Consider the following 144,179-nt stretch of genomic DNA (forward strand, 5'->3'; position numbering starts at 1 on the left):
GTGGTCATCATCACTCTTAGTTTTATTTGATGAAACAAACAGCAGTTGGGTGAGTGAACCCTAACAGTTAAGTCACAGTTATTTAAAATTCAATGATTTATTTTATTATCTCAGAACACATTTCTGAAGATTAGAATTTTCTTCTTAACTCATAAAATAGCCTGGAAATTTTGGATATATTTGTGCAAATTCATCTTTAAAAACCATATAAATTCAGATCTATTTCCAAAGTTAAGAATTTTGACAACTTCATGCTACTTTCTGACATGAATCCAGAATTCCAAAATATTAATCAAGGCTGAATTTGGGGAGCTGAAGTCTCTTTCAATGTCAACATACTAAAACATTGTCAGAATTACTTAGCAACGCCACCCCCTCTCCCAAAAAGCAAAAACAAACTGTTTTTTTTTAATTTAAATACTTTGTTAGCTCTAGGTTTTAACTCACTAAGTTATATTTTCAAACTCTGTAGTTGAATGTTCTTCTCTGGAATCAATGCTGAGCTAATTTAAATGTGCTAGATCATGAAATTAAAGTCTTAAACAAAAATATCCAAATTCAGCACTTCACTCTAAGTGAAGCAACAGTTGCTCTTAGTGCCATGCAATTTGGAGTAAAGCAACATATACCAAATTGTTAAAGTGTTTGTCCAATATGAATTAGACAACATACAAAAATGAAAAGAAAATCAGTAAATTTAAACATTTTTAATTCAAAATATATTTTACTCTTTAAATGACAAATATTTAACAGTGACAAATTCAAATATAGGAATGCAGAATTAAAATATATACAAGTATTTGTATTAAGAGATTTTGAGTCTCAAAAAAAAATTTATCAGTCAATAGTATATAGGCAAGGCACAAAAAAGCAATGGTAAAGAAACTATAAAGCCATATCAAGCTAGAATGAAAATTAAATGAATTAAATGTTTAAATTCATAAATTATGTGCCTTAAATAAGCATCTTAATAAATGTCAATGACAGATGATACAAATATTTGTAAACAAAATATAATTTTACAAATGAAAAGAAATGTAATAGGGTAACTGATTTAGTTTTTCTACCTTTTCAATAACCATTGCTAACCTGAGTTCAATCATCTAAATAAAAAACAATCAGATTTCTAAACAAGCACCTTTTGTGTAATTTGTTAGTATATGTTTTTATTCTAAATAAAATCTTATTTCTACTATGACTTTAAGTGGAGTCCATATTTTAACAGTTTTGGTTTACTTATATGTCCATGTTAATATATGTAGTAACGTATAAAACTGTTTTTTTTATTGATGGAAATGTTAATAATAATGTTAAGTCCTACACAACCTTAGAATAATTTAAAACATTTTTGACTAAAGTTATCTTAAAGTATGGAAGAGGTGCAGACTTTCAAAAAAAATTCTTTATTTACAAACCAGAGCTATTAGAATTTATAATAATACAATTGTAATGTTTGAAATATTTTTCAATTGGGATTTCTCTGGTATATGGGAGATAATTCAAAGTGTATCATGTTCAAACATTGCTCAATGCCTGATAGGTATCATACATTTGAAAAAGAGGGTTGAAACATACCAGAGGGAAAGTCAAACTCATGGATGGAAAATAAACCGAAAAGTTATGTCACAAGTCCAGATATCTCTATTTGAAGAATCTTAAATTCCTAAAAGAATAAAAAAATAATAGTATATGCACTTTAAGTCGTAAATAATCTTTTTAACAGCTACCTCATTTTAGACATTTTAAAAGGAGTACATTATATTAGATATAAAAAAAAAGGATATAATCAAATTTGATTTTGTCAAATTAATTTACATTTTGGTAACCTAAAAAATATTTGAGCAATAATGAAATGCATTATGCAACTGATATTTTCTGTCAAAATAAATGAGATCAACATTTTTTACTCTAGGGCAGTGACATTTCAACAAGAAGGCAGTTATTTTCCTTTAACAAGAAATGTACACAATCAAAATTTCATTGATCAAAACAAAACAAGTACAAGAAAGACAACCTTCAGTTATAAATATGAATCTTAATTTTGTTCTAAATCAGATTCTGACAAATAAATAATGATAAGTATTTAAGGTGGTACCAAATACCTTCACAAAACTTTAATTTGGCTTGTTTAATTTTCATAAAATTTTAATGTTTACTTTGAACATATGACAAAAAAATAAAAATTTCAAAAATCTTGAACCACACACTCTATCGGAAAGTTTTCTTTGGACAAATAATAGTTTGACTAACACCAAATTTGATCATCAAGAAGCTTTTATAATTTCCTGAACAAAAGAACGTAATTAAAATGTTCAGCTGATTTTCACAAAGTTATCTCCCTGTAGTGTTATGTACCACCTTAATGAAACTTTTCTAATATAAGTGTAAATTTTTCAAACTTAAGTTAGATATCCACCTCTTATAGAAATTTTCAACTGAAAAAAAATCTACAGAAACTTTTTGATTTTTTTTATGATATTTGTTTGTGCTTTATGTGTATGATTACTTTGGAAAACAATTCTTTACTAAGCAACATTCAAATGAATTTAATCATAAATTGACTACATAACTTTAACAACTCAAATATGTGTACATCAACAGTTTTAATACTATAATGTGCCAATTATGATAAAACATTATACTACATGTACTATGCATATTGAAAATTTTTTATAAAGTGTGTTAATTACAAAAATAAAATTGAGCAATTATCATCTTTCAAAAAATCTCTTTTCTAGTAAGTATTGCAACACATCTAAAGGGACTACACACTAGCTATGCTTCAATACAGGCATGTCTATGAAAAAAACCCCAATAAATTAAGGCTTGCTTCAGTTATTTGCATAAATGGCAAGGTACCCTTGTTTTAAATGATTAATTTCATCTCAAGCATGAACATTATCTTAGAACAGTTAATTTCATGGTTCACCTGTATCCACGAAAATAGGTATCCAACGGATAATAATGAGTCCACAGTATGTCATTTATTCAGGCAAGATATAGGTTTACCCTGATAAAAAATATCTCACATTCTAGGAAGAATGTTTATTGAATGAAATGTTATAATATGAATGAAACAAGATAAAGGGCACATATAAATGAGACTTCTACCTGAGAGAAAACACACATCAAAGTTTAAATGTTGTTCCTACATAGCACGCAACTGAGACTAAATAATGTTATTTTATGTCAAATGACAAATACTATATGTAAATCCTTCATAAGACAAAAACAAGTAAAAAAAAAAAAAAAAAAAAAAAAAAAATTTACAACATATTTACAGCAGGGATATATATATATATATAAACCAAAAATAAAATCAACAAAATATAAGATGTAAACAATGTGGACGGCACATTTAAATAATACTGATGATCAGTTTGAAAGTCTTAACTGCATGAAAATAATGAAATCAATGAAATATACAAATCATAAAAAAATATTTTTATACATCTTTAAAATCAGAAACCATTCATTATATTCTTATAAAATTGCAGCAGAGCATAGTTTAATCAGAAAATACCTAAAATCTTTTTATTTTCCTTGTGTCTACACAATCGTGTAAATTAGTATGCTTGAAAACAACTATTAATAGTAGAATGAACAAGTATATCGTGGTAGTTAATAAAACAACTATTAATAGTAGAATGAACAAGAATGTGTCCATAGTACACGGATGCCCCACTCGCACTATCATTTTCTATGTTCAGTGGACCATGAAATTGGGGTCAAAACTTTAATTTGGAATTAAAATTAGAAAGATCATATCATAGGGAACATGTGTACTAAGTTTCAAGTTGATGTAACTTTAACTTCATCAAAAACTACCTTGACCAAAAACTTTAACCTGAACTTTGCACTATCATTTTCTATGTTCAGTGAACCATGAAATTGGGGTCAAAACTATAATTTGGCATTAAAATTAGAAAGATCATATCATGGGGAACATGTGTATCAAGTTTCAAGTTGATTGGACTTCAGCTTCATCAAAAACTACCTCGACCAAAAACTTTAACCTGAAGCGAACGGACGCACAGACGGACGCACAGACGGACGAACGAACGGAGGCACAGACCAGAAAACATAATGCCCCTCTACTATCGTAGGTGGGGCATAACAAGTATATCGTAGTAGTTAATCAAAAAAAAAAAAACCTGAGAACATCTTGTTAAGAACAATATTTCATAAATTGGTTCCTTTTCAGAATTCATTTTTTGTAAAGCAGCTTATTTTCACCAATACTTTATTTAAAGTTTAGCCTTATCTAGACCAATTGTGATTTAAGTTCATCGTGATATTAAAATTTATTTGAATTTTGATGTAAGTTGACAAGAAAAATTCATGTTTAAAATTTTTGCCTCAATTTATATACATACTATTTTTCTTCTGTCGAAGGTTGCAAAAATAAATCTTGCTATATTTAGTTGGTTTAGTTTTCACATACAAATGAATTTCAGATCTAAATCATGCAATAATTTGATGATAATTTAGATTTAAATGACGATGAATATTTGCAAATAAATGATATGAGGGAATAAAGCGCTGAAACATAAGGACGGAAGGCAAAATCACAACCCTGAATCACCCATGAAAGTTTCACTCACGCCACACCAAATTTATTTTGTTCTTAGTAATTTGACGTTGTGTATTTAGGTAAATTTCTGATTTATTTTTCTTGAATACATTTTTGACACAATTGTAAAAACTGAACTCATATCAAAAATCAAATAAGTTTTTTTGGATACTTACTTTCACTCAAAGGCCCTAAAGAAGTCTTCTATATCTTTTTTATTTTGAAAAAAAAAAACACCATTAAGTTGTTTTTGTTTATCACATAAATAACAATTGCGAGAAAAAAATAATCCCCATAAAACAACTAAAAATCATTTTGATATGGCCTAGCTAGTGTTCCTCAAATTAATAACAGGAACGTTAAGATCCCATATTAAACTTCATTTCTGAATTAACAACTCATTAACATTCACAAATGTCTAATTAACAAGTAAACAAATGTATTGCATAGTAAATAAACAACATTAACATAATATAAACAAAATTAACAATGAAAACTATCATGAGGTTGATGTTGATCTGTACTGTGACTTGAAGTACAAATATTTATTTACATCATTTCTCGGTTCTCCGTGGATGTCCCGACGGTGTTCAAACACTTGTTTTGGAATGTGATGCTCCAGGTAGTTCTCTAATGTATCCCATCCACCACCTACCCGTACCATAATATGACGATTCTGTAAAAACTGAAATATTAAGAGTTAACGTTTTGAACATGTGGAATAATACTATAATTTTGATATGCATATCAGTTTCTGATTGATTATTATAGAAAAGGGAATTTGCTCGTAAGTCAATCATTAGTTTTTGTGTTGTAAGTCTGTAAGTCTTTACTGCATACCATGAAGTGAAAGACAGGGAAAAGAGTAGAAATAAGGTGAGAGGCAGTTTTAATCAGACCCCAAATATCCATGACATAAAATGATCATTTTGCTTGCAATTCTTACAAAATTCTAAAAAAAACAATAAACACACACACAATGACAACATATGAATAAACACACACACACAATGACAACATATGAGTGCCTCCCACTACTATGATCAATTTTAAGACAGTCCTTCAATGTTTCACAATGTGTATGTCTCTTTTTCACTGATATGTTCAAATTCCAGAATTTGGAATTTTAATGTCAATACTCAATAGAACCAAGCAGACTGCCCATTGTTTATTAGACAGGTGCTTCATATCAAAAAAGTATTTACAAACCTATTAGATAAGATTAGGAAATACTCCTTCTAAAAAGGTAATTTATATAAGACAACATATTGGGAGTGTAATTTGGTACTGTTGAGCAGTTGCCTGTTGTGCTTGTTATACCTCACTTTGTCTAATTTTCCTCATTAACTTACCCTGATATGTACAACTTTGCCAAAGATAGCATATTTTCCATCTCCTAACTTCTTTATATATTGATGACATTTACAGTTAAATGCAATGCGCTGAATCTGCAAAATTAACAATGATATCATGTTTACTGTTAATATGTATGTTTTTTTTTTTATTTTTCTTCATCCGTAAGGTTACCCATACATCTTTGATTAATTAACACTTGCATATGAAAAAATTGCAGAGTAATCATACAGAAACTTAAACATCTATTTAAAAAAACTTTGACACAGGTCTTGAGGTCATAAAATTTTGGAGTATGATTATTGCTTTTAGACTGTGAATTCAACCAATCAAAATTTGGAATGTGCTGCTTTGAGCACTTATTTTGTACTCCTGAGTAGTGAGTAAAGTTTTATGGCCAAACTTCATGAACTCCTTTATCTAGATGTAGGCTTAGTTATCCTTAGTAAATCAATCTGTTCAAGATAAGCATTTGTAAAATAAAGAAAATCTGATCAAAATCCTCAAGCCAGAAGAAAATTGCTTAGAACATGTTTGACTGCAGGAAGCAGATAATTTATAAGAAGTAGTTGAGTTGTAAACAATAATCAATGAGTTTATATTTAATTTTAAGACTAATTTATATATAATTAACTTGAATGATTAAACACAATCGTGAAGGCTGAGAGATGATTGATAGATTGTTGTTTGTATAAAATATAGGTGGCTAATTTCCATGCAGTCAGAACAATACATTTAAAGAATAAATAATAAAATATTCTAGAAAATTATGTCAGAACATCAAATTCATATTTTCAAGCTGAAATTAATTGAAGTTAAAATCACAACACAACACAAATCATCCCATGCTTTTATATTTCTCAAATATCTGCAATATTTATGTTAATCTGAAAGACAGTGTTCTAATAAACATACAACAAAAGGTGAACCATAGCACACAACATAAAAGAGAATTAACTCCCTTGATTACAATTACTTCCCCTGATTAAATAGCTCAAAATCAGTATAGCATTATTTCCCTTGTTAAGTAGCAATACCTCAGCATCCAGGTTAGGCCCCTTATTAGACAAAGGTCTGACAATCTCTACCGGTTTACTGACTGGTATCTCCTCCTCTTCCTCCTCTATCTCTGTTTCCATCTTGATGATATTAGGAGGTTCCAGTCCAAACTTATAACCAAGTCTGGCTACTTCTAATAAACAGTTAATCACAGATTTCTGGTCTGTTTGTGATACTGAAATGTATAAAACATACAAAATAACTTGATATTTACTTATTTTTTTTTATTTTCTCTGTATCTTTGCATCTTTGCTGTACAACCAGATTCTATTTCTGATAAACTAGTAACAATATACATTTGAATGAATGTTGGCATCTTGAATAGCAATATCTGCAAATTTTTCTTTCATGTTTATAAATAAGATAAGCAAATTCTTATGTTGGAAAGCAATTTAATAGGGCAAATTTGCATTTAAAAGAATAACATTATGTGATAATTCCTTCAAAATCTTATTTTTTTCTTGATTCAATATTTTCAAACTGTGCCTTAAAGGGAGATAATTCAATTTTTTTTTAAGAATACACATTTTTTTCACTCTTCTTTTGTATTGGCCCCATTTGCTCTATCATTTTTTTTCAAGCATTTTTTTGTGAGTTATCCTTCCATATCTTATTTTAAAAATATGCCTATTATTTTTCTTTCTATTCAAACACCAATACTTAACACCCTTACAAAACGTGTTATAATTTTTCCCAACCAAAGCAAGCTCTGAAATTTTCTCTCTATATTCTATGTGTTGTTTTAACAAGTTCCATGCATGCCTAATTCAGTCGAACTTAACTCAAACATTATACGCATGCCACATCTACAAACCAGCTATAACCTATAATAATGTGCTACCTTAATGCAACAATATCATTCTGTAAGACACACACATGTACACAAAAAGTCATGTAACTATACAGTCATTTTCAATACATGTCCAAATAATTATTTACCACTGATGTTTTGAGTACAATTATTGAGAAAAATTATTTGAGATTACAGTTTCTAACTTAAAAGATCTTTTTTTATTAGTATTACAAAGCATCAGAAATAAATTTGACGTTTACCAATGTACCTTGTGCATTCCAACAATAATACTACTGTACATGGTGCATAACATATAAATAGATACAAATATGTGAAAACCTAATAATTCTGTACACTCTTTCATCATTAAAAGTATCTCACCACTTTTGAGGAAATGCTGAAATGTTTTTCATTGTTAATTGCATTTTTTATGGTATAAAAGAATTTATCCAAATTATAATTTTTATTAATATAAGAAAACTATTTCATACTTGTCCTTTAAATCAGCTTCAAAATATGTTTCTGTAAAGCTTAAAAAATGATGAAACAAATTGACCAAAAATAAGTGTTAAAGTAAATATATAAATTTAAGTTATTATCAATTTTATTTAAGACAACTAATAAGTTAATGAAAAGAGTAACATTTCTGTGAAAGATGAAGTTTAATTTTTTTAGTTTCGAAGATTTCAGTATTAAAGGTCTTCCATCCTTTAAAGTTCTAATTAAGATTGTTTCTAAGAGTTTTATAATGCTCTTATCAAGAAACAGCCCATCTCAATGTTTATATGTTTAAAACATAAGGAATAGCTTTATGTATGGAAGGGATTTCTATTATATAACCAAATATGCTGTAAGCATATCTTTTATCTTACCTAGATATTCTGTTTCAAACATAGATTCCTGTTTCATTCCATGAGAATTACACCAAGTCAAGAAATTAGCTGCATTATCTCTGGCAAACCAACTCCCTGAGGGAGCATTGTTTTTACATCTGGGTCCTTTGAGGGGAATAGACTACAAAGAAAATAACAAAAACTTTCTAAATAAACATTATTGTTCGTATTAGCAATTGTAACCAATATCTTATTCATAATTTTTTTGTATACCTCAAAGGCTCATATTCAAAGTGTAAAGCTGTGTTATAATAATAAAATAAATGTTATCAAATGTTGCATAATTTGCTGTTTCATTAGTTTAAACTCATTTTATTGTTCAAAAATGACAAATGGATTAGACACAAGTTTTTCAACTTAGTAACGTCTTCTCCAAGTGCTGTTTCATTGTAATAGTTAATATATTATTGATTCATCATATTCATTTATTGGAATTACTTTGTGGATTCAGATAAAATAGTATTTTTATGAATATTACATTCATGGTTGATTGGTTGTAGTCTGTTTGTGTGGTTCATATAAGTGTTTCTCGTTTCTCATTTTTTATATAGATAAAAGTGTTGGTTTTCCTGTATGAATGGTTTTACACTAGTCATTTTCAGGGCCTTTAATAGCTTGCTGTTTGTTGTGAGCCAGTGCATGCTCCAAGTTAAGGGCCATACTTTGTCGTCCTATAATGGTTTACTTTTTTCTAATTTTGACTTGGATGGAAAGTTGTCTCATTGGCACTCATAGTTACCACATCTTCTTATATCTAATAAAGCAAAAGTTGCCATTCAGAACTCTAGAAAATTTGTACTTGGATAGACATTTAAATTTGTAGTTAACATATACTCACAGGATCCAACGAAATAAGTATCCCACAAATAATAATTAATTCATTGTGTATTTTGCTATAAAATTTCAAGAGTTCCATAAACTTGCAATGCAATAAAGGCTGAACGCAGCACATATAAAATATAAAACTAAGGTTAATTTTGAAACAAGGGTGGTTTTAACAACCTTGACTATCCTTGAAGGTCTCGCATTGGGGAACTTTGATGAAAATTTTGTAGTGTTATAAAAATGTGTCCTGTATACATAATTTGCATTAACTACATGTATTTATGATCATAATTCTTTTTACCTCTGTACATGTACCGTTGGCCACACATTCCTGGGCTTTCTGCTGTATAACTTGAGCTAGCTTACATAAGCATACACCATTGTCTAATACATCCATAAATGTCTCTGCTGAGATATCTATATCTAAAATTGCACACACAAAAATATCTCTGAATATCTATTAAATACTGCTAAGACTAAGTGATGTTTTTGTTAGTTTTTTTTTGTGCTTTGGATTGATCTGATGAGTTAAGCCTTTAATACAGGTAGTTTGTTCTTACTTATGTTTTGTTGATTTACAACTGTCCTAGGTAAAGGGTAGGGTTGGGTGCCTACAAACATGTTTTACCCCATAACTTTTTATTTGTGTCTGTCTCAATCCAGGAGCCTGTAACTCAGTGGTTGTAGTTTGTTGCTATATATCATATTTACTTTTCATTCATTTTTTTCTACATGTACATAAATCACACCACTAGTTTTCTTGTTTGAATTTTTGGTCTCTGGTAGAGAGTTGGCAATCCACATACCACTTTTTATAATTTTTATATATCTAACTAAAAATCTTTCAACTTGAGGGTTTCAGAAAAAAAAAAAAAAAAAAAAAACCTGATATGATAAACAACATGAACAAAAACTACATCAGGTTTAATTTTTTTTTTTTTAAAGATGATATATATAAAATCTTCTGAAAATTAATAGATACTATTAGCGGTAAATTGATACAACTCTGGCAAGCGGCAACCCCCCAGTCAGTCTGACAACACCAACAGTCCATATTGTTTACAATTAATATACCTTGATATCAGATCATCAACAAACAGGTGTCAGATGTTTATCATAAAATGTCACCAAAATCTAAACACCCGGCACCAAATGTCACAACATTGGAGATTAATCATTTGACTTCTGCTGGACACGCTTATACCAACAGCCAGAAAAAAAACTTGGAGGTCTACATAGAGCATTGTGAATGAAGTTTGACAATAATTTTGATATGTTGAAGAGATTATCTGTCTTCATGAGCTTGTAATTATCAACTGTTGAAACACACGCATCAATCAATACACAATAATTAACAGGTTCAATTCTAATACAGAATCAATTTATGTCAGTCAAACACTAATAACTTTCTTGTAATTTTCACTCTTAAAATAGATTTTTATTTATTTCAAAAAGAATCTTCAAGGAAAACACTAGTAATGTTTCTACTAATTTAAAAACAAATGCAGTGCAGAAAAAAACAAATTTCAAGGAACCTTTCAGCTATCTCTTGTATTGAGAATTATCTCTGCACTTTTATCAAGCAATATTTTGATTTTTTTTCACCCAAGTCTGAAGACAGTTAAAACATATAAATAAATCAAATAAAAAAATGGTACCCTTTTATCAATACTGATAAGAAAAGTCGCTAAATTATATGATAAAATATAATTCATTCACAGAATTTCAATGATCATTCAACCATACCTGTCAACCTGTGACGATGAAAATGCAGGTCATGACCTGCACTGAAGAATCAAATCTCAGGTCATAACGCGTACGAACTTTTTCGAGCTGAATTTCAGTATTTATGGTACATTTTCTTATAATGTATATTAGCAAAGATACCAAAACATCAATGCATGTTCACTAGGTTAAGTCATTTTAAATCTTATTAATTATTATTTCATTGCACTTTTATAGATTTTTATAAATATGTGTAACACAGTCTTATGTTCTTTACTTTTTGTAATCATTAATTACAAGAATTTATTTTTCAAATGTAATTTTAAAATGTTTGAGGCTACTGGTTATGTTGACATTAAACATACCAATACTCAATGTCCAAGGAAATTATACTATGATAAAATATAGTAATACAGTTAAAGGAAGTATAAATGTAAAAAATAATTTTCAACTTTTTTTTAAAAATTGTATAAAGGTATAAAAATAATGAAAAGTTATTTTTCAATATATGTATTTGAATTTTATATTTTTATGATTTAATCTTTTTCACTCATAAAACGTAAATATAAGGAATAATTTTGAATGGTGACAAATAAGGGGAAATAACTCTAGTTGAAATATGTTTGTAAACCAATAGTGCAATTTATTTACGACCTAAAGATAAGGTAATTGGTGTTAATTAACAGTGTGTTTGACACAAAAGCTGTCAAGTGAAGCCATGCACTTAATGGATCACTTAATTTGACAGATTACATAGCTAGATGAACTTCCTGTTCATGGAGGAATAACGAATTTGCCGGTATTTTAAAGGAATACTACTTATGAAATCAATCTCAAGGCTAAGAAATACGGGTGAAATCAGGTCATTTTCGGAATTCCCGGGTTATTTCAATGACCCGGAGGGTGTCCCGGGTGATCCCTCAGAATTGTGAAAATCTTGGGTCACACCCGCAGAATACGGGTCAGTTGACAGGTATGATTCAACTGAAAATTTAAAATTTCTAATCTCTAATCCTTTTATTTCAGGTAAAGCTAGAAAATACAAAGCTCTCATCTGTTATTATCTCTTATTATCTCTCCTTGCTATAAAATTAAATATATTTACTGTTATAAGAAATAGATAAGTCAGAAGGTGTTTATGTTTTGTCCTCCTTCTTAACTATTCCATGTATTCAGAGGTCTTTTGTGGATGTTTTAAACAAATCACAGTGTTTGATGTTAACTTTCATAAAGTATTATTAGAGGCGGATAAAAGGGGGCATTCCCAGCCCAGGTTAAAAGGGGTGGGGTCCAACTATATGTCCCCATTCAAATACATTGATCATCCAAAAACAAGAGGGGGGTTTCAACCCCCCCCCCCTTTTCTGGATCTGCCACTGATTATGATTATTTGTTTTGTTTTGGAAATGATTAACTTGGATGCTCTGAATTCCTGATTCCTAGAAATGCAAATCTTTATAATTTACATTTACCTACGATTTTATTAATACATGTACAAATGTACTTAGGTAAACAGATATAAGGCACTGACTTTGCAATGTGAGTGCAAAAGAATTTCATTGCCAAATTTGAAAACTCTTCTGAATTTATTTTTGAACCTGTAGTACCCTTGTATATATATCTATAAGGTCAAGTTTATTATTTCTTTTCCTATAATCTGCTTATTATCTCATCAAAAACTTCTATTCACATATAATCAATCAATTTGCTAATTCAACAAAACTATTGCCAAATTAATTAATTAAGCTTAATTAAAATCTTATTAAAAATCAACCTTAATTATAAATTCCAGATAAAAAAAAGATAGGATCAAGGACAAACCGTACCTGACATTCCAACATTACTTAAAATAGACACCTAATGGATATATTTCTGAAACAATGGACAAAGAGACTTTACAAAGATAGCTGTTGTAAGTTTAGTAACAGTATATATAGATATAGATTCTCCTCCTGTTACAAGTGAACTATGATATTCATATCTCTTCATTTATAGATATAGTTAAATTTCATATCATCAAGCTTTAACAATAGCAAGAATATTATAATTCAATTACTGAAAATGGAGAAATATTGTTACATTAATGATCCAACTAACACAACAGAGATACAGTAATTGCTGGACTCTTATAAAGGATGTCTGTATTGAGTTGTTTGGATGCTGTTTCTTTGGAGTTTTTTCTACTTTTCATTTTATTTATCTTTCGTTGTTGGGTAAAACCCATGACCAAACATGACAAAATAGTGGTTCTGCTGCTCATAGAGAAAACAATAACATACTGTCGTAAAAACTTAACAAACAACTATTGGAGCATTGTATAAAATTACAGTACCAACCAATGGGGAAAATGTAAGCAACTATAAGGCCACCCTACAACCTTCATTAATAACAAATCCAATACCATGTAGAAAGCTATAATAGACCTTAAAAAGACAAATTAGGAAACAACTCAAACAAAAAAACAAGTTTGAGGTTAAATTAAATCAAAAGGAAATAACCATTGCATGTTAAACACTGATGTCAACATTTGAACTTCAAATGTACACATGTTTAACCCGGCCACATTATTAAAGTATGTGCCTGTCCCGTCAGGAGCCTGTAATTCAGTGGTTGTCGTTTGTTTAGGTGTTACATATTTGTTTTTCGTTCATTTCTTTATATAAATAAGGCCGTTAGTTTTCTCGTTTGAATTGTTTTACATTGTCTTATTAGGGCCTTTTATAGCTGACTATGCGGTATGGGCTTTGCTCACGGTGACTTTAAGTGTTAATGTCTGTGTCATTTTGGTCTCTTGTGGACAGTTGTCTCATTGGCAATCATACCACATCTTCTTTTTTATATACTCAACTTACTTAATGTTTTTGCAAGCCATTCTGACAAGTCTTCTTTTAATGGCTCTAAACTTTCTTCCTGAAGAACGTGTAATCTTTTGGTCATCTCATCTTCCTTCTGATTTTCCTCCTTACTTAGGGGGACAAGTCCTGCTTCTTTACCGTGTCCATTCATCATTGGGATTAACCCACAGTCACGCTCAACCACCTTGGTCATCGGCGAATCAATTACATCATAATTACCCTGCATTACAAAGAAAATACAAGAATGTCATAAAATAATTTTCTATTTATAAATGGTAAGGAAAAATTCTCAGTAAAAAATTCTGAAATGTGCTGAAAAAATCCACAGGTATTTTTCCAGCAAGTTATTTAAGCTGCATTATACTAGAAAAAAAAAACCAACTTCCAGTTAGTTTTTAATCCCCTTTTTATTTTTTCCAGTATACATAAATTATATTTAATAGTCACATCTAGCATTCTCTAGTGGCAGTTCTTAATGCACTTTCAAAGAGGTCAGAGCTTTGATTAATGTTGAAGGCCTTGCTGTGATTTTAAGATGATAATCAGCGAAATTAGCATGTTCCTTTGCTTTTTCAATTTTTGTTTTCAGTTGTCCACGTATACATACATGAATTCAGGTCAAGAATTCTAACACCATATTCTTTTTTTATCAATTATATACGCCACTATAAATTAAAATTTGGTACAATTACCATTAAGACAACAAAAGTTCACTGCACCAACTTTAATAATAAGCAAAAGGACAGTAACTTATAGTCAGTTATAAAAGGTCACCATAGGAAACAAGTGAAACAACTAACAGACTAATTCATACAATATAATTTAGGAAAAAACATATATTTATATGAAAGAAATACTTGAACTGAAGACAACCAAATTGCATTACAGGACAGACACATTTATAAAGAATATGGAGGGGTTAATCAAGTTTTTGAGTGCTCAGCTGAAGTTTGTTCAAAGATATAATTTCTGAAAAATTCCTCATTAAAAAGATCTGTTGTGCATATAATTTCTAGATGTGATCTGGTTTTCTGACTTAAAAAGAATGATCTAATTACTACAAATCTTAATATCGAATATAAAATATCATCTTACTTGTATCATTTTGCACTTAAAATCCATCAGAATTCAAATTATACAAAACCTGAACAAAAATGCAATTTGGATATAAAGTTAACGATCTTTGATTTCTATCTTTAATCAAACAAATATGATATTGTTAAGATTCAAGCATTTAAAAAAATGTACACAAAAACATTTAAAATGCTGATTCATTTAAGCGTTTATCCTAATTAGGATTTGTGGTAATTAAATAAACAAATACTAAGATTATACACACCTACATCAACCTACACCAAATCTATTGCAATTGTTTATTGAACTCTATTAAATTTTCAAACAATAGAAATTCAAAACAGAAGATTTTCTGTTAAAACAAAACATAGGTCATTGGGTCAATTTGTAAGAGAATATCAGCTTTGAATTATTAAAAAAATAAAATATTTGTGAGCAAGAGGTATTTAAGGCCCATAATAACAGTGTTAAAAGTTTTATCAAACTTATTTCATGATAAGTAAAGTACTACAAACTTATTAGAATGTCACTGCATACCTATATGTGAAATGAATTTAAGATTGGCAAATAATGAATAAATATACCATGTAGCAATGAAGGGATTCAAAAATTCAAAAGGCCTTGAATATCATCAAAAAAAGTATGTCTGTTAAACAAAAATTGGAAAAATCAAACCATGAAGACTGACTTTTTAAATTCAAATCGCTTTTGATTCCAATTTGAAGGTAATGTCACTGAAAAAACATTTTTAAATTTTAACTTACAAGAAAATTATGTAAAGCAGTGTCAGAATATAAGTCAAACATGTTAAAGGAATAGTAAAGGTTTGTAAAAAGACTCAATTTTAAAAGAAAATGAGATTTTAGCCTGGCAACCCCGCCTGATATCTAGCTGTGTGTCGTATACTGACAAGATTAGCCAGGACTCCAGGCTAATGAGATCTTAGTATTTTGACTTTTTTGGAAACTTATGTGTTTTTGCCAACTGTTTATTTTTTTATTATAGCTGTCAGTCAGTTGATTAAGTGATCATGAAAGAGCCTTTCTTACAATTCATGCTTCAAGAAAGCAAAGATTGCATTCTATCAGATATAAAAACTCAGTTTAAAACAGCAAAAGAATGCAAACAAGGATTTTTTTATTTTTATTTAATACTCTGCATACAGAAATGTTGCTATTAGTTTCTTTATGTCAATTAATTTAACAATATGTCTAAAATTGTACATGTAAATGTATAGTCTAAACAATATTTTGAGGAAATACTTACACATTCAAAAGTCATGCTGAATTTTACTAAGATATCTGTTAAAGAATTGCCTAATCCAAAATTGTGACTAAAAATCTCAACATTCTGTACTGTTAGATTAATTCAACAAATGGATATAATCTAGAAAAGCATATTTTCTTATTTCTAAAGGCTCAGATCTCTACAGTGAAAATATATCTATATCTATATGCACTTATATATATATCTATATATGCTATATATATTGTGTATAAAGGTATACCTGAATAAAATCATTTTAAATTTGTGAAATAAAACTCTAAAGTATGTATGTTTAATAGTGTAAATAATTTGGAAAAGGTATATTGAAAGCTATGTTAATATATCAACATAAATCATATATAAAACTCCTATTGCTTGCAATGCAATTTAAAATCAATTAAAATCATTTTGAAAGGGGCAAACAATATCATTTAGCATGGTTGATTCTCTTATACTTTTATGTATACCACTTGTTAACAGTCAGCAGATAGATGTTGCCATAAAGATTTGAGCTGACAAACTGCCAAGTCACCTAATTATAAAAATTATTAATATCAATAATAAAAGACAAAACAAATCAGGCCAATTGTCAAGATACCTTTAGTCTGATTTTGTAACCCCCTGCTGAAGGGTGAGAACTTTTTTTTATCTATTTAATTATTAAAATTTTAAAAGATTTATTGGAGTTCCCAGGTCTTTTCCCCCTCAAAGTTACAATGCTCTATCAATCTATGATTTATTGTTCTATAGTACTTTTTTAGTAGTATCTATTTATAATAACAATATATTTATTTAGCTAAGCAAAATATGAATTACTGGATAATACTTGTATAATTATATAACTTTTATTTTTTGAAATGATACACTGGCACATATGTAATTATTTCTATCAAAATGTTATATATATATATATATCTAACCCTGTATCTCTTTCATTAACTTATAAAGTTAAGTATATATGCATATACACCACATTTTAAAATACTGTTGAAAGTACCTACCATTTTAAGACTAATATAGCTATATATATATATACTGCACTTGGGGAAATTACCCCAAACTCAATCCCAGCCTTTCCTTAAGTTTGTGATATGGAACCTTGTGGTACAATGTCAGAGAGATCCATGCACTTACACACTGTAAGTTATTGTCTGGAAACTACAAAAATGCTAATTCCTAATTTATTGGTACTATAACCCCCAAATCAATCCCAACCATCCTTTTGTGGTAATGAACCATCTGGTAAAATTTTATAGAGATCCGATAATACTTATACTAAAGTTATTGTCCAGAAACCAAATATGTCTTCAGACAAAAGACATCATAGCGTTATACACAACCAAAATTTTTTTTGCAATCATATAACAAGAGGCTGTCACAACGACAGCAAACCGGATTTTTTAACATTTATTTGTGTCCTGGCAATATCACAAGAACCATAACTGATGAATGCTGAAAGTGAAAATCGTCAATATCAAATTTGACCTCCATTTTGTAGTCAGTATCAACATATTAAAATTTGAAAAGCTTAGATTGAATGGTTCATTAGTAAATGCAACAACGTGAATGGAAATGCCATTTTACGATCTTTCAAGAACCATAACTCCTGAACGGTAAAAGTCAAAATCGTCATTATTGAACTTGACCTCTATTTTGTCATCAGTAACAACATATAAAAATTTCAAAAGCTTTGGTTGAATGGTTTATGAGAAAATGCACGGACACGACTAGAAACACCATTTTTCAATCTTTCAAGAACCATAACTCCTGAACGGTAAAAGTCAAAATCATCATTATTGAACTTGACCTCCATTTTGTCATCAGTAACAATATATTAAAATTTGGGAAGCTTTGGTAGAACAGTTCATGCGTAAATGCACGGACACGACTGAAAACTCTATTTTTCAATCTTTCAAGAACCACAACTCCTGAACTGTAAAAGTCAAAATCGTCATTATTGAACTTGACCTCCATTTTGTCATCGGTAACAACATATTAAAATTTGGGAAGTTTTGGTAGAACAGTTCATGCGTAAATGCACGGACACGACTGGAAACTCCATTTTTCAATCTTTCAAGAACCATAACTCCTGAACGGTAAAAGTTAAAATTGCCATTATTGAACTTGACCTTCATTTAGTTGTCAGTAACAACATATTAAAATTTTAAAAGCTTTTGGTTGAACGGTTCATGAGTTAATGCACGGACAACATTTGATTGCCGCCTGGCCGCCCAGCCGCCCGCCGTACATCCCCAAATCAATAACCGACATTTTTGTCACAAAAATCCGGTTAAAAATTGATTTTTTTATTTCTTGATTGATTGGTTTTCAACTTTTAAACCTATTATTATTTTGTGGTGGTCAGTTTTTATTGGTGGAGGGAGCCACAGAGTCCAGAAAGAACCACCACCTTTGCCAGGAAAACTGATATTCCTAGTCAACTAAGATTGGAGATGAGAGCACCTGGCAAGAGCAGGATTTGAACTCACAACCTCTAAGATTTGACAGGCTATAGTGTCTGTGATACAGTAGTTCGATTACTCATAGACCACTTGGCCAACAAAGCCCCTCAAATTGATTGGTAAGTAAGTTTCATACAGTACGGTAACTAAATGCACCAAATATTCTCAGAAAAGTAATAAGGACAAAAGTTTGTTTTTTCAAGTTGTCTGACAAAAGTAAGTCTACTTTAACAAAAATGCAAACTACATGATGGGAGTACATCTACTGAGTGCTGAGTCTAAACTCTTATTTTGTATACATTCTGATAAGTACTCTTCAGAATGAAGACATGTGCACTACATTTCAACTTCAAGTTAAAAGATGTGACAACAACTTGAGGTACATGTAAGCATGATTTCAAGATAAATGCAGTGTGCCATAAAATCATAAATGTACTAAATTTCCAACACATTTTGAGTAAAAGAGATAAAATATTTTCCTATTTATTTTAAAGGTATTTTATTTTCCCAAAAAATATTAAGACATGAAATTTCATAATTCGTTTTTCAAGTATACATGTATACATACACAAAGTATAAATAGACCTAAATCACAAAAAGTATCTTAAGTGTTAATTCATGCAACATGAAAGAATATTTTTCTTTGCACATTGAAAAATTAAATGAGGAATTAATCTTGCACTGAAATTTTGACAAAATCCCTACGGTGTTGAAATTAAAAAAAATGCTTTTTTTACAACACAGTTGTATTTAACTTGTCGACTAGTCTGCATAGTTCAAACCTGAATTTCAGTATCATCTGCAGTACTTCCCAATCGTGCCATGGAATGTTCACTGAATTTCTTAAAATTCTGACTTAGTTCAAGAGATCTAACTTTTTGTATTGGCAGACTTGAAAATAATGTCACTCGAAATAATCATCCATTAAACATACCTAGAGTAAGAATAACATCAACTCTGACCCAACCAAAATTCTTTCCAATTTTATTATCAATAAGTGTTTTTAAAAGCGATAAAAGTTATGTCAAGTCTGAAGGCCACATTAACTGAATTTCTTTATCTCAAGTCAAATAAACCATAAGTCAAAATGATTTTGAAAGTTCTGAATTTCAATTCATTTACTACATTGTATTATATTGAAAATGAGATGATTTTGCCAAATAAAAGCTATAATAAAAAAAAATACATTGTTGTAGATGTAGATGCAAAATGAAAATAATGGTTTACTTACTGCTTTTAAAGGTGCCGTTTTAGGTCTTCGTCCTTTATTGTAATTATTGTATTCATTATAATTTCTCATTTTCATAAAATGGTAAAAATTTCCAAATCACTATTCCCGTTTTTCAATATTTCTTAAATATTTGTACACACTTAATAAGTCACATTAATTTAATGGGTTTAAACAATGTTTGAAGTTAAACAGTATTTTAAATACTTCTAATAAAGGAAGAAAAATACTATATGTGGTTAACTCCGCTCATAAATTGTGAACAATCAGATCGTTTATCTATTATAAATGATCAGAGGATTAATCCATTACAACGATATTGACGCCATACACGATTCTGTCACGACCTCTAATGATTTTCTTCTAGTTAATTTACAAAGGTGTTACGCACATACTCAAAGATATAAAAATCTTAATAATCACCAGACTTCAACTTTTTATCAACAAATAAATAAATATAATATACTAAAGATTTGTTTGGGCTTCAAACTTTTACATTGAAAACAATAATTTTATCTTTAAATGTATATCCCTTTTCATTAAATTCCAAATTTGTTCTGTGTCTGAATTGGCCAAGTTTATACTATAATCTGAATGACAATTTCTTGTTTGCATTCCAATATACTTAAGTCAATAAATTAAATCCTGGATAAAAATAAAAAGATTATTTCAAATATATTCATTTGAAAACAAACACATTTAGATTTTACGAAGTTTACATATAATATACTATCCATTTAATAACATTAATGTCATTATGCAGGTGTTTCATACTTTGTCTCATTTTCATCTCCACCTGTTGATCATTTGTAAATATCAATGCTTTTCCTTGTATAATTTATGTCCACTACAGAGTAAAGTCAAAAGCTGTTGTACAATATCTGTTGCTCCTGTCTTGTGATGGAAAAACTAATAAAATACATTTTGTACCTCTTGCAATGAGGCTTATAATTCTGACCAGCAGAGTTCTCCCCAAACATTACATTAAGTATCCTAGTAAAAAGGGAAATTTAAAATACCATCTTGTTTCTAAAAATTTATAGCATCACATAACATAATCTATGAAAAATCCAATTCAGATAGCATCACATTCAAAAAATATAGCATCACATTCAAGAAATATAGCATCACAATTACCATGATCATCATTCTAAAAGGCCCTGGGGAGAACACTGGACCGTCACCCTACTAGGTTGAAAATTTAGCAAAATGCAGTGAAAGAATGTCTCCTTACAGTGACTGTGTTCTTTTATTTTTAGTGGATTCAGGGGGGGGGGGGGGGATTTGGATACTTGTTTTCATAGTTTTGACAAATTCTGCTTACAACCTAGCCTATCTAAAACTTGCATGTTGTTAAAAATTAGCAATTATTCATCTTTACCCACAAAATTCACAACAAGACCATATAGATCTAATTGTCGGAAAGCACATTCACTCAATTTTCTTAGTCTGCTAAGATGTAAATGTATCAAAGTGATAGTCCTTATGCATAACAATATCTACACATTCACATTTCTTCCATCCAGAATAGATCTTAATTTCCAGACTACAAACCTTCAACTCAAACAAGATATTTTATTCAACTGACTATTTCCAGACCAGACATGCAATACAAAAACAACCTTTCTTGCAAATGACTATAATGATTGGCTTTAGCCCTGAAATATACCTCAAAATTTAAAATTTACATACATTTAAAGAGTAAGTAGGGACATTGTTGTTTATATACATGTTTATCACACCACGGGTAAACTGTGACGTTGTATTTGGTTAAATGCTGTCATATATATATTGTAACCTCAAATTGTTACATAGGGGTTAGCCAATTTCATATATATAGGGGTTTCATGATGTCACATCTACTGTTAATGGAGACGTTATCTACTGAAAGAGTGTATTTTATTGTTCATTTTCCCACAGAATGAGGTAGGAAAAGTACTGTGCGTGATAAATTTGTTTCCGGTGTACGGTTCTCTACTGACCCTTTTAGAACAAATCAGAGAGGATGAGTAAAATCCATAGGAGATTCAGCCTTCAGCCTCCCCCCAAGGTTTTTACTAACCTCTACGATTCTTATTTAAATTGTTTTCTGTTTGTCATTTTGGGAACTTTTATAGCTGACTACCTGTATGTGGTTAGGGTTTACTCAATCATTGATCAATGCTGAAGGCTGAATGGTGAACTATATTTGTTCATTTTCGTGTCATTTAATTTCTAGTGAAGATTGGTCTCATTGGCAATCACACATCTTTTTTTGTTAATAAATCTGCATATTTAGACATGTACTCAAAGAAATTTTGGCAAAAATACCAGTAAATGTACCAAAAATGTATATGATATAAATTTAAAGTTTTATGGGTTTCGTAATTTTGATGGCTAAAAATGGTCTTATCTTGAAATCCAATCAAAGAAAATATGAGGAATTCTTGCTCTGTTATATTAACCTGTCAATTTAATAACCAAAAGGTAAAATCTGTATAACGCTGAGAACTACTGTATAACACAGTTAAATTAAATAACTGGCAAATATGAACAAGCGACCCAAAACAAGAATAAGAGTTATTTCCCTTGGCCTTACTGAATTACTAAAAGTCTACTCACTTAAATGTTCAGCCATTCAAATCAATTCTAATCAATCAACTGATCCTCTTGGATATTTGCCATTTTAACAATCTAACTATTAAAGTTTTCAAATAACTTTTTCATGTTTTATATAGTAAAATTCAGTTCTTTTGACATGTCCAATCGAGAAAAAAAGTAATTCTTAAAATCTAAATTACAGTCAAAACATTGCTAAAGGTATTGAAGCATTTTCCCCAAAAAAATTGACCCATCATAAATTTAAAGATTTAAAATGAAATATCAATGGCTTATCATTTAGAGGATTTAAATCAAATTTTTGTATAGTTACAGCTGATCATTATTTGCAAAGTTCTGCAAAATGATATCAGTTATTTCATGTATTTGATCCAGCAATACATCACACTTATCTGGACAAAACTAATTTTTACTGGCCTTTTTAAAAATGTCCAATAATCTTTGAAATGACTTCTTATCTAAGTGTGACTAAACTAAGTTAGTGTCCTGGCAAAGCAGTACATGGTAAACAATTAAACATTAGGCATATATATTGTGATAATCATATTTTGTCCCATGCAGGACACAAATATTTTGACATTACAAAAAACATACAGTGCTCAATACTATGCAATTTTATTTGGCCTTATATTGCTTATGTCTTTTAGTCAGTAGAAAAACAAGAATGGCATGAATGGGGCGAGTTAGTAGAAAGTGAGTCTAGTTGGTAAAAAGTGTGGTGAGTTGGCAGTGGGGCAAATTGTCTTTCTTACTTTTCACTTTCAGGTAATATCTGTTAATTCTCTCGTCCAAATAACATTATCATATGACGTCTTAAATGTATTTTAATTTATTTTTTTGTTGTGATCGCAAAAAGGCATAAAGTATTAATTTAGAAAATAAATGGGGAATAAGACCATGAACACAGATGATGCCCTCGCTTGCATATCATATAAAGTTATATAAGGACATAACTGAAGAACTGTAATAGTGACACTACATGTAGTACCAAAATTTGGACTTGATCTGAGTTTTGTGGATAGGAAAATGCAGCAGATTTTCCATTTGTTAAGGGGCATAACTCTAAAACGTGAGACTACCAAAATTCAAACTTCATGCGCTTTGTCATGTTTGAGGTAATATGGGGACAAAGCCAAAAGGAAGTAAAAAAATATTTTATTTTAAAAACAAATTAATCTTCTTACATGTCTTATGGACTCAAAATCCATAATTTCTTCTATTTTTTATTTTCCCCCATTTCACAGAAAACAATTTCTTACTTCCGGTCTAGTTTGTCATGACTATGAAAAACTATAAGGAAGGAGCACGGTTTCATTTAATAACTATTTTATTTTTAATAATTCTTTAACTTATATGAAAAAAAAACGTTACCTGATGATAGAGTTGCTTTGTTTACACTGAAAATGACATTACAATTAAATTCCCAACAGGACCAATATATATCGGAAACATTACAGTATTTCCGTTTCTTTTTTTGTTAAATTTTGAAGTTAGAATATGTTTGAATTAAAAAATAATTCATATTGGGACGAAGTCCCCAATTACATGATTACGGTAGAAAAATCAATAAAAAAAAAAAAAAAAAAATTTCGTGTTTCTTTGTTTCTTTGTTAGGGGGGGATAGGACCTTTATCGGGACTCCGGGATCGGGTCTTTTTAAGCTCGGGATTTCGGGATTGACCCTTTCGTGATCCGGGAATCCTTTTTTTTCCGATTTCGGGACGTCGGGATTAACTTTATTTAAATTCGGGACCTCGGGATTTCGTTTTTTTAAGTCCGGGATTTCGGGATCAGGACCCCTCCTATCCCCCCTCTTTGTTTACATTGAATATGACTTCTTTACTTTAATAAGGTCACAACTTAATCCCTAACAACAAATCCAATATCAGAAACGTTACGGTGTTCGGTTTCTTTTCTTAACATGTTTAAATTGAAAAAAAAATAAAACAGACTTAGTCCCCATTCACAGGTAATGCCTGCCTCATATTATGGACTATATCTCATTTCACAGGTAATGCCTGCCTCCTATGAGGCATTTTGTATAAGATTCATAACATTTGGATGAGAAAAACTAATGTTAGAAAACAGAAACCATCTTTACAACGGACAGACAAGGCCAAGGGTCAATACAAGTGTAAAACTTAATGCCCCTTAAAATCCGGAAGGGACATAAATCAGATTGACACATTTTTTATTAAGTTTCAACTGTCTTTTTGTTTAGAGCTTAGAAGCAGCTCGAACCTCGCAGATAAAGGAGCACATCTGCTAAATTAACATTCCATAAAACATACCAGAGCCGTGGCCTGGATAAATAAGAGTTGTCAAGCACTTTGTGTAAGCCTAAAGCGTCTACTCTATTGACAGTTTTGTAATCAAAATGTACGCTACAAACTAGATAAGAGAAAGTTAATTGGAGCTTCTTTGACTTTGATTTTGCTAACAGACGACGTCCATTTGTAAACAATATCTGTCACGTCCTGTCAATAACTTCCTTTCGATATCTCGAGGAGTTTCATTGGAAGTTCAAAAAGTAGACCAATCAAATTTTCCTTTCTATATATATTTCGACAATGAACAGAATAGCGGGAAAGGGGAGGCAACTGGAAAAAAAAACAGCATCAGCAGCCTGCAGGTTGTGAAAATGAAAGGACTTTTATTACTTCCTGATTCATCCATATAGAGAATACATTACTCACGTATGGTTTGAAAATTCAAAGATAAAGAGCAAAATTTAAAAGAAAAAGGGGGATACCAGTCTAGAGTTCTACCTTTCACTGACAGTTGACAGCTCATGTTTACAGTTTAACCAAGTTCACTAAAACTTAAAATTTCAATCACAGGCACTAGACGTTCTGTCAATTGTAATAAACTATTGGCAATGGAAAGAAGATAGCCTGTTTTTAAATACAAACCTTAGTGTTTAGTAAAATACAAGTCTATGTAAAGGAGTAGGTCCAGTAAGGGCCGATTTTGGCCTCAAATTTCAGGTTCATCTAATGAAAGATTTTGGACACCTTTTAAACACTTAAGTGTCTATTTCAATTGATTCAATTAGTTTAAGTGAAAGATTTTAACTGATTTGATCATTAAAAACGCTCCAATTCAAGCTTAAATATGAAAAATCTATCAAATATGCAAAAAAACGTCACTTTTCAGATGGTTTTTGTCAAAAATGAAAGTGGCCGCATCCGTGTTCATCCATAACCTTTATATGTGTTATGTATTATCATCCAATACAACTTACATTTCAATATTATGAATGCACACGAATGCGGCCACTTTCATTTAAGACGGAAACCGTCTAAAATTTAACTAAAATGCTAAAATTGTGAAGCTATCAGTGATTTAGCATGACTTATTGATAATGGTACCCGATAAATGTGCAGTGTATTGTCAAAAACAGCCCATATTTATGTAGCAGAAGCATTCTACTTTCACGTAAATAGCTAAAAGATTACATTTTCACATTTTTGTAAAACTGCTATATTTATGGGCCAAAAAGGGCTTACTGAACCTACTCCTTTGAACATTATCTTGTCAGACTAGAAAATAACATTTTCTTCTTTAATACTAGGTTAATTGCAGTCTTGTAGATGACAATCTGCAGTGCGCAATAGCTTGTTTAAACATATTTTATTGTTCAAAAAAGATAAATGGATTGGACACAACAGCTGATCTTTTAATTTAAAACAGGAGGGGTCCTCATCCTGAAATCCCGGGCTTAAAAACATTAAATCCTGAGGTCCCTAATATAAAGAAATTTAAATCTGACATCCCAAAATTTGAAAAAAGAATTCCCAGATCCTGAAAGGATGAATTCCAAAATCCAGATCTTAAAATCCCTCAATCCCAGAGTCCTGATTAAGGTCCTACCCTCTCCCACCCCTCCTTCCACCGATTGAGACCCATTTAAAATTCTACAAAAAAATCCTTGTACATTTTATTTGTTGACAATATTTTTCCCAACAGAATTAAACGACTGTTGATTACTTTTAAATACATTTTGATCTTCACTGGAAAGATGTAATTATTTACCAGTTTTAGTGATACATAATTTCAAGGGTTTGTTTAGGGATTTGTATAGTAAATTTACTGTACAAATCTTTGATGCATATTAGACAATTACTTTTATTACAAATTGTTAATGAGTCGATTGGCATTGAGGAAGAAATTCAATACCAGTTCTAGTGATGAATTTGGACTTCTTTAAATACTACCCCTGTGAGATGATAATGAATAATTCATGAATATGCATGAACATTTCATGAACTGTTCATGAACAGATTTCATGAACAGTTCATCATATCTTCATGAACATTTGATGAACAATTCATGAACTGAAAATCGACAGTAATGTTCATGAACTTTAATGTTCATGAACAATTCATGAACAAGAAAGGGTTCATGATCATTGTTGTTCATGAACATTTAAATGTTCATGAACCTTTCTTGTTCATGAATTGTTCATGAACATTAAAGTTCATGAACATTACTGTCGATTTTCAGTTCATGAATTGCTCATCAAATGTTCATGAAGATATGATGAACTGTTCATGAAATCTGTTCATGAACAGTTCATGAAATGTTCATGCATATTCATGAATTATTCATTATCATCTCACAGGGGTAAATTACTGTCAAGGAGAGGATTCTGGGGGGGATTGGAACCCACCCTTTTTTAGCAAGATCAATGCATATGAAAGGGTTTATAGTACATAGTTTGAACCCCACACCTTTTTTAAAATGGCTGGATCTGCACCTGTACCCACCCAATATTAAAACTAAAGTAACTATGCGTCAGATATAATAATATAAAAGGATACATGTAAAGTTTCTGCTTCTTTCTGTAATATTTTGTTGTCTCTGTTCTTCCAAGTAGAATCGCTGAATAAATGTAACTAAAATCTCCACGGAATCTGTTTTACTATCAAAACTGGCAGCTCCAGTTTGATATTTAATCATTCAATCCCCTAAAAGTATAAAAAAAATCCACAAAGAATCAATTGTTCTAGATGTTTTAAAGCAATAAAATTCAATTGAAATGTTGTTGCCTGTTTATACACTACATCTGAAGCTGTTAATGAATCAAATTCATTTCAAAACCCTCCCCCTTTTTATCCCCTGAAGATTAAAAAAACTGGCTACTTATTATTTTCACAAAAGAACAATTCAAACAATTCAAAAACTATAAATTTTAGGTAACTACCAATAATCATATGTGGAAACAATTATTCATTTTGTTTATAGAGTTAATTAAAAATAAATTTTCAAATATGCTTTCAGACTTTCTGATGTTGCTTTGCTCAAAGAAACCATAAAAAAATTATATTTCCTCAACAAATTATATTTTATAATAATATACACATGTCTGTCATGTTAAATTAAATTTGTAATGCACTTATCTGAAATCTTTCTGACTGGAAATGTCTTTTCCGTGTTTCCATCAGCGTAATCTCCATTTTGGTGACGTATTACCCAAGAGTGCACTTACGCTGACGTTGAGACTGTGACAATCTCGCCCCAGATAATATCGGCCAGAAGTTGATCTGTGCCGTAACGGAAGTATGAAAATAAATCAAGGGTGTCGCAAACAAATATTTATTAATATGCAGTTTTATTAAGTATAATAAAAAAAAAATCTTTAGTTTAAACGGCACATGGTGCATGTGAATAAACAAGTGGACTCACTTGGAAGGTATTTTTAGGGCCGAACTGTTCAGTACGATTAAAACCACGAGGTCAAGGTTTGTTTACATTGTACATACGTTGAGAAACGTCTGTCGTTGGGCCTATCTATCATTGATCTGATATTTTTCTAAGTTATTTATATGCCGGACGACAATTAATAGAAAGGCACATATGTGAACTTGGAGAAAATCAGAATTTACATCTTTAGCAGTTTAGGGAAAGGAAGAGTAAAAAAAACCTTCTTGCAGCAAACCAGTAACAGCAGTGACAGTCCCACACGCAGTGTTACCAGTTACTAAATCATCTATTATTCATAACACATGCATATGACAGATGAACATTTCAAGAATTTCAATGATCAGCTCGTGATTCATCAAAACTTCATGAACATTCATAAAATACTTTTAATGAACATTTCATGAATTTTTATGAGCAGCTACTGATTCATCAAAACTTCATGAACATTCATAAAATACTTTTAATGAACATTTCATGAATTTTTATGAACATCTAGTGATTCATCAAAACTTCATGAACATTCATAAATACTTTTAATGAACATTTCATGAATTTTTATGAGCAGCTAGTGATTCATCAAAACTTCATGAACATTCATAAAATACTTTTAATGAACAGTTCATGAATTAAATTCATGAACCTTCATTTATGAATTATTTATGAATTTTCATGTACCATTCATGAACATTCACGAACCATTCATGATAGTTCATGAAGTCATGAATTTCTTCTCGCCGGGGTAACTATTCAAAATTATTTGTCAACCAAAAGTGACCTATAAAATGGAGGATTGTTATAAGTTTAGTTTTTAGAACAAGAACGAATTCAGATGGGCTAAAGAGGATTTAATTTCCTAAGACATGAACCTGTAAAACATTCTACTGGTATTATTCAGGTACATGTTTTTGGGATACGATTGCTTTCAAGCAATCTGTAGACTTATACCATTGACTCAGGGCCATGCCCTCACATCAACCGTTTTATTCTAAACATTAAGGAACATCTCAGATTCTTATGATTGTCTTGCTTTAAAAGGTAAAAACAAATAAAAGGATTGAACTTAAACAACCTTCCTGTAATGTTCTTCTCATAATCTTCATGTTTGATATTTTCCTTGACTTATATGTGTATTTTAACAACACAGAAAATCAGAATTAAGCAGTATTTATATTTAGTGTTTTATAAATTTAGAAACACGTCAGAGGGAATTCCACAGTTTTGATAAAATGTGACAGTTCTTTGAATTCCGATAAATCTATTTCTGTCATATAAGAACTGAAGAAGAGTTTTCCTTATATGTCATGTATGTCAACGTTATGAAACAGATATTTGATATTGTGCTCTCATAAAGAAATGGAGAACCATCTAGGTCGTTTGATTATCATTTATTAAATGTTCTTGTTCCAAATCACAAGTCTAGGGTTTGTTTATGTAATTATGCGCCTGTGTATAGTTTTCTTGACTTCAAGGGGTATCAGATTGAATGGTTGCTCTGGATTCCCCACTCCATTGATTAATTTGAAATTCATGGAATCATTTCTATGTATGTCTGCTATTGAGGGTTATTGTTGTTGCATAATTTTAAATCATATGCATCATTTAAATCAAAATAAATATAGTCCACATCGTATAAGGTGTAACTACAACACCCCTTCAGCCGAAATGGAGTCTTCCATATTGTTGTTTCGAGTTGTCTCCCTTCCGTAAGCAGGTAAGTAACTTCCGTCAAAATCAAAATACGACTCGTCAAGAAAAATTAACTCGTTAGATGTCGATAAACGTTGTATTATATTATAAACGATTGCTATTTAAACAGAGGAGTGTGTACGGAAAAGAGTCATGCCCACTGACCCAAAGGAAATTAAATATTTCAAGAGTTAGAAATGGGTTCATCCTAGAATTAATGGTGATAAGCTTAAGATACAAAGTGAAATACCTTCTCTCACTCTCAGTGACTGCTGTGGAAAGTTTTCTTGGAATTGAGTACAAAAATAAAGCACAATAAGTACATTGCTCATACACTTGCATCCGGGATTGGCTATTTTTAAAGTTGAGTAACTATTCAGATTACGAAAATTACATTTTACATGTGCAGTTGAATTAGTTCTTATACTATCCAGCTATACCAGAGCTGCCAAAAATGTGTGAGACTCACGCATGTTCATGCTTTTTTACAGCATTATCCTTTGAACTTCTGCTTTTTTCTCTTTGATCTTTTCAATTTTGGCCAAATCTCACGCATTTGCTTTATGAAAAGTTGGCAAAACTGCTATACATGTGTCAATGAAAACAATGGTAATCGTATCCCTCAGAGCATTCTGCTCTTTGATTACTAATTTGATTCTATAATTCAATAAAGTGAATCAAAATACAAAAAACAAGTGCCTTGAGCCACAGTGATTTAAAAAAGTTACAAAGCCTTGATTCAAATAATTTTTCTCTACTTTCTGGTTGCTGTTTTCCTGAATCTGCATCTGTAAACCCTTCATGCTTTTGTGGGAAGAAGGGGTAGGGGGTCCTGATCCCGAAATCCTGGGCTTAAAAACATGAAATCCCAAGGTCCTGAATTAAATAAATTTAAATCCCAACATCCATAAAGGTCCTATCCCCCCTCTTTCATCCAAATAATGTACCTGCTGGCCATGGGAAAAGGTCTATAATTTAACCTTTTTATTATTTTGTTTCATTTGCTGCATTGTATTGATCAATGTCAGGAAACAAATGAGTAAATATTATATCACCCTTAATAGACATTAGAAGATGTGGTATGAGTGCCAATGAGACAACTCTTCAAACAAGTCACAATACATTGTTAGTAATAAGAAATCACTACATACAAAACTTTTGCTATAGTTAAGCAATGAGGTATATAATTGCATCATGAGAACCGAAAAAAAATAAATGAATGTTAATTCTAGGCTTTAATACTACATGTACTTACAAAATGTAAGTATTTTAAAGTAGTTGCATACACGGGTTGGAGATTTTCTTCACAAATGGGTCCAATCAGAAGTCTTAATTGTGGTCTCCTCACTTAACAGCAACATATCAAAGTGGGGGAAAATTCAGTAGATTTATGTAAACAAAATATGTTGAGATTTTGATGGTGAGAATAGGTATAGACATTAGGCTTTAATTCATTGAATATATATCATTTATCTCTTGAATTTTGCCTAAAATTCTTGTCTGCAATTAGTATGATTTGGAAGGTGAGGACTAGATTTGTGTTAGAGGATCACATTTTATGCCTTATTTACATTAATTTGCATGTGTACAAATTTTGAAATCTCCATGCTGGACAGACACCCAAATTGAAAGAATTTCTATATTCACATAAGCAGGCACACATCTTAGTTACTCAAAACCATACATTTTATTTATATAATAAATTATATATATATAAGATTGAATTATTTTTCAAGGAAATAGAATCTAAAATCCATAAAATTATAAAGATTTATTGTAAAGTTACTGGTTTCTGCCATGTATTGCATGATGCAAGGGAAGTCATTCAAATTTTTAAAACAAAATTATTTAAAATATTTATTTAGGATTATCCCCCTTTATCATGTTTATTTAAAGATTTCAGAGCAATTATTTGTTTGTTAAATGCCACTATTTTGAGATAAAAAAGAGAAAATTCATTGAATTTTTAATGTATTTCCCCCCAGACACAAAACAAAAAACAATTTCATATCTATACTGTGTAGTTCAAGATTACTCTTAAGTCAGAGTAATCTTGAACTAATACTGTGTGATTCCTTATAAAAGAAAATCTAAGAATAAAAGTAGTAGTTACCATAGTTTCCTCAGAATTCTATTACAAATGACAAAATCCCCAAATTATAAATTTAACAATTTCATTTTAATACATTCCAAAATTGTTAACCCTTTCCTCCATTGAATATTTTTTTTTTGCATACTTGATTCGCATAAGGATTTTTCAATAAAATGCTAAAAATATGCTTTAAAGTATTAATGCATTGCGAAAAACAAATAATTCATCAAATAAATTAAAGTCGGATATATTCCTATGATATTCCTTTTCATATTGGATACAAATTTTATTAAGTCTACTGCAGACACTTTGTAGTCAAAGCGTTTCAACTGAGGTGCTACACAGGCGTCAAAAGGCGTCATTATTGAGTAAAGGGGGTGGCGTCAAAAGGCGTCACCATGGAGGAAAGATGAAAATCATTTTACAGCTCGAAGGTAAAATATTAAAGGGGATGTCCTCAAAAAACTGATAAAACTGAATGTTATTAACCAACAACCAAGGGAAAGAGTGAAAAGCAACCTTCATATTCCTGACTTGGACCTTGGCACATGTGTTTCAAATGAAAATGGTGGGTTAAACCTGGTTTAATAGCTAAGCAAACCTAATTTTCTTGCATGACAGTCTTCAATAATATTGATAAAATTGGGTGAGCTACATGTACACAAACAGACATAATAAGGCTGTTAGTTTTCTCTTTTTAATTGTTTTTCATTTCCAGGCCTATTATAGCGGACTATGCGGTATGGGCTTTGCTCATTGTTGAAGGCCATACAGTGACCTACAGTTGTTAATATCTGTATCATGTTGGTCTCTTGCAGCGGTTGTCTCATTGGTAATCATACTGCATCTTCTTTTTTATAAATAATAGGTTGATGTAACAATAATTCGGATCCAGCAGTCAAAACTGTGTGCATTCATCACAGAGTGATACATACATCACAACTTAACAAAAATTAAAACAAACATACCTGAAAATCATTATGCATCAGATGCTGGAAGTTAAAGATTGAAATTGAATTTGACCTGTAAACATATGCATTCATTGCAAACTACTTGGAGATGATATAATATTAATTTGATTTAAAATGGTAGTAAGGTTCTACATATAAGAGTTAATTAAATTATGGAAGATATTTGGATTTGTATGTTTCTCATTTGTTTAATCACAATATAAATTATAATGTGGCTTGTGAAACACCTTCCTCCTTTTTACACCAATGGTCAAAAGGTTGCATTTAAAATTTGTCTCAGGTCACAACTAACAGACACATATTGTGTGTGTTTGTTTTGTTCACGCATCGGTGACAATATACTGGAATTTGATGTGACTGTCATACAAGAGAGAGGTTTAGCTAGCTATAAAACCAGGTTCAATCCACCATTTTCTACATTTGAAAATGCCTGTACCAAGTCAGGAATATATGACAGTTCTTGTCCATTCGTTTTTGATGCGTTTTGTTATTTGATTTTGGCATGTGATAATGGACTTTCCGAACTGATTTTCCTCTGAGTTCAGTATTTTTGTGATTTTACTTTTTAAGCAAGATTTTAAGTCATGTGCAGTACTAATCTGACTTGAAAATCTCTGTTTTAAACATTTTGTAAGGTAATGAGATGCATGTTACAATGGAGTCCACCAAACCCCTTGTATGCAAATATCTTCAGATTAGGACCACTAATGACCACATCAAGTTGAATTAAAACCATAACAGACTGCATGTTACAATGGAGTCCACCAAACCCCTTGTATGCAAATATCTTCAGATTAGGACCACAATGACCACATCAAGTTGAATTAAAACCATAACAGACTGCTTGTTACAATGGAGTCCACCAAACCCCTTGTATGCAAATATCTTCAGGTTAGGACCACTAATGACCACATCAAGTTGAATTAAAACCATAACAGACTGCATGTTACAATGGAGTCCACCAAACCCCTTGTATGCAAATATCTTCCGATTAGGACCACAATGACCACATCAAGTTGAATTAAAACCATAACAGACTGCATGTTACAATGGAGTCCACCAAACCCCTTGTATGCAAATATCTTCAGGTTAGGACCACTAATGACCACATCAAGTTGAATTAAAACCATAACAGACTGCTTGTTACAATGGAGTCCACCAAACCCCTTGTATGCAAATATCTTCAGGTTAGGACCACTAACGACCATATCAAGTTGAATTAAAACCATAACAGACTGCATGTTACAATGGAGTCCACCAAACCCCTTGTATGCAAATATCTTCAGGTTAGGACCACAAGGACCACATCAAGTTGAATTAAAATCATAACAGACTGCTTGTTACAATGGAGTCTACCAAACCCCTTGTATGCAAATATCTTCAGGTTAGGACCACTATTGACCACATCAAGTTGAATTAAAACCATAACAGACTGCTTGTTACAATGGAGTCCACCAAACCCCTTGTATGCAAATATCTTCCGGTTAGGACCACAATGACCACATCAAGTTGAATTAAAACCATAACAGACTGCATGTTTAAAATGTCTGTTATTGTTCTCAACTTAGGCAGCAACCATTTGATTTTCTGGGGGGGGGGGGGGGGGGGGGGGGGCTATGGTTTTTTTTTGGAAAAAAAAGTTTGTTACCAGGTTTTGGTGAAAAAAATAATTTGTTTTGGACCCTGAGAAAAAAAATTTGTTTGTTTCACCCTCAGCTGCCACTATATGTAATGCTAAAATTGAAAGAAAAAAATTGTTTTCGGTTTGTCGCTAAAAAAATAGATTGTTCTTCGCCGAAGGCAAAAAAAAAAATCAAATGGTTGCTGCCTTACATAATGAATGAGCAATTAAATTTGCAGGGTCATTAAAAAAGACTAATGTATTATTTCAAAAAAGAAATTATGTGTTAATATTGATCAATAATGTCAAAATATTTGTCATCCATTATAATAAATATAGTTTATAAATAAGAAATTGTTTGATAATGGGTTGAGACTATGTGACATTTTTCATTAAATGTAATTAAAAATAGGAGTCAGTAATTTTAGTATGACGTTTTTCTGTGAATTACCAGATAATTATATATAAATTATATATAGTTAAGTATAAGCATCAATTATTAATACCAGTAATTCATATTTTACAGAAATTGATCTAAAAACTATTATCCAGATATATACAGAACAACTGACAATGCTTGAACAGTGTGATTAAAATAATGATTAGATAATCAATGTATTGACCTGACCACCCCTCTGATGCCATAATGGAACAGTCCATTTGTTACAGCAACTTGCCTTATGGATAGAGCTTCTTCAATGACATAAACTAGAAGATGTTACTGATGAAAGCAAGGTAGGAAAATTCCAATATTATCTTGTGTATTGAAACACCTGTGGTTACATTATCTTTGCAAATCTAATTGGATAATCACTTGATCTTGTAATTGATAGTTTATGTATTGGTGATCAATTTCCTGTACATGTTTAGTCATTAAAATGTAATTGACAACTTTTCATTATGGAATTAATTACTGAAGGTACAGTAGGAGAGAATAATTGGCAACATAATGCTACTATTAATGAATATTACTGTTGGAAATATGCCTTGGGTGTGATAAAAATACACAGACAAATTATTTACTGAAGATGTTTTCTAAACATGAATATAAAAGTTTTTTAAAATGTATTTAACTCGTGAACTAATAAAATAATTAAAGTCAATCAACGAAGTAAAGAGATATATTTCAGATAAAACAGAAACTTATTTTTGCAAGCTGATTAAGAAAAGATAATAAAAACCACATGCTCTTGTAAAAAACAGATGCATTATAAAGATTTTAAATAACATTAATAAGTGTTATTGATCGATAGGTTTAAGTGATTTTTTTTTACATTATATAATATTACCCAATGCCAAAGTTATTTTTTGTATGCTAAGTCACATAGTAAAAATTGATTGCAGGCCTGTTATTTAATTCACAGAAAATGATTTTGATTGTCATGGTATCACAATTGTAATCAATATCACATAATTATATATTTTAAAATTACTTTGACTTCTAAGTTTCTGTCACCTCCATTGCAGATCTAGAATATTCAATATGGAAGGTAGGGTAAGAAAGTGCTAATTTCTTCCTTCAGTTGTTATACGGTAAATGTCACATTAGGCAAAGGTGAAAATTGTACAGTGCCCTATAGCAGTCTGTGCCAAACTGTTTAAGGGTTTGTCTGATCGAAAAAGAAATTTGAATCTTTCTACTATACAGTCAACCAAAAAATTTTAAACATTCTGTGTGACCGAATGATTTTTTGTCTGACATTTTGTCAGTCAGACAGAGTTTGGGATACAATGCGCTATAGCCATTTAAATTAACAGTTTGGTCTGGTGGAAATTGGCCTCAGAGGTAATTGTACCTTATCTCCTTATTTTTATAAATATTTTCTAATACTTTTATCATGTCATCTTTATTGTCATCGCTGTTTCCATATGTACAATTTGAATAGGAATGTATGTCATAGTTGAAGACAAATTTTTTTTCCTAAATAGAGTGGAACAAAACTTCTTTTCATGCCCCACCTAGGGGCATTATGTTTTTCAGTCTGTGCATCCATTTGTTTGTCCCTCCCTCTGTTCCTTCGTTCGTCCGTTCTTCAACCTGGCCCGCTTCAGGTTAAAGTTTTTGGTCAAGATAGTTTTTAATGAAGTTCAAGTCCAATCGATTTGCTACTTAGTACACGTGTATGTTAACTATCATATGATCTTTCTAATTTTGATGTTAAATCAGAGTTTTGATCCCAATTTCACAGTCCACTGAACACAGAAAATGATAGTGCAAGTGGGGCATCATTATACTATGGACACATTCCGATATGTATATGTGCACTTACAATGGTATGCATGTCAATATTGCTTAAATGTAACAGAATTTGTTAAGAAGAGAACCTCCCTATGAAGTAGAGAATTTAGTCGCTATATGGTGACCTTAGCTTTAGCAGTCAGTTTACCATAGTAGCTATCTTTGGCATATATATATATATATATATATATATATATATATAATTTCAAATCCTCATCTGAAATTGACATTTGATCAATAATAATCAGATTTTTGAAATGGAATAACAAAGGATGATGTTCTGTTCAGATGTATATCTTCACACCATTTGAAACACTTTCATAGATAGATTTAGCTTTAGAAATAAGATTTATCTTTAGAAATTAGATTTATCTTTAGAAATTAGATTTATTTTTAGAAATTAGATTTATTTTTAGAAATAGGAATTATTTTTAGAAATTAGAAGTTAGATTTTTTATTTTCTTTCACATACATAACCAGATTCTAGAACCAACTACTATAAATATAAACTCAAAAATTATTGCAGCATTTATTGTTGCAACTTTTGAAAAATTGTTGAACTGCAAAAGAGATTTATAATGTATAAAAATTCAGAATGGTTGTATAATTTCCATTGATAAAAACCATGAATACAGTACATTGACTGTAAGGTGATGCCTTTTCCCTTAATTTCAAAACTTTAGTACAATTTCAATTTAAAAACATTCTTACTTTAATACTATCATCAGAGTTCATAACACTGTACTGTAAATCTATAGAGCATTAAAAGTTAAATTGCTTTAATTGGAATTTGTTATAAAAAAACATTCTTATCATTTAAACATTGGACAAATTAAAAGCATCATTTTTACAATGCAAACATTTTTATAACCCTGTCACATTATATGTGCATGTCTCAAGTCAGAATCCTGTATTTCAGTGGTTGTCATTTGTTACTGTATATCATAACTTCTAAGTCATTTGGTCTTTTGTGAAGATTACTGGATTACTAAACAAGTTCTTATTTCAAGATAAATTTACAAAAAACAACATTAATAGTGTATCGATTGGTATATGATGTATTGTATGTTTAATAACATTTGGCTATAATCACTTATAAAACACATTCAAAGAATAGATGGCAAAATAAATAGATTATGTGTTATTTATAAGTAGTTAAAACAGAAGATTTAGAAGTACAATGTCGCTGACTTAACAAATATATAACTCTAGGTTACTGGGGATTGGGGCAGCTTTACCAGGGTACCATCACAGGTCACAATGACCTTATTGGTGCAAAGCTTCTTTTTCCAGGTGAAAACACATTTTTGTGGTTAGTGTTAAAGTTCTCTGAAGGAAAAACCAAAATATTTGAAATGATATAAATTTTGATAAGTTACCTACAGAACAATTTGTTGGATGATAGAAACCCACACAAGACTAGTAAGCATAAATAGAATTGAGCATATTTAAGGTGAATTTTTATATCCATAAGCAATTATTTAACCATCATTTCATGTATTTAATGGTATATAGAAATAGCCTCTAACATCAATAACGATTAGAGATTATACTGGTATTTACAGGCAGTAATGGAATCTGTGGTCTTATTATTTACAATAATTAGCCAATTAATATTATCAGATAGCAATCAGATGGAAAAAAATTGCTTAATTGGGACCACAGAGATTACATAGGACAATATTTGAACATTATGTCACTATAATAAGGGTTTATAATTTGGGACAGTAATGGACAATTTGTCCCTGGTAGCAGTTAGTAGGAGACAAATGAGTTGTTTGTTATGCATTATTCTCTACATGTTAGATATGATAATGGGACTTAAGTAGCTATTGGTAATGATAGTGTATGGCAAAGATGGATATACACTTGTAGGAACCCAGTCATCTACTTATCAATCAAGGCTCTTGATAGTAAAGATTAACATTTATGTACATCTATCTTACAATGGTAACAGAAAAGTGTTAGAGCATCATCAGATGAATTTGCAACTTATATTTTATATTTAATTCTACACAAGTCATGCAAGTGTCCATTTAGATATTGGTTTTATTTGGCTATTACAGTCAAACCTGCTATAAAAGAGAGCAAAATACTATTACCAAAGGCAAATTCAAACTCACAAGTCGAAAATAAACTGTCAGACAATGCCATCTAGCAAAAAAAAAACCAAAACAACAACAACAGACAAACAATATATATAGTACACAAAACACAACAAAAAACTTACGACTGAGCAACACAAAATTTACAAAAAACTTGGGGTGATCTCAGGTGCTATAGAAGGGTCATCAGATCCTGCTCCACACGTGGCACCTGTTGTGGTGCTCATGTTAGTTCAAACCAGGAAATTGGTCAAAATTGGCAGGTCCTATTAGGGAAAATTGGGATGAAATTGTAGTTTGGAACATATCTGCTATCATCTGTGAAACAGATAGTCCTGAAAGGTCAACCAACTTGTTATGGTGTCGTAAAAAGTTTACAAAGGGATGATCTCAACTTCGCCATTTGGAACTCTTGGTTTAATAGCTTCCTTGTGAGTGAGCAATCCTCTATCAAGAAAATTAATTACATGTATCATGATAGGAAATACAAGCCATGGAAAAGTTTATAAACTAAAGGGAAAAGATATACTTCATATGCAGGCTCTGCTGGAATGTTGCTACATAGAAATGGAAATTTCACAATTGAGGAGCTGAAATCACATGTTCTGTCTTAAAGTATTATTTATAAAGGCAGAAATCTCTAAATCTTTTTTCCTGTGACCACCTCTTTTTCGAGAACTTTTTAAAGCAGAAGCCCGTCTCGTGAGGTCACCTTTTTATAAGGTCAGTATTCTCTGGCCTAAATGTAAACCTTAATTGATATAGAGTTTTGATTAACAATCAAAAGGCAGCATGAAGACGCCATCACCTTGCAATTCCACATGGTATTTTGTATATACATACCCGTAGCCAAGGGGGTTCGGGTCTGAACCCCCTATCTAAACCCCCCCCCCCCCCTTGAAATCAAATAAGCACTGTTAAAGTCAACGTTTTGTTCAAATTGTGACTGTTAAAGTCGAGTTCATGAGTCCAAAGAACCTCCCCTTGGAAATTCCTGGCTACGGGGCTGATATATGTATGTTTTGATAAGGAGATGAACCTGAAACTTGACAGGGTTTTTTACCTTACAAATTGCATAGAATTTGCACATTGTTGTAGACTGTACTGTGACCTTTAGTTGTTAACATCATTAGAAACTTTAATCTGTCTTATAATACATGGTCTTGTCAAAGTTACTGTAAGATCAGGAATTAATGATTTCATTCAGTTATGAAAATCGTTTAAAGTAGACTGAAATTCAATATTTATATATTACTTTTATCATGTTTATGAATACAACTTAGATAGATTTTTTATCGAGTTAAGTTTTCAAGAAAGCAGTCATAACTCAGTTTCATTGTAATTTTCTTAACTGGTAGTAAAATCATTGGATTAATTTCTCAAGTCAATTTTTGTCTCGTCAGCATTTTTTCAAATGTAGCAGAGTGCAGTTACAACGTATAAGACATAAATAATACGAATGCCATTCCATCATCAGTTTAATATTGGTCAAAGCTTTATGTTTTCAGAAGTCAGAAGAGCTTGCTTGATAACTCATATCTTGTATCTAGATATACATATGCATGTATATATATATATATACATATGCTTTAATTATGGTCTGGTAAGTCTGCCATATGTCTTTGACTGAATATAAAGATAAGAAGATGTGGTATGATTGCCAATGAGACACCTCTCCATAAATGACCAAGTGACACAGAAAGTAACAACAATAGGTCACACTGTACAGCCTTCATCAATGAGTAAAACCCATACCGTTTAGTTAGCTAATGTAAGACAATTCAAATAAAAAAAAGTAACGGCCTGATTTATATACTCATTTGCATGGTTCAGGTACTGTCTAATCATGCTAATTTTTTATCAGTTGATTTTTTTCAATCATAATGACTAACTTAAATAAGACAACTAGGTAATTTATAAAATGAAGAGAGGGGCTTCTTATTTTATACAACACCTAAATATTTTGAGGTCGTATATTAGTGTGAGGTTGGCGTGGTCGTTGTCGCCCAAAGACACATTGCGGTTTTCGTACTATAACTTTAGTTTAAGTAAATAGAAATCTATGAAATTTAAACACAAGGTTAATATGACCACAAAAGAAAGGTTGGGATTGATTTTGGGAGTTTTGGTCCCAACAGTTTAGGAATTCGGGGGCCAAAAAAGGGCCCAAATAAGCATTTTTCTTGGTTTTCGGACAATAACTTTAGTATAAGTAAATAGAAATCTATGAAATGTTGAACACAAGGTTTATGAACACAAAAGGAAGGTTGCAGGGATTGATTTTGGGAGTTTTGATCCCAACAGTTTAGGAATTAGGGGCCAAAAAGGGGCCCAAATAAGCATTTTTCTTGGTTTTTGCACCATAAGTTTAGTATAAGTAAATAGAAATCTATGAAATTTAAACACAACGTTTATGACCATGAAAGGTAGGTTGGGATTGATTTTGGAAGTTTTGGTCCCAACAGTTAAGAATTAGGGGCCTGAAGGGTAAAAAATTAACCTTTGTTTGATTTCAACAAAAATTGAATAATTCGGGCTCTTTAATATGCCAAATCTAACTGTGTATGTATATTCTTAATTTTTGGTCCCGTTTTCAAATTGGTCTACATTAAGGTCCAAAGGGTCCAAATTTAAACTTAGTTTGATTTTAACAAAAATTGAATTCTTGGGGTTCTTTGATATGCTGAATTTAAACATGTACTTAGATTTTTGATTATGGGCCCAGTTTCAAGTTGGTCCAAATCGGGGTCCAAAAACTTTTTTGTTTGATTTCAACAAAAATTGAATTCTTGGGGTTCTTTGATATGCTGAATCTAAACATGTATTAAGATTTTTGCTTATGGGGCCAGTTTTCAAGTTGGTCCAAATTGTGGTCCAAAATTAAACTTTGTTTGATATCAACAAAAATTGAATCCTTGGAGTTTTCTAATATGCTGAATCTAAACATGTATTTAGATTTTTTATTATAGGCCCAGTTTTCAAATTAAGTTGGTTCAAATTCAATTGGGTCCAAAATTAAACTTTGTTTGATTTCATCAAAAATTGTATATATGGGGTTCTTTGATATATGCTGAATCTAACTATGTATTTAGATTTTTTATACATTTTTTGTATTTGGGCTTGGTTATCAAATTGGTCCACATTGAGGTCTAAAGGGTAAAAAATTGAACTTTTTTTTTATTTGATTTCATCAAAAATTAAAATCTTGGGGTTCTTTGATATGCTGAATCTAACCATGTATTTAGATTTTGGATATTGGACCATAATAGGTAAATGACCAATTTAAAAGTTTTAAGTTTAAGTTCTTAGACCACATTCATTCTGTGTCAGAAACCTATGTTGTGTCAACTATTTAATCACAATCCAAATTGAGAGCTGTATCAAGCTTGAATGTTGTGTCCATACTTGCCCCAACTGTTCAGGGTTCAAACTCTGCAGTTGTATAAAGCTGCGCCCTGTGGATCATCTGGTTAATCATATCTTTTTGAATATATGCAAAATAAATCTAAATTAGAGACACAAAAATGAGAATGGAACTTATAAGACAGATTATTACAATTTTCAAAATGTTGAAATTTGAATTTTTTTCATTTAACATTTACAAAATTGAAATTGTAATTAAGTCTTACAGATATTTTCTATCTTTTGGCTTCAAATCTTGAATTTTAAGTACTTTAATTCTTTGAGAATAATTAGAAATGCTTCAAGCTTTGGTATAATATTTATGAATACTTTGGTGTAATTTAACTGTTAGAATAATCATCCTCCACATGTATATCATTGAGTATTACATCACGGAATGCTGCTATTGTTTTTGTATTTACTATTTTCTGCATGTGGTAAATGTTTCAAAGCTTAATGGTATTACAAGAATTGCTTATGCAATTGTGTCAGAAACTGCAAGTAACATTTTTGTTTGCAATCCGAAAACATGTTTTATTTTGGGCCTGTTGCTGTTGTTAGTAAGCTTTTAATTACTAGATGTGTTGTATTACTGTTTTATCTTTAAACTTATTGAACCTTTTCTTTATAATTCCTTTACTATAAGAATATTGGGGAATATTGTCCCGAGTAGAATTTTATATTGCACGAGCTTGTGAGTGCAATATATGTTCTACGAGGTACAATATTCCCCAATATTCATGCAATAACCTTTTATTGTATAGCAATATAATATTTGAAAGTAAAGATTGGTTTAACTAAGGTTTCTCATTGATGATTTCATTAATTTTGATGATTTATTGCACTAGTGCAATATCAGAATTTATTGCACGCTAACTTTTGGTTACTTTCTGTTGGAAATATTATATTGCCATGCAAAAATACTAATTATTATTCTGTTAATTATTATCAATTCAAAAATTGGAGGTCTGCAGGTTTGATGTTGTTATCTGATATGATGGTCACCATGGTCATGTGACAGTGAAAATTTGGTATATAGCTATGTATAAGAGATCTCAGACAACCACTGAACAACATACTCCTGACCTGAAAATTTGGTATATAGCTATGTATAAGAGATCTCAGTCAACCACTGAACAACATGCTCGTGACTTAGGAGTAAGGACAGGTGCATACAAAGCATGTGGGGTTAATAAAGGTTCTAACAGATGCCAACCTCCACTCTTACCTGAAACAGTGTAATATATAAAGACACACTATAAAATATCAATTGAAATTATGTTATTTGGTTATCATTGAAACCATAAATAGACAGTGCTGTCAGAGAATTATCATTTTGCATGCAGTGCATCATTTAATACATGTGATGAGCTCTAACTAACTACAACTATCTATACTTATCAAAATTAATGACAGTAATTTATATCTATATATCTTCAGCTGGCTTGTGTTAACACCTACTTAAACCACTGGCGGATCAAGAACTTTTCATTAAAAGGGGGGGGGGGGGGGGGGGGGGGGGGGGGGGCTGACTGACCTAAGGAGGGCCCACTCCAGTCATGCTTCAATGATTCCCTATATAATCAACCAAATTTTTCCCACGAAAGAGGGCCCCCCCCCCCCCCCCCCCCCTGGATCTGCCTATGTAAACAGTCAGAATTAGTACAAGTCTTGCTGAACAAGTGGTTATTTATCTTCTGGTCATCTCATGTGTGATGTCATGTTATATATATCAGATGCAATTTTTTGCCAGAAGCAAGTTACTGTAATTTCAAAAAAAGCAAGAGTAGGTCAATTTCCAGTTCCACAAAAATGTTAAATTAAAAATATGACATCAAAATACATGTGTAACTTCTTCATTTTATAATTTCATAGAAATCAGATTAAATATGACAAGATTACCAAATTTATGAAAACAAAATAACACTATTCTGAAATTACTCTTACATACATAAAAAATGACAATGCACTGACTTTATTTTAGTACCATCACCAGTTAAAATCTTCTATGTTGGCATGATAACAATATTACTAAATAATTATAAAAGTATGTATAGTTTTTTAGCACCTTAGATATACTGTTTATTTTTTTCTCTACAATTAAGTAATATTTGCTGCCATTATGTTAGGTGTAACCTCTGATATTTTGTCAGTTAAATAAATATTTCTGTAAATTTGCGTTCATCGATCGTCAAAATATGTTCAGAAAAATCAAACATAAGAAGTAAAAGGGTAAATAAGTTTATTAGTTGCAGGCTGGTTGCAGGACTGGCTTGACAGGCATTATACTGTGCTGATTTATGCCCCTTTTTTTGGTTTGTGCATCTGTTTGTTTGTCTATTTGTCCATTCATCCATCTGTAGGTCCCTTTTTGCCCGCTTCAGATTAAAGTTTTGGTCAGGTAGTTTTTAAAAAGTCCAATCAACTTGAAACTTATATATATTATATATATAGTTCTAATGTACATAAATAGATTTCCATGCAGAGAGATTTGTAAAAAGATATGTTGATTATTTATCACTTTTTTCATGATTAGAATGCTGTGTCATATTTAGTGTATTACAACTATTACCTCATAAACATGCTCATTGCATATTAAATCAATTACAATTTTCATTGAAATTTATAAAGTACAAAAAGTTTTACTCTTCCCAGTAGAGGTATAATCTTTACTACTGTTTCACATTATTTGTTATATGATGAAACCAGTGAGATATGAGGAAAATTAAACAGCAATGATATTATATAACCCAGAACCTTAAAACAGTACTTAAAACAATTAACACAAGCCTGTTTTTCTAGCCATTGAATACGAATTATGGGAAGAATTGCTTCAAAGAGAAAAAAAATAAGTTAATTATTCTTCATATAATAACTTGAGCATAGCTTAAAGCTAATAGATCAGTCCAAATTCTCCTTTAAGATAAAAACAACTAATTTATCAAAATTGATTTCCTGTATAAATAAAATACATTATCTGTTTTTATGAGTTGCATCTCTGATTAAAGAAGTAAGAACATATGGTCCCGTACTATCTATGTAAACTTGATTCTGTGATGTACATAGGCAATTACTGTGCTGTATGTGTTACACGGTTCTCAATGTAAGTTATACTGTTCAATCAAAATTGATTATTCTGACAGTAATTCTGTTGTTGTTTGGTGTTTTTTTAGATTGTCATAGACATTGATTTCGCAGCTGTATATAAAAAATTGCAACCTGTCATATAGACTAGATCATAATCTTGGTTTTATTTCTATTATACTCTGCTACTAAGGCCAAGGGTGCATTTAAAGTTTTATCCTCATCTGTCAGTGTACGTTCATCTAATTCTTTACTTAGGTATGCATGTTTCCAATTTGGTTCTGGTTCTCCAACTTTAATTTGCCTCAACCAAATGTTATGAAACTTAAATATGCAATGTATATCCTTATAACTGCCAATCACAGTTGAACTTCAAATTTGGATTGTGTCACTTTATCTGTTCTTAAGCTATGCATGTCTCTTAATAAAAGGAAAACTTGCCAATAGTGTTGTTTCCCCTGGACTCTTATTTAATTCACAATGCTCTTATATAGTATAATTACCAGCAAACACAGATCAACTTTGTACTTGGCTGGCGTCAGTCCATTGTTCTTTAATTATGACCTTTTTTAACTGGAACAACCATTTACAAGCAATGGCAGCTGTCCCATGGACACATTTTTCCTATATTTAACTTTATTTTATCTTTTACTTTTTTGAGGGAAAGGGGGGGGGGGGGGGGGGGGGGGGTTGAATTGGGTATTGATTTTGTAAATTTGTTTTATAGTCTGCTAGTGCTGTGTATTATGAGTGAATAAATGAATTAATTTTGACTGAAGTGTTGATCGTTTTTTTTCCCTGTACTTATAGTTTGGTTAAGACACACACTGTTTAAACAAATTCAAACAGTAACATAAACACCAATTGACATAAAATGACTTTGAACTAAATACAAGTCTTTTACAGAATTTCTGTGTTCTATAAATTGCATGAGAAAGGAAATGGGGAATGTGTCAAAGCGACAACAACCCGACCATAGATATATACATTGTACAGAAATCCAATTAACTGCAAAACCATTTTCTAAGTTAACTCAATTACAAAGATAAGTATAGACAATGATAGAAAAGCTTATGAAAACATTTTCAGCATAGACATTAATGATTGGGAACTTACTGCTTTCTAATCAAATAATATATAACAGGCTATTATTTGAACTTGGAATTATTTTTAAATATGGAATTTGCATAATTTCTTGTGTTTAAATTTTTTTGATAAATTTTGTTTATTTGGTATTATAATCTTTTGAGTGGTTAATACCACTTTCCATATAATGTATTTTGGTTAGATAGTGTTGTGCACGGCACAGTACATTCTATTGAAAATATACTATTTTCTTTGTAATAGAAAGTGTTGTGCGCAGCACAGAACATTTCAGTACAGAATAAACATGGAATTTTAAAAAAAATTCAATAACAAGAAATCAAGCAAATTCCATAATTAAAAATAATTCCAAGTTCAAATAATAGCCTGTTATATGGTATGGAATTTTAATAATTGTGCTTTTAGCTCACCTGATTCAAGGAGCTTAAATCTGAGCTTTTTCCATAACTTTGCTTCTGGCGTCCAATAACTTTTAAATCAATTGTCACTTCTCAAGCTAGACCTTCACAGAATTTTGATTATAAATTGTATGTTTTGCTGCAAACATTTTTGTTTTAATGATATCAAAAAAAAGGTCAGTGGCGGATCCAGGGGGGGGGGGGGGGGGGTTGGAGGACGATTAATGCATTTGAATGGGAATATATGGTTGGAACCCCCCCCCCCCCCCTTTTCAAATGGCTGGATCCGCCCCTTAAGGTGTTCACCTAAAATAATTGTAATAAATAAAGGGTTTTAACATATATATTCTGGTCAAGCAGATGACGAAAATAAAATATTCTGAATCCAGAAAATCCCCATCCCTTACAGTATTCAATTTTGAAAAAAATAATCTGATTGATAGCGTTGAAGACCTGAATAGAAATGTTCATGCTTTGTGCAAAAATAAAATTTCTGACTCAGAAAAAAACCCCAATTGTACCCCTTCCTTTAAAAGTTTAAATGGTTGCTCCCTAACTCAAATGAAATATTGTCCTTATTGTGAAAAAGTACACACAGAGTTATTTCCCTTATAACTTTATAATATTTCATATTGTAACAAATATCAGATGAACATGTAGGTAGGTTTTTTTTCATTCTAAGTCCCTGAAGTTCTTTAATAATAATTGGACTGTCAATCAAGAAATGGGAAATAAATGAATTATAGATTGAGCTTTTGATGTATGATCAAGAGACATAACAAATATTTTATGTTGTAATCCAATATTTGTGATGTGAATTTCTAAGCAGTATAGAATTCTATTTTCAAGGATTCTTTAAAGAACAAATTAATTAGTTCATTATTTGTAGAAATAGAGTTTGCTTATTGAAAACAGTCTTTAGAAATGCTGTTGATTTCTAATTTAAGATCTAATTGGGGTTTTACAAAAAAAGATAAAACAACTTGTACCAATACTACAAATAAATGATCAACTATCAAGAATAGAAAACAATAAACACAACAAACAAAACAAACAAAAGAATAGAGAAAAAAAGGCAAACAAAATATAATATTGAAAGTTACTTGATTATTAAAGAATACAGAGTCAAGGGACCCCTTCCCCCATGCAGACCCTCACAGTTTTTAGGGTGTTTGATAGTCAGGACCAACACAGACCTCTATAGGTATTTACATCCTTGTTTTTTTTATTCTATGATGGATAGTTTGTCACATTGACATTCATACCACATCTTTTTACTTGAAAGCAATGAGATTATGTCATCAGGGAAAAGCAAAGACTTAGGCTTTGATAAAGTCTAATAAGCAATAATTACAGAAGTTATAGTACTCTTTTAACTTTTTCTCTCATCTTGAAAATTGTGTATCCATCAAAAATTTTACTTTGCTGGTATTTCTATTTAGGTTCTCTTTGAAATCAAATATTATTATAATAGTTTATTGTGGGTTTGTACAATCACAAAGGGATATCTGTCTTTCGTATCTGTCTTTTCTTAATGCATCATCTTAGTCAACTTTTGATTGTAAAACTTTAACCCTTGTTGAGTGCTGATAGATGTAGATCAATATGAAAATATTAGGAAATGTGTTATAATTGCTGCATGAGGCAATTATATCTACCATAGAAAAAAGAATCAGAACCTTTAAGAATCTATATGCTATTGTCCTGAGTGAGAACAGTTCAAACACAAAAGGGTGGACTTCCAGTCTAGGAAATCTTAATTTGTACCATTTTATTTTACTGAATGTTTCTGCTCTATATTGATGACATCTTATAAAGCTACTAAAGGAAATGGTTTGAACCCTTTAACAGTTTATCCCCTCATTATTCTGGGCTATACCCATATGTTGCACCACAATAATTACCCCATGACTGAGCTCAGACTGTCAATTTTGAATATTTGTTACTTTTCTTTTCATCTCATTTTTATGCCCCTCGCTGTAGCGGAGGGCCAATTAAAGTTTTACACTTGTCTGTCTGTACGATTGTCCCAACCTCCCAAAAATTGGTTTCTGTTCTCTAACTTTTAGAGTGCCTCAACCAAATGTTATGACATTTATACACAATGCTTGTTACCACAAATACCAGATCAAATTTTTACCAATATAGAGTTATTCCCCTTAACAAATGCAAAAATAGCTGCATTTTTCGTTTCTGTGCTTCGTCTTTAGCATGGCCTTTACAAAATTTTATGGAACACCATTCTTATAACCATAAATCTCTGATCAAGTACATAATAAAATAAATTACCATTTTTTTCAAAGTTACTGTTTAAAAATTTCTTGGTTTTAAGTTCATAAGAAAATAAGAAGATGTGGTATGATTGCAAATGAGACAATTTACCACAAGAGACCAAATGACACAATAAGCAACTTTATTTCATGGTATTACCATCAACAATGAGCAAAATTGAGACTGCATAGTCGGCCCCAAAATGACAAGTGTAAAACAATTCAAATGAGAAATTTAGATGGCCTATTTTATGCATGGTACTGCAATCAAGATAAATTGTTATTGTATTTGAACTAAAAAACTTCAATTTCATTCAACATTTATTTTATGTGTTTTGTTCTCTGGTTTGACTATTGAACAGCAAATAGCTTATATCAGTTGGTAATTTCTCGTTGTGTCAATGGCCATTATACATATAGCCAGGGCTTAAGTAGAATATATATATATTTCCAGTCATTTACGATTGGTTTTATCAGATCGAGATTTCCTTTAAGTATAAGACAATCCTGATTGTGGTTGTTGTACTAATATATAAGTAAATGTCAATTTAGAGAAATAATATATCCAAGAACCGAAGATTACCTTATAGAAGCTAGTATTTCAAAATCATGTCTGATTATTATGGGTCATAAATCTTTGGTCTGAAATTTCTGTAGGGAATTGCTTGAACAATAAGAGACAGTGGTCAACATTAGAATTGCAAGGCTTTTTAAAAATAAACATATAATGTTAAAAATAATTACTGTAGATCTGTACTGAGAAAATTTAGAGTATATATCAAATAAGTGAAAATCAATCACTAAAAAAGATTTTTAGATTTTCAAATAGTTGGTTTTAGAGAGTCTCATATCCTTGAATACATATACAGGTACATGTATAGTAAATTGAAGGGTGAATGGGATTTCCAAATTAAAATAGAAAATGGAGACTTTTAGATATGAATTAGTGCATGTGTGACTGTGTTGTGATCAGTCTGTCTGTCCTTCCACAAGAAAACTTTTCTCAAATTTTTCTTGGCTTCTAATATGAAAGGGAAATATTTTATATTTCCTCTGCAGCTTTGATTATAATGTTGAGTTGTAGAGAGAAAGCAATTTTTACAGCTGCCATATAGCTACATCTTATTTGCTTATTATATAATAGTGAGTTTGTAATTGCACATGAACTGTCATTTTTTAAGGTTACTTTTTTTTCAAATTTCTCCATTGCAATTTTAAAGAGTATTAAAGAACAGGGCAATAATAAGTGTTTAGGGGCTGCCTGAACAGGGAAAACTTTAAACTCAGATAATTTTCAAGGATCTTTAACTAAGTGTAATTTCAATTTCAAAATATTTTTTCTTGGCCTTATATGCACTTTTGAATATTTTAACCGGATTTTTGAAGGATTGAATTATGAGAATAAGATATTCTCATCCTTCAGTTTTTTATCCATGATAAGGTCCTCTGTGTAATATATAAGAAAAACACAATTTCCGTTTGTTTACTTGTTTATTTGACATTTAGCTGCTTGACGCTTTATGATCAATATCTTTTATTATTTGATTTGTATCCCGAAATGGGAAAATATCAGAACTAATGGACTCTGTAAACTGGATCAAATTACCAAATAGTATTGGCCTTGTCAATGGCATTAGATTTATCATTGTCAGAAAAACTGATTTCTTCAACCTTAATTTGTATCAGATAATACACTGTAGACAGCGATCTGAATAATCTCAAATAAACTTTCTTATAGAATAAATTGGTTTTGGTATTGCCTTCCTGTGTGCAGTTAAGGAATCAAGAATTATTAGTAGCAGGATAATATTTCAGATTTAGATTGTTCCTGTACGAACTGTGACGCCCGTATATGACACGGAAACCAGGCATAAAAATCATTCTTTATCCTAGCGGCAAGGCAGTGTTTACAAAATGCATGTCCAGGCGTCAACCAGGCGTAAATTAGGCGTAATTAAGGTGTAAACCAGGCGTAAAATTAGGCGTAATATTTAAATGAGTACGCCTGGTTCACAAAAAAATAGGCGTAATATGCAAATGAGTACGCCTGGTCAATAAATAAACCAAGCGTAATATCCTTACATAATACTACACTTATTTTAGTTCAGTGAATTAACCTAGCTGTGTACTTTTGTGTATTTGATACAAACTTCTGTACTGTTGCTTTTCTTTCTTATTGTTTGACAAAAAAACTTGAAATATTAACCACTGAAGTAGTTAATATAGAAATAAATACATTTTATGCACATAATGGCTCAAATAAGTTTAAGTTTAAATATGAGTTATGACAATTATTTTTTCTTGAAATAAAAGTAGCATTTAAACTAAGTTGTTTTTGAAAATTGTTGTCTTTTGAACTAAAATATAAATGATAATACTGCAATTTAACTTAAAGTAAAAGATTTTAATGTTATTATCCAAGGATAATGGTTTTGGGATTTCAAAAATTCTGATAGAACATTATATACTTTAAATAACTTAGTTATACTCACATTATTATTATTTACCATGTATTACTACTTTCCTTTTATTAACCGGATTTTTGTGACAAAAATGTCGGTTATTGATTTGGGGATGTACGGCGGGCGGGCGGGCGGGCGGTCGGGCAGTCGGGCGGGCGGGCGGGCGGGCGGGCGGGCGGCAATCAAATGTTGTCCGTGCATTAACTCATGAACCGTTCAACCAAAGCTTTTAAAATTTTAATATGTTATTACTGACAACTATTTGAAGGTCAAGTTCAATAATGGCGATTTTGACTTTTACCGTTCAGGAGTTATGGTTCTTGAAAGATTGAAAAATGGAGTTGTCCGTGCATTTACGCATGAACTGTTCTACCAAAGCTTCCCAAATTTTAATATGTTGTTACTTATGAAAGAATGGAGGTCAAGTTCAATAATGACGAATTTGACTTTTACCGTTCAGGAGTTATGGTTCTTGAAAGATTGAAAAATGGAGTTTCCAGTCGTGTCCGTGCATTTATGCATGAACTGTTCTACCAAAGCTTCCGAAATTTTAATATGCTGTTACTGATGACAAAATGGAGGTCAAGTTCAATTATGACGATTTTGACTTTTACCGTTCAGGAGTTATGGTTCTTGAAAGATTGAAAAATGGTGTTTCCCGTCGTGTCCGTGCATTTTCTCATGAACCATTCAACCAAAGCTTTTGAAATTTTAATATGTTGTTACTGATGACAAAATGGAGGTCAAGTTCAATTATGACGATTTTGACTTTTACCGTTCAGGAGTTATGGTTCTTGAAAGATTGAAAAATGGTGTTTCCCGTCGTGTCCGTGCATTTTCTCATGAACCATTCAACCAAAGCTTTTGAAATTTTAATATGTTGTTACAGATGACAAAATAAAGGTCAAGTTCAATAATGACGATTTTGACTTTTACCGTTCAGGAGTTATGGTTCTTGAAAGATCGTAAAATGGCGTTTCCATTCAGGTTGTTGCATTTACTCATGAACCATTCAATCTAAGCTTTTCAAATTTTTATATGTTGATACTGATGACAAAATGGAGGTCAAATCTGATATTGACGATTTTCACTTTCACCATTCATCAGTAATGGTTCTTGTGATGCCAGGACACAAATAAATGTTAATAAATCCGGTTTGCTGTCGTTGTGACAGCCTCTTGTTTCACAATTTTATTTATTTGATTCAGTATTTCCAATTTCAGATTCTTCCAAAAAGCACAAAACAAGCAAATTATCCCTGAATATATTAACCTGCCATGTGTCCAACTCTTGCAAACTAAAACCAAACAGCCAAATTTTGAAAAAAAATCCCATGATCCTTTAAACAAAGCATTATGGGTATTTCTATTGCATTATGGGTATTTCTATTTACGCCATACCAACAGTTTTACGCCCGTAAGAAAATTTACGCCTTGCTTATTTCAATTTACTCCTGTAAGAAAATTTACGCCTTGCTTATTTCAATTTACACCAGGTTTACTGCTTTTTTCTACGCCCGTAAGGACTACAAATTTACGTTTCCTGCTCGCTTACGCTTGGATCTAGACACGTAACTACCACTTACGCCTGGTTTACGCCTTATTTCCAGGCGTAATACGCCTTATAATTTCGTACGGGTGTAACTACTGAAAGTTTACTGAAATATGAACATATCTTTTCAATTAAGTTGTTTATAGGTTTATTCAAGATTTTTTTGGGGGGAGGGGGGGGGGGGGGCAAGGTGTTGCGTTAACCATTGAAATCATGAGGTACATGTGAATTAATATATATTTGACAAAATAAACATTTATTCCATGTTGAAGACATTATAATGTCTATCAGCTGTCAGTTTTGAAACCTTTGAATTATATTTGTCTTACAGTATTAAAATTAACTTTGAAACTTGAAACCACAAACATGACAAAATTCTGACAAAAAGTACTTTTTTGAGATTGCTATTTTCCCAAAGTGAGCAACAGCAAGACTTATATACACCAAAAGGAATTTTACATGAATATTGTTTTATGTATCAGCATGCTAAATAAAAAAGTTGTATTTCATTTAATAAGCATTTAATATCAATCAGACCGAGCTTTACGTTACCTGTCAAATTATATACATACTTTAAAAAAGTTATTCAATTCTTTAAATATTTACTTGCAAATGCATGACCAATTCAATTTTAGTTATGACAGAAGCTTTTTTATAAGCTGCAACAGTTAAAAAATCTAAATTCAACAGTGGCGGATCCAGCCGTTTTAAAAAGGGGGGGTTCCAACTATATGCTCCCATTCAAATGCATTGATCATCCAAAAAAAAGGGGGGGTTCCCCCCCCCCCCCTGGATCCGCTACCGATTCAAGTAATAGCTTTGGTTAACTTCTCATAAGTTGACCCTAAAACATGATTACAGTAAACAACTATAGTTTACCATATGACCTTCAACAATGAGCTAGACCCATACTATATTGTAATCTTTAAAGGTTCTGGAATGACATAATGTCATCTGTATCTGGGTTTTTCCCCCTCACCTGTTTGATTGTAATTTCAATACTAAACCTATGAACATGATAAACATTTAAATTGCTTCTGTAATACAAATGATAGCTCAGTTGCAAGAAAATCTGCTTATATATTAGTGAATTTTATGAAGCACTGGTTGGATAACCGATTACAATCAGACATTATGTTTGGCAGCAAAAAAGTCAATAATAACAGCTTGCTCCATATGAAATAGTACAATTATATAGTTAGGGGTGTCAAATAAATGAAATATACAGTTAAAATAAATGGTTGTTTATTTTTTTTAAGGGCAGTCTGATGGAAAATAGGTAAAGAAATAAATGGACAAAGAGCGACCCACAACAAGCAATGACAGAAACAATAGTCGAAAATCATCCATTTCCAAATCTTCTAATGAGAAAGCTCGAGATTCTAATGACCGATCAACATCAAGACACAGAAGTTCCTCTCTCGAAAGACGAAAAAAATCTACAAGAAGGTCTGAAGAAGTTCATGCTCTTAAGGACTCTGATACAACTTCAGAATATTATAATAATGAAACACAAGATGAAAATCGTAGACTCAGTCAGTCACAAGGTAGACCAGCATCAAGGTATGGGTCTACAGAAAAACTACTGCAGGGTCAGGAATACATGCAAACTAAAACAAAAAAACAACATTCAGAAGACAGAAGAAGAAATTCACAGTCTGAAGATAGGAAAAAAAGTTCCAAACAATCAGGAGGTGATGAGGACAAAAAAAGTCGACATAGCAGTGGAGGGAGTCGTATTTCCTTCCAGAAATTGCCAAAAATCAGTGATAATGATTCAGCATCAAAGTATGAAATCTCCAATGAGTATCCTATGTCTGATATGTCAAATAACCCTCCTACTGACCATCAGCATGTACGAATGGTTAAAAGCAAATCTGATGACAATGCCTCAGCCCATACAATCAGTAATAGCAATTCTGGAAGACATAACTCAAAAACATCATCAGATGTCAAAAGGTCAAAAACGATCGAAAGCTCCATTCCCAATCAATTTAATAAAAATGATTTTAGTATGCCAATGTTTTATGGTGTGAATTCTGATCGAGGAAGACAAAAACTTCTGAATAGCGATCATACAATAAGTCTGTCAAATGAATCTGCCTCTAGTAACGATTTATACAGTAATGGGAGTATGTCAGGCATACCAGATCAGAGTCGACAGTATCTTTCAATTGATATGGAAAGGTTAAAACATCAAAAGAGTGAGGAAGATTTAAGTATAGCTACGTTAAGTGGATATACTCATCATGGACTTCGTCATAGTTTTCCGAGTTCACCATTCACACAAATTATTCCGGTTGATGTGCCAAAAGGGAAATGCAAATTTTTCTACAGCATTATTTTTTTGTTTTGCTCATTGATAGTGTTCTGTCCTACTTGTGTGCTTTTGAGTGTTTTGTTGCCAATAATTTATTTCATAAAAAAATTGTGTTCATGTTGTTGTTGCTATGGAAACAAATGTCAAGCAGGTGAACTGTTGACTAAAAGAGAGATGCTAGCTTTACGCCAATGTCAAGGTAAAACTGACATCTACCAAGCTTTACTTATTGTTGAAGCTGGTTTGGATATACATCGAATTCAAGATCTCATCAATGCAAGAATTGTTTGTGCTGAGGATGAAGAAGGCATAAAGTTATATCCAAAACTAACCAAAAAAATAGTTCAAACATGTTCTGGTCTTGCTTGGGTCCAAGATACCAACTTTCTCATGAAAAATCATGTTTTTCCTATGCCTTCTTCATTAGAAAATTTAGAGGATTTACAAGAATACATTTCAAATAGAAGTTCCCGATCTTTGACCTCAGGTCACTCTCCGTGGGAAGTTCAAGTTTTACAAGGATTTGGTGAACACCGTGATACAATACTATACCTCAGACTTAGCTCTTGTATTATGGATGGCATGTCACTTATGTATGTATTACAGAAATCATTATCCGATACTGGTTACTTGACTGCTCCCAAACTTAAATTTTCCCGTCAAAATATATTTCTAAATAGTTTGAAATCACTATTTGTAGGACCTTTAGTGTTTATGCAAAAATATTTATTTATGAAGAGAGATTTTAATATGTTTCATGGAGATCATGTTCATATATCAGGGAAACAAGTGATGACGTGGTCTGAACCCTATGACCTTGAACAGGCCACTCGTATCAAACAAATTACCAGAAGTACAATGAATGATATTTTGTTGTCTGTTACAGCAGGTTGCCTACGGACTTATTTTAATCAAAATGGTGTTTTAAATCCTTATGATATCAAAAGTATGATAGCCGTTCATTACAATTCTGGTTGTTCATATTACACAACTGAAAATAACAATTATATACACATGAGTGTACCTATACCAACAAATACCGAGGGAGCTATTCCTCGTTTGTGGAAAGTTAAACATATAATGGATAAATTGAGTTCTAGTGCATTATTTTCAGTGACTCGAGGAGCAGTTTGGGTCACTTCATGTCTATTTTCTGTTGGTATATTTCAGAAATTTTGGAATCATATTCATGGTAAATTCACTTGTGTCATTTCAAATATTCCTGGACCAGAAGGAACTCTGACATTTGCATCAAAGCAAATTAAGTCTGTGATTTATTGGGTTCCACAGTTACACAATATGGCTGTTGGGATCTCATTCCTTAGTTATGGACAGTCTATTCGGATGGCTGTTGTTGCAGAAAGATCGGTGCTTCCAAATCCTGAGGTGCTCACTAGGGACTTCATTGTTCAGGTTAGTCTTAATACTGAATTGTTTTTTTAAGTAGATATAAGAAGATGTGGTATTGAGTGCTAGAATGAGACAACTCTCCATCCAAGTCATAATTTGTATAAGAAAAAACATTATAGGTCAAAGGACGGTGAACTCGGAGCCTTGGCTCACACCAAACAGTACCGGTAAGCTATAAAGGGCCCCAAAAATTACAAGTGTAAAACCTTTTAAACTGTCTCATCTATATAAAATATTGTATATATATCTCTGTAAGGAATTGTTAAATAATCAAATTTAATATATCATCTTTTTTTTTCTGGTACCGTTTTTTTCAGGATTCATTGGTTATAATGGTGAACCAAGAGTTTTTTTAAAAGTTTTCAACAAGTACTATATAAATTTGCTGTATCTTGGTTGACCTTTAGTGGTTATCTCCCATGTTACTGGTCTCTAGTGGATAGTTGTCTCATTAGTTAACATTCCACAGCTTCTTATTTTTAAAATTGTAAGCAAAATTAAATTTGTAAATTTTTTTTTATCAGAAATACTATTTTAAACACCTCGAGGTGAACCAACGCCTGTGTGAATCATTTCGATTAGAGTCCCTGAAGTGGATACCTTGGTATGCAGGGTTGTCAAATTATGCAAATGAATGCAACATTAAAATAATACTCCAAATTGACAACAACACTTCAATTGGTCTGCAATTTTATTTGCTATGGTCTACATGTTTCGCCTGCTATTTAATCAACTGGGAATAAAGGTTAGAAATGGATAGCTGCAGTCTCAATTAGTTTAACTCTGTATCATATTCTTATACATTTACAAATGATATTCAATGAACAAAGTCCCAAACACTTGCCGTCAAGTCGCAGTAATATAACATATGTTTTATTAATAACAGTGAAACCTGTCTTCCGAGGACACATATCAATCTTATCTAGTTATTTAAAGTGTGAATAAACCAAACACCTGTTTGAAAATCTGAAGCCCAACAAGGGTTCTGTAAAAACCTTTTTTTCTAACTTGTCAAAATAATTGAGTTATGACCAAATGATGATATGTGTCTGAGATACATATATATTTATATATTTCATATCAAATACTTATTCACTCATAAATGTGTTAACAGATGGATAAATTATCAGAATTACTTGCTCATAGAAGAATACCAGGAGAATATCTGACAAAGAAGATAGAGACATTACAACAACTTGATGATGAAATACATTCAGAGCCTACAGTCCATCAGGTACATTGAGTATTATATGAGGGGGGTCAGAGGGGTCCTGATCCCGAAATCCCGGGCTTAAAAACATGATATCCCGAGTTGCTGAATTTAAAAAAAGATAAATCCGACATCCCAAAATTAAAAAAAAAGAAATCGGCCAGATCCCAAAAGGGTCAATTCCAAAATCCCGAGCTTAAAAACACCAGATCCCAACGTCCAGAAAAAGGTCCTGCCCCCCCCCCCCTCTTATATTAATGAACACTGTATAGACCATCAGATACATTGAGTATTGTATTAATGAACACTGTAAAGTCAGAAATGTATGGATGTAAACATGTTGTGTGATTGGTATCACATCAGTTAGATTTAACATTATAGGAGTCTTTGTGGTTGTATGGGCTGATCCAGCCATTTGCAGAAGGATAGGGGTTCCAACCGTATATCATATTCAAATGCATTGATTGTCCAAAAAAAGGGGGGTCATGATACTATCATGTTCTTTTTAAGTCATATTTTTGCCTTAAACATTTTTTTTCAGGTTTGCTGTTTTTTTAATTAATATCTGCAGAACTGTACAAAAAAATCTGTTGCACACATTTGTATGGTGTGCTATGGAAAGCTTAAAAAAAAAAAAAAAAAGCTTGCATATGAGGCTTGTAAATCTGTCATATATTTTGAAAATAAGAAAATGAGATTTTAATGTCCAATAAATAAGACAAGTTTCTAAATGAACTGTAAAGACAACTACTAGATAAAGCCATTTAACATTTTTATACCCCCACACAACGGGGTTGCGGAGGGTATAATGTTTTTGACCCGTCCGTCCGTCAGTCCGTCCGTCCGTTCGTTCGTTCGTCAGTCCGTCCGTCCGGCTGTCCCGCTTCAGGTTAAAGTTTTTGGTCAAGGTAGTTTTTGATGAAGTTTAAAAAGTCCAATCGACTTCAAACTTAGTACACATGTCCCCTATGATATGATCTTTCTAATTTTAATGCCAAATTAGAGTTTTTACCCCAATTTCACGGTCCACTGAACATGGAAAATGATAGTGCGAGTGGGGCATTCGTGTACTGAGGACACATTCTTGTTTCTTATACAATTTTTTTTTCTTACACTTATTTAATTTCTCAAATGACAATGTGGGGACGTGGGGTATGTGAGCGTGCTCACTAAGGTTCTTTAATTATTAATGAAATGTAGTCAAGAGAAATTCAGAAAAAGAATATGACTTTCTTCACTTGTGCAAGTTGGAAAAATAATCTGAATGGGAGATAACTCTAACTCAAAAATTATTTACCATTTATTCCAGTAAATAACAATTAATTATATAAGTACAATTGTAATATCTAAGCAGCTGTACTCTGCTATCTTTTCAATCTCATTGCATGAATAATTCATAAATGAAAAATAGGTTTAGTTGAAAAAATGAGAATTTAATATGTGTATATCTTACATTAGGAATCCCATTTCTTGTTTCTATCAATCTGTATCTTCCTTTGTATTTGTTTTTGGGCTGATTTTTGTCCTTTTGACATTTTTATTTTGTCCTGCTGGTGAGTTTTACTTCAACATTGATTTCAGAAGCCCCTCATTGTCTTCTTCCCCTTTTTTGCACTCAATATAAATTATTAAGAATGGCAAATTATTAAATTTTGATACACCAAACATCACCATGGTATATTGTAATTGTGAAATTTTTAAGCAAACAGAGAGGACAGAAAGTTGTGTTTTTGACCCCTATATCAATACAAGTTATGCAATTGTTGAAGCTTGGCAATCAAATCCTATAGTCATGATATCAGAACTAAATATTAGACATCTTTCATTAATTGAAGCCTAATTCTATTTGGATTGGCAGAACTTTCAGGTCTCTTACCAGTTTTTTTATTATACATAATTCACTTATTAAGAATTGTATTGATTCTACTTATCACAGCGGTAAGAGGTTTCCCCGTATAATCAAACAAACGTCAGCATAGTTATTGCGAGAACATGATCGTCAATATCCAATTTATCATTGTCAGAAAAGAGCTTTTTATTTAAACTTTTAGGAACAAAGATACGTTTTTTATCATGTTTATAGTAGAACTCCTGATGATTATTGCAGCAAATCAGAAAATATAAATTTCAGCATGCAATTCATTCATTCTTTTTGTTGAGTACATCCTTTAAATCTTTTCCTGAATTGGAATTTATGAAATCGTTAATTTCTTTGATAACTATTAAGGAAGTCAATTACCAAAATGCACTTGAATAGTAACATTAAGACAGAGTCATTCACTGTCATCTAGTGATTAATTTTGTATTGAAAGTCTTCCATTTATTGGAAAATGTTTAAATTTTTTGTCAAAAATTCAGCTTTAAATTGTGAATGCTAATTTAATAGAGCTTAAAGAATGTGTTAGAGCTTATATAGATATAAGAATATGTGGCATGAGTGCTAAATGGGACAACTCTCCATATCCATGTTTGTGACTGTTTCATTCTCCCCTTACCTTACAATTAAAATTGCATAGAAACACACCAATGGGTAACTGAAAATTAGTTGAAACTCATCAGATTAGTACAAGCTTGAACAAAAACATCTAACAAAAAAATGAAAGAAGAAGAAGTTATAAATTGAGTGCACTAACAGTTATTGAATGATGAAAGATACTTCAAAGCCCTAGCTTCAACTAAATAGAAACCATGTTTTCTCAGACTAAAATATCAATCAGTATACCTCCATTGAATTTAGTTAAAGGTAACTTATATAGCCTATATAAGGGTAACTTATATAGCCTATATAAGAACTCTTAAAGAAGCATATTCAAGCCCAAATAATTAGTATAGAGAGAAAGTTACTAAGGATCATAATTGATATAACTTGGTTATCAATAAATGTTTAGTTATGTGTTAAATTTTTTAAGTCAAGTTATGGCTTTATAAATAAGGCTGTGAAATCCTGTTTGCAATAAGGTTTCTACAGGTACAGCCAAATGTTAAACCCAAATCTGAGCATCAAATAGATATATGAATTAAGTTACCTATTTCATGTTTTTAAGTCTGGTAAAATGGCTATCTGATTTGACATATACGGAATTTCAATATTCAGGACATTTCAGCTCAGTATTATATACAAATGAATGTCACGTCATGTTTTCAATATGTCATGGCAACTCCAAAATTATTTAGAAAAAACATAACTGATTATTTGAGGCATTAATTGATAAGTTCAGGGGTAAATTCAGTAAAAAATCTCCCATTGACTTTAATGCTAATCTATGTATGGAATTAAATTTATACCTGATTTACCTTTAGAAATTGTAAACTTTCATATATCATTCATGAAAGTACAAATGTAGCCCTATCTTTTGCAACAATAAAAACATAGGGTCATGCGGCATTTTTGGGCATTCACATGGCCTTGTTTACAAACAATGTAGATTCGCACTGAATTCCTATACTGACCCCCATTACTTTTCAACCCTGTAGTAAAAAAAATTAGTACATTCAGCATTTATTTTTTATTTTTTTTCAACTCTAGTTTTGATCCATCTGCCAAAAAATATTTATTAAAAACATTATCTACCAATCAGAAGAGCATAGGACTTCAGTGTTATACAGAAAGCTCTCCCCTAAATGGGCGATCCCTGATGACGTATATTTATTTACTGAATTTACCCCTATAAGGGACTTTTTTACTTCTTTTCCCACTTTTTTAGTAATAAACATGTAAGGTATCCAATTTTCAAGTTCCAGTTTCAATACAACATTCATAAATGCTGAATTTGTAAAGATAGAGCAGAATGTATACTACAGCCCATACTGCGGCCAATGTTTATTTGGTATATAAAGTTGCACATTGACTGTTTTTAAAAGAAGGGTGTAAAATACTATGTTCAATAAATATGAATTGTTTTCTGTGTTTGCTTTGACCAGTATTGAAAGTACACCTAGAAATTCAAGACTTGGTGTACTCTTGAGTTAAATTTTTCCTTATATGGAAGGTTTTGATTAAATACACTGAAAAGACCACAAAAAGACTTTTATAATGCTTTTTGAAGCAGTTTGATACCAAATAAAACAACAATTATGTTTCATTATACTAAATCTGTGTTTTAATTACTTGTAAAATTCACAAAATGTCATTGACAATCACTCTGCAGAAATTTCTGTTACTCCAACATCAGGATGGATTCTTCGCCAAAACTAGGCAGCCAGAACTGAAGTAGAAAAAAGTGCCAAATATGAACAAATAAGACTAAGTATAACCAAACTTTGCATTTGGAAGATTAAAGTAACAATTTAGAATATTTAAAAGCAATTATTAAACATAAAAATCCAATTACAAACATTTCAACACTAGTTTCCTAGATGAAGGACATGTAATCATGAAAAGTTGTCTAGTACAGTTTTTAAATAAAGAAACGCACTGCGTTATGTAAAAATAAATGGATATCTTCATGCGGTCAGATTACTCGAGTGTGAAAATACTAGAAAAGTGCTTATTTACCACTTGTTCTACAACTAAACATGGGGAACACAGCTAAAAAAAAAAATCACTATGTCAAAGGGAGGTAATCCATTTTTTTCTTATGATTTTATATACATTATGAGGAGAAATATGTGCTAAATGTAATGTAAATGGGGAGAATATTTATGCCTTTCATTGATATCATAACTGTAAAGTGTAATTTGTATAGTTTCTTTCAATCTGCACACAAAAACTGATTTTTACCATATACCCCCTGCTTCCTGTCACAGTACACTCAGTGCATCCTGGAAAGCCGCAGCTAAGATAGAAATTTGTGTAAAATACAAATTTAAATGGTTCCAAAATCCTTCCATTACATTAACATTTACAGGAAATGAGTTTGTTGATTATTGTGTGGCCTTGGACAAGTACAGTGAAAGAGGGCATATTTTCCTATAGGGGTAAATTCAGTAAAAAATCTCCCATTGACTTTAATGCTAATCTATGTATGGAATTAAATTTATACCTGATTTACCTTTAGAAATTGGAAACTTTCATATATCATTCATGAAAGTACAAATGTAGCCCTATCTTTTGCAACAATAAAAACATAGGGTCATGCGGCATTTTTGGGCATTCACATGGCCTTGTTTACAAACAATGTAGATTCGCACTGAATTCCTATACTGACCCCCATTACTTTTCAACCCTGTAGTAAAAAAAATTAGTACATTCAGCATTTATTTTTTATTTTTTTTCAACTCTAGTTTTGATCCATCTGCCAAAAAATATTTATTAAAAACATTATCTACCAATCAGAAGAGCATAGGACTTCAGTGTTATACAGAAAGCTCTCCCCTAAATGGGCGGTCCCTGATGACGTATATTTATTTACTGAATTTACCCCTTCAAGTGACCTTATATCATGTTGAAGGCATATCCAAATAAAACTTACAAATAGGAAAAAAAGTTGATTTTTTTTTTTTTTTACAGTACATATTACTAACATTAGATGATAATTTAAATTTAATGGAAAATCTCAGTTGAAATTGCTTCAACTTTGGCACAATCCTTCAATTATCAATTATTTTGATTACTGAAAATGATAAAGTATAAGCAATGTAATCTTCCTAAGATAGATTTATGATCATCTGAGGTAATTAATATAATCATTAGAAAACTATCCAAAAGGCTAAAAATTGTAAATGCTGGTCAGAATTGCAGAAATTACTGACTAAAAATTATAAATGCTGGTCAGAATTGCAGAAATACTGACCAAAAATTATAAATGCTGGGCAGAAATTAAGAAATACTTGTTATAAGTCAGCGCATTTGTTTTCCATTTTGTTTTAATACTATCTATCATTACAAACATAAGAATCGTGTTGTATTAACACGTTTTCTTACTTTAATCAATGTACATAGTTGTGGTATTAAACACTTGGCAACAGAAGAAATTACTAACATCAATTTTATACAGATGTGGCAGAAAATATTACACAATTATATATGTGAGACTGTTTATTTTGATCCAATCTCAAAATAGTGTACACTTATATTCAAAGTTATTGTAATGGGTGTTGTATTGTATCAAAGTGTAACGTCAGGAATGTTAACTGCAATAGTTTGGATCTAGTTAAAAGACTACTTGTTTTCAGTCAGGTTCTAGTGTAATACTTATAAGTAACTACTGGTATCACATTAATTTTATATTTTACTGAGATATCTAAACTCATAATTGTATTGCCTTTATCATGTTTATACAGATCCAGAATTTTATAAAGTAGGGCTTGATCTACAATTCTAATGCTGTTTTGTTATTCCCCCGCCATAGTGATGGGGATATACAAGTTTTACCCTTGTCTGTAGGACACGTCTGTACATCCAAGAGTTAGTTTCTGTTTTCTAACTTTAGTTTGCCTCAACCAAATGTTATGAAGCTTATACACAATGCTTATTACCACAAAACACAGATCAAGTTTCAATTTTATTAAGGAGATTTTTGTGACAAAAATGTCGGTTATTGATTTGGGGATGTACGGCGGGCAGCGGGGTGGGCGGTTGGCAACCAAATGTTGTCCGTGCATTAACTCATGAACCGTTCAACCAAAGCTTTAAAAATTTTAATATGTTGTTACTAACAACTAAATGAAGATCAAGTTTAATAATGACCATTTTGACTTTTACCATTCAGGAGTTCTGGTTCTTGAAAGATTGAAAAATGGCATTTCCAGTCGTGTCCCTGCATTTACGCATGAACTGTTCAACCAAAGCTTCCCACATTTTAATATGTTGTTACTGATGACAAAATGGAGGTCAAGTTCAAAAATGACGATTTTGACTTTTACCGTTCAGGAGTTATGGTTCTTGAAAGATAAAAAATGGCGTTTCCATTCATGTTGTTGCATTTGCTCATGAACCATTCAACCTAAGCTTTTTAAATTTTAATATGTTGATACTGATGACAAAATGGAGGTCAAATTTGATATTGACGATTTTCACTTTCACCTTTCATCAGTTATGGTTCTTGTGATATTGCCAGGACACAAATAAATGTTAATACATCTGGTTTGCTGTCGTTGTGACAACCTCTTGTTCGATTTAAAATCCTTAATACAGGAAACGTTCATACTGTCTAGAATGGTATATTTTTTAATGTATTTTTCACATCCTTCTTAGAGATAATCCTAGGAGATTTGATAACACGACATGATGACTTTTAATGGGCATAGAATGTTTATTTGTATACGAAATCATATATATATAAAACACCCACGCCACAACAAGTTGGAGATCTTTTTTTATTGAAAATGTGATATAAATAATTATTGTGGTTTGCAGTATGTCTGGCGTCATTACAAAGCTCGACATAAGTGTACTTTGTTATTATTTGATTTGTCGCCATAGTAATGATAATAGCAGTTGATCAGTGTTATATTATTTCAAAGTATCTACACTTGCAGAGTAAAGATCATTGCAATGTTTGGTAATTCTTATAAATAATTCTCAAACAAATACCACAATAGTTTGGTATAAGCTGCCAATCGTTTCACACACATGTTTATTCATCAATGAAACTGGTAGAATTCTTGCCAACATTCAAAGAAAATGTAAAAATGCATATAAAACAATGATGGATTTTTAGCAAATATGTTCTAACAGCTAAATCAATTCACCTGTGAAACTATTAACATTTGGCCAACTTTTCCTTCAGATTTATGTCTTCTTTTATTATTCCTGGAGTTGTCTCCCCTTTCCCTTTTTTTCTGCTTGAGTTTTATTTATTGGACAAAGGAGTTGGTTTCAATATTGGTCTTATAAATTAATGTCCTTGCATATGTATTAATTAAAATTCAGTAATGGTGAAGTAAACATTTGATGACAAAATATTTTAAATTAACAACAATAAAATTGAGGATGGAAATGGGGAATGTGCCAAAGAGACAACAACCCGACCAAAAAAAAAAAAAAAACAACATCAGAAGGTCACCATGCAACAGGTCTTCAATGTAGCGAGAAATTCCCGCACCCGGAGGCGTCCTTCAGCTGGCCCCTAAACAAATATATACTAGTTCAGTGATAATGAACGCCATACTAATTTCCAAATTGTACACAAGAAACTAAAATTAAAATAATACAAGACTAACAAAGGCCAGAGGCTCCTGACTTGGGACAGGCGCAAAAATGCGGCGGGGTTAAACATGTTTGTGAGATCTCAACCCTCCCCCTATACCTCTAGCCAATGTAGAAAAGTAAACGCATAACAATACGCACATTAAAATTCAGTCCAAGAGATGTCAGAGTCTGATGTCAGAAAATGTAACCAAAGAAAATAAACAAAATGACAATAATATATAAATAACAACAGACTACTAGCAGTTAACTGACATGCCAGCTCCAGACTTCAATTAAACTGACTGAAAGATTATGATTTCATCATATGAACATCAGGCACAATCCTTCCCGTTAGGGGTTTAGTATCATACCATCATAACGTATATGAGAAGAACATAACCCGTGTCATGCCAACAACTGGTTTTTGAATAAATGTGTTTAGTTCCGATGCAAAGACCCTATAAGTGAATCAATATTAACGCCAAAATATGCAATCTTCAATGACCTGACAACAGTATCGTAACTATATCCCTTCTTAATAAGTCTATTCAAAGGTTTTGTTAGTTTTTGAGGTGAATACTGACACCTATGTGCTTTATAAAGAATATTTCCATAAAAAATTGGATGTGAAATACCTGAACGTATAAGAAGTCTGCATGTTGCGCTATATTTACGAATGATGTCCTTATACCAAGTACAAATTCAACAAGTTATGATGCATTAATAGAACACTTATGTCATAAAAGACGTTGGGGTATTTTACCATACATATTATACCTGTTATTTCTTGTTAAAACCCTTGAACATGTTGAAAAACAGGAATTGATCGAAAATAATTGAAAAATAGAAAAATAACTTAGTTTGAGGTTGTTAAACTAACCAAAATAAAGTAGAGTTCAATTGATTGAGTTTTAAATAATTCCTTGTTCTTACATGTTTTATGAGAATTGAATGAAACCTGATTAGAATCAACCATGAAAGGCCATTCCCTGTTAGCCTCCTAGTTTTTTTCTCTTCAGAAATTAATTGTTTCTAGTTGCTTAATGAGGGCGCTGTGGAAACATTGTGTGAGTTATCTTGCATTTCCTCTTTTATATATTATAGGATATGCTAGAATAATTATATTAAGTCATAAATTAGATAATATTAATGTTTTGGTATTAAGAATTTAAAAGTTATTGATGCAAAAGACCTTTCGTAACCAGCATTTTACAGGGAACACAAAGTCTTTTGGGAAATACATGTATAATAACAGCATTATATCCGAAATGTGACTTAATAAAATGTATTATTCTTTAGAATTAATGGCTTCCATTGTTTGATTAGGAGGGGATATGTTTTATAGCCTTGCCAGAAATATTACGATTTAAAAAAGAAAATTGATGATTATATTATATCTTTACTCTGATCAAAATCATTTGATTTATTGCTCATGTTGAATATGAAAAAGAATTATGCATTTAGGAGAAAATTCAATTAACTACAAAATGTACTGTAGCTCTGTTATAACATCAGAGGTGTTATCATGGTTATCATTTGTTGATATGTGTGAGGGGAAATAATGGATAGGGAAGTTGAGAATTTCATTTAGAAATTATTGAGAAATAATTTTATCTATTTTTTATTTGACACAAAAACATATAGATTTGAAACATATCAAAGATTTCTTTTTTTTTTCTAGAATTGCAGGTATTTATAGTTGCTTGTTTTGGTGAAATTTTTGTCTTGCCTGCAATGAAAGTTGGATCATTCCATGCAAAATAAAGTATAGCAATAAGGCAGCATAAACTATTTTTATTAAGATTTATATTTTTGAGGGTTGAAGGCCTTGTGTGTAGATAGATGTTTTATTTAACAAAGTTAATTGACTGTCATACGGTAGATAGAACTTTTGGCTTTATTTTCATGGCTAATACCATTTATTCCATTAGGTACATATACTGTTATATTTATTCCAGTGGAAATAATATTCCAGAATATTTATTCCATTTGGAACTGATATTATGAAGGAACTTCTATTTCGTGACAGAACTACACTACAAGTCAACTTTAACAACAAAATGCATTACAATTTATGCATATGCTATTGCAATCTTAGAAATTAGGAGTTATTATAAAATACTTAGACTACAAGTAAATATCATAATTACAACATTTAAATACTCAAACAACAACAGAGGACAACTTCAAGTTATTTAAGTGTGGTCTTTATTTTCAACAATCAGCAAAGGAGTAATTTCGGTAAGGGCTATATTTGGCCCTGATTATAAAGTTCTATGTAACAAGATGAAAAATGTTCTAAGTTGACTTTAATTAGACATGTGAAAAAGTTAAATAAAACTATTTTTGTTAATGTTTTATTCTAAAGCGTTGATTTTTACATCCAAAATAGGTCAAGATAAGAGATTTTGGCAAAATTTGTAAAAATGTGCAGATTTTAACCAAATTTAGGTCCAGGAAACATGAAGCGCAGGCGTAGACTAACTTAATATTCAAGGTAGACATGTAAAATGTCTTAACAAACATTATTTTAAAAGATGTTTGTTGTTGATGTATGTTTTCTGTCCAATAATCGATGGAAAATCAAAATAAGTGCTATTTGTGACGTCAAGTAAAAAGCAGGATCGTAAATTTTCAACAAAAGGGCTTATTTCCTACCTAGTCATTGTATTACCTATGATTCATTGCGATATTGGTTAATAAATCCTAATTTGAAATTTAAGCTAACAAAAGGGGCCATTTTAGGACCTTACCGAACCTACTCCTTTAAAAAAAAGATAAATTTGCACACTATAGAAATGAATCTCATAAAGAATTGTGCAGCAGACACACTTACTGGGTAGAACAATTAAGTCCTCATGTTTACATGGCAGACAGAAGCGCAATGTCATTATTATATTTTTGTTTCTAAGTCAATTATCACAACATGAATGCCTCCTACAAAGATCACTTATTACTGAGCTCCAAGCATAATATTTATGGTACAAAACGATGTGTCTTGATCATTAGAAGGCTGCTAGTAAATTGTAAAAGGAAAACATACAGTAGTACAAATTCTGTAAAAGTTCAAAAGACCAGAGACTTGTTGATGGCTATTGTAATTAAATTTATTAAGGTTCTCATTTCTTTGAAATGTCTGTACTGCTTTATCGAATCTTTTGGTGTTTTCAAGATTAATTGCAACTGAAAAAAATCTCATCAAAATCAATTAAAATCTAGGTTATTCAAGTCCAATTCTCTCTTTAAGGCCCCATTAAATCAATTTCTAGGTGTAGGAGCTTACTCAAATGACATAAGTCATTTATGTTCTCATGCTAAGATTTCCATTAGGGAAAAAAGCAGTTTAATGCTCAGAGATCTTAAATTGATGATAATATGATAATGAATCTCACTGTCAAAAATCATATTAATGAAAAATGAACACACATCATGTGACTAAAATAAAAAAGACAAAAAGAGAAAATACAGCAAGATCAAAATAAAAAAATAGAATCAGAGTACATTTAGTACATAAATATTCCATATGATCAAATTTTCATGCTTTTCAAGGGCATGATAACATATATAATATATATTTTAATTCATCTATTTTCAGCTCCAGATGAAGATGGCAGTTATACAACAAGAAATTCAAGATCTGAAGGGTCAGCTGGATAGTGATGGTCGTCAGAGGCATTTCTCCAAAGACCAAAAAATAGTCAAGAAAATAGAGAACTTAAAAGAACATTTTAGGGAACTTTTGGTTGAATGTCGACAGAGAAAGGCTGCGGAGAGTGAAAATGCTATGATTCTAACTGAAGATGATAATGTAAGCATTAATCTGTTAAGGGGCCAGCTGACGCATGCCTTCCGGGTTCGGGACTTCCCTGCTGTATTGAAGACCCATTGGTGGACTCGGCTGTTTTCTGCTCTTTGGTGGTGTTGTTGTCTCTTTGACACATTCACCATTTCTATTTTCAATTTTATTCCTGCTGTATTGAAGACCCATTGGTGGACTCGGCTGTTTTCTGCTCTTTGGTGGTGTTGTTGTCTCTTTGACACATTCACCATTTCTATTTTCAATTTTATTCCTGTTTGTTATATTTGTGCAATCCTTCCACAGTGAGAGAATGATTATAGGGTTATTTATTCATTTGTCTGTATAAAAATAATAATAGGAGATATGGTATATCATTACCACAGAGATAATTATCCATAAAACTCAAAGACTGACAGCCATAAAGAGGTAAACAACTACAGGTTACTGTATGGGCTTATACGCTGAGTAATCCATGCAGTATAATAAGCTATAAACAGCTTAGAACTTTAACAATGATAATATTGCTAGATCCCGAAATCGTGATCTAAAACATGGACAATCACAGAGTTTTGGTAAAGGTCGGACCACTTTCCTTAACTTAGAATGTTATAGACCTTGACATCATTTTTATATTTTTTTAAAGACTTAAGGTAAATTAACTTCTATGGATGTTTTTTGGTAGGGCTGCCATTTGATTGCATTTACCTTAAGTTTCCTTTTATTCACAATTATGTTCTTTAATTTGACCATAAAAAAAGAAAAAAACGAAGTTAAAGTTAAAAAAACTTCTATATTGAATCAAATTTACCGAAAGATATAGCCTGGTATTAAAAGGTTTTTGTTTTGCTCAATAACATCAGTTCTATGAATAAAAAACATCATAAAAACAAATACTGTGACCTTTTGTTATCCGTGTTTTTGATTGACATAACTGAATTAAACGATTTATTGATAGTGACAGGCGCCTGTTCAGTAGCTACACTAGTTGAATTAACTGATTGCATGGATATCCTGAAAAAGTTCAATAGTTGCACTTAATAAATAATTGGTTTTATCATTGAACGATTGCCTTAACATCATTTAGTTCAGCATGCATCACTTGTGGCTGTAGAAATATTGCTGTTCCACTCATTTTGTCTCCTGGGATCTTTCTATGGGGTTTTATTTGTCTAATTGTGAAATAGTGATAGAAAGTCAATAATTTGAGAGCAAACAAGGTTTTGTCATTTTTATACAAATATTTGTAAAAAGTGTAAATTGCTTTTCCGTTGTTTACTAGCTAGAGGAATAATGAAATAAGGAAACCAAGTCTTTTAGAAAGTTAACATGTTAATGGATTAAACTCACAGCAATAAAGGATTTCTAAAAGTTTTTAGTAAATTTTGCAATATATTTGAAAGAGAAACACACACTACCCTTTGCTTAAGAAATGAACTTTTTATGTAACGTTACACATTCATGACATTTCAATATAAGGTAGCATGATTCTTGATATAAGATATGATTTGGCTGTTCATATGACGGAATTTGTTTATTGAATATGTACAGTAAGGACTGCAATTGAGTTCATAATTTATTTCACACTGGGTTTTGCAGGTATTGTGTGATAATCCTAAGTTTTCTTTAGATTGTGGTTAATTGTTGTTCATTCATTTGTATTTGTTCATTTTTGGTTGTGCTGTTATCTTTCTTTCTTTCTTCAACTTTTGATTATTGATTTGTCCCCTTGGTACCTCTGCACCTTTATTATATTTTCTTTTTTAAAAGCAGAATGTTTTGGATTCTGTTGGTTGTGAACCTGTTATCTGTTTAAATGTTGTGAAAAAAGCTTATTTACCATTGTAAAAATTTTCATTAATTATTACATTTATATAAATGTGTTAACAAGAAAAACTGTGTTACATCTGCCCATTTATTAAGGGATTGATTGAAACAGCTGTAACAAAAGGTCAGGCACATGCATAAAAGGTCAAGGACATGCATGAATTTTTCTAAAAATAATTAAAAATTTTACCTGACTTTTAATAAATCAGAAGATGTGGTATGAATGCCAATGAGACAACTCTTCTTCCAAGTCACAATGTTAAAAAAAAATAACACTTATTTGTTAAAGTCATATAAGTACAGCATTTAATACTGAGTCTAGCATGGCTCACATGGAACAGCAAGCTATTTTTGAAAGCTATATGGTGGGTAACCTATAGTTGTTATAATTTCTGTGTCATTTGATCTCTTGTGGAGAATTGTCTCATTGGAAATCATACCACATCTTTTGTATATATGATTTTAATGCCCAATAATGACTTAAATAAAAAATCAATTTAAACCGGAAAATTCACTGTCTAATCAATATAAAAACAACAATGTGTCCATATTTTCAAGTTGGATGGACTTCAAGATCATCAAAAACTACCTTGACCAAAAACTTTAACCTGAAGCGGGAGAGACGGACTAACAGATGCACAGACAAAAAATATAATGCCCCTCTACTGTCATAGGTCAGGGGCATAAAAACAAGAAAGGAGTAACACATATGAACAACATAGTTCAAAGTATTTTGTGCAAGCTTATGTGATTCCTGAATTGAACTCTTGGACATACACTATTTAAGTCCTCCAAAACTCATGTCTCTATGTACAGCTATAGTTGTTCTGTAAACAATTACTGATAGATTTGTATACTAATGAATGAATATAAAGGAATGTCAATGTTACTGAAAATAAATCTGTTGTTTCTTATTGTAACAACATGATTGACATTTGTAGGTTGATTTCAATACTCAGGATGACATTCAAATATCAAGATATTTCTTCTTGTAGACATTTTTGTTTTTCCTTTATTTTCTCTAATACTCAAAGGTCTCACAAAATAATTTATTTTTACATCAACTTTTTTTTTGTCATTTTGTTTATGGATTAAGGAACAGTTAATAAACTAATAAGCCATTTAGACTTTAGGAAACATTTCTTATTTAAAAAAAATAAATAAATAGCAAGCAACATGAACATAGAAAACCTCCTCCCCAAATTTTGTCATCTGCCCTGTAAGTTATATAATGGGTCAAAGATGACAGTTCAAAATATCTTGTCATCTTACAAATATGTTATCTGTCTATGAGACATCAACCCAGTGACAAAAATTACCAAAGGACAGCAAGTGCACAAAATACAGTCTTCAACAATAGAAGGTGTCTTCACAAAATTTCAAGCACTTAAAATCATTCTGAATTTTTTTCCAAATTATAAAAAGAAATGGAATTAGTAAATACAAGATTCCTGGCTTGAAGGCACAAATCAAATTTTACATTTATCAAGTTAGTTTAGTGGTTGGAAAAATGCCTGCTTACTTAAATTATAGCTTGGAAACAATACAACAAATTAAAGCTTTTAAGTTACAAATCTGATTGAAAAAGACGGGTAGGAATTTTCAGTACAGATTTAAAGAAAAGAATTCAGCTATCAAAATGAAACAAAAATAAAGATATTGTTTTAAAGTTTTCATTAATCATGTTAATCATAAATTCCAGAAGCGATACTATTACTGTAGGGGATATATGCTCTTTTTTTGGCTTTTTAACTTTCAGTATTGAAGCATTATTACTAGATGAGGTTTTATTCTTGAAACAATACTTAAATATTTTGCCAAAGGAATCATATATAGTTTTTATTTTATTTAAATAGAAAGAAAGGTTACTATAAGCACAGATTAAAAGAACAAATGAATGGGTTATAACTTATTTATACTGTAAATTCCATCCCCGACCCCCAAAACAAATCCCCTTAATCAATTAATAAAAGTTTTAAGTTATTTCTGTTACAAGAATAAGGGGGATTTCAGGCTTTAGGGATGTGAGAAATACTGGTGGGAAATGGGAAAAAACAAAGAAAGTTAGCAGCCCATTTTCACCCCCTCCCCTCTTTTTCATAAACCACTGATAAAATATCCGAACCAAATTTAGTTAGTGCAAAAGAAGTAATTGTAAAAATTCTTTGTGTCTAAAAATGGTTAACTAAATGTTGACTGCAAATGACAAGCACAATGACACACCCACACAATAATTCAGCAACACATTTTATGGCCTAAACATAAAATTGTAAGTGACTTGGACTTACTGTCTACCATATATAGGACATATTGATAGTGTATTTACTTGACATAAAAATGATAGAGATAGAGGCTAATTAAGGGATAGGAAAAATATGGGGCTCTGTTGCATTGAATTATTATATGGTTATTTTAACATTTCTGTAGGCTAATTATTATTCTTGTTGGCTAATTTTAGACCAAAGAGAAGAAAAATAGTCTGCATGATATTAAAAAATGGTATGTGTATACCAGATTGTATCAAAGTAAAACAATACTTCATCAAACTGTAATTCTCTGTGTCAAAATAATAACATAACAAAAGTAACCAGAACAGAGAAGTTATTATAAGACTAATATATGTATGGTCAAATAATTTAATGAGAATTTATTCCAAGTCCTCACAACCTGACATATGATAGGTTTTCAAAAAGATCATATGAGAAAGTCATCTCGATCATGAATAGAAAATTCCTAAGTAGACATCACACCTTTAAGGTTTTATTCAGTCACCATTTATTGCTTTAAGTTATATGGTAAATACAATATGACTGCTCAAATATGATGATTGCATTATAAGGATAATTACAAATTGTCAACTGAGACATGACAGATGTATTATCTTTCTTGAAGGACTTAAATGACATTGATAAGATGGAGAATAAAAACATATTGAGTTATACAATAAGGAAGGTGTTGGAAGGGTGTAAAACATACACATTTGTCTTAGACTGGTAATTTTGAAAAAAGAAAGAGTTTTTCCATATTTCTTCAGTCTAAACAGTTTCACATTTTTCTTAGGAACTTATTCAACTCAGAGCTTTTTGAAATTTTGTATCCAGAACAAACATCAATATATAATCACAAGTACATACCCGTGATATCGCGGGTCCGTGACTGAATTAAAGTATATAACTATGCTTAAGCCTTATTTTAGTAATTAGTATTGTCATCTGATAAAGTCATCTCGATTATAAGATACAAAGTTTTCTCTGCTTTCAAATCTTTCTGTTTGAACCCGTCGACCTGGAACTTATCAATTATTGGTAATATTAATTATTTGGAAAACAAAATGTCCTGGCTATCTAGGAATGGAGTATTTTTTAATCAACAGCATTGTCCTATATTAGTTATCTTAGAAAGTCTTGCTGATTGCTGAATAAAACTACTGTAGGGAACAATTTGACAATGATTGAATTTAGTAGTGTCAGCCCTTTGATTATGACCCGTGTATATAGCAAAATCCTAAATACACCGTTTGGTGGTGCGCCTGTCAAATGCGGAACGTACAGATAAGGTAATAGCTAACAGGTGAATATACTATTGGTATCGGTATCGGATTCGACCCAGAACTTGTTAATTATTGGCAATATTAATTATGTGGAAAACAAAAGGGTCTGGAGTGGTGTCATTTTTAATCTACACCATTGTCCTATATTAGTTATATATAGAGTTGAATTCTTTGATTTGTCGTTTTTACCCGATGACGGCTGACAAATTGGACCTCGTAATTTTAGTATTATAGATATCGATGGAAATCACAAAGGACCAATTATTAATAACTCACAGCACATCTTGTCTGTTTACTTGTGCCACCAAAGTTGAAATTATCAGGTCAAGTAACTGGTCAGCTTTGAACATGTCTGTTGGTCAGTCCATCCTGTCTCTCCAAACAAAAACATTTTTCAAAGTTTTCTTGGCTTCTATAAAAAAAAAAATGGAGTGATTTAAGATTTGGTCAGCAGCTTTAGAATGTTGAGTTACGTAGCAAGTAATTGCAATTTTAACATCTGTCATATATCCAATCCACTTCCTGTTTGATGGTAGTGTGAAATTTTATACAAGGACATTTTTTGCCAAAGTTTTCTTGGCAATAATCAAAGTGAATGATCAGTTATGCTGCAGTATGGTACCCCCAATCAATTGCATGCAGAGTTGCAGGTCCAGACCTAATATTGGTCTTGTTTGATTTTATGTTTAACATTTTCATCTTTTATTTGACAAGATATTGATGATTATATAGAAAAAGTTAAACATTTTCATTTCCTTTTTGACAGGATATTGATGATGACAGAGAAGATGGTGAAGTTAAGCGACCATTCCGTAGGAGAACATTATCCATAAGTTCTCGTGTTTCACGTCTGTCTACTGCCTCAGTTTCATCCACAGCACGGCCTCTAGCAGCTACAACACCTACCACACCAATAGATTTCCCAGATGACATTTCTCAGGTAAAATTGAATTTGAAGTCATATAAATTTGGTTCTTCATTACTGCAAAAGGTATCAGGGTAAGATTTTAGTGAGAGGTAATTTGATTTAGTAAAAGAGATTTTAAGGTGGTACTAAACACCTTGACTAAAATTGATTTGGCTCATTTAATTTCTGTAAAATTTGCACACAAAAAATTGTTTTACCCTTTGACAAAAATATAAAAAAAATCATAAAAATTTACCACACACTTTATTTCATTGGACATATAGCAGTTTGACAAACACTAATTTCGATCATTGAGAAGCTTTTAATATTTTCTAAAAAAAAGATTTTTCAGGGTTATTTTCTTGTAGTGTTATGTGCCACCTTAACATCAAGTTTTGTATCTGTTTTGCAGTGGATTTTGTGGTAGAACTTTGATTTTTGAAAATGGTATATATGCACAAAAAAAAACCTTGTTTTTAGGAATACTTTTATATGTTGTAAATATTTTATTCATATGAAGTTAAATTAAATGTAGGTGATGATTAAATGAATGGATAAATTAGGATTATGTTCACAAATGGTCAATATTGGTAGTTAGGGAATTAATTGTCATTGATTGATTGATTGTTGGTTGCTTTACGCCGCATTAGCACAAAAAGGCTATATTGCGGCGAGAGCTAATTCGAAATTAATTGTCATAAACAGCTGATTCAACATTTTAATAAATTTGCATAGTTTTTATACAACTGCTATTTATTTTTAGGGTTGTATATTGGTATCATGTTGTCGTCATCATCATCGTCAGTAGATATTTGGTTTCTGGACAATTACTTTACTTTTAGTGTATGGATCTCTATGAAATTTAAGCAAAATGTTCAATACCATAAAAGAAATGTTGGGTTTGATTTCAGGGCTGATGGTCCCAACCATACAGAATAAGAAGCCAAAAAGGGGCCCAAAACAAACATTTTACAAGTTTCAGGACAATATCTTGTGTCTTAATATTTTGATTACCGAAAATTGTACCACAATGTTCAATACCACAAGTTAAAGGTTGGAATTCATTTTAAGTGTAATTGCCCAAACCATTCAGGCCAAATAGAGTCTAATTAATAAACAATTATTTTTCAGACAAAACTTGTGTTTATTTTAAGAAAATTTCTTCAAATGTAATTTATTTTGGAAAAGGGTGGGTACATTTACAGTCTTTATTGTTAATTCTTTATATATAGTCTTGCGCAACAGCACAGTGTATTGCACAAAAGCAAGAAATCTTCAATTGAATATAATTTCTAATCATTATAAAGAATTTCAAGTTCTTTGACTATATTTATTCTGTGTCAGAAATCTATAGTGTGTCAAATATTTTTAATTACAATCCAAATTCAGACCTGTATCAAGCTTGAATAGTGTATCCCAAACTGATAAGGGTAACCTTTTGCCATTGTATTCAACTGTGCTTTGCAAAGCAGTTTATTATTACTTTTTAAAATGAAATTTGCTATGTCCACCAACCTACAGGCTTTATGTTAGAATATATATATTTCCCAAATTACATATATCTATATATGGTCTTAGGTTGTCACCAATGTTTACTAGATAAACCATTGACTTTAGAAAAGCATAAAAAAATGCAAATCTTGCAAACAAACAGAAACATCATCATACTTTTGAAAGTATTAACTCAGTCGAAAAAAAATTAACAGAAAAAATATGTTCATTTTTATGCTTTTATTACATTTATCGATCTTACAGTTTTATCTTTGTACGCTGTACGTATGTATGTGTCGTCCGTACGTCTTGAAATTGATTTCCATTCTCTAACTTGAGTTTGCCTCAACCAAATGTTATAAAAATTATACGCATTGCTTATTACCACAGCACACAGATCAAGTATGCATTTTGTTGGTGTCACTTTAACTACGCTAGAGTAATTGCTCCTTTATAAATGGAAAAATTACAAAAGATTTTGTTTTCCTTCCATTAATGATTAATTAAATTTGCCTCAACAAAATGTTAGGAAACTTATACATATATATATATATATATATATATAATGCTTATTACCACAAAACACAGATAAATTCAGAATTTTGGTGGGGTCACTTTAGTTTTTCTAGAGTTATGTCCCTTTATAAATTGAAAAATTGCTAATTTTTTAGTTTCCATTCTCTAACTTTAGTTTGCATCAACCAAATGTTATAAAACTTGTACACAATGCTTATTACCACATACAGATCGTGATTGAATTTTGGTAGTGTTGCTTTAACAGTTCAAGAGTTATGCACCCTTATAAATGGAAAATAATTCAAAATTTTTAGTTCTGTAACTTGAGTTTGCCCCAAACAAACATTATGAAACCCATACACAAGACTTATTACCATAAAACTCAGATCAATTACAAATTTTGGAAGGGTCCCTTTATAATGTTGTATGCAAGTGGGGCATCATTTATGTTCATGGGGACACATTCTCCATCTATTTCTTTTAATTTGCATATATTAGATGGTAATGGAATTTTTATATAATAACATATATATCTATATTTTTCTTAGATGAATTAATGTACACCAGGCCCTTTGTAACACTCAGTTACTCTGATTCAAACAAATATCGGGTAATACACAGGACAGAATTTTAACTAACTATTGATGAAATAATTAAAATGCATCAGAATTATTTTTAATTGATGATTAAAATATTTTTTTTCCAGGATTCTTTTAGAACTGATGGTACATCCCACATCAATCGTCCTATGTACAGACGACAGCAGTCATCAGAGATGAGAGATCAAATGCAAATACTAGAATATGCATCGTCCCCACTTGCAGAAAGAAGATTTAGAACATTTTAGGCTTATTTTATTTATATGCATCCTGCCTGTTTACTGAGTGTAGATTCAGAACATTATAGGCAAAGTCTGTGAGTTTGTATCCCAACAGTTTTTTAAAAGGATGATCAGGATGTTTTAGGCTGAATTATATCATTTTCATTTGTTGTATTCAGCTCTTTTTCTGAAAGAACTTTCTGAAAATTCTTATGGTAAAATTATAATATGTATACTGTTATCATCCCTCCATGTTCACAAAAAAAATTGTCAAAAATTTTTAGAATGAATTTTCTAGTCATTTTAGGCTAAATCATAATATCTGCATTCCACGTGTTCTGTTAGCATCTTCATGTTTTTATAAAAGAATTTTCAAACATTTAGGCTAAATCTTAATATATATATACCTTCTACCAGTTTTATGAATGAATTTTCAAACATTTCGGCTAAATCATAATATATGTCTTTACTGGTTTTATAAAAGAATTTTCAAACATTTCAGCTAAATCATAATATATGTCTTTACTGGTTTTATAAAAGAATTTTTTAAACATTTTGACTAAATCATAATATATGCCTTCTATCGGTTTTATGAATGAATTTTCAGGCCACTTAATGAAAGAAGATTCAGAACTTTTTATGCAATATATTCACTACAAGGTGATACTGTTGTTGTTTTTGTTTTTTTTTAGCAAATATGCCTTCTGTCAGCTTTCGAGAAAAGATGCAGATCAATTAGGTTTGGATATACACGATATTGGACAGAAGAGCAATCATTTTTCAGGTTTTTTGGGTTTTTTTTAGAATAAAATGCAGTTTTTGCAAAAATTAAAGTTGAAAAGAATTTCTTTAAATTAACAAAATAATATTTACTTGCAGGCAAAAAAAGTACGTCAAAATATTTACCAATTCTATAATGAGTTTTGAAGATATAAACATTTGGTTTATGAATTACATATTCAGAAGATTTCTTTTGTGGTTCAGTATATATTTCCATATTCAATTTGTATCTTAATTGAAATGGAAATTGAATATATTTGTTGTTTGAAAATCAAAAGAGAAAATGGTGTTGAAACAAATCTTTATAATTAAACAGAAAATTGATGATGGTATTAAGATTTAATTGTAATGCAGATTTCCATTAATTTCCAGGATTAAATTCAACTCTTTCATGAAATTTTCATCAACAATCCTGATTATTTTTCTTTGCAAGATTAAAATCTATAGTAAAGATAATTGTTTTTCTGTTTTTGATGACAAGTGGAATTGTATTCCATTCTAATCTACAAACATCAAGTAAAAGAGGTATTGTTCTTTTTGATTTATATAGTAGTTCAATTTTTTTACAAAGAAAAAGCAATTTTAAACAATATTCAAAATTTCATAATAGGAAACTCACCCGAACTGCTTTGAAAGAATTTGTTCAATTAAAGAAAATGATAAAGTGACAAGAACAAGTAATAAATAACATAACTGAAATCTATAGGATGAACTTCTGTAAACTACACAATACAATTTCCCATAGGAACTCTTTTACGACTAAAACTGTGCCACTTATAATATGAGTTTACATAAAAAATCACATCCTAGAATGGAGTGTTCATATTTTCAAAGGTCAAAATATAGGCCTTGTGGCACATTTCAACATGTATATGTCTGGAATTTCTAAGATATTAAACTTATAATAAAATTCTATACTACCCTTCTTCTTCCTCGACTTCAATTCGGCAGTTTTTCATGTGCATAAGCTTGTAAAATTCCTAAGTTGTGTTGTTATAAGATGATAAAAATTATATCTGAGAACCAGAAGGTTAATAAAATAAAATATCTATGATTACTTTATATCTCCACAAAAGAGGCATGGCTTGTAAAAGAGCTGTATTTACAGTGTAATCTAGTACTTAGAAGTTCCTATCTTCCTCCTTGTGTTCCCTTATGCAATGAACATATTACCAATGGTCAAAATGGAATTCTTGGACATTAAGCATGCATCAATCAATAAAAAAAATGGACAACTGATAAAGATTTGATTTTAAATTCTTATTTTTGTGTAGCTAAACTAAATGATGTTGCGAAAACATTAAAGTTTTAATTATTTGATGTTTGGATAATATATTATATATACATGTACAAATAGGATGAATTAGATTGTGATTAGCTGTAAATCGTATGTTGAAACAGTATGTTATTTTTTATTCATTATGTCATATTATTGGGTCAAGTGCAATAGAATAAACATTCAGGGCCAAATATTTGTATTTATATTCATTGTGTTGCTGTCAAAACATTGTTAGGAAAGGGAGACAACTGCAGAACCTTGTAATACTTTTAAATGGATTTGTCTCCCTTTAATTATATTAGTCTCACCACTGCAACTATGAATGTATGTGACATTTGTATTTTCTAAATTTGAATTTTGAATGAACAATTTTTTTTTTTTTTGTAGTTTTCCAAATTTTTGTAATAATTGTCATATCACAAGCAAGCATGTCTGTGTCATATCACAAGCAAGCGTGTCTGTGTAAAGTCAAAAACAAGTGTGTTTGTGTCAAATCACAAGCAGGGATGTCTGTGTCAAGTCAGGAAAAGGTGTGTCATGTCAATTCTGAAGCCTCATCAGTTCATGTATTTAGTCATATTTCAATGATGGTTTGTCTCAGTCTGTAGAAATTTTAGTGTGGAATTTAGATCTTTGATATTCTATGTAATGTTTTTCCACATATGTTTTTTTTTATACGACCGCAAAATTTTTTGGACGTATATTGGTATCACGTTGGCATTGTCATCGTCCGAAGACATTTTGTTTTCGCCCTCTAACTTTATTAAAAGTAAATAGAAATCTATGAAATTTTAACATAAGGTTTATGACCACAAAAGGATTGTTGGGAGCTATTTTGGGAGTTTTTGTCCTAACAGTCAAGGAATAAGGGTCCAAAAAGGTCCCAAATAAGCATTTTTCTTGCTTTTTGCACAATAACTTTAGTATAAGTAAATAGAAATGTATGAAATTTTAACACAATGTGGTTTATGACCACAAAAGGAAAGTTTGGATTGATTTTGGGAGTTTTGGTCCCAATGAATTAGGGGCCAAAAGGGTCCAAAATTAAACTTTGTTTGATTTCATAAAAAAATGAATTATTGGGGTTCTTTGATATGCTAAATCTAACCGTGTATTCAGATTCTTAATTGGACCTGTTTTCAAATTGGTCAACATTAAGGTTCAAAGGGTCCAAAATTAAAATTAGCTTCATTTTAACAAAAATTAAATTCTTGAGGTTCTTTGATATGCTGAATCTAAACATGTACTTAGATTTTTGATAATGGGCCCAGTTTTCAAATTGGTCCAATTTGCGGTCCAAAATTATTATATTAAGTGTTGTGCAATAGCAAGGAATTTTCAATTACACAGTATTCTGCAATAGCAAGAAACTTTCAATTGCACAGTATTCCGCAATAGCAAGAAATCTTCAATTGCACAGTATTGTGCAATAGCAAGAAATCTTTAATTGCACAGTATTGCGCAATAGCAAGAAATATCTAATTGCACAATACTGGGCAATAGCAAGAAATTTTCAATTGCAAAGTATTGCGCAATAGCAAGAAATATTCAATTGCACAGTATTGTCCCGTTTTCAAATTGGTCTACATTAAGGTCCAAATGGTCAAAAAATGAATATATGGGATTCTTCAATATGCTAAATCTACCCATGTATTTAGATTTTTAATATTTGGGCCCGGTTATCAAATTGGTCCACATTAAGGTCTAAAGGGTCTAAAATTGAACATTATTTGATTTCATCAAAAATTGAATTCTTGGGGTTCTATGATATGCTGAATCTAACCATGTATTTAGATGTTGGATATTGGACCATCATAGGTAAATGTCCAATTTAACATTTTTAAGTTTCTAAGTTTAAGTTCTTCGACCACATTCATTCTGTGTCAGAAACCTATGTTGTGTCAACTATTTAATCGCAATCCAAATTCAGAGCTGTATCATGCTTGAATGTTGTGTCCATACTTGCCCCAACTGTTTAGGGTTCCACCTCTGCAGTCCTATAAAGCTGTGCCCTGCGGAGCATCTGGTTTATCTTGGGGACTTAGAGCTTGCAATGTTTCAAAGACACATGTTTATGTTGTTTCCTAGATGTATTTTCATTTTGTGTGAGAATGACAAAAACTCCATATTTCTAGATCTTTTATTCTTATAACAAACAAGAACTCACCTGTGATAATGCAGGTTCATTACTGAATTAAAGTATTTGTATGTGTAAGCCTTATTTTAGACTGGATTTTCAGTATTGGTATTGTTACCTTATAAAGTCATGCTGTTTATAAGATACAAAATTTTCTCTGCTTTCAAACTCTTTCTGTTTGAACTGTTGACCTGAAACTAATCAATTATTAGTAATATTAATTATTTTGAAAACAAAATGGCCTGGAATGGAGTATTTTTTAACTTACAGCATTGTCCTATATAAGTTTATAAAGTTGAATTCTTTGATTCTTTAAGTCATGCTGGCTAACAAATTGGAAACTACCTATACACCTTATTTTAAGTCTATATTTTAAGTACGCGTATTGTCATCTTATAAAGCCATACTGATTAAAATATTACAATAGGAAACAATGTGACAATGATTTAGTAGTGTCAACCCTTTGATTATGACCCGTGTAAATAGCAAATCTTAAATACACTGGTGGTGCGCCTGTCAGATGCGGAACATACAGATAAGGTAATAGGTAACATGTGAAAAACACTATTGGTATCAGAATCAGATTCAACCTGGAACTTGTTAATTATTGGCAATATTAATTATGTTCAAAACAAAAAGGTCGAGAGTGGTGTAATTTTTAATCAACACCATTGTCCTATATTAGCTTTATATAAAGTTGAATTCTTTGATTTGTCGTTTTTACTGCATGAATGCTAACAAATTGGACCTCATTTAAAAGTATTATAGATTTAACTTTCATTTCGATCCACTTTCATTTTCTTTGTTGTTTAAAAAGCATTGCATCATAACAAGGCACAATACCCAGTTACTTGCTCAAGGCTGAAGTATGAATAGTGCAAATCTGTGATTATTGCAAATTCAAAAACTAATGTTTTTGTCACAAATATGTGATTAATATATAAATATATAGATAGAGGGAGCTTGAACTGAAAATTTAAATGGTTCTAATGACTAAGTTAAAATAGATCTCATGTAATTTTTTTCAAATGAAATAAACCATGTTTAAGGAATATTTTCAGCCAGAAATCTTTTCTTATGTCTTTGTGATACAAGTGTTCATATTCAATATACAAGATAGTATCTTCTGCCATTTCTTTCCATTTTACTAGATTTTGATAGTGTATATAATTTTAGTTATATTGTTTAGAATGTGCAATCTGGACAGTTTGATATTTTTGTCATAATAAGACATCAATAATCATTTCAGGTATCCTTTTTCTGGTATTTTCAACATTGATTTTCTTCAGAAATGAATGTCCTTCAGGAATGAGCAATATGTGAAATTTGTTTGCAATGTGTTTGATATCGAAAAAAGGAGATATTCTGGTACAGACATAAATGATAAAGAATGTCAGTATCTTATCTTCTACAATTTATGTTGTGTTACAAGGAATATTTTGCAACCTTCTATGCTATTACTGGTACTAATCTATGTTTATATATTGTTCTTAGTTATTAAAGGGAAAACTTTCTAAGCATAACACGTTTAGATCACTGCAGATTTTGTTCACACTAAACATGTTTTTTTTTTGTCCTATTGAAATGGATCCCTTTAGTGCATATTTCAACAAAGTATTTCATATGGGTTGAATAAGACAAGCTTTACACAACATGGCAAAAGGGAATTAACTCTATTTGAATGTTAATCTATATTAACGTACATGTTATATATTATGTAAGATATATTTAAAAGTTTATGATCTTTTGATCTTCATCAGTCTATGCCTTTATTGTTTTATTTTGTAACATATGTGCAATATACAGTAGTGAGTGGTTTAATTGTTGATGTTTACATAATGTTTTACAAGTTGTTTTTGTGAAATAGTTGGATTAAAATAATTGCCCTTCATAGTTGAGTATTATTTGTTTTAATCCCGTAACCATCTATGCATATATGCATAAAAACAGAGTATTTGTTCAACTAAATGGTTTATAGATTAATCTACAACGGGACATTCACAGTTTACAAAAGTTTACCTAACATTTACTCATCTGGTTTAAGCCTATGTAGTTGTGATAAATTTTATCAAAATAAGCTACAAAAATGAGTGATACATTATTGACTTGCATGACAATAATTTGAGCTAATTTAAATGTATCCAGCTACTTTTGCTTGACGTCAGTTGGAGATTGTTTGCGCATGTGCTCAACATGTATCAAGAAACCTAAAATAATAAGGTCTAAATTGTTAGCCTGCATGAGGACAAAAATGACAAACAAACAATTCAACTTTGTATAATATTAATATCGAACAATGGTGTTGATTAAAAATGACACCATTCCAGGCCCTTTTGTTTTCCGTCAAATTAATATTACAATAATTTAAAAGATCTAGGAAGAATCCGATACCAATATCGAAGTAAATGTCACCTGAAGTTTCCTTGTTCTGTATGATGTATGTTCTGTAACTTCGTCCTTTATTAGGATGTGCCAAAATGGGTTATGGTGTAAAAGAGTACAATCAAAACATTGTATATCACTACAGATTTGATATGAGCAATTCCTTGAACATGTTTCCAAGCCTGTCCAGGACAAGACTTACTACCAGAAAAATGACCTTCCCCAAAACAATAATTACAATGCAATAAAACATGTAAAACATAAGATCACACACTTGCCTGATTTACTCATCCTCAGAATAAAAATAAAATGCAAAAATCAATATAATAGCTATAAATCAAAGGTACCAGGCTTATAATTTATTACGCCAGACAAGTGTTTTGTCTCCTCAAGACTCATCAGTGATGCTCAGATCACAAACGTTAGAAAGCCAAACAACAAACAAGTAAAAAGTAAGAGCACTGAAGACCCAAAATACAAACAAAAATGGTGGTAAATACGCCGAAGGTAATCTGTGCTTGGGATAAGAAAATCTTAAGTTTTTAGAATAATTTATACTTATGCAAACAGTAAATTTATAAAGATGACCATATAATTGATACTTATGTCAACGCCAAAGTGCTGACTACTGGGCTGGTGATACCCTCGGGGAGTGGCATCGACCTTGTAGTGTAAATAGTTATCAAAGGCTTATAATTTGTTACGCCAGATGCGCGTTTCGTCTAGATAAGACCCATGACGCTCAGATAAAAAAAGTTAGAAACCAAACAGGTAAATAAGGGATATGGTCCATTAATGTCATGGCAACGAACGGGAAACTGGTAAGTAAATATCGAAGTAAGAATACGGACTGGTTGAACAGTGAAACGGAGAGATTTGAAACCAAGGAAAACAGGGTATCTTAATATAATCAACATGGTATACTAAAAATCCAGACTAAAATAAGGCGAAGGAACTTTTATTCAGTCACAGATCCGTGGGTGTGTTCTGGTAATTGAAAAGAACGCAACTGAACAATTGAAATAGAGGACTTTTTTTCGATGTCTAACTTGGTATTTTAAAAAGATCTATTAACTCAGAGATACAGGTTTTATTTGATGAGTGATATTGAAACAGAGGGGAACCATGAATTTTAATGTCCAACAAATATTACTGGTATGCAAGTTTTCCTCACACCACGGAAATTGGTATTCACGAAAAAAATGAATCTACAGTATAGGACTTTAAAACTTCCAAAAGGAGCTTTATGGTTCAAAAAGTAAATTCACAAAAATACCAAATCCCGAGGAAATATTCAAAACGGAAAGTCTCTAATTGAATGGAAAAATCATAAGCTAAAACACATCAAACGAATGAATAACAACTGTCATATTCTTAAGAGAATTCAGGCATTTTCTTATGTAGAAAACGGTGTATTTAACCTGGTTTTATAGCTAGCGAAACCGCTCACCTGTATGACAGTCCAATAAAATTCCATCACATTGAAAACGATGTGTGAACAAATTTATCAGACTAAATTGGTAAAATGTCAAAAATTTAAGTACAACAGTCAGCATTGAGTTATAATCTTAATCAAATAGAAACAAAAGAAACATGTTACAAAGTCACTCAAAAAGGCATACAAAGCACATTAGTATAAATAATAGACCAGAATACAAGAATTAACCATAGCACAATAACACAATGACGGGATAGATAAGAATCGAAGATACCATCCTGTCTAAGTTGTAACCTTATTTTTGTACAATTGATTAATTTTTTATCTCAAAATTAACCCAAAAATTTACAATTTTTTAAAATATGGTAGTTTTAATTTGCTGATTATGGACTTTTTAATGAAACAATTGTTATCAGACTTGCTCGTGATTCAAACATTGAGCATATATATGAGATAATAGATCAATGGTAAAAAGAAGAACCAATTTTCACATATCAGTAAAATCCAATCTTTGTTCATATTATTCTTGATTATGAAAAAATGATAATCTGGTTTGAAAATAACATTTCGCTTTCTTTTACGTATTTTTTTTGGTGTTTTCACTAAATTAGTCGTGGGCTAAATTTTTTATTTTTCTCAGTCCAGTAGGAATATTATTTTTTCTAAATAAACAAAATTTTAATAATGCCAATTATTGTTCGCACAAGTGTTTGTGGTGATGTGAGCAACTGCTGCTGGCCCATTTGCTACCGCTCAGAGCCAAGCATTGATGTTGACGTTCTTCACCCTGGGATTGCCAATGACTGTCATGTGCACTTATTCCAACACTATTCATCCAGTGCCAGCGTTTATTGTGATCCCAACTAAATGACGCTCCTAACCAGACCTGTCCTTCATCTAAATGAAAATAAACATTGATATAAATACACGTATCTTATACTAATGTCTCGTGTCATGCAACGTGTAAAAAATTATGTGAGCTAGTTTTTGGTGTATTATTTTACGTTTCGATATATGTAATATAATTACTAAAACAGTGATATACAGTTTTTGTTTTTGTATTTACAACAAGGTGTCTATTTAAACAAAACTGATCGAAGATGCCAGGCTTTTAGTTTTGTACGCTGGAGTCGCGTTTTGTAATTTTTGTATATTAATCAAACATGTATAAGACATTTTCATTATGTCTCTTTTTTAATCTTAACACCTTTATTTTATTAAGGAATACAGTCTTTTGATAAAATAAGAGTCATTTAATACTCAGTTATTACCGATGTTCAAAACCAGTAAATCTATTCTGGATATACAGACTAGATTAAAATAAAAAATAAGAAAAAAAAATACGGGATTCATATGCTTTTAAAGACTTATATGAATTGCCAACCATTGAAATAATTTCAATTGTATATGCATGCGTTATGAAATCCATTTCACTTTCTATTATATTACACAAATGTAGCATTTGTATGAAGTCGATGCAAGGATATTTTGACATGAAAGAAGTATAATGACTGAGGACAAAGTTTCATTTGAAACATAACTTTCCAAGAACTATTCTTCCTTTTGTATTAAATATGTACTACTTTCAAGTATGTTCTTTTTAACTTGGCAATATTTACTACGTGTACTGATTTTGTGGTATAGAAAGATACCCGATAACCTTTGTGTTTGTATTAAATATAATCTTACAATGGAATATACGCCGGACGAAGTTTACTATTGCGTTATGCTCCTCGTCGCTGTCAATGACTACCATATGCATTTTGTGTCCAATGCAAGGATCCTGTAATACGTATTTTGGGTTTACAGTACAAATCAGAAGAGATGACAAATGCCCATATAACGGGCACATCAATTGTCCAATTATTGAAGCCTGTTAGAATTGTCTGAATTTTGTTTACAATAAAAGGATACTGTTATATTATAAATGTTTTTAGTTTACAGTGCAAATGAGAAGACAAAACAAAAGCTCCTTCAACTGGAACAAAAAACATTATTATCTGAATTCATTTATATATGTACAAGTCAAAATGATCTGAATACGATAATTTTCGTAAAACATAAATTCTGATATCTTTTAAGAGAAGATTATGAGCAAGATAGAAAAAGAAACCATATATCTATTGATATTAATCTAAAAAAAACTACATAGTTCAGAAAAAAGATTCAAGACCTTACCCCAAAAGATATTTAACACAAATTTACATAATATTTCCAAATGAAGAAGCGTTAACACTGTTTACAGTTTTGCACTAAATGCAAGAAGTTTGAATTTGAATATGACAGTTGTTATCCATTCGTTTGATGTGCTTGGACTTTTGATTTTGCCTTTTGATTTTTGATTTTCCTTTTTGAATTTTCCTCGGAGTTCAGTATTTTTGTGTTTTTACTTTTTACTACATTAAACCCATGGTTAACTTTTATTGTTTCGTTTATTTTTGTTTGTCTGCTCAAATGTATTATTTACTTACTTTAACTTTTGCTATTGTCTTAACAATAAATTTGAATTAAAGAAGACTTTGGTAAATGAAAATTGAAATGTTCGTCCAACGACCAAAATCAGCAGACACAAAGAAGGCTGTTATATTTGTACTGCTAAATACTTAATGATGTACTTTGATGAAATTTTAAAAATTAAAAAAATTAAATTGATAACACAAGTTGAAAGAGGTTCAGTTAAGGAACAAAATAAGTTTAAAATATTAATAGGTTATGGAGCTCCTTGTTGAGGTATTTCAGTTTTAAAATATGGCGGGAAAAGGCTGACTCGGACTTTTATCTTGCATTTGCATTGGTATTATTTGAATCTCAAATCTAAAGACAGAAAATCAAGAATCTGCTTAAATGTTGCTAAATGACCTTTATGAGCTTTTAAGTCTACTTTGAAAAAATAAACGGGTGTTATTAAGCAAAATATTTACCTTGTATTGATGGGGTAAACACCAAGGAGTCCGAACATGTAACACAAATTCCAAAACCTGACCTACATGTACGTACATACTTAAGCTGTAAACTACTAGCTTTAGAATATCATTAAACTCCTCGTGTGTTTCAGTACATTTTTTGCTTGAACATATTTGGCTTTGAGTGTAAACTAAGAAGAGCGCTTCAAACGCATCAAATTTATAAAGTGTGTATTATATGTTTTTTTATGATTAATACAATATAAATGCATCCGCTATTTCTAAACATGTTCAGGGTAGTGTTTTTATACCAGGACATTTAGTATAAGCTGTATGCAATATGCTTCTTCGCCTTAAAAGTGTAATCAATATGAAAAACTATTATGTCTATGCATTCTATTTTAGAATTAAATTAAATCATAGGACTAAAACGATTAGATACATGAATATAAATGGAATTTACCTTATGGTGGCCATTCCGGTTAACTCCCCAGGGTGTGCTATGAGTCGTTATGTAATAACACTGCCCGTGCCACTGGTAGAATGAATGTCCACTACAATTAAATGTCTCTAAGAAGAAAAAAAGCTAATAAATTAATGATTTGCACCAAAATGGAATTACAAACAAATTGTAAAGAAAATACTAAAGAAATATGGGAAATTTCAGGGTCATCATTAAACCAAAGCATCTACCAACTAGTCCATTTATTTCTGTATGCCATCGTATATTCGATGATAATCGTTTTCCTTAAACCCTTTGTTGATGTATCCATGTAACACACGATTCTTGTTTTGCTTTCTTTTCTTTTACTCTAAAAATAAAATGAGGACATGGATTGCTTGCAAAATGGTTTTCGTTACCAATATATAACATAAATTTCAATTACTTAGCTATCTAGAGATTCAAAATTTCCATCTAGGTATAAATAAAACACTAGTTTTAAAACAAAATTTTCTTCGGAAAATGCCAGTGCCAAGTCTGGTATGGGATAGTTATTTTCTAATCATTTTCGGTTCAAAGTTCAGTTTTTATCAACTTTCCCATTTTTGGATTTTTCTTTCATTTTTTTTTTAGAAAATACTTATAACCAATGCACATCTGTATAGCTAATTCGGAAATAAATTGAGTTTATTATGACAGAATTAACTTTGATAAAAACAATATTCAACATTTACAGTAAAGAAATGTACTAAAAGTGATGCTTAAGTTGTATTTAACGTTTCTGATATGTGCTAAATGACCGACAATAGAAACTCGACATAGGGCATGAAGTGATCAAAAGTAGTTGATATAAGTCATTTCTATGCAGAGGATTATTAAATCGCTGCTTACGTGAAGTTATTTGATGTGGGAAATTATTTGCAGTTGTTGTTGCCTCTGTCCTGTTAGTTGTTGCTTCTGTCCTAAAAGTTGTTGTTTCTCTCCCAATAGTTGTTGCTTCTGTCCTTATAGTTATTACTTCTGTTCCATTAGTTTTTGCCTCTGATGTAGTAATTGTTGCTGTTCCTTCTTTTGTTAACATACTTTGGACAGTGGATGATGATATTTGTTTTGATGTGGTTGTATCGTCAAGATTGTAAGCATTGCAGTAATCGCTTGTACAACACGAGTGTTTGAATACCGACATCAGTGGTCCATCACACACCTAAAATAAAACATTCCGAAATGTGGTCAATCAAAGTTTGTTTTAGTTTTCGAAATCTTGAATGGTTATTGTAGATATATTATTGAAATATACCATCTCTATTCTTGTGTACTCTACTTGTGGTTGTGGTATAACTAGAAATAAAGGTTCTTGACAAAATACATGTTTTCGATATTTATGATGTATAAATATATGTAAATAGTCACGTTTTGTCTGATTTTGAGTAAAAATAAGTGCGGGCGTATGCAGGTTTTATGAGTGTGAAAGAGTTCTTAAAATAATTGATGATGAGACGTTCGTTTATTTGGACTGTTTAAATTTATACACAGTTACATATCGGACAGGAATTTGAAAAATTTGTTACTATCACGAATTTATTAACTACTATATATAGCTACGATGTGTTTGTGTCTCAACTCATTAGCATCATGCTAAGAAGACGTAGTTCTTAATACACTTGTAAAGCCGTCTGATCGGTTGCGCCCTATTCCAGATTGATTGTAATATTTTGATTGAGTGCAGATTTTCATAGTGGGAGAAGTTTTGCATAGAAGTAGCCTCTTACATTGTACCCTTTATAATATCATTGATATCTGTTTATCCTGTCGTTGCACCCTAACCTTATCGATTGTACGAAAGCCAATCAGTTTTTATTTGTATAACTGATTTGTTGATATTTGAACATTGGTAAAATGTAAAATGCATTAATTCATAAAATTAATAACCAATATTCCAGAAAACCCAATACGACCCATCATCGTTCAACTTTAAGTGAGTATTGAATGCACGAAATAAAATACCAATTCGTCTCATTAAAAATTTGTATGCACATAGTCGTACATTGTTTAAATCGAAAGCATAATTGTTGAATGTGTGCTACATAAAACAATTACAAAATACAAATACAGACACAAAAATGAGATTGTTCATTGATCTTCGTCAAACAAACTCCTAAGAGGTAAAGTACTTCGATTTTATTTTTTTCTTTAAAATTGTTCTGCCCAAAAGTTGTGAAACTTAAACATTCAAAGTTCCTACAATAGAATATTTGTTATAGGATATCATGATGATATAGGAGTCTTGGAATGAAAAAAGAGCCGATATGATAAAGGTAAATAATCTTGAAATTATGATATTAACTATGAATTAAAAATTTCAAAAATGACTTCTAGTAGAAACAACGCGTCGAATTTATCAACGACATTAACAGCGTTACACTTATTCACGAAACAAACAACGCTGAGGTTACTAATCATAACACTTACTTCCTTTTTCACACATCCTAGCCTGTATGATATCTGGTAATTATCATTTAAATCTTTCACTGTTACACACACCTATGTAATAGAATATATTATATTTAAATTTTGCTAAAGCTTGAAAAACATTATTGGAATACATCGTATTATAAATAAACTTTATTAGGTATCCTCGATGTATTGATTATTGGAACCTTGTGTATATTGCGTGTACGTTTTGAATGAATTGCTATTTTTTATGAGTGGCATGAATTCAAGGTTCTGAAATTCTCTCTTATATGCTCGTTGCAGTGGAACTTGAAAAAAGGTGCATTTGATGAAAACCTTAACAGAGAAGTATTACTTAATTGCTATTATAAATAGACCTTTTCGTTAACACTGTTTATGAATTTATAGAGGTTTACATAAAAGTATATATTCATAAAACTTTTTAATTTTCTATTGTCATCACTGGATCGATAAAGTTGCATGTAGGATGAAAGCCTCCAAGGCAAAATTGTCAGTGCCTCAGATCGACAGGACTATGAGATAATTCTCATGACATAAATTTATCAAAACAAATAAGATTCCAACTATCTTGGGCAGATTTTGTCTGTCAGTTTTTTCAAAAACTTGCCCTTATTGATCTGCCCTGGGGTGCAGTAGTTTTGTGATGTCTTTTTTTATTAACATATCTCTTCAAATGTTCAAGTATACACACTTGGCTACTGAGAAAAGCCTATCTACACAAGGTTAGTTCAATGAAGTGTTTAATAAATAGTAGTATGCATCAGTATTTTCCCCTCATTTAAAATCATTGTTAACAAACATTTGTCGAATTAGGTGCATGCTTTTAGGAATTCGATTTTAATTTCTTTTGCACACTAAATATTTACAACTGTACGTCCTTGGTATCGAATGGCAGATCAAAACATGATCCAGGTTTTTAGATAAGAAGAATAAGGTTTTTATATGAAGGTAACAGACTATTGCATTGCATTCATACCTGGTCAGCATTACGACAAACATCTACTACAGTGCAAAGAGAAGCGTCCCGTAAATCCTCACAACGAAAGCATCGTAAACCTGTTGTGTAGACATAATTGTTATTTGCTATATTTCGTTGTCTTCATGTGCATGTAAGATAAAGTGTTTGCAATGATTGTTATTCAAAATTAAATGAATGTCAGCATGTTTTTTTGTAAATAAAACTGAGTGATCATCACAAGGAAGCTATTACACCAAGAAGTTGAAATCATCCCTTCGTAAGTTTTACGGACGCCATCACGAGTTGGTTGACCGTTATGGAATAACCGTTTCTCAAATGATATCTGATATGTTGTTTACGTTTTAACTGCAATCACCTTCCCTTTTATGAACGTGACCTCCCGAATTAGACTATTGACGGATTTGTTATCACATAAGCAACACAATGGGTGCTACATGTGGAGCAGAATCTGCTTACCCTTACGGAGCACCTGAGATACCCCTAGTTTTTGGTGGGGTTCGTGTTGCTTATTTAGTTTTCTATTTTGTGTCATGCGTACTATAATTGTTTGTATGTTTGTCTTTTTCATTTTAGCCATTGCATTGTCAGTTTATTTTTGATTTATGAGTTTGACTCTTTCGTCCCCCTTTTAAGGCTCAAACTAAGTTATATGCTAAATACTTTGTTTCCATCTCATCTCTGTTCAAACTGACCAGATAGTTTTACTGTTTATCAAGTTATTCAAAGGGCTGTAATTGCTATTTGGATTGTTTATATTTACTGTTACCAACTAAATACCTGTAACTTCCAGAGCAAAAAGTGACCAAATAAGAACAAGCCATACGATACCTAAAATTAAATCATGACTACTTATTATACATACAAGTATAGTTGATATGAACTACGGAAAAACAAAACTGATATAATCTATGTCAAAGAAATAAGAAATCAAAAGCTTTTAATCTTTTTCAAATATTTATATGCAAACCCCTTCCCTTTTCACGAAAATCAATTTTCTCTTTACCGGGTTTGTAATAACACGAACAACACGACGGGTGCCAGATGTGGATCAGAAACCTGTGTTGTTATAGAGAAAAACTACTTATCTATGATTTTGATTCTCATTTTACCTAACATTATAAGCATTTGCACTATTTGTTGGGCTGGTAATAACATGAGGAACACGATGGATGCTACATGTGGAGCATCTGCATACCATTCCATATCACATTAGATTACTCCCAGTTTTAATGGGGGTCCGTGTTGCTGAGTCTTTAGTTTTCTATGTTATGTCTTTTATTTGTATGTTTGTATTTTTATTGTTATTTTTGCATTGGCGTAACCAGTTTGACTGTCCCTCTGGTAACTTTCATCCCTCTTTTAATATGATTAAGTGAACAGAAAATAGCAAAAATGAATTAAAAACAGAAGTGGACCTGGGTTTTTTTAAGGTGACAACAAATATATATTACATAAATATCCAATCTATCATAAAAATAAGAAAATAACAATCAAAACCAAGGAGTAAACAAAGACTCGTAAACCAAGACATTTACATCAACAGTTATAAATAATAAATAAGAAACAACACTAAAAACCGCGAGTGAAATCAGGTTATCCGGAAGGGTAATCATTTCCTGCACCGTATACGGCACCCCTATTGTTATTTCTTTGTTCAGTCCGGTAATGTTGGAAGGTTATTATGACTGAAGAAGAATATCAGATATGATTTCTGAAACACTTTTGTCATAATGGCAAATCAGCTCAAGATGGCGACCGTGAAATTTCTTGAATGATGACCTTAATTTGATTGATTCATAGCCCTGTCTTAGCAACTTTTGAGAAAGCAGTATTCCTCGTTCAACAAAATCAACGTACTTTGAGCTAACTCTAGAATAACGTATCAATTGAGACACATATACTCCATATGCTGGTTATGCTGGAATGTTGCTACACTGAAATTGAAAGTTTACTATAGGAAAATTAAAATCATCGCATTTGTCATAAATTTTGGAATTTAACCTACCATCAGTAGTCATTTCGAAAAAAAGGTCTAAATATGAAGCAGATTTATCTGTGTCGGTAGTATCTTTTATTTCAAGTTCACTTGGATAGATTAAATGTAAGTGATCATTGAATCTATTATTATTAAGAGACAGTACATCATCAATATACCGACAGGTGAAATTAAAAGACTGGGGTAATTTTATTTCTCCTTTCTGTACAAGCCCTTGGATAAATTCATTAGTTTAATTCATTGGCGTTGCCATTAAACACGTTATATTTAATCGTCACAAAATCAGCTTAGAGCAGTTGACCAAATTCTTAATAGTGAGTGCAAAGCAGTGATCTTTCAGCTAACGCTTAGTAACAGCACATGTAATTTTTGCTAGATACACCTTCCAAATAAACAGATATAAAGACATGATATAAGAATACTCAATAAAGTTTCAGGGACAAGTCTTTTTAATTGACCGTTCTGCATATTGATTGTTTAACACTTTTGCCACGCTTAGAGAGAGAAAAAATAATTGTACAATTGCAAAGCATTGCTGAAAGGAATACGTAGATGTTTTATAATAAAAAAAACAAACATATAAAACTTATTGTTTCTATTGTATGGTAAAGCATATATACTAAGATTTCAACTTGAGCAGCATAATATTTACCCATTTATATTCCTTTATTGTGACATACGTATAGTTCAAAACTTACCGCTAAACGTATACATTTCAAGTCACAGATATGTTCTTATCTTCTAAAGGTTAAGTACTATGGAATTTCAAGACAGGTAACTTTTCGTCATAATACTACAAACTGTAACCCGATCATAAAATCGTTAGATTGTACATGTAGAAGATATAAAAAAAAAGTGTATATAGTAGCCATTACAATTGTTGACAATTACACATTTTATTATATTGCATATTTGAAATAACTTAACATTGAAGATAAATTTTCATTATAATCATAAAACAAGAAAATACAATATTCCGAAAAGAATGGAAGAAAACCTCACATCAATATTAAAATTTGGAAACTAGTTTGAGTAACCGTCTTCTCTATAACAAAAGAAAGGAAATAGTACTTATCAATTGTAGTACATGGCGAAAGTTATTCGTCATAGGTGATTGTCATCCAAAAATTGTGTGGGACATTTTTTATGGTCGGATTTAAATATATTTTGTACACATACAAGCAGACTTGTCACAGATATGATTTTAAATTTTGTTATAATTGTGTTCTTTAGCGATGTCGATGTCTGATTCTTTTAACATCGTGTTTGTAAATATACAGCAATACATTTCTGCAAAATCATTTTTAACAAATGTGTATTAAATAAATAGCGCAAAAAAAGAAATAAGTGTAATATTCCTTGCTACGCACTGTATGTTTGTGCAGTGCATTTGTCCGTATTAAAATTTCAATAATCAGTTTGCGTGGGAGAAATTCAAGGTCTTAATTCACTTGACCTTCTGAAGACCAGTCAACTTATTACATAATCTGGATCTAAATTTAAACAGACATTCTTGTACATGTAATCAGGAGACTTATAGCCTCATAATACATGTACCATAGGGGACTCGTGGTCAACAAGAAGAGGTATAATTTATCACATGTCTTCTTATAAAGTAACATTTTAACTTTCAACGTTGTTTAAGTTGATTAACATTGTATGAATGCATTTCAATTGAAAAGTATAGAAATAGATAAATAATAAGAAACTGGTTTGACTAACACCACAATAATGTATTACATTCAAATTCGCCGATTGAGTAATCTATCTATTCTTATTTCCTGTTATCCATAAAACTGTTATGGCGGTGCTCTACCTTAGGATTACATTGAATTCGCAATGAATACATTCTAAATATAAGTGTTGCTTTGAAACATCAGCCTCAACGATCTAACACACATATTGGCTATTAAAACTGTATGTATAAAATATTAGAAAAAAAATATATGATAAAAACACAAAAAAGAAATTCCACGTGTGTCATAGTAAACTATCTGTATATCAAGAACTATTAGCAGATAATTTGTTTGTTAGATATCACATACAGTATTTTGTACGTTCTAAATTAGTATGTTTGGTCGTTCAGATTAAAAAGTGCATTTACTAAAAACTCAAAAATTTTACACACTCTTACACTCTCCTTAATATCTAGTTTTACATGTTATAAACTTTACAAATAGGTTTTCTTTCCACTAAAGGTATGTCTGTCACGCACTTATGAGAACAGAATATCTTATCATATTCTTTATTAGTTGAATTGGGACATGAACCATGAGCTAGCTTTCAGTAACTGTGAATAATTTCTGAAAAATCTTTTAAGTCCTTTGATTGTTTTTCGCCGATTTATGGCTAGTATGGATGTGATCGTGTAGTGGTCCTTATTTGCGGAATGAAAAATGTGTCAAAGAGACAACAGCATGACCAAAGAGCAAAAACAGCCAAAGCCACCTATTGGTCTTCATCACAGCGAAAAAATCTCGCACCGGCAGTTTTTACATTGTCAATCACAATACATCTACTTATTCTTATAAATTGTTGTTAATAAATTACGTAGAAATGGCGTAATTGTAGACTTTTGCACTAACATTATAAATTGATATTTTTTCTGCGATTGAGTTTTCCAACCTTTGACAATATGTTATTCTTTTGAAATGAATTTTACTTATAAATTGAAAGTAACTTTAAATTAGCTTGTTTTTTTTTATTGCAACTGTCATACTAGTAAAAGGTTTAGCTAGCTATAAAACCAGATTTAATCCACTATTTTTCACATAAGGAAATGGCTGTACTAAAGTAGGAAAATGACAGATGTTTTTCACTCGTTTGATGTTTTTAAGGTTATATTTTTGCAATCGGTATTTTAAAATTTCCTTATAGTGCGTTTTTGTTTTGTTATTTAACTTTTTTTTTCGGCACGCCTGTATCTGTTTGTTTCTTTATATTTTGTTTATTACCGACACGTCGGTATTTTCCCGTCCTTTTTAAACAATATCACTAGATAATGTGTTAGAACATTAAACAGAGAAAATAAACAAAGCAATTACAGATGATGCAAAGATTTAATTTCCACCGAGGACCCACGTCTTTATATCTGTATTAAATAATCGCTTAGTGATCGCATAAGTAATCCACATGCTTTATTTGAAGAAAATGCCTTATATTTGCTTCAAAAAACAAAAGGTTGAGAATAAATAAAATGATTTAAGTTCTTCTAGGTAGTAATAAATGTGACTTCTCAACCCATCAACAATGTCAATATATAGGTTGAACATGTTGAAGAAAAGGGGAATAAATATGCAGGTTGCATTGTTAGATATCTTGGCCGGTTCTAGTTTTTAATTGGATAAATTCAGATTCTTTTAATAACTTCCAGAAGACTGACAATAACATGTTGAATCATAAACATTGTTTTTTTTTATTTAGTTCTAAAAGGTTTTGCCTTCCGTGTTGTGTATTCAAGTTGGTATATTGTTGTAACAGGTACATACTAAATATTGATTTCATGAATGACAAAAACAAGAGATAAAAAAACATTAATATTTATTTTTGTGTGAATTTGCGAAAGGGTACATACACAACATATATTGATTGTCAATTTAAAGTACATTGCGATAAGACGTGTCACGGTACTTGTCTATCCCAAATTCATGTATTTGGTTTTGATGTTATATTTGTTATTCTCGTGGGATTTTGTCTGATGCTTGGTCCGTTTCTGTGTGTGTTAGTTACATTGTAGTGTTGTGTCGTTGTTCTCCTCTTATATTTATGCGTTTCCCTCAGTTTTAGTTTGTTACCCCGATTTTGTTTTTTGTCCATGGATTTATGAGTTTGAACAGCGGTATACTACTGTTGCCTTTATTTATGTACATGTTTAGTTGTTCTTGAAAACATTTAAAAGCAACAATGAAAGATAAATCTTCTTTTGATCGTCACTGCTACAATTATTATTATTTGTTGTTTTCAGCAATCCAGCATGTTCAGTTTGAGGAACAGCTAAAACACCAAATATCTACAATGTTAAAGAAAATGATTGAAAATTCACTTTCAAATAAAAGTTTGGATTAATATCTTCTGTTGTAATTTTTTTTAATTGCCCCATGAACACCCATTTAGTTTTAGCTTCACACTGAAATATTTCCCTCTACTTTACAGGATTGACATGTTACAGCTGCGAAGATGTTTCCGTTCCCGGACTATGTAATGCAGCTATAAGATGTAATCTGACTCAGAAAGTAAGCTGATATAAAAACAAACATACCAACCTGATTCATTTATCCATTCAATTATAATATGCTTGGCTGTACACTTATATTTGGAATGGCGTCTCATTTTTTTAAATTTGAAGTTGTTTTAACGACTCTTCATTGAAACAATTTGTTGTGACATAAGATAGACAATTCTCGTTTCAAAAATATACAGTTACTCGCCATTATTTTTCTATTATGGTAAATTGTACGTCTATGAGAAAAGTAATTATGGTAATGTTGTCGCTTATATATTTTCTTTTCAGATTGGCGTCTTGGTATTTAAGATTTGGCTTTGTTTGGGATACATGAATGATATATTGATAAAAAGAAAATAACGCTTAGCATGGAATACAGATACACATCGTACATGCCTTTCTCTTTACTAATTTTGGCTGTGCTTGCATTTTCTTTAATGTTTTGTATGAATTAGATATAAAGATACATAATACACATAATAATTTCTGCAGTATGAAAAGAGAATTCAAATTCGTTGACTACAAAATCTTTGAAAATCATAACGCGTTAAATATAAATGCAAACATATTATTAATAGTTGTATATTTGTGTTTTGCAGTGGTGTGTTACAGCCGAAAACATTTATGACCGTTTTCAGTTTTCCTTTAAGTTCGGATGCGCTGGTAGTGAGGTATGGTAACTTTTTTTTACAACCATCTCTATCTTTAGCACAAATATGATTTGTTTTACAAAAAAAAACCTATTGTATCTGCTTAATAATCACCGAAACGTATAATTGTGCAAGCCAATGTTTCATGAATGGAGGTCATCACAATCCCTTCACGTTAAGAAAAACCCATGTGAAAACTCGTTGAAGCTTAAGATTAACATGGAATAATTGACCTGTTGAACAACAAATATTTGTCCATATGGGTAAAATTCTTTTATTTAGTGGCGATTTAAAGTCTCCACCCTGCATACCAGTCAATTATTTATCTGTTCTCCTTCTATAAGCTTAAAAATCAAACAAACGACAATTAATTGTCAAATTCAAAGTTATGTTAGTTTTAAACTTATGATAAAGATTTATGTTGTTCTCGAAAGATCTCATTCAGTAGGTAACATGACTAGAAATTTTGTTGACTGCAGCTTTGACAGTCCTACTGTTGAATTGAACTCAGGGTAGCGCTATTTGAAATCGATAATTAATTGCTGCTTCTGTCCTTTTTTTCGTTCTTTCAGAGAAAACAAACAACCAGATGAAAGGAAATTTGTTATTCTCAAAACATTGCATGTATCTTACTTAGTATTGCGCTGATGTATAGTAAGTCGGTACTACTTATTTAGGTTCTCGTATTGCTCTATTTGAGAATGAAATTATATTGCAAACATTTAAACATATTAAACATGTTATATGTCATTACTGAATCGTTTTATAGGAACATATATATTATAAACACGTGTCGTATTAAATAAATATACAATATAAGTGTCTTTGCTTTTTTTATCTTCTTGAGTTTTGCGATGAATAAAGGCAACAGTAGTATACCGCTGTTCAAAACTCATAAATCCATGGACAAAAAACAAAATCGGGGTAACAAACCAAAACCGAGGGAAACGCATTAAATATAAGAGGAGAACAACGACATAACACTAAAATGTAACACACATAGACAAAATCCCACGAGAATAACAAATATAACATATATATATAACATCAAAACCAAATACATGAATTTTAGATAGACAAGTACCGTGACACGTCTAATCGCAATGTGACTTTACACTCAAAAATAAGAGAAAACAAACGACACAACGTTATAATGTAATACACACAGAAACGAACTATAATATAACAATGGCCATATTCCTGACTTGGTACAGGGCATTTTTAAAGGAAAAAATGGTGGGTTGAAGCTGGTTTTGTGGCATGCCAAACCTCGCACTTTTATGGCCATGTGAAATATAACATCAAAATGACAACACAGGACTACAATATAAATAAATTGGAGAACACAATTGACAAAGAATCACAAGAACAACAGCCAACAAAAGGCAACAAGTTCAAAATTTTAATACGCCAGAAGTGTATTTTGTCCACACAAGACCTACGTGTGACGCCCTGATACAAAAGTTTGAAAGCCGAAACGAGTACAAAGTTGAACAGCATCGAGGACCAAAAAGGTTGTGCCAAAAACGGCAAGGGTTTTCTGTTCGTTACCAGAAAATCCCTATAATTTAGAATAATTTATACTTTTGCAAATAGTAAATTTTATAAAATGAATATTCAAAAGATGTACGTGATAAAACTGAAGTATTAACTAATTACAGGAAACAGCTGAAATACATTTACATAACCAGACATTTGAAACACAAAAGTAGACACGAAAGTGACAAAGGTAGACGATTGACATCAAGTGAAAAACGGTCCCTGGGTTACACATGTTGTCATGATGATCTTTGCAATAATGGAATCATCCAAACGACCAGTTATATATCCAAAACAACAACGACCACAAAAGCTACAGAAATGGTCAACATCGGTTCTGTATCCTCAACGACCGCAAAAAGTACACAAACGATTAAACAACTCCTATGGCAACCACAAACAGCCACATAAGTACTAGTAAGTAGAATGGTATAACGAGCGATTATGTATATTTTGTTCACACTGTTCTAACTAGATGCATTTCTTATGCTAGATTAAAAATATGTTGTCGAATTTTGCATCGTCTTACCAGCTCACCAATATTCCATATTCCACAATCGTCGGTTTTATATTTTTCCGTTTCAAATTGGTATCTATATACAATTTAGCTTGATGGTTTGTAACTATTTTTTGATATTAAGTTTGTTACCTCCTATTTTTACATCACTTGAAATTAGTGTTTGACTTGCACTGGCCGACATGCATTTAGATTATCCTTGAGCGCACCAGATGAAACACAAAAAAATACCAAATCTAAATCATTATCAACCGAAATACATTTTAATGTACTATTACTTGTTCATACTCGTTTTTAAAGGACGATGGCTTCAAACAGGTAGTCAATGCTTTTGATACTACAAATGGTATGACTGAAGTTTCATAAGTTCTATAGATGTATGCAGATGAAAATTGAAACTCCAGCAAGCAACGTTTATATAGAACAAGTTTCATAGCTAAGGTCAATGTGATATTGATGCCCGTGTGATTTAAATATATTTTGAATTCAAAACGGTTCCTTATTAGAGTTCCTAATAAAGTTAACATGGATTATAAGGTGTCGTCCAGACAAAGCTGAAAGGTCGATCATGGGATCCTAAATCTATAGTCATATTCCTATTCTTTATCAAATTATTATATCAGTCAACAAAACGTGAAAAGAAGCTATAACAAAATTTGAAATGTCACTATTTCAGCTGCTAAGCCATGTTCTGGAAGAGATTTTCATCAATGGAGAAATCATTGCTATTTTCTTTCAAGATTTACGTACCCATGGGGAACAGGCACAGGCAGAAAATTTGTAAGCCATAAAACAGACTAGTGACGATAAATTTAATTTTAAATAAGATATTGTAATGCATATATTGTAAGTCAAATGAAATCTTCAGAAATGTATTAAATTTTCACTTTTACTACTTAACGTCAAATCTGGAATGTATATAGTGTATTTGTTAACTGCGTACGCTTAATCGTCTGCTTATAAATTCATGATCACATTGAGACTAAAATAAAAGTCCTATCATTGGCAATTTTTGTGATGATGTAAGCGGCTGTAAGCCAACCATTTGATATTAATATTTGATTGATTGGTGATTGCATTACACTGCATTAGCACAAAAAAGCTATATCACGGCTATTCAATATTAAGACAAAGTATGGCTCTATGCGTAGAGTTCAACTGGTGATATTCTTTATATTCTTATATATTTTTGATCTTTTTATTAATATCTATTAAAATTATTCTTAAGTAATTTACTCTTTACTTCTTTTCTGTAGACGTCATATAAATATAGTTATCAATTATTCTAATGATTATAAGATTCATTATAATTTATTATTTATCACTTTACATAGTTGATACACTATTTACAAAGTACCGTTTTGTTTCAGAATCCCTGTCAAATTCGACATATGAAAATATCGGAAATACAAAACATTTATGAGCGCGATGCCATCGAACATTTACTTCGACATTGTAAGTCGGTTTTACAAGTGTGAGTTATCTTTGATGAGTTTATTTACTTTTAATAATACTTGATAAATATTGTACATTGTACCCACTTACTTGTATTTAAAGATATATTATACAGCAATATAATAATAATACACACAATGATATGAAAACACTCGACATTAGTTTGTACGAAAGGGTTTAATTACCTGTTTGTGAATCTAATCAAATTGACCAATTATTCAAAATTATAGCACGACGGAAATTAACACATCATATACACCAGGATGGATGTTTTTGTATTTGCGCCAGATGCGCGTTTTGTCTACAAAAGACTCATCAGTGACGCTTGAATAAAAGTTTAAAAGACCAAATAAAGTACGGAGTTAAAGGGCGTTAAGGACCACCAATTTGTTTGACTAATACAACTAAGGTTATCTATTCCTGCATCTTCGCTAGCCAAGGGTTACGATCCACTCCCGTTCTCTTCACCCTTGACAGATTAAGCCAACATTTGTGGAAACAATGTTGCGCCATCTATCGGAAGATTAAAGTCACGCCCATTCGGAATACAGTATTCTTGACCAATGGTAGCACTTGAACTCTTCTATTTAGAGGTAAAAGCCCGGTAGCGTCTATATTCTACACACTTGGTAAAGCCGGAAAGGAAAATATACGTCAACATTCATGCATTTGGGCATGAAACATACACTTCTATAAGTTGATTAAAAACATTCAAGTTGTCACTAAATATAGTCGTATGTTTAGGAATGTAAAGACTTGTTGCACAATAAACACGTGGCAATTGTTTACAGTTGTTCAATAAACACGTGGCAATTGTTTACAAACACTTTTACATTTACACGTGATCCATCTTCGCTAGCCAAGGGTAACGATCCACTCCCGTTCTCTTCACCGTGAAGAGAACGGGAGTGGGTCGTAACCCTTGGCTAGCGAAGAGGCTACTCCTGTGGTGAAAAGTCGTAGTATTTCAAAAATATAATGTTTTGTAAACAGTTAATTTATATTGATGACTATATCAATGATAATTCATGTCAACACAAACTTGCTGAATACTGGACTTGTAATACCCTCAGTTCTCTGTTTTGACATTTTAATTGGCGTTTGAAAAAGACGCTGAAATTAAACCTTGTTGTAATAACGATAAAAGCTAAATTTAGGAAAAATAATTTTTCCCATTAGTCACAAAGCTAGAAAAATTAAAGAACCGTATTATCACAACAAAGTAAAATATCCATGATGTAAATCTTAAAATTCAGCATACATAACATGTCAAACTTGAACAAGTAAGAAACAAGACTATTTATTTACACAGTAAACATGACAATACAGTAAAAACTTTGAAATTGTGAATATTGTTCTCCTAAGTAATCATCAAACTAATATCAGATAAAAATGTAACAATGTTACAAACAAATCAACCCAGGGTACATTATATACTGATCAAAATTCATAAACCTTAGTGAAGATCTATATATCGTCAAGAATTGACAGGGTATATTTATATCACGAATAAGGAGATGTGGTATGATTGCCTATGAGACAACTTTCAACCAGAGACTTAATGTAGTAGCCTTCAAAAAAGAACAAAACCTGTAAAACATAGCAAGGTATGAAAGACCCGTCCATATAAAAATGTTATGAGTCCTTTGCAGACGTAATGAGAATCTAGTGTACCATCTTTTGTAGCATGTTGTATGGTTTTATGATTATCTGAAGTGTTAGTTACTTTTCTAACAGAAACTACAGTAACATAACTGGAGTACATGATAAGCTTTACAATCAATAAAACGATAGACAAAATATAGATATGGGTTTATTTCATATAAAAATTAAAAAAAAAGAAAAAAGAAAGGTTGAAAGCTCAATAACTATTTCCTGTTTAAACGTATTTCACGTAATGTATCTATACATTTACATCAAGGCTTTAATTACACTCGAATTATTTGCCCAATACTAGTTAATGTTAAAAAAAACGCCAAAGCGTTTATAAAGCAAAACACACACAGAAAATAAACACACTTTCTATACGCAAGTGCAACGTAAACAATCAGGCATTGTGTATTGGATTGGAACTAATAGCGATTGAGAGTTTAGTTCACACAAAGTGAGTTTATCGTTTGATGTTGATACTATCAAGTATTTACAATGTTCATTCCCATTTAGTCATAAATATATGATCTTATAGACTTCTTTAGTACGGCTGTACTTCGACCAACATCGAGTTGAACTTTGATAAACCTAATTAACAAGTTTAATGAACCGGAGTAACGCATGGCTAGAGATCGTTTTTAGATTATATAATACTATATAAAATTGAGAATGGAAACGGGGAATGTGTCAAAGAGACAACAACCCGACCATAGAAAAAACAACAACAGAAGGTCACCAACAGGTCTTCAATGTAGCGAGAAATTCCCGCACCCGGAGGCATCCTTCAGCTGGCCCCTAAACAAATATATACTGGTTCAGTGAAAATGAACGTCATACTAATTTCCAAATTGTACACAAGAATGTTTTTTTTTTTTTTTTTTCTTTGATTGGTTTTTAAACTTGCTTTGGTCACATTAATATGTATTTAAGCCTGTTTATCGGGTAACCCTTAAATTCTGGTTTAGGATAGTCAATTTAAAAGTTTTGATAATGAAGTTTTTTATTCAAATGTATGCTCTGTTCGTAAATGTATTTCGATGCACATATCAATAAGGGTCATTATAATGTGGAAGAAATAAATATTAAACCATTCCAGCATCGAACTCGTAAAGCCTACAGGTGACTGATTTTCAGATTTGAATCGAACTGCGACGTCGGCAGCACACTTTCTGGCATCAACTATTCCAATAGCTCTCTGATGGTCATTTTTGGTGAGTCATGGTCGACGCCTATGGACTTCTTTTAAACGTTAATGACGTTTTTTTTTACCAATGGTGTGTCCCTGAACCTCAATGAAAAGTACATTTCAAATTTCGATTTAAAAGTACAGATTTTCAAGGTAAAACTTCGATTACACGTGCAAAGATAAAATCGCACGAAATCAATCTCGCGAAAAAAAGTAAACCTCTTCAAAAAATTACGTGTAGACTCAAAGATTATATCCATTATGTTTAAATATTTGTTTAGCAAAAACAAACAAAAACAAAAATTGAAAACCTCTTTTACTGAGTATAATTATGAACATTTCTATCCAATTATGTATCTTACTGGCAGAGAGCCAATTATCAATAAGAGTGTTTGTTGTTTGTCGTTCTGTTTTGTTATTTTGCATGAATCAGGTCTATGATTATATTGTTAAATATTCATAATTTATCATCAAGAGAGTTTTCAAACGTTAATACAATGAGTTTGTTCATTGTTAAGGTTTCTTAATTATAAATAAAGCAAATCTATTTAAATCTATCTATCAAAGGTATCTAATTAAACAATATCTGATATAGGAAAACCCACGTCCATAATGATGATTAACTTTCGACTATCCAATAAAATGATTTGAATAACTGAGTATACAATTCAGAACTATTAAGAAACAAATTATCACAACATCCATCACAAAACAATATTTAAAATTCGAAATGAACGTTTGCTTTTTTATAATTTTTGCAAGAACAATCCTGGCGCTCGACTTTTCTGGAAATTCCTTTTCTGTTGAATATAACCAACGTATCTCCGAAGATGGATATCTTTATGAAACTGAATCTGGTGCATCGATGATCAGCTGTGCAGATAAATGTTCTTTGGAGATAAATTGTTATGTAGCCAACTTTGATACCAATTCTGAAACATGTTTTCTTTATATGTCGGGAGGTTGTTATTCTGAACAACAATATGAACAAGGTTGGATAACAATACGCCGAGGTTCGTATCTTGTAATACAAACCATAATTTTTCTAGTGTTGATTTTAGTAGATTGATTGAAGTACGCATTTGTGTATGCAGAGTTTAATGAATCTATACGTTCCTATGTGTTGTTATTTGATTGTAGAATGCGTTATATTTAATTCATTTCATGTTTAGTGTAGACCAAAGAACGTATAGATTAAACAATGCGGAAAACAAGCTAAGAATCACATTCTAGAAAAAAAAAAACAAAAAAAAACACAATGACCGATTGATGTTGGACAAATTTTTGGAAATAAGTGGTGAAGAAAAATCCGGATAAATTCATTATGCAGTGTGCAAATGTCCAAACGTGGAATTTTCATGAAGAAAACAATATAAATAACTGGTGTGATAATAAAATCAGGTTAAATCTGTTACATAGTTGTAATAGGCAAATTGTCAACAAATATGAATTTTATTGACACGATAAATTATCGTATAAAGACAATTGCGAATTATGTACTTAATAATGCCTTATAATTTCCAATGTAAAAATATCGGAAATTGATGAGACTGTCATTAAAGTGAGAGGGTTAGCGCTATAGAACCAGGTTTTATCCATCATTTTCTACATTTGAAAATGCCTGTACCAAGTCAGGAATATGACAGGTTTTGTCCATTCGTTTTTGATGCGTTTTGTTATTTGATTTTGCCATGTGATTATGGACTTTCCCAATTGATCTTCCTCTAAGTTCAGTATTTTTGTGATTTTACTTTTTACCACTTGGTTTTTTTCGAATGTTTTAAAATACTATCAAATAAAACAACGAATTACTAAATTGCTAAACACAGTTGTAAATAACCTTTTCAGAAAAGATATATTTGGATAGAACATTCTGGATGATTATGGAATTTTGGAATGCATTAAACTTTTTGTTTATGTTTGCAACACAGATGTTTTAGACGTACACGAAGCATGTGTCTGTCGAAAAAAACTGTTTATATTTGATTGTGGTTTTTACTATAACACTTTAATAACCTCCTGAATGCCATTCATTTCCCGGTTTATATACTTTTTCTCAAGATTATAACTGGTTTTGTCTACTTTTGGTAGATACCTTATTTGAACAGACAATGTGTTGGCTATTTTTTTTTTAATTTTGTGTTCGACAATCTAAGTACAAAAAATTTCTTTCGACTAATTGCTAAATAATTCTTATTCTTATCTGAAATTATAGTTTTTTTATAATATTGAATATTGTAGAACAGGGAGATAGATTTGACTGGAGTCCATGGAGTAAGTGCTCAAAAACTTGTGGAGGAGGAAAAAGAACCAGGTCACACCAACACGCTAACATTGAGAGTACCGAAAACGTAACTTCTGTAGAGGGTTGTCATTGTTTTGGTTGCAATGATACTGGTGAGCATTTTTAAAAAAAACCATCATATACGTCAGGGTCTTATTTCAGTAGATAGCTCCTAAACCAATCATTTATATCAGCAGGTGGTTGTGAAACACACGAACGTCGAAAACCTCAGTTTAAATATTTTTTCATAAATTGAAGAAACTAAAGAAAAGATGAGTAAACAAACACATTATTTTTAGGATAGCGTTTTGTTATATCAAAGTTCGGTTAAAATCTAAATTACGTTTTTCCTAGAGGTTCTTAATGTTTTCTATCTTATTCTTATTTATTTCCGTTGACAAAAATAGTCTTTGAGAGAATATTTTTCAACTTACCCCCATTTTGTTTTGTCAATTCTTTACGACTCCTTTGTCTCGACACATATTCTAATTTTAATCAAGGGACTTATAAAGGAAAACCAAATGGGACTTATAAAGGATAACCAAATGGGACTTATAAAGGATAACCAAATGGGACTTATAAAGGATAACCAAATGGGACTGATAAAGGATAAACAAATGGGACTTATAAAGGATAAACAAATGGGACTTATAGAGGATAACCAAATGGGACTTATAAAGGATAACCAAATAGGACTTATAAAGGATAACCAAATGGGACTTATAAAGGATAACCAAATGGGACTTATAAAGAATAAACAAATGGGACTTATAAAGGATAACCAAATGGGACTTATAAAGGATAACCAAATAGGACTTATAAAGGATAACCAAATGGGACTTATAAAGGATAAACAAATGGGACTTATAAAGGATAACCAAATGGGACTTATAAAGGATAACCAAATGGGACTTATAAAGGATAATCAAATGGGACTATTAAAGGATAACCAAATAGGACTTATAAAGGATAAACAAATGGGACTTATAAAGGATAACCAAATGGGACTTATAAACAATAACCAAATGGGACTTATAAAGGATAACCAAATGGGACTTATAAAGGATAACCAAATGGGACTTATAAAGGATAATCAAATGGGACTTATAAAGGATAACCAAATGGGACTTATAAAGGATAACCAAATGGGACTTATAAAGGATCACCAAATGGGACTTATAAAGGATAACCAAATGGGACTTATAAAGGATAACCAAGTGGGACTTATAAAGGTTAACCAAATGGGACTTATAAAGGTTTACCAAATGGGACTTATAAAGGATAACCAAATGGGACTTATAAAGGATAACAAAATGGGACTTATAAAGGATAACCAAATGGGACTTATAAAGGTTAACCAAATGGGACTTATAAAGGATAACCAAATGGGACTTATAAAGGATAACAAAATGGGACTTATAAAGGATAACCAAATGCAACACAGTTTATCTTTGCCTGGGGGATTTTATTTGTCGTTTCTTAGGAAGTGTTTATTTATCAAAGGGGATCACAAATAACATTATAAAAATCATGTCAGTTTATCTATGGCTAGGGAATTTGAGCTTTTAAAATAATATTAAAACATCATCTATGTTTCCAGCTCTCAACTGCAATGAATGGAAAACAAAGGGCCTAGTGGATAGTCAAACTGTATTAATTGAACCAATTGCATCTAACGGTGTTAAATTACAAGCTGTGGAGATTAATTGCTATATGGAAAATGGAGTTGGAGTAACTAAAATAGGTATGTAAATAACTAAAAGATCATATAGTCTCACATAAGAAACAATAAGTTTTCCTTTTTTTACGTCAACCATCCAATTTATATTTCATAAATACCACAATCTCTACAGTCTTTAAGATCAAAGTAAAATAAGCATTTTTTTCTGACAGGCCATGGTTTTATCAAACAGTTTTTTATATATATTTTATTTATACTGATTAATATATTTAACGAAGATATCATCGTTTAATTGGTTCTTGGGCTTTCAACTTAATTTCACAAACTGCAGTACTAAGCGTTTTTTTGTTTTTTTTGTTTTTTTTGTTTTTTTTTCAATTTTTATTTAAGTTTTAGGTTTTCTCCTCCAGAGCTAATCTGATGAGTGTTATAAATTCTTTATATGGTGATTTGTGACAGTACTGTCCAAAGTGTGGAACTTTTTCAGCGTTAAAAACAGGTGTTTTTGTTCGGTTTCAACCTTCCAGATCATTGGATTCTTGACAAAAGGGAGGATTTTCGTCTCAAATTGTTAATTTTCCTTTTTTGAGTAATGATTTTCTTTGGCACCACCATACTGTGCTTATATTTTCTATCTTGTTTTCTATGTCCGTGTTTTTTTTGTCTTTAATGTACACAATCTATGTATTACTGATAAATAAGCCTGGAATTTCGTTACCATAAATTACTTAAAACCTTTATTTCATTCTATCATAGCTATAACTTTTGATTTTAAAAGTCGATTGTACATGCAAAAACGGGACAGCACATCCTAATTTTTTTTACCGTGCTTTGCAATTTAGATACGACCGTTATAAATTTATCGATCCCTAAATAAACCTTTACTAAATTGTTACATATTCAACGCTGTAATCAGATGCTTAAATCTTGATTTTATTGGTATTTAAATTTGATGCTGTAGTCAGTAAATCAAACCAAACTATATATCATTAATAATGCTTATGCACTTTCATGTTTTTCTCTGATTCTTCATGTTGTCATTACACAAAAAAAATAGTTGTCTCATTACCATTCATATGACATCTTCTTTTTCGTATTTAACAAATGTCTAGAACTGAAAGCTGAATTCTTAATTGTTTATAATCTACGTTAAAGAATTCTTGATGTTTCCAGATCACGATGGAGAGCGAGATGTGTATGTACATGGCTACGAGGCACATGGATCCTACAGTTTTAACGTCACATATAATATTTCTTTCGAGCACGTTGTTGCCATAATAGATTCATCAAAGTTCTGTCGACAGTTTGTACGCTGGAAATGTTTTAATGCTCAAATGTGGGATATAGGAAGAGAGAAGTGGAATACGTACTGGACAAATCGAAGCACAGCCTACTTAGCAACCAATGAGTACAAACCTCCATCTTTATTTTTTCACGGATCTGAAGAAAAGAGAATTTGTGAGTGTGGAATTTCTCAGACATGTCAACAGAGCAATGTGCTCTGTAATTGCGATATCAACGATAACATTTGGAGATCTGACGAAGGATACGTCACAAATAAGGATGCTTTGCCAATAGTCGCTTTCTTTGCAGGGGACACAGGTAAGTAATACAGTAACTAAGCAACGATATTTAATCACCACAGGCAATTGATTAAATTTTCATGAGAGTTCATGATGCATCATATTTATCTTGGTAGTCTATATTTCTTTACACAGAAAATAGCATCAACAATTGTTAAAGATGAAGATTTCATTATATAATTTCACGTTACTTTCCGAAAAGATACAAAAGGTCTGTGCTATTCATTTCAAGACCAAAATTACACATTGCTAAAACTAATCACTTGGTGAAACTACCAACACATGTAGGAATCATGGCGATTAGCACGAGTTAATTAGAAGATAATATATATATATATATAGGAATATGTGCCAATGAGACATCTCTCCATTCAAGTAACAATTTGCAAAAGTAGAACAATCTTTGTATACTGAATATACTTTTAATAGAGGTCGGTCATTTAAAGACGTATCAATCGTATCATATACGTCGACGAATCCGTATCTGTACCAAAAAGCAGTATGTGATCCCGAGTTTTAATTTTGTGTACTTTCAATAATGCAAATGGGCGACTGATTAATTTTCAATGCAGAAATTTACAAAACAATAGGAAATATCGAGTTTTTTGTGGAATATATAACCCGTCTTTTAAAGATATTCCGGACAGTTGGAACAGTTTATAGGCATGATAGGAGAGAATATGGTAAAATTGTGTGTGAACTTGTGCTCACGTAGAACGAAATTGTTATTTGACAAATAGAGTGATACTCAGTACTTTTCTATTACCTTTACGATAACATCGCAAATGAACAATATTCAAAGTTCCTTACATGAATATAAGTAGTACATTTGATTTTTTTTGGGTGTTTTTTCATGTAAGATCTTGAAAATAGATTTGTTTAGGATTGTGAACAATATTCGTGTACCTGCACTACATTGACTCCCTTTTAAGGGCATGTAAAAGTTGTTTATAGAACCTCTTTTTTTTTTTACAAAACACCACTATGACAAATATTTAAGGTATATGTTTGACTGCTTCAAAGAGATTCCAATTACTATTTTTTTAAATGAAGCATGGTCTTATTAATAAGCTCGGGATCACACATTATTTTTTTTATATATCTGCAGATGCGGATACGTCAACGTATACGATACGGTTCTATATGTAAGTATAGAAAGTCCCTGATTCTGTCTACTGTTTTCTTTGAAATGTTTACTATTTAAGGAGTCACACCACTTGCATATACATTAATAAGTAAAACATGCTCAACTTCATCTAAAATTACCTCGACCAAAAACTTTGACCTGAAGCGGGACAGACGGACGGACGGACGGACTGACGACCGAACGATCGAACGAACGCATGGATGCACAGACTAGAACACATAATGCCCATAAATGGGGCATTAAAATTTATGGTCCGAAGGGAAAATAGTGATTTGGCAAAAATGAAAGTAAGGTAGAGATTAGAGGGAGGCAGGACCTTTTTCGGGGCGTCTACATATAAACAGTTACATTTATTTCATGTTTGAAACGGTGCAAATTTTTAATTTGATTTTACTTTCACCAAAAGAAGCATTGTAGCAAAGGAGAAGAATAATTGTGGTCTGAGGCCAAAAACACGAAAATAATTGAATTTAACAGAAAGGAAACAAATATTGGACATTGGAAACTGGGAGATGGCTTTCAATTATTGATACCTTTTATGAAATTCTCCATACATAATATCTTTTACAAACAAAATCATCCTACAACAGTTCACAAGCTGTATATACCCGCGATTTCGCGGCTGTGTTCTAGTATGAATTTAAGTGTTGGCGAATATGTTTAACTTGAAACTTCCGATTTATTGGTTTACCTAGAACTTTAAATAAAAAAAAAACTGATATTACACAAAATACATGTGTACAAAATGCAATATAGGTAAACATTAGTTTTCAGCATATCTTAAGTATTGGTAAAAAATAAAACGCCTAATTAAACAACTTTCCCTGAATGACTAAAAAGATAAGACTTATTCATTATCTGTAAAATTCGTAGCCACTCAGTTTGATGATCCTTCACAACTTATTCACTTAAGATTTTTGTTGCTTGCTATCTTTTTTTCCGAAATCATCTGACACACACAAAATATATACATATACAAATGTATATTAATTTATGAAAAATTGATGAATTGATGAATATGCTTAGTATACGTTGAATTAATCAGAAACCAAATACCACAAAAAGTATCTTCCTGTCAAAATACGATCTTTAGCAGTAGAAAAGGGCATGGTTTTTCACTTGATTAATTTTCTTTCGCGACAATTTTCGTCAAGACAATATATTGTTCGCCACTTTCAATTATTTCTAGCCAACTAACGATTATCCCACCCCTTCACAAAATGTAATCGGTTTGTCCCATTGTTGTGTATGATTATTTTACAAACATGGCTTTTTGTTATTCTACATTGTTTTGAATAAACACTAAAATTTCACTTTCAAAAGATTAAAAATATTGATTATTAAATCGTACTTTTTTTACTTCTGGAAACACAAGATCCATCTTCAACAATTAAGTTTCTTGGATAAATATTTTCCCATCTGAGTGTAGTATAGAAAGAAACAAAAGTCAGAGATTTTCCTTTATAATTGAATTTATTTCTCTGTAGCAAAATTATTTCTTTTTTTCCTGCACCATTGTCAAAAGAAAACAAGTCGCGACGTAAACATATGCTTGAAACACGTGTGTTGCAAAGATGTAAATAAATCATTGAGGTAACACGTGATGCCATGTCATCACACCATTTCGAAAAAAAAATCAATCAATACCAATAAGTCCTTTGTTTCCTACAAAAATAAAATACACTCAATTGGTTAATACTATTCATTTTCTGTCAAAGTCGTTTGAGTTTAAGGTGTATAACGAATATTGTCTGATCAAGCAAATTCGAAAAAATCAAAAAAACAAACAAAATGGATGAAATCGAATTGTTATATTTTTTTTGGCCAAATTCTTCGCAAGTAATGTATTTTAATCGCAACAATTCTATTTTTCGCACAATGCGAAAATGACGCCATCGGAGACCATTGACTGGGGCCTATACAGTTTTTATATTCTTTATTTTCAGTATTTTTAAAATCATTAAAACGACATTATTTAATACTTTGGGGTTTTTTTTTCAGGAAGTTCCCAGGAAAAAGGTGAACATTTCATAGGCCCAATTGAGTGTTATGGGACTGCCTAGTATTATATCGAGCAGTCGGAAGCAGTAATACAATCCTTGGCAACAATCAAGTCAACTTTACAACAATTGTGCATGTTTCATTTCAAAAAGATGATGTTATTCCTTTATTTAATGATTATATAGATTTTATGACACTATCCCCCTTTTATTAATCTGTTATTTCAAATGTTCATGTTTAGAATATGTTTTCACATTATATAGAGATACAACTGAATCATTTCATAAAAGACAGAGAAATAATTGCCCAACAATTGAAACTGCTTCATGCAATTTTTTTAATTATTAAACATTTAATGTATTTTTTACATGTACAATGACAACTATCTTAAGCGGAGTCTTGGTGAACACAGGGTCTTTGTAATTCATATTCAGCAATCATAAGTGAACCTGTTCATACTAAAGGTGTGAGTTCAAACCACGCACATGGTTGGTGTGTTTGATTCGGATCTTTATTGACAAAGATTGCTAATTTTCCTGCTGAATGTTGATGTGTCACGCTGTTTAGTTTGTAACCTGGATTTTATTTTCTCTCAATCGATTTATGACTTTGAATAGGGTAAACTACTGTTGCATAAATTAAACACAAGAATGATAGATATTCTACTTAACTGGTAATATAAATTAATGCAGTAACACATGGTTTATATGTAGCAATGAAAACATACAGACTGGCAAACGATTTACTGCTGAGAGCAATGTTTGAAATGCATAACTTCAAAAATGGGCAGATATTTAAAGAAGACAATATTTACTTTAAGTTTAAACATATTTATTTATAGTGGATTGGGAAACAAGTTTTGCAACTTATATTAACCCCTTTCCACTTTGCGGGTGCGAATGCTGCCTTGTAGCGGCGTTAGCCTACTCTTTTTCGAAAACTACAAGGGTGTCTTTAACGTGTAAGAGATATAACTCTCTCTTAACACGGGTCAGCCATTTATTGTCCCCTTCCGCCGGACTATCACCGGTTCCTCAAGAAGACTATACTCGCAAATGATGTCAAGGGAGAGCCGAAAATTGAGTTTCTGAAATTTTCATCTCGAACGAGAATCGAACCAGGAACCTTTGTGTTAGTAGTCTGATGCACTAACCACTAAACCATTTGACTTAAAATGTGTTTTCATCATACTTATAGCACCGCGGGAATATTATCAAGTTGTGATTGGTTTAACGCCGTCACATGGTGATCTCCTAGGGGTCTGTATGGAGTTAGTAAATTTCCTAGGGGGTTCATGACGTCACATCTATTATTTGTTTTTTGTGTTTCATTGTATATTTTTCATCAAAACGCAACAAACAATGTCCAGCGTGCGATACATTCGTTATACGGTTAACTACTAAACCCTACGAACCAAAGAGGATGAATATAATCGTCCTCATCCCCTCTGGATTTACTAACCCTCCATGGATCCGTAGGGGGTTAGTAGCGAAAGATATAACTTATAATATTTGTATAAAGTGAATTAATTGGTAATTAAAATATAAAAGCGATTGTTAATCGACGTTCAAATCTCATAACTTGATTACGATGAGCTCGAGACGAATCAAGGTAACAGAGGGAATCTCATAACTTGATTACGATGAGCTCGAGACGAATCAAGGTAACGGAGGGAATCTCATAACTTGATTACGATGAACTCGAGACGAATCAAGGTAACAGAGGGAATCTCATAACTTGATTACGATGAGCTCGAGACGAATCAAGGTAACGGAGGGAATCTCGTCAAATCTCATAACTTGATTACGATGAGCTCGAGACGAATCAAGGTAACGGAGGGAATCTCGTAACTTGATTACGATGAGCTCGAGACGAATCAAGGTAACGGAGGGAATCTCGTCAAATCTCATAACTTGATTACGATGAGCTCGAGACGAATCAAGGTAACGGAGGGAATCTCGTCAAATCTCATAACTTGATTACGATGAGCTCGAGACGAATCAAGGCAACAGAGGGAATCTCGTCAAATCTCATAACTTGATTACGGGTGCAATCAACAGTTTTTTACGTGACGTCATTCTGTAACAGGGCATGTAATAGTGGACCCATCATGCAGAAGTCAGATATTCATAGTTATATAGATATCTATACATCAATGGAAAGATAATTCTATGAACTTTCTGAATAAATAAAAAAAAATCCAACATCTCTTGTTTAAACATGCAAATTGGTACAAGTTATCAGCTGGAAATTAGGCATTTTCCCCCTAAAAAACCTTAAAAACAGACCACCTTTGGACACACGGATCAGTAACCTGTGCATATATTTGAGATTTCTTATAATATGCATTTCGAAGAGCTTATCCGTCTGATTTAAGAAAATGTAGTTTCAGCCTACGTTCGCCTGCTCCGAAAGGAGCTATCTTACCTGACAAATCAAAGTGCTTTTTGCAACAGGTGAAAATCAGCTGTTTATGGAGTTTCCTCCCATATAGTAGGAAGTCACAAAAACATTTTTTTTTTTTTAAATCTTGACAAAAGTGGCATTTTAATTGAACTTCAATATATGTTTTTCACATTGAACATAAAAAACAATCAACTTTTTCATTTAGTGGTATATAAATAGCAGGGAATTCCATCAGTATGTAAATCTCACTGGGGAAATACCCCTAGTTTTTAGTGCGAAACTGTTTATAGCACCCTACGATGAGCTCGAGACGAATCAAGGTAACGGAGGGAATCTCGTTCAAATCTCATAACTTGATTACGATGAGCTCGAGACGAATCAAGGTAACGGAGGGAATCTCGTTCAAATCTCATAACTTGATTACGATGAGCTCGAGACGAATCAAGGTAACAGAGGGAATCTCATAACTTGATTACGATGAGCTCGAGACGAATCAAGGTAACAGAGGGAATCTCGTTAACTCTAAAAAGAGTAATATCGGGTTCAATATGACTTATTTCGATTGAGAGAAAATAAAATCCAGGTTACAAACTAAACAGCGTGACACATCAAAATTCAACAGGAAAATTAGCAATCTTTGTCAATAAATTTATTTTTACATGAAGCTATGGCTGCTAGGTTTATTTTATGAAACTGTTTATAAAACACAAACCTTATACAAGATACCTTATGGTTTCAATTGTTTGAGTAGAGTTATCTACACCTTTACCGATATTTCTTTCTGTCGTGTGTTTAGTTTTCTGAAATGGTACATATTCAAGTTCTGCTTGTGTTGCCATCTCTACACTTTGATAACAAGACCTCATTTTTTCATCAACCCTAGTTGGTGTTGCATCTAGTATCCTTCTTGATTCTACATATTTCTTTTCTGTTCCCGGTTGCTCTTTAGTAACGTTGCATCGTTTCTTATCGGTATCTTGAACTACTATCCAATAAAGATGCTTACAGTTTTTCAGCCTTGAACTTACATCTTTGTTTGACTTGTAAATCCAATTAAGAGCCAGGCAGTCAATAGCATCTGTCAATTCTTCTAATTCAAAAAGTTCCACTTGGTTCTACATCTTCTGATTGTTAACCAAAACATCTGATAACGCAATGTTTCCACTTGTTTCTTCTTTATTGTATCTGTTGATAAATTGATCGTTGTTGATTCGGTTGAAGCTGATTTTACTGCATGGTGTCTATAAAGCTCAAGTTCTCCATAATTGTCCTTCACATCAAATTCAAAACTTTCTCGCGTACCTGTGTTGTTGTTGTCGATGACAAACTCACAACTGTTATCTACCTTAAATACTGACGTAGTTAGTTGCTCTTCTTCTACTGGATTTTTCCCAATAGCTTGTCAACACTTTTACTTTTATTTTCAAACAATTTCTGCGCATTGTTCATCATCTTAACATTTGGTTTTCTTATTTTTATTAAGGACTTCAGACACCTTTGCCACTTGCTGGAAATTCCTTCTTTACTTAAACCGTTCTTTTGTTCTCTACAATTGTAGTTTCACTTTCCATATTCGGTATTTATTCAAATGTAAGCTCCACGTGGTAAAAATCGTGTGATGCAGGAATATAGTATCTTGGAGTTGGGCTATTTCTTTCTTTTCGGGCGGGGTCACTCCAAGCAAACAACATGCATGTGTATAACGACACTGTAGATTTTCGTATAAAATGAAGAATGTTGCCGGTCCGGTAAATGAATAAATTGGTTAGAAAGCAAGGTTTTAATTTAAATTAGATTCCTAAGCTTAATTCGAGGGTTGAAAATAGAGAGCACAAATAAAAGGGGGAGGGGAGGTGTCCACAGGAAATATTTGTATCTTATGAACTCTACATGTATATTTGAAAGGTTTATTTTTTTTATTTAATTAAAAAAGAGAAAAACAAATGTAAGAATAATTGTGAAAGGTCTTTCTTCCTTTCTCCGCAGTAACAGATAGAAAACTCAGAGTTAGAATTCATAGAACAGAAAAGGGGCAGTGGCAAATATTTCATGTAAATTTTGAACACAGAGAGAATTTACCGGCACCCTTTGCCAAAAAAAACCTTTCTTTTTCTTATTTGTGCCTGCGGACTTTATGTTTTGAATTGTAGTTTCACTTTCCATATTCGGTATTTATTCAAATGTAAGCTCCACGTGGTAAAAATCATGTGATGCAGGAATATAGTATCTTGGAGTTGGGCTATTTCTTTTTTTTTCGGGCGGAGACTCCAAGCAAACAACATGCATGTGTATAACGGCACTGTAGATTTTCGTATTAAATAAAGAAAGTTGCCGGTCCGGTAAATGAATAAATTGGTTAGAAAGCACGGTTTTAATTTAAATTAGATTCCTAAGCTTAATTCGAGGGTTGAAAATAGAGAGCACAAATAAAAGGGGGGGGGGGTGTCCACAGGAAACATTTGTATCTTATGAACCCTACATGTATATTTGAAAGGTTTATTTTTTTTATTTATTAAAAAAGAGAAAAACAAATGTAAGACAAATTGTGAATGGTCTTTCCCCCTTTCTCCGGAGTAACAGATAGAAAACTCAGGGTTAGAATTCATAGAACAGAAAAGGGGCAGTGGCAAAGGTTTCATGTAATTTTAAACACAGAGAGAATTTACCGGCACCCTTTGCCAAAAAAAACTTTCTTTTTCTTATTCGTGCCTTCGGACTTTATGTTTTGAATTGTAGTTTCACTTTCCATATTCGGTATTTATTCAAATGTAAGCTCCACGTGGTAAAAATCATGTGATGCAGGAATATAGTATCTTGGAGTTGGGCTATTTCTTTCTTTTCGGGCGGAGACTCCAAGCAAACAACATGCATGTGTATAACGGCACTGTAGATTTTCGCATTAAATAAAGAAAGTTGCCGGTCCGGTAAATGAATAAATTGGTTAGAAAGTACGGTTTTAATTTAAATTAGATTCCTAAGCTTAATTCGAGGGTTGAAAATAGAGAGCACAAATAAAAGGGGGGGGGGGAGGTGTCTACAGGAAACATTTGTGTCTTATGAACCCTACATGTATATTTGAAAGGTTTATTTTTTTTATTTATTAAAATAGAGAAAAACAAATGTAAGACAAATTGTGAATGGTCTTTCCCCCTTTCTCCGGAGTAACAGATAGAAAACTCAGGGTTAGAATTCATAGAACAGAAAAGGGGCAGTGGCAAATGTTTCATGTAATTTTGAACACAGAGAGAATTTACCGGCACCCTTTGCCAAAAAAACTTTCTTTTTCTTATTTGTGCCTTCGGACTTTATGTTTTGAATTGTTGTTTCACTTTCCATATTCGGTATTTATTCAAATGTAAGCTCCACGTGGTAAAAATCATGTGAAGCAGGAATATAGTATCTTGGAGTTGGGCTATTTCTTTCTTTTCGGGAGGAGACTCCAAGCAAACAACATGCATGTGTATAACGGCACTGTAGATTTTCGTATTAAATAAAGAAAGTTGCCGGTCCGGTAAATGAATAAATTGGTTAGAAAGCGAGATTTTAATTTAAATTAGATTCCTAATCTTAATTCGAGGGTTAAATGAGAGCACAAATAAAAAGAGGAGGGGGAGGTGTTCACAGGAAATATTTGTATCTTATGAACTCTACATGTATATTTGAAAGGACGTCATACTCAACTCCAAAACATAACAATGCACTAAAATTAAACTTCACCCAAGACTTAAAAAAGACTAGAAGCTCCTGATTTAGAAAAGGCACAAGCAATGCGGCGGGATGAAAGTTTTATTTTAGATCTTAACCCCATTTACCTCTAGCGAATGTAGAAAAAACAAAAACACAGCAATACGCACAATAAAACACAGTGTAAAAGAATTCCGAGTCCGATGTCAGAATAGGTAACAAAAAAGACTACTAACAGCTACTGACATGTCAGTTCTAGACCTCAATTAAACTAATTAAACAATCATGTCTTCATCATATGAAAATCAAGAACCCCATCCCCCCTTTTCACCTCCTGTCAGGGGTTAAGTATTAATCCATCATAACATATTATAGAAGAACATAACCCGTTTCATGCCAACAGCTGGTTTCAGAACAATATATATTTTTTTCCGATGCAAAGACCCTCTGAGTTAATCAATATTCAACTTTTTAATTTATTTGGCCTTTTTAACATTTGTTTTGGGATTCGAGCGTCACTGATGAGTCTGTTGTAGACGAAACTCGCGTCTGGTGTAAACATAAAAATTAATCCTTGTATCTATAATGAGTGTTTAATTAATACCAATATATGCCATCTTTTCTGACCTGACAACAGTATGGTATCGTAGCTATATCCCTTCTGAATAAGTCTGTTTAAAGGTTTCATTACGGTAGCTCTTGATGCGAATGCCGACATTTTTTGTGCTTTGTGAAGAATATTACTATAACAAATTAAATGTAAAATACCTGAAGGTTTAAGATGTTCGCATGTTGAATTATATTTACGAATGATATCCTTATACCGATGATGAAGTAAATGACTTATTTGTGGTGGTGTTCGTGTTGCTCAGTCTTTAGTTCTCTGTGGGTTTTTTTTGTGTACTAATATTTGTCTATTTGGTTTTTTTTTTTTTTCATTTTAAGCCATTGCGTTGTCAGTTTATTTTCGATATATGAATTTGAATGTTTCTCTGGTATCTTTTGCCACTCTTTTGTGATATCGTAAACCCTGGTGTAATATTTTTTTTCAGTTAAACTGTTAAAATCAAATACGTTGTAACATACAAGGGCGGGTCGAACAAGTTAAGATATATGAACAACTGACAACGCCATGGCTAAAAATGAAAAAGACAAACAAACAACATCACACATGACACAACATGGAAAACTAAAGAATAAACAACACGAACCCCACCAAAAAACTACGGGTGATCTCAGGTGCTCCGGAAGGGTAAGCAGATCCTGCTCCACATGTGGCACCCGTCGTGTTGCTTATGTAATAACAAATCCGGTAAATAGTCTAATTCGGTAGGTCACAAAAACAAGACATAAGATATCTGGTGTAGTTTGAACATATATTATCGCATTCTTACTTTTAACATGCCAATTCAATGAAGTTAGTGAATTTTTTCGTAACAAGATTATGAGGCAAAGTTGTATATAGAGTAGACAAACAGTTAGTATACAATTGAGTTACCACTTAATGAATAAAATCAGATATATGTAAAACGTTTTGTTGTTATCTCATCTCTGTTTAATGCGCCAGACATTTAAATGTTCTTAAACTTTTATTTAAGTCATTTAAAAAAATGTAAAATCCAAGGAAAATAAAAGCAATTGCTATTCGGATTTCTAAATTCCTACTAGTTCGTGTAGTAATACCAATAAAATACTTGTGACTTCCAGAACAAATAGTGACCAAATACAGACAAGCCATACGTAACCTTAAATGAAATCATTAATATTCTTTATATAATAAAAAAAAATGTTGGTGTTATTTTATCCATAAAAGAGGGGCGAAAAAAGAGGAACGAAAGATACCAGAGGGACATCAAACTAATACATCGAAAATAAACTGACAAGGATATGGCTTAAATATAAAAGACAAACAGACTTATAATAGTTCACAAGAAACAACATAGAAAACTTAAGACTAACCAACACGAATCCCATCATAAACTGGTGATGATCAAGGGGAAAATGTATATAGAAAACGGAATAAAAAATGAGTCTGTTTAATTGCTATTAATCTAAAAATTAAAATATTTGTTCGCAATCGACATCATTGGAATTTCTGATGTGTTGTATTTTTGTAAAGATAAATTACAAATTTATGAATACTTTTCTAATCTTCTCATTTGGATACAATTCTTTTGACATTTCAACCGTGATATCTATAATTTAATATCTAAATTAATAATCATTTCCTGATCTAACATGTTTTATAAAAGGAAAAAAACGAAATAGTAAAAAGAATGTGTAAGCTTTTTTTAGGACCTTCTACGAATTCCAGCAAACTTTTTTGTTTTTAATTAAAAAACAATTTCCGTGTTGATGCTAAAGCTGAACAATAGCACCTTTCATTTATTTCATCTTTTTATGAACGCCTGGTGTTAATCCATTCGTTTGATGGTTTGAGCTTTTGATTTTGACATTTGATTTGGGACTTTCCGTTTTGATTTTTCCTTAGAGTTCATTATTTTTGTGATTTTACTTTTAAACACAATCATTTTTTTCAGCTTTAGAAATAGAGCTCGAAGAGGGTTTAAAAAGTTTTTTTTCCGATTTCGGATCCGACAATGGAAGAAGTTGTTTTTATTCTAATAATGTCTGTTAAACGTTCAATTTAATAAATTTCCAATCGCAGTATTTAAATTAAATATTATAACTATAACATGCATAACGATATTAAAGATTTTGCGTTTCCTGTTATGCTTCCCTTGAAAGACATGATAGATGGTTATAACTTAGGAAACCCTTCGAATGTTGAACGATTTCATTACGAGTTGGTTGATTTTAACTGACTTTTTGTCAAAGATGACCATGGCTTTTATTTAGTTGTTGTAGCCGCTATCCCGTCGACTTTTTCTCGTTTTCACTAATTGAGTAATATGATAGTTGTCACTCACTGAACAAGATGATGGTTGCAACAAGTGGTCAGGAACCGCTGGTCTATCCGTAGCATCTGTGATCAACCCAACGTTTCTTGTTTGGTTTGTGTTTGTCAGTTTTAAGTTTTTAAGCATTTTGTCATCGTCTTATATTTTCTTTAGCCATGGTGTGGTCTTTTTTATTTCGACTAAATCATTTTGAATAATCCCTAGGTATCTATCGCCTTTTTTCAAACAGAAGCGGAACTGACCTTTTTTTAACTGTGCATATATATATATATATATATGACATAGAAACATAGAATATCCAATCTGTTACAGAATAAAAATATTGCAATAGTTTAGTTACTTGTCGTCTTATTTGTACTTATCATATACTTAGCATTAATATGATAGCTTTTGCATATGTGTAATGGGCGGAAGTGCACAAGCCATATCTTCCCACCCGGGCTGATAACCCATATCAAGTGCCTCTCGTGCAAAAAACCCATATCAGTGCCTCTCGTGCAAGTTACTTCCGGTGTTTCCGGTATCGGTTGTTTCCTTTTCCATTGTGACGTCAGATGTTTTTTATGACGACGTCAAAATTTACGGGAACTTTTGTGGGGATAGTTTAATACTTGCTAACAAATGCCATTGACAATTATGAATCATTTTATAGTACAACAAACATGGAGTAGTAATGATCGTAAAACTCTTCCAAATTTTCAATGTTTCAAAATGCCTCTATAGGAAATGTTACCATAAATATATAAGGAGTATAATGCTGTTGTTGGACAACTATAGTATATTTGATTCATAATTTTAATTTTCTTTATAAAATGTTTGACTGTTTTAGTTATTGCATTAGTTTATTTGCCTTACATAAAACTATTGTCGGAAGTATATGATAAAACGATTAATACATGGCCTTTTCCATATCAGCCTGGGTATCATCCCTCGACCAATATCAGGACCTCGACTCCGTCTCGGGCTGATATGGGGGTCTCGGGATGATACCCAGGCTGATATGGAAAAGGCCATGTATTAATCTCTATTCAAACCACAAAAAGAATTCAATCGCTTTAAAATATGTTCTATTTTTTGGTTTATTTCTGTTGTTCCTGTATTTTTTTTTTTTAAACAATTGACTTGATATAAAGGCACGTCTTAGTAACAGTATCACATTTAAAAAAAAAAAATGAATTCAGAGGAAATAACACAAGTTTTTCTTTGATATATTTTAATACTTTAATATTAAGAGGAATAATTTCATGTTGAAGCACTACCTTTTTTTCATCAATTATCTAGCTAAGAATAAAATTATATTCTCTGTGGTGTTTTTATACGCCTGCAAAACATTTTATCATGCCAACAATGTGTGGGGACTCTTTTTTTTTTAAATTGCAGCTCTTTTTTTTTTAATTTAAACTTTTTTCTTTAAGATAAATCAAATTTATTTCAACATAAGGTGGGGGAGGGGCAAAAAAATGGCGGAAATTTTCTTCGCATTACATTTTTGGTTTGTTTTCTAAAAAAGTATTTTTTTTACATTGTTTATTTCTGATTTTTTATTTCTGATAAAAACAACAAATTCTGATTATTGGAATTTGATGCGACTGGGTGGTCTATCTATTTTTAAACCCATAATTAATCCAACATGTTCTATTTAAGAAAACGCATGTACAAAGTCAGAAATATGACGGTTGTTATTTACTCGTTTGATGTGTTTCAGCTTTTGATTTTGCCATTTGATTGGAGTCTTTTCTTTTTGAATTCTCCTTGTAGTTAAGTATTTTTGTGATTTTACTTTTTGACATCAGAAACATTCATGTCATCACAATTGAATGTGCAAGAGTAGATCAACGATTAGCGGATTTTTTTATAATGAGAATAGACCATCAGAGAAATATGTTTAACCAACCCAGTAGTCAGCACTTCAGTGTTTACATGCATATCAATTATATAGCCATTTCTATTAATTAACTGGGTTTCTTATCCCGAGCATAGATTACCTAAGCCGTATATGGCACAACTTTTTGAAATTTTGGGTCCTCAGTGCTCTTCATCTTTATACTTGTTGGGCTTAATAACTATTAATAACAGATGGCTCGTTTATTATTATATTGAAATTAGAGCTGATATCTAACGATATCCCTTTCTCGCTCTTAATGAAACCTAAGAATATATAACAGATTAAATAAGTAGTATGCAACATATTGTTTTCTACAATAGCACCTATATATATTTAACATTGTTAAAACCATTAACAACTGAAGAAGGCTATATGTTAAGCAATGTTGTCGACACGATTTATTAACAACATTTTCGTGGTTTTGATGGGTTTTTTTTTTTTTATAGATTTCTATATATATACATGTGTGTCAATTAAACCGAAATAAAGCATAGAACACTGTAGCTTTAGTTGAACTGATGCATCAACCATTGTTAAACACCCAGTGGCTTATCATATGCAGGATGGGAACATGGTCTCATGAGATATAAATGTTGAGCCTACATGTACTTTACACTAGGACAATGAATTTACACACTGAGCCAGATAAAAAACAATCAAGGCAAACATTCTACCATGATGTGATTGAATTCCAGTTATAAAAACCATGTCAAAAAGTGGAAGTTCATCACACTGCAGCAATGCAGGTGCTCAATATATGACATGTCATATTGCTTATTTTAGAAGAAAAATGCGGCAAGGCACGTACCATTTGCCGTTTTTTAGGGGGGGGGGAGGGGGTATGCAATTTTATTTCGAGCCAAATCTATCAAATTTAGTAAAAGTTTAATTCTATTGTAGAAAAAAGCTTGGATTAATTTATTAAATACGTTTTTTATCATGAAGCCAGATATGCACATTCTGAAACTGATTAATACTACTAAGAGAGACAACTACATATGCACTAGTATATTCTGTCAACATGCATCTCCATGCATTATATATAAATTATGCGAAGGATTGATTTTGTTCAATACAATGACTGTATCTTTGATAACAAACAGTTGATAATAACAGAATTAATGATTAAATACGCAAAGATTTCCGGTCCGTTCAAGATAACAAAATTATTTGGTTGTGGTATGAACACATATTTGTTCATCCTTATACTTATACTCTGGAACAAAACTATGGATAATAAAATTTCCTGGGAACAAAAATTACATACTATTATTTCCACCTTCATAAGATATTTTCCTGGAACTAAAACGTTTAATGGTTTCATAATATTTCTTTTGATTTTTTACACCCGATTACAGCATAATTAACGTGCACCTCACATGACATTTACCTGTACATATAGCACATACAATGAATGGAGTCTGAGGAAAACAACAAAATTTTAACAATAACTATTTTGGAACATTTATAATATAGCCAATATTCCAATAGGCCTGGATCTTTTATTATCTAACCCAATAAAACTAGATTTGCAAATTTTGTTCTCCTCAGTGAATACATTATCATGTTTCTGTAACAACGTAGAGAGCTAATCCTGTAATGTGCACACTAAACTCTCGGCCATGAAGGTTAAAGAAAGATATAGCCTTCGTTGGTTATCAATTCAAATATTAGATAATGATAGAAAATATAAATTTCATTTGTTTGAGCGTTAGAAAGTTTTCTCCTTTGTTGTAGCGAATACAAATTCTATATTTTTTAACAAGGTATGTATATGGTTATTATCGTTTAGTTATTCAACATTGATCCTTGTATATCCAGTATTAACACCGCTTAGAAGCGGACTGCGATGATCTTTGAAATAAACAGTCTTTAGAATAAAAACTTTTGTAGGAAACAGGAGAAGGATACCAGAAGACGTTACACGCATGCTATATTTGATGTATATTGCTTTGTATTATCTGTACATCCGTATTTGCACAGTAAGATTGTCGATAGCTTGGATATGATAAGTATATATTTGAATATATGTATTTGTAATGTCACATACCATAAACAATCACCTGTCACATGCTTTATCATATGTTATCAATATTTGTTCATTTGATACTCAACTTTTTTCCCAGTTGTCTCGTGAAAGATTACAAAGGTAACTATATTATTAAATATGTAACTGAATATATATAAATATACTTATATTATTTTATTACAATGACTAATCGGGGCGTTTTAATGGCATGCTATTTTATATTCTTTTGATGCGGTGTTTGTATTTTCTGGTACATTCTTAACTCATGAAATGAGTAAATCATCAGAGAGTGATGTCAATTTCTGTGTGAAAAGCAGATTATTCGACTTACAAGTTCAGATCGTTTACTGTAGTATCACATTTTTAATGTCAACGAAATAAGTAAATATTAAAATGCAGTTGCCAATATACGGAAACAGTGTCGAATCGACTTCAAAATTGCAGACAAAAAAAATCTTAACAATCCGTTTGTCCATGTGGAGTTATTTTCTATGTGTATGATAATATATGATATATGCTTGTACGAACTATTAATTTTACAATTTTGGTCTATAAAAGATAAAAAAAGTTACAAACTATTTAGGCATATTGATTTAATCTTTTGATGTGTTTAATACCTAAAGTAGTAATATAAATAATTTGTTTAGCCTTCACTTAGCTTATATATAGCCCTCTCTAAATACTTATATGTTTAAAACTTACGTTTTTGTTTGAAATAATGTTGACTTATAGTTGTTTTCCGTATTGATTTGCATGTTCGTTTAATTATTTAAAAAAAAAATAAAAAAACGTTTTCAATAGCCATTTATATATACCATTTTAGATAAGAAAAGCTATGTACGACATGAAAAGTAAAAACAAAGTCGGATACTACCCTCAATCTTGTTTAATGTCTTATCGTCATAACATCTTGTCCTGCTGATTGAAAATAATCTGGACAGCAGAGCCAATCAACCCCAGCGTTAAGGTGCTTCCGGTCACATTCCAGAAACTCATTCCACTCTATTCTGTCTAGGCTGATTTTTTTCTAGACTATGTCGTGTCACATGTGACAGCTTCTGCGGTATCGGACCAAAATTTCACAATTTCATGTGTTGTTAGTATATAATTCCATTACAATGACATGATTTGGAGAAATTTGCCATTGTCATTTTTTGACATTCAGATTTCGTCCAGATCGTGCCGAATGCGACCCGTCATCGTTATATTAATATTGTTATAGGGTAAATCAGGTTGATGTCGTGTTTACAACAATCGATAGATACAAATCGGATCGGAATTGGATAGACGACGTGATCATCGACACAAAATCTGCTGGAAACGGTGGAATCGAAACTTTCCGGAACAAAATGTGATCGCTGTCTTGATCAGATAAATGTTTTCACAGAACGGATAATTTCCACGATTTACAGGACCGTTATTAGACGTTTCACAAATTAAATGGGGGAAAGTCGTTTCAAGAACGTCAATAAAAATGATGTTTATGCAAATACATTTACATGGATTTGCGCATTGTTGACAAAACCTTATTATGGAGATTATCAGTAGTTTACTAAATGTGTTATCTATCTATTTCTAAAATCAACATGACTTTTGTGCAAACGTTATATTTAAGATAACAGATACCATCAATACAATGTTTGGTACATTTGTGCGTACTCAATTGAACGTATGTGTTAATTTACAGCGACACGTAATGCATGTTCTGTTTTAACCCTTTCATATGGCTAACACAACTATTTTTAGTGTAAAACAGGACAATTATCAGAATATATATTGGTGCACACATTCATCTGATTCGCTCACCTTCAAAACATAAATAATGATTTTTATCATATTTAATTTGATTTACAAAATATTTCAATATATAACATGTATTACACCACTTGTTTTCATTATCTCAAATGTGTGGGGACAGCTTGTCGCATTTTCGCTCTTCATATTCTACAGGATAAAAACGCTAAATCGCGAAGTCGAAACGGAAAACGTTAATTCGAAACACAAAAGGCGAAATATTTTTTCTTTCAAATTTCGCGTTTTTAACTTCGCAACTTGCGTTTTCAAAATAGTATCGAAAACTGACAGGTATAAAATATTTAAATAAATGAAGACGTAAATTTTATTAAAATGATAATATGAAACACAGACGATTACCAATGCCAACAAATAATAGGTCAGCGTACGGCCTTCATCAAGTAGTAAAACCAATACCGCATTCTTAGTAAGCTATAAAAAGAAACGAAAGCAAAATGTTAAACTATTCAAACCAGACAACTAACGGTTTGATGTATGTGTGAAACAACTTACGAAAGTCAGTGGGGTAACTGTACAACAAGAACAAAGTACAAATATCAGACTCAACTTATCAGGTCGATAAGAATCACGTTTTAAAACAATAACATAAACAAAAAAGATGCAAATAAAATTGAGAATGGAAATGAGGAATGTGTCAATGAGACAACTACCCGACCATAGAGCAGACAACAGCCGAAGTTCAGCTTGCTCCTATACAAATATGTATACAGTGATAATGGACGTCATACTAAATATAATTTCGAATTATACACAACAAATGCCAGAGGCTCCTGACTTGGGACAGGCGCAAAAATGCGGCGGGGTCAATCATATTTTTGACATCGCAACACTCCCCCTATACCTCTATCAAATTTTGAAGAAAAAAACGCACAACAGTACGCATATTAAAACTCAGTTTAAGAGAAGTTTGAGTCCGATGTCAGAATAGTACATTATATAAGTGTACTTGTAGTTACTAAATGCTAGGTAATTGTGATTATGATTTAGATTTCTTCATATTGTTGTAAAGTAGATGCACATATTTTCAAGATATGATAATATATATTTAAGGAATGACTGTAATATTTTTTCTGTCTTTGAAGAAATAACATAAACAATTTGGTGCACACTGAATAACGCGCGTAGCGGGTTATTTAACAGTGTGCACCACATTTTTTATGTTATTTCTATTTCCATTTAAAACCGTAGAAAACCACGAAAAACGTTGATGACGTCACGGTCACATGACTTAATTATGTCTATGGGCTGATAACAAAATAACGTCACCCAATCAGAAGACGCGTTACATCCAAAATTAAATTATTTAGTGATGATCTTGAAAATGATGTTCAGGATGAAAAAGTATCCTTTACATACCATTGAATTAATTATAAACTTCGAAAAATCAATGATTCATCAGATCGACAAGCAAGTGCCTATCAAATGATAAATTTAAGAAGTCAAAAAACAGTATGAAATTTAATTCAAGCAATACCTAGTCAAAATTAATTGCCTCATTACATCCTCTTTAATTTAAACTTTGTTTCATAGGCAATCATATAACATCTCATTATTTTCATACTATTATATGTATAATTCTTGAACGATGTTTTATTTGCAGATGGCGGAAGATGGTGCAGTTTCGGGCAAATATCTAATGGTAGCAGCTATTGACTTTGGTACCTCTTATTCTGGTTATGCATATTCAACGCGAGAGGATTTTGAAACAGATCCAAACAAAATAATAGTTAATAATCCATACAATGCAGGAGCTATTGGTTTGATGTCTTTGAAAGAACCCACATGTATATTATTAGATGAAGAAAAAAAGTGTGTTGCATTCGGATATGATGCAGAAAATCAATTTGTCGATCTTGCCAGCGACAACAAGCAGGACAGTTATTTCTTTTTTCAAAGATTTAAAATGAAGCTTCACGAGGTATTGCCGTATAGCGGGTAATTTACGTGGGTGTAAAATTTCGAGATTTTCATTGAATAAGGTATACGAAAAATTTTGTCGGTTATAAATTTGGCGGATTCAAAACATTTATCAATACTTTTGCATGAACACTTTATATTTTGTGGAATTTATTTTGGCGATTTTGTTCTATCCGCGAAAATAAGCGAAAATTTACACCCCGCTATACGGTATTATAATATGATATGTATGTTTTATTAACTGATATTGTTTGAAGTTTATCATATCAAGAACATATGACGAAGTTACAGGGGAGGTTATGACTTCCTAACGTAAATTATTACATCTCAGTTATCATTTTCTATATTAAATGAGAACATTATGTTTTCACAATTTTTTTAAATTGCAAGCGTTTAACTATTGGACCTCCCTAAAACTATTTCACCGCAAGCGTCATTATATTTATCGAAATTTCTAATGCAGGTACGAGATAAGATAATGTTGGGAAAATGTGGGAGCTACGTCGTCGCATTTTACCTATTGTATCTAGGGTTGACGTCAGTGCAAGACGAAGCCTGATTTAATTCAGAATATATATCAACGTGAACGGGATATTGTTGTGTTTCTTCTTTTAATATTACGATAGTTGATTTTGACCCGACGTTTATTGTCTGTTATCAATTTCGGTATGATAAAAAACTTACTGATTTAATATTCGTGGAATAATAAGTTTAAAACTCTATCGTACGCCCTAAACAAAAGACTCACTTATATACTGTTACACTGTGCTATTATTAAATCTTTATAATTGTTTTTGAATGACAACTACAGTTGGACAGTTTTCCTTGACTATCATGGCTAATACCATAATTCACATCAATGCGTATATATTAGTCACAAGTAAAGTCTCAAAAGTATTTTGTTCAATCACATTTTGTTAATCAAAAGTTTTTGTTCATTAGAGTTTATTTTGATTAAAACGATGTTTGCCTATGCTGTTTTAGGTGTCAGATTACAAATTACTCCCTCCAGTTTAGAACGCATGTGAAAATAGGCCTACTTAGACAAAATTAGTGCATTTGAGGTCATTATTTACTCAGACTAACCAATAATTTGAAGAAATTAAACTTTTGGTGAAAGAGAAATATATTATAATAAGACCATGTTGAGGAAAGATTTACTTGTCTTTGAGTTTGGCATTTATAGAAGGTCTGCTGCTATAGCCGGATGCATGCTTCTTCTCTTATAGCTTTCTAGTTTTGTTTGGTCATAATGACAGTACCTTAACACGTAAACGTTTCATTCGTCAATTCGACATTTAAACATCTTTACTAAAAGAGGGACGAAAGATATCAAAGGGACATTCAAACTCATAAATCTAAAACAAACTGACAACGCCATGGCTAAAAATGAAAAAGACAAACAAACAACAGCACACATGCCACAACATAGAAAACTAAAGAATAAACAACACGAACCCCACTACTACTTGCGTTTTTTTAACCTCTATTCTTCCGAGGGTGAAATATAATCACGTTGTGAATAAACTCATCATAGATACATAAATTCAAATCTTACATATACGCCAGACGTGCGTTTCGTCTACAAAAGACTCATCAGTAACACTCGAATAAAAAAAACTGTTTAAAAGGACAAATAAAGTACGAAGTTGAAGAGCATTGAGAACCGAAAATTCCTAAAAGTTTTGCCAAATTTTATACAGCTAAGGTAATCTAATCCTGAGGTAGAAAAGCCTCAGTATTTCAAAAACTCGAAGTTTTGTTAACAGTTAATTTATAATTATGAACATATCAATGATAACTCAAGTCTACACAGAATTGCTGACTACTGGGCTGGTAATACCCTCGGGGAAATAAATCTCCAACAGCAATGGTATAGTGTTACGTTAACATTTATTATACAAAATATTCAAAAATATTCAATCGATAAAAACAAATGTGTTCCCTATACATGAATGACTTTTCATTATAGATTAATTATGAAAGAGAACCCTTCAAAACTGCTCTAATGAGGTGTCCAATCCCTAAAGGAAGGCAATTTTGAAAAGAAAATAAGCAAACAAATCATGAGTACTGTTTTTTGCCTTATTAATACAAATGAGATCAGGAGAACATTGTAATGGTGTGTGTAAAGACCCCACCCTCAAAAGAAAAAGAAAAGAGAAAAGTAGGGCAAAAGTGTGGGTAAAACACATTTAGTATAAAATCTAATTTTCAAACAAAACATTAAAACCAATGTGTAAAAATCAATGGCAGTTGATAGAAAAGAAAGTTTTTCAAATACAATAGATATTCATCAAGATAAAATTAAGTATCTTAAACGATTGTTAATCAAAATTGATTGACGAGGTTTTTTCATTAACAAAAAAATATACAATTTAAGAATTAAACAATATTCATATCACATTGTGTTTAAATATGAATAAATATTATCAGATTATTACATGGTATTTTTCATATCCCATGTATTATCAGCCCTAGGTTCAATATCAGCCCAAGAGCCACATGGCTTTAGGGCTGATATTGACCGAGGGCTGATAATACATGAGATATGAAAAATGATATGTTATGATCATTTATCTTATCGGACCACAGATGAATTATCACGTTGTGATTGGTTAAATGCCGTCACGTGGTGACCCCCTATGAGACCGTATGGGGTTAATAAGTTTCATATGGGGTTCATGACGCGTTAATGGCGACGTCATCTATTAATGTTGTTGTGTTTCATTGTTTATTTTTCAACAAAACGCCGCAGAAAAAGTCCAGCGTCCGAAAAATTCGTTATACGGTTAACTACTGACCCCCTACGGATCCATAGAGGGTGAATAAAATTCATAGGGGACTCTGCCTCCGGCCTCATCCCCTATGGATTTTACTAACCCTCTATGGATCCGTACGGGGTCAGTAGCAAACCATATAACTTATAATATGCGTCAACAATGGCGAAAAATTCATATATCGATCCTTTTATGTGGCTCCAATATAGAAGTTCATAGATTGAAAGGTTCACGGACGTTAAACACCAGATTCAATTCAGTCGATATGACATCTTTCGATCATATGCCTCAACAGAGAAGAGAAATATTTTAATTTGGACGAAACGACAAAATAAATAATTCAACAATATACATAATGAACACTGTTTGGAAAAGTCAACTTTTTTTAAAGTAACTTTCTAAATAAAGTTTGAAACTTTTAAAAATGCATTCATTTAATACTTCTTTTGTTTTTTGTTTTTTGTTGGTTTTATTATTTTACAGAATATACTTACCAATAATCAAATAAATGTTTTGTTTACTACTTTGTAATGTTTTTTCACTGAGAACGTAACATTGAGGTGTATTTTCCGAATTTGCCGAGTATCACCGGAATGCTATGAGCTAACGTCACGAAAATGCATGTGATAACAATCGAAGCATGTGATAAACTTTTCATATCAGTCCACTGTATCGGATTGTATCTCCCCCATGCAAAGCTCGGATTCCTTTCACGGATTTGACTATACTTTTTGGACCTCTTGGATTATAGCTCTTCATCTTTTATATGGAATGTATCTCCCTCATGCAAAGCTCTGATTCCTTTCACGGATTTGGCTATACTTTTTGGACCTTTTGGATTATAGGTCTTCATCTTTTATAAAAGATTTGGATTTCAAATATTTTGGCAACGAGCATCACTGAAGAGACATGTATTGTCGAAATGCGCATCTGGTGCAAGAAAATTGGTACCGTTAATTTTATTATCCACTAAGCACCAATTCAAAAAATATGGAATTTACGTTAATTTAATACTATTATCATAAAGTAATAATCATGTTATTTAGTCTAAGTATATGATAAATAAGATTATATTGTACCTGAAGCTGAATACGTGTTCATTTTTTAATAATTTATCCTTTCATGTTATGACAAAACTATCTCATTGTTCGTTCATTCCATTAATTCATTAAAATTACCACTTCACTGAAAAATATCCCTTTCACTCACTAAGTCAATACTTAAAGTGAGCTAATATCAAAATTTAATTAATACAATGAGAGTCTACTTTTGTCATATCACTCGAAAATGTGAAATTTTCTTAATTGGTCAGATAATACTTGGTCAGTAATAGTTATCTCGTGAGGACGCGGTGTGTCATTTAAGGATCACCCCGATAGCCAGGGAGATGGGTGATCTTACACTGACACACCAAGTCCGAATGGGATAACTATTTTACAGCCCAGATGTTCTAGATTATATGAAAAACCATTTACAATTCATAAAATCAAGTTTAGAACGCCACACAACCATTATGATATACTTTATATAACTAAATAATACGATGTTTGAATATGAATCAATATTTACTCGCCCCACTGGCCAAGTGGTCCACCCTTAGTTGCCACTATCTAAAATATTGCCCCACTCTTGTTTTCCAACTTGCACCATTTAAGAAAAAGGATGAAATCCCATTTAAAAATCGGTCTGACAACTCGCCTTACATATTAATAGGGTTAAAATCCCACAGAGCGGTCGTCACTTAGATTGTACTGGAGTAGGGCGTTTTTTTTTCAAAGTGGGCCAGTTGGTGAAAAAGTGTAGCGATTCGGTGTGGGGAGATTCTCCAGTGGGGCGAATTATCTACTTTCTTTAAATACGTAAAATTACTATGACTTTCTATCCAGTCGTCCTAGTGTGGAGATATGATTTATGGGTTTATAAGCTAAAAGCCTTGAGTTTGAATCCCAGCATAGACACTGGATTTTTTCTACACATTTTGAAAGTGAATCTTCTCCGTATGAATATTTCTAAGTGGATTTACCATTCCTGCAAAAAGTTACAGAACAAAGGAAAGCATGCAGAACAAGCAAATACCAGCTGGGTTGATCTGGTAGGTCCGGCTCAGATCACCCCTGGTGGAGCTGGGGTGTAATGTTGTATGCCTATCTCCATAAAAACATGACCATGTATTGTTTAACCTATGAAAAGAAACTTGCAACCGTCAAAAACATTTTTAGATCCAACAATTAATTTGCAGGATATCTAAAAATCAATGAGGTGAATACTAGTTGCCAACTATTTATTTTAGTTTGAAACACAGCATTTTAATTCAAAATAGTACTCAGTGGTAATTTTTTTTATTATTTTGATAACAATACAAAGAAATCTTACCCCTCTGGTCATTTATGCGTAGTTACTTAGTACACATAAATTGTATGTATTATGAAAATTAAAAGGATAATTCAAGCAAATGTGATTGGATGAGATGTTGTTAGCATGAGCTAAATTGGATAGTCTATGAAAAGGTATATACTATGAAATGGAGAGCTCGGGGCACGGTCCCTCTCTCTAAATTTCATATTTTGATACATTTTAATAGACTGTTCATACACATGTTCAATTTAGTAAACACAATAAATTTAATTAATTATAAATACGGATACGTCATGTGATCTAAACTCGGATTGAGATGTATTTATAGAATGCGTTTCCATGCCCTTATTGTTAAGTATAACAGTTGGACGTCTTTTTAATACTTTACAAATATCATCATTGGGATACATTGTAATGGCCGAGGTAAATATATATATGTGTATGGGAAGTTTGATGGATAGGTATATATATTAAAATCGACAAATATTTCATTGGATAATTTGTTTACAGATTCACATTGCAACTACTGACGATCTTATCAACAAATTATGAACACTTCATATTCAAATACATGAATAGAGATTATTATAATTCGAAATATATTTGATAAAAAAATCCTATTATAAGCCAATTTGATTTTTTTTTTTAACTTAAGTTCCTCGAAGATCTAAATCTGTCACCCCAAAACATCGTCCTGAAAATACATGAAATATTCGTCACTGGACAAACAAGAAACAACAATCAATTAAGATTTACTAAACGTTCACAAAGTTCTACAGTTCAGTTGATTTTGTAAGTAGTTCCTATTGTCAAAACAAAACAACAAAAAACCCACGTATGCAATGTATGCAATGCCGGTAGCTTAAATAAATGTGTTACAGAGGTTCCGCGTCTGGTATGTATTTGATATTAAATTGTTGTCAATTGCTAACACTGTGGGCATTTAATGTCAACTGACATGTAGTTGTTGCCTATTTTCTACGGTCGACTAAGAAGTATTTAGTGCAGAGATGTCACAAAAAACGGTATCTAAGTATCTTTGTACATATCTCCTGACTTTTTGTATGAATGTAAAAAAACTGATAACACCATGACGGAAAAACAGACCAAGTCAAACAACAGTACACACAATACAAGCTTAAGATATAACACTTAAGACTGAGCAAAGCAAAACATTATATGTAATTCAAGTCTCAGACAGGGTATGTAATGAAAATTTCCGGGCTTAGAGTTCATATTCTCCGAGCCGTACTCAAAGTGATATATAAACCCTAAGCCTGGAATGTCAAATTATATACGCTGTCTTAGACATAAATTACCCATATATTACGGATAACCTCTGCATTAATGTTGTTTTGTCAGTACAAGGTATTTATTAAATATTCACAATGCGGTAAATATGTTAATTACCATGTTTATTCTTCTATAGGTTTTGTGTAATTATGTATTATGATTGCGTTTTGGCGGTTTAAATTGGGGTTAACACGTTGTATATTCCCCAGCTGTTTTCTGAATATATTCCGACATTTCTGTGATGTTATATAATCACAAAACTGGACACATTTGTAATCCGTGATATACTATCATTTGACAATCTATAAGTGCTAAGAAAACAGAAATATCTGAATTATACACAAAAAGCATTTTGCAAGCTGAAAACTGCCCAAAAAAAAAGAATAATAATAAAGTTTACATATGGTGTATCTGAAGAATGTCGACAATTTAAATAATATATCGCAATTTAGTGATTTTGTTTATTTTTGCAAAATATATATGATATTATAATACGTTATTAATTCATTTCATAGGGATTTCTATATGAAGAGGTTTTTGGAGATTTGTTCGAGCTTTTAAACAGCATGATGGCTCTTTATTCTTTATTGAATGGTTTGATTAATAGAGGTAGTAACACTCAGTATCGACAGGTACATTTTTTTTTATCAATTAGTCAACATTTACAAACAATCTTCATTCTAATATTATGTCTTTATAGATTTCCTCCACTTTAATGAAGCGACAACTTTTGTTTTTACAGAATTAGATATTCAGACAATAGAATAGATCTTAAGACACAATAACATTTGAAATTTTATCGAGTGTGTCCTATTTCAAATTGTGACATTTTAACTGCGTGTGGCTTCATATGGCGATTGAGGCATGCATTACATGAGATGTGTTCCTTGTAGACGCACATGGGCTCGGTTTATTATTCTGCATAAATTAAAGTACTTTATAAGATGTTTCTAAAACAGTTGAAAAACTTTAAAATTCATAACGGAATATGCAGGATTTTTTTCTGTTTTATGTTTAACGATGACTTCTTTTTCTTTAGATATTCCTAAAGTACTTTATAAGAGCTATCTACTCATATTTTTAAAATTTTATCAATTATTTTATCTTCTTAAAAACACCTAAAAGTGTTTTATTTACTGAATTATTTCATACAAAATATGTCATATTTTTTCAAAAATAAATAAAAAATTGTGTCCTGCATTTTTCTTAATTGTTATCTCTTTCTTGTTTTTTTTTTTTTTTTAATTTTTTACTATATTCGGTCCAGCCTTTTTTTAATTACTTTATTTTGACATTTCGTACATATATTGTCAACCTAATTTCTTTATTTTGCTAAGCTGCTCATCTTGCCTGAACATAACGTTCTGTTGATGGTCACAAGTTTAAATACATGTAACAAATATGCAGTCATTAACATTTTAGATAATTTCCCCTTTCATGACTGCAACTGAAATTGGAGGAAAAGAAATTCCAGCAATAGATGTGTTTGCTTTATCAATAAAAGCGTTGATGGAAAAAGTGATTGAAGTTTGCAGAAAACAAGGGGCTGATTTCATCAAAATCGAAGATATAAAATGGGTATTGACAGTGCCTGCTATTTGGAGCGAGAAAGCGAAACGCTTCATGAGGCAAAGCGCAGAAAAGGTAATAGAGATTATCAACTTCTGAGTTTTATTTTAACTACTCTTACTATGAACAACATGAAGTGTTATGCCCTTGTCTTCAGCTATCCATCCTAAAAAGGTATCATATTCTACACAATCGTTTTCTTTAAATGAGCTAAAAAAACATTGATTATGAATTATTGATTTCAATAATTCGACCTCATTGAATCCGTATTAATGTGAACTTTAATTTAACCCTTAGTTTGAGATGGGTAGCACGTAAATTGTATGTTTAAAGTTATTTAAAGGAAAAGAATGTCAACATTGAAAGTGAAACAAAGATAAATCATTTGCTTGACTGATTCGATCCATAAAAATTCATTCTTATGCAAGTAAAAACGATGGCAAACATTTATTTTTCATCTATAATATGAAATTAAATAGACCCAGAATAAGCCAACAGCACAAGTTTGCTTAATCTATTTATATCTATATTTATGTTTACATCGCTTATATGGTAATCGCATGACTTTAGAGGTCAACTCTATAATTGATTAGATGGCGTCCGGACTAAAATACACACGAAACGAAGCTAGTACGCATTGTCATGATCGTGCCCTGTTTATTATTTATTTAAGATTTTTGATAGTTTGGATAAATGTTTTACATTGTTATAAATAAAATACGAGAATTTGACTAAAATCGGTGAACATGAATTTGACAGCTAGTGGCCCTTTAAAATAATTATCAGACAATTAAAAATATATTACTTTTTCTTGTGAAGTTTATCTATATTACCTGATATCAGCGTAAAACAAATTTTGTTCTAGAGCGCACTTTGTAAATATATTTTTCAATTTTCACTGATATCTTTAATCAAAAAACATTCTGTAAAACTGACATTCATGATTGATAACATATTTGATACGTTCGGAGGACGTGTTTTTCAAAAACTATCGGCATTCCAATGGGAACGAGTTGTGCCCCTACTCTTGCCGACTTGTTTCTTTATTAATATGAGGCTGACTTCATACAGGAACTTCTTAGGAAGAAAGATAAGAAGTTAGCAATATCCTTGAACTCTACTTTCCGTTATACAGATGATGTTCTCTCACTAAATAATTCAAAATTTGGTGACTGTGTCGAACGCATCTATCCCATTGAACTAGAGATAAAGGATACAACAGATACAGTCGGCCTCATATCTTGACTTACATCTATAAATTGACAATTAGGGTCAATTGAAAACAAAACTTTACGACAAAAGAGATGATTTTAGCTTTCCAATTGTGAACTTTCAATTTATAAGTAGCAACATTCCAGCAGCACCTGCATACGGTGTTTATATCCCCCTATTGATACGATATTCCCGTGATTGCATTTCCTATAATGATTTTTTTTATAGAGGGTTGTTGCTCACAAGGAAGCTATTCAATCAAGAGTTCCAAATGGTGAAGTTGAAATCATCTCTTCGTAAATTTTACGGACGCCATCACGAGTTGGTTGACCGTTATGGAATAACTTTTCACAAATGATATCGGATATGTTCCTTACGTCGTAACTACAATCACATTCCCTTTAATAAATGTAACCTACCGAATTAAACTATTTACCGGATTTGTTATCTCATAAGCATCACTACGGATGCCACATGTGGAACAGGATTTGTTTTCCCTTCCAGAGCACCTGAGATTTCCCTAAGTTTCTGGTGGGGTTCGTTTTCTCTTTATTGTGTCATGTGTACTGTTGTTTGTCTGTTTGTCCTTTTCATTTTTAGCCATGACGTTGTCAGTTTATTTTCGATTTATAAGTTTGAGTGTCCCTCTGGTATCTTTCGTCCCTCTTTTAATCCATGTGTTCGGAAAAGCTAAATCTCCTAATTAAGCCGGTTTGTCATATCTATAAGTTTTTAACGCATATTCTATAGTTACCAACACACTTTTTGCAGGCCTTAATAAAAATATTGGTTTTCGAAGAAAAAAAATCTCAACCGCTCTGCTGTAGAAACCCATTGATTAATTTCATTGAGATAAAAAAATATACCTTAGTGAGTAACGGAAAGCAACGTTTGAGTCGAGTAAATGTAAATAAAATAATAATTACAAATTATTAATCATGTTATTAGGAAAATATTTATTCGAATAAAAGCCAATCCGGTAGTGGCGTGAATCGTGTCACATCAAATTAACGACTTATGTATCACAATTTTAGATTGCACAATTGACAATTTTTTAGATTAAAGTTTACGAGATTGTTGATAAGGCATGTTGTCATCTGCGTCATATAAAGTCCATAATGATTTCTAAATAAGGGTGACGTTCAATCTAAAGACTGTTCACAAGAGTTATTATCCTTGTATCCAGATTTTTATATTGAGTAGAAAATATTCACAACTGAAATGTTTAAAACAATATATACACCGATGTCAGTGTTCTTTCAGCTGACAATAAATAGACCACACAGAAGCATGTCGGCTTTGGTGTATAGTTGTAATATCAAAAGCTATTCTAAAATTATCATTAAAATCTGTAAAACGAATAGTGTTTATGGTTTTTAAAATCTAAGAAACAGCATATACTTTAGATAAAAATTACATTCACCAAAGACTTGATATACAAATAGATAGTTTATAAAAGGATTACCTAACAGAAAGGTAATACAAGTTGGCTGAAAATTAGCTGTCAGTATACATCGGTACCTTGTGCATATGCATTTCGTGAGAGCTTTTTGTGTGGCAAGCGTAGATCAAAAGTATTTCCAACTTATTTGTATAGTGTATTACTCTAACGTGCTGTTATACCACTTTGTCATAAATTTATAGGCGGGGATTCCTGAGGAAAATCTTCTGATTGCATTAGAACCAGAATGTGCATCCGTTTATTGTCAGTATTTAAAAACAGAACATATGATCGGAGCAGAAGGAGGTTTTAAAGCATCATCCCCAAACAGTAAATACATGGTTGTTGATTTAGGAGGTAAGCTGAAATACATTATCAATATCATATTGTGTAAACAGTACAATTCAACCTTTTTATGTCATTTATATGGTTATATTTATAAATTTACTGTTTACATATTTTTGAATTTTTGAAAAACTAAGGCTTTTCTACCTCAGGCATAGATTACCTTAGCGGTATTTGGCAAAACTTTTAAGAAATTTGGTCCTCAATGCTCTTCAACTTCGTAGTTTATTGGGCCTTTTTAACTTTTTTGGATCCGAGCGTCACTGGTGAGTCTTTTGTAGACGAAACGCGCGTCTGGCGTATATACTAAATTTAGTCCTGGTATCTATGATGATTTGATTTTATAGTCAAATAAAGTGTAAATAAGTTAAGACAATAAAAGTAATACTCAATCATGAACAAACCTCCAAATGTAGTGAACTTAAACAATACGTTTTTCTAATGTGCAATGTTTATGTTACAGTTAAATGACATGAGCCCATTTCTCGATT

General features: G+C 31.5%; 4 protein-coding genes and 1 long non-coding RNA gene across 10 annotated transcripts in view; 3 read left to right on the plus strand and 2 right to left on the minus strand.

Annotated features, from left to right (window-relative positions):
* Window positions 1–692: 692 nt before the first annotated feature.
* LOC143047856 (growth arrest-specific protein 2-like) lies at window positions 693–25,183 on the minus strand. 4 transcript variants are annotated; one of them, XM_076221159.1, is made up of 7 exons: window positions 24,996–25,183; window positions 14,074–14,296; window positions 9,798–9,919; window positions 8,651–8,792; window positions 6,964–7,160; window positions 5,926–6,021; window positions 693–5,258 (listed from the first exon to the last, which is right to left on the minus strand). In XM_076221159.1, the coding sequence occupies exons 2-7, from the start codon at window positions 14,267–14,269 to the stop codon at window positions 5,073–5,075; spliced, it is 939 nt and encodes a 312-aa protein (XP_076077274.1). In that variant the 5' UTR covers window positions 14,270–14,296; window positions 24,996–25,183; the 3' UTR covers window positions 693–5,072. The 4 variants fall into 4 exon arrangements, with proteins under 4 accessions (XP_076077274.1, XP_076077271.1, XP_076077272.1 ...); XM_076221156.1 differs by lacking the exon at window positions 24,996–25,183 and adding an exon at window positions 20,110–20,313; XM_076221157.1 differs by lacking the exon at window positions 24,996–25,183 and adding an exon at window positions 19,661–19,790.
* Window positions 25,184–25,285: 102 nt separating this feature from the next.
* On the plus strand, window positions 25,286–79,804 carry LOC143047855 (uncharacterized). Of its 2 annotated transcripts, XM_076221155.1 has the most exons (8): window positions 25,286–25,400; window positions 35,307–35,515; window positions 54,655–57,128; window positions 58,240–58,359; window positions 70,002–70,214; window positions 76,346–76,519; window positions 79,200–79,376; window positions 79,491–79,804. In XM_076221155.1, exons 3-7 carry the CDS (start codon window positions 54,687–54,689, stop codon window positions 79,338–79,340), a joined length of 3,090 nt encoding a protein of 1,029 aa, XP_076077270.1. In that variant the 5' UTR covers window positions 25,286–25,400; window positions 35,307–35,515; window positions 54,655–54,686; the 3' UTR covers window positions 79,341–79,376; window positions 79,491–79,804. The 2 variants fall into 2 exon arrangements, with proteins under 2 accessions (XP_076077270.1, XP_076077269.1); XM_076221154.1 differs by lacking the exon at window positions 79,491–79,804 and having other exon boundaries at window positions 79,200–79,476.
* An 8,115-nt stretch (window positions 79,805–87,919) lies between these two features.
* LOC143049233 (uncharacterized) lies at window positions 87,920–96,896 on the minus strand. 2 transcript variants are annotated; one of them, XM_076222942.1, is made up of 8 exons: window positions 96,820–96,879; window positions 94,903–94,953; window positions 94,123–94,202; window positions 93,144–93,215; window positions 91,566–91,878; window positions 90,696–90,802; window positions 89,019–89,112; window positions 87,920–88,226 (listed from the first exon to the last, which is right to left on the minus strand). In XM_076222942.1, exons 1-8 carry the CDS (start codon window positions 96,833–96,835, stop codon window positions 88,021–88,023), a joined length of 939 nt encoding a protein of 312 aa, XP_076079057.1. In that variant the 5' UTR covers window positions 96,836–96,879; the 3' UTR covers window positions 87,920–88,020. The 2 variants fall into 2 exon arrangements, with proteins under 2 accessions (XP_076079057.1, XP_076079056.1); XM_076222941.1 differs by having other exon boundaries at window positions 87,922–88,226; window positions 94,123–94,205; window positions 96,820–96,896.
* A 4,328-nt stretch (window positions 96,897–101,224) lies between these two features.
* On the plus strand, window positions 101,225–116,355 carry LOC143047858 (uncharacterized). The gene is made up of 10 exons (XR_012969680.1): window positions 101,225–101,647; window positions 102,655–102,949; window positions 103,726–103,829; window positions 104,420–104,504; window positions 107,289–107,365; window positions 108,103–108,353; window positions 109,582–109,737; window positions 111,225–111,368; window positions 112,479–112,907; window positions 116,037–116,355. It is a non-coding gene; the product is annotated as an uncharacterized LOC143047858 (long non-coding RNA).
* A 12,681-nt stretch (window positions 116,356–129,036) lies between these two features.
* The window catches only part of LOC143047859 (heat shock 70 kDa protein 12A-like), a 17,194-nt gene continuing 2,051 nt past the window's right edge, over window positions 129,037–144,179 (plus strand). The window contains exons 1-5 of the mRNA XM_076221160.1: window positions 129,037–129,081; window positions 132,377–132,694; window positions 139,637–139,753; window positions 140,544–140,765; window positions 143,547–143,700. Of these exons, the coding sequence (XP_076077275.1) occupies window positions 132,377–132,694; window positions 139,637–139,753; window positions 140,544–140,765; window positions 143,547–143,700 (811 nt within the window). The 5' untranslated portion in view covers window positions 129,037–129,081. The remainder of the gene's footprint in view (window positions 129,082–132,376; window positions 132,695–139,636; window positions 139,754–140,543; window positions 140,766–143,546; window positions 143,701–144,179) is intronic.

The sequence above is a fragment of the Mytilus galloprovincialis genome, chromosome 10 (assembly GCF_965363235.1).
Source record: "Mytilus galloprovincialis chromosome 10, xbMytGall1.hap1.1, whole genome shotgun sequence".
Classification (NCBI taxonomy): domain Eukaryota; kingdom Metazoa; phylum Mollusca; class Bivalvia; order Mytilida; family Mytilidae; genus Mytilus; species Mytilus galloprovincialis.

What these genes read in the sequence shown, in the direction of transcription:
- LOC143047856 (XM_076221156.1), bottom strand. Translation starts at nt 20,184, where the DNA reads ATGAAAATGAGAAATTATAATGAATACAATAATTACAATAAAGGACGA. An exon ending in GTTTGAAACAGAATATCTAG is followed by an intron (nt 7,161 to 8,650) that starts GTAAGATAAAAG and finishes TATACATTTCAG; the next exon opens with TATCACAAACAGACCAGAAA. An exon ending in GCAAAGTTGTACATATCAGG is followed by an intron (nt 5,259 to 5,925) that starts GTAAGTTAATGA and finishes TTAATATTTCAG; the next exon opens with TTTTTACAGAATCGTCATAT.
- LOC143047855 (XM_076221155.1), top strand. Translation starts at nt 54,687, where the DNA reads ATGGACAAAGAGCGACCCACAACAAGCAATGACAGAAACAATAGTCGA. An exon ending in TTCTAACTGAAGATGATAAT is followed by an intron (nt 70,215 to 76,345) that starts GTAAGCATTAAT and finishes CCTTTTTGACAG; the next exon opens with GATATTGATGATGACAGAGA. An exon ending in TCCCAGATGACATTTCTCAG is followed by an intron (nt 76,520 to 79,199) that starts GTAAAATTGAAT and finishes TTTTTTTTCCAG; the next exon opens with GATTCTTTTAGAACTGATGG.
- LOC143049233 (XM_076222941.1), bottom strand. An exon ending in TTTGTCGTAATGCTGACCAG is followed by an intron (nt 93,216 to 94,122) that starts GTATGAATGCAA and finishes TCTATTACATAG; the next exon opens with GTGTGTGTAACAGTGAAAGA. An exon ending in ACCGGAATGGCCACCATAAG is followed by an intron (nt 89,113 to 90,695) that starts GTAAATTCCATT and finishes TACGTATTACAG; the next exon opens with GATCCTTGCATTGGACACAA.